At 45.4% G+C, this 143,197-nt stretch overlaps 3 protein-coding genes across 7 annotated transcripts; 2 read left to right on the forward strand and 1 right to left on the reverse strand.

Annotated features, from left to right (window-relative positions):
• Nucleotides 24,459-47,286, reverse strand: CALCOCO2 (calcium binding and coiled-coil domain 2). Of its 2 annotated transcripts, none has more exons than XM_005693703.3 (13): nucleotides 47,186-47,286; nucleotides 40,310-40,499; nucleotides 35,835-35,937; nucleotides 35,350-35,483; nucleotides 34,427-34,552; nucleotides 33,196-33,284; nucleotides 32,737-32,806; nucleotides 31,970-32,092; nucleotides 31,593-31,679; nucleotides 28,905-29,000; nucleotides 27,042-27,171; nucleotides 25,977-26,005; nucleotides 24,459-25,484 (listed from the first exon to the last, which is right to left on the reverse strand). In XM_005693703.3, the coding sequence occupies exons 2-13, from the start codon at nucleotides 40,487-40,489 to the stop codon at nucleotides 25,305-25,307; spliced, it is 1,347 nt and encodes a 448-aa protein (XP_005693760.2). In that variant the 5' UTR covers nucleotides 40,490-40,499; nucleotides 47,186-47,286; the 3' UTR covers nucleotides 24,459-25,304. The 2 variants fall into 2 exon arrangements, with proteins under 2 accessions (XP_005693760.2, XP_013827885.2); XM_013972431.2 differs by lacking the exon at nucleotides 47,186-47,286 and adding an exon at nucleotides 46,757-46,958.
• TTLL6 (tubulin tyrosine ligase like 6) lies at nucleotides 69,266-106,709 on the forward strand. Of its 4 annotated transcripts, XM_013972587.2 has the most exons (15): nucleotides 69,266-70,061; nucleotides 70,987-71,105; nucleotides 71,244-71,374; nucleotides 72,942-73,098; nucleotides 73,855-73,998; nucleotides 74,622-74,707; nucleotides 78,504-78,566; nucleotides 79,857-80,082; nucleotides 81,422-81,597; nucleotides 82,860-83,048; nucleotides 83,851-84,028; nucleotides 84,936-85,217; nucleotides 97,589-97,958; nucleotides 98,454-98,722; nucleotides 105,342-106,709. In XM_013972587.2, the coding sequence occupies exons 2-14, from the start codon at nucleotides 71,085-71,087 to the stop codon at nucleotides 98,720-98,722; spliced, it is 2,292 nt and encodes a 763-aa protein (XP_013828041.1). In that variant the 5' UTR covers nucleotides 69,266-70,061; nucleotides 70,987-71,084; the 3' UTR covers nucleotides 105,342-106,709. The 4 variants fall into 4 exon arrangements, with proteins under 4 accessions (XP_013828041.1, XP_017920417.1, XP_013828042.1 ...); XM_018064928.1 differs by lacking the exon at nucleotides 69,266-70,061 and having other exon boundaries at nucleotides 70,789-71,105; XM_013972588.2 differs by lacking the exons at nucleotides 69,266-70,061; nucleotides 78,504-78,566 and having other exon boundaries at nucleotides 70,789-71,105.
• On the forward strand, nucleotides 133,281-135,559 carry HOXB13 (homeobox B13). The gene is made up of 2 exons (XM_018064053.1): nucleotides 133,281-133,979; nucleotides 134,885-135,559. Exons 1-2 carry the CDS (start codon nucleotides 133,376-133,378, stop codon nucleotides 135,136-135,138), a joined length of 858 nt encoding a protein of 285 aa, XP_017919542.1. The 5' UTR covers nucleotides 133,281-133,375; the 3' UTR covers nucleotides 135,139-135,559.

The raw sequence follows: 143,197 nt of genomic DNA on the forward strand, positions 1-143,197 counted from the left end.
CAGGGATCAAGATCATCCCCAAGAAAAAGAAAGGCAAAATGGTTGTCTGAGGAGGCCTTACAAATAGCTGTGAATAGAAGAGATATGAAAGGCAAAGGAGGAAAAGAAAGACAAACCCATTTGAATGCAGAGTTCCAAAGAGCAGCAAGGAGAGATAAGAAAGCCTTCCTCAACGATCAAAATTTTTAAAATAGGAGGGCTTATTACAGAGATACAAAGGGGTTTCACAGGAAGTAAAATCTGGGGCTTACATTTCATAAAGCTCCAAACTTGCTCTTATAGTAATACAGTGTGTAGCCCAGGTGTACTGGGGTTACTTCCTCTCTTCCCTCAAGAGTTTTCCTTGCTAGAGTGCCTCTGTTGGATTAATTGCCTAACTAATAACCTTGTCTTCCTTTTCTTCCTTCTTCAGGGCAGTTTGGGCTGGTGTTTTCTCTCCACAGTGGTATATATGACCGCAGAAAGGGGACTCCACCCCAACTTGAGTGGCAGAACCTGAAGTGAATCAGGCCAGTTTCATTGCTTTGTCGTTGACTGGTTTGGCACTAGTCATGGGTCTTCGGTTGGGTTTGCTAGAGTACAGTCTAAGACAGGGATGCTCGCACACGTAATTAATGAATGGACTTCCTCAGGAGAAGGGAAATGAGGGAAGCAGGGAAAGGGAAGCAAGGACGTGGTCTCATTTGGAGATTAGCTTCAATGTGAGTCCATGCGGAGCTCTGGAGTGTAAATTGCACCACACATTTCCTTCCATCTTGGAACCAGGGGCTAACCTTTTGTACCAGCTTCTCTGTTAATCACTGGCTACAGGTTCCCCTGAGGAGAGGCTGTGGTGCTGATGGTGATAGCGAGATGATTCTGGTTCGAGCTGGAGACAAGCTGTGGGTCATCAGTAGTCAACCCTCAGGGGTTGGCTCAGTAGAGGGTATTTGTACCCGGGGCACCAAAACCATGTACTATAGCATGGAATTAGGGTGACTACTGTCCGTTTGCATGAGACTGACTTGGTTTTATCTATTTGTTTTTCCTTTAAAAAAAACATAGCTGACACAATATTATGCTAGTTTCAGGTGTATTACATAGTTATTTGATATTTGCATATGTTATGAAATGATCACCATGGTTAGTCTAGTAACCATTTGTTCCCATGCAAAGTTATTAGAATATTGTTGACTACATTCCTTATACTGAACATTACATTCTTGGGGCTTATTTATTTCATAACTGGGGTTTTATACCTCTTAATCCCCTGTACTAATTTCGGTCCACCTCACCTCTCCCCTCCAGCAACTACCCATTTGTTCTTTTCTATGTACATAAAAATTAATTTTAAACATTATTTATTTATTTTTGGCTGTGGGTTGGGTGTTTGTTGCTGCATATGGGCTTTCTCTAGTTCTGGAGAGCGGGGGCTACTACTCTCTGCTCGCAGTGCACGGGCATTGTGGTGGTTTCTCTTGTTGTGGAAGACAGGCTCTAGGCACTTGGGCTGCAGGAGTTTCAGCACAAGGGCTCATCAGTTGTGACTCTTGGGCCCTAGCGTGTGCAGGCTTCTATAGTCATGGTGCTTGGGTTTAGTTACTCTGCGGCATGTGGACTCCTCCCAGACCAGGGAACCAACCACGTCCCCCGCAATGGCAGGTGGATTCCTATCCACTGTGCTACCAGGGAAGTCCTACCCATTAGTTCTTTGTATCTATGAGTCAGTTCTCATTTTGTTTTATTTTTAGTTTCCACATATAAGACAGATCAAACATTATTTATCTTTGTCTGATTTATTTTACTTAGCATAATAGCCTCTAGATCCATCCGTGTTGTCACGAATGGCAATATTTCATTTTTGTGGCTGAGTAATATTCCATTATATATATGTATATATATCTTTTTTACCCATTCATTTATCAACAGACACTTAGGTTGAACATATATGCACTTAGGTTGTGCATGTATCTTTTTAAATTAGAGGTTTTGTTTTCTTCAGGTAAATGCCTGCAAGTGAAATTTCTAGGTCATATAGTGGTTCTATTTTTAATTTCTTGAGGAACCGTCATACTTTTTTCCATAATGTTTGCACCAATTTACATTCTCATTAATAGCACATGAGGGTTCCCTTTTCTCCGCATCCTCTCCAACACTTGTTATTTGATGGTTTTTAATGATAGCAGGGGTGAGGTGATCTCTCATTGTGGTTTTAATTTTCGTTTCCTTGACGGTTAGCGATGCTGTATCTTTTCATGTATCTGTCAGTAATCTATATTATCTTTTCCTTAAAAAGTCTCTGTCCATTAAAATTTTTTAATATATTTCAATAAATTAATGAATTAATTTTTGGCTGCACTAGGTCTTTGCTGTTGTGCTTGAGTTTTCTCTAGTTTCAGTGGGGTGTGCCCATTTTTAAATTGGACTATTTGTGTGTGTATGTTAAGGGCACTGTCTTGGTTTTAGCATAAATCTCCCATATCCCAGAAAAACCTCAGTCCCAGGCAAACCAGGAAGGTTGGCCCCTCTATATCAAACCCATTTGGCCATGATATATGAAGGGAAGTCTTCCGGTGGATTTCCAAGAAAGAGACACAAGAAGGACGTGCGTGTGCATGCTCAGTCACTCAGCTGTGTCCGACTTTTTGTGACCCCAAAGACCCCACAGACTGTAGCCCACCAGGCTCCTCTGTCCATGAGGTTCTCCAGGCCTGGAGCGGGTTGTCATTTCCTCCTCCAGGGGATCTTTCCCACCCTGGGATTGAAAGGATAAAGAATCCTTTTTCTTACTCTGGACGTCGTCATCTGGACTTATGCCTGGAACTGCTGTACTTGTCCGGCGGCCGTGACAGAAGAGAGTCTTCAGGCAAAGCTAACACCAGCAGAGGGCGACTAGCAGATATTCCACCTAGAAATGTGGTTAGCTCAACAGAAGTCCCCTTTTAAATGGTGGTCCTGTCTTCCCTTCACGAAACACACACCAGGCCACAATGAAGAAAGGAGCTCAAAAGAGCAGCAGAGTGGGAAAAAGCAGGCAGTAATCCTGTCTTGTGTGTTCCCTCAGACCATACAAGGGAAGGGTGTTCCCGACCTGGGCCTTAGACGGGAGGGTGTTTAACGTGGACGGTGCCTCTCACTCAGCTTCCTCTGCCCCCTCAGTTCTCTCCCCTTTTCCCTCTTGGAGGACACACAGTACAGGGCATCCCAGCCCCTTCTTGAGAAACCAGCCCTGGACAAAGGAAAGGCAGGCTCTGCTCCTTTCAGTCCTGAGGCAGAGAGCGTCAGCACTCCCCTGTGTCCCCTGCACATCCACTCTGCCCTCATGGACCTTCCCTTCCACACCGACAGGTCTTTACCTCACACACCTGCACCCTCCCACTGAGACCCGCTCTGCTGTGGAAGCGTGCTGGCCTCCTTGGGGTGGGCCAAAAACGGGCAGCGGTTGGGAATGAACAGCTCTGGGGGTGGCCCTCAGTTGATGGTGGGTGGGAGTTAGTGGATAAATACCTCAGCTGTCTCATTCGTGGTTAGGAGAACTCTGAGACGGGTTCTGTTCAGGCCTGAGCCCAACTGCCTGCAGCAGCCGCATCAGCTCATAATTCACCCTTGTTGGCTTCCTCCCTTCACCCCCCCACCCCCGTCTGCCCATGCTTCCTGGGATTGTTACCCAATAATACTGTTTGTCCTCAAAAACTGCTTGCGGTCTGCTTCCAGGCAAACCCAACTGAAGTCCTTTGTTCTGATTTATTTATTTTTATTTTATTTTTAATATATTTATTTATTTATTTGGCTGTGTGGGGTCTTGGTTGCCACAAGCAAGATATAGTCTTTCTTTTAGCTGTAGCATGTGGGATCTAGTTCCCTGACCAGAGATCAAACCCAGGGTTCCTTGCACTGGGAGTGGGGAGTCTTAGCCACTGAACCACCAGAGAAGTCCCTGTTCTGTTTTGAAAACCCAAATATCTCAGGATTTGATCCAATAATTGCAAATAACATTCCCCTCTGTGCAGTCTTTGCTGAAATTAGGGGGATAGAATGTGGTTTGACAAAGTGAGGATGGAAGTGGGTTCCCCTATTTCTTTTCACACTCTACTAGCTTTTACTGCTAGTATGGAGTCTCCTGTTTTTAACTTTTCATTTTTTTTTATCAAAGTAAAAAGCATTTTTTATAAGTCAACATAATTGGTATATACTATTTAAAGGCAAATGAGACTAAAAGACCTGACTCCCCTTCTTACTTCCCAGTCCTACTCCTCAGAGGCCACTCTTCTCATCTAATATCTCAAGCTGTTTCCTCTACTATTACCACCATATTTTTAAGTAATGTTTATACTGTTGACTCCTAATTTCTTAACATTAGACATGATCCGTTTTATTTCTTATTATGGTAGATGAACGTTGAGCCCCCTTTAGCTCCTGATTCCTCCTTTGGCACGCCTCCACACTCCACATATAATTTTTGGTTATGACTGAATAGCTATGACTCCTGCTAAACCGTACGGTATATTATAATTACATTTCCTTTCGTACACAATGTTTTGGTTTGCCTGGGATTAATTGTCTCGTTCTTTCATGTTTAGTTTTCTTTGTAGCTGCTACTACAAATTCTTCCCTCCTCATTTGTTAATCCCATTTGTGGTTGAGAATATTTCCTTTATACAAAAGGTAGCCTTCTATATGGGTTTTCCTAGTGGCTCAGAAATAAAGATTCTGCCTACAGTGCAGGAGACTCACTGATCCCTGGGTCAGGAAGATACCCTGCAGAAGGAAATGGCAGTCCACTCCAGTGTTCTTGCCTAGGAAATTCCATGGACAGGGGATCCTGGTGGGCTACAGTCCATGAGGTTGCGAAAGAGTCTGACATGACTGTGACTAAACAACAGCCTTCTATGTATATACAAGTTTCTCTTGCTGTCTGAAAGTAGAGAGTTCCTATGAGATTTTTCATAAAATGAAATGGTGTAAAAGGAAGAAAGAGTTACCTCTGGACACATCTGGCTGATGGAATGAACAAAATAAATTGAGATAAAGCACAGATGCTCACAGACACAGTTCAAAGCTACAGTAGCTTGATGAGATGCTGTGTGTAGTTTCCAGGCAAGGAGCCTGGTGGCGCCACTCTTACTGGGATGCATGCTGTCTCAGAAATAGCTAGCTGCAAACTCTGAGCGCTATCATTACTATTATTATGATGCTGTGCTTGGTGGCTTGCGGTATTTTCCCCAACCAGGGATTAAACCTGGACCCTTGGCAGTGAGCATGCTAACCGCTGGGCCTCCAGACAATTCCCTTTCACCTTTTTTTTAAATTTCGCTTTTGGTTGTGCTGGGTCTTCATTGCTGTGTGGGCTTATCTCTAGCTGGCAAATGGGGCTACTCTCTCGTTGGGGTGCGTGGGCTTCTCATTGCGGGGCATTCTCTTGTTGAAGAGCATGGGCTCGGGAATGAGGGCTTCGCTAGTTGTGGCACGCGGGCTTAGCAGTTGCAGTTCCCGGGCTCTAGAGCACAGGCTCAATCGTTGTAGCATACAGGCTTAGTTTCTTTGTGGATCAGGGATTAAACCCATGTCTCCTGCGATGGCAGGTAGATTCTTATTCACTGGGCCACCAGGAAGTCCCACCATTTTTCTTAAAGCAAAAATTCTCTTCAGATCTTCCAGTTAGCAAAAACAGGTGTTACTGTAGGTCTTCTGTAAAAGCAAAGGGGCATAAAGTGAACTTTTGAGAAGTAGGGGGTATCTGCGCACTATTTGGCATCTTGCTTTTTTCACTTAATGGTACATCCTGACTCTGTATCAGTTCAAAACAAACGTTCTTGCTCCTTTTTTGTAGCTGCATAGTACTCCAGTTCATGGATATACCAGGATTTCTTTAGCCAATCGCCTATGTTTGGGCATTTGCTTCTCATACTTTGCTATTACAAATAATGCTGAAAAACCTTGCGTGGATGTGTTTTAAATATGTTTATTTATATATTTAAAATACATTTAGGGTAAACATAATAGTATGTAAATATATACTAATTATGTAATAATATAATATATTTTGGAGAAGGCAATGGCACCCCACTCCAGTACTCTTGCCTGGAAAATCCCATGGATGGAGGAGCCTAGTGAGCTGCAGTCCACAGGGTCACTAAGAGTCAGACACAACTGAGCAACTTCACTTTTCACTTTTCACTTTCATGCACTGGAGAAGGAAATGGCAACCCACTCCAGTGTTCTTGCCTGGAGAATCCCAGGGACGGCGGAGCCTGGTATCCTGCCGTCTATGGGGTCACACAGAGTCAGACACAACTGAAGCGACTTAGCAGCAGCAGCATAATATATTTAGGATTATATCTAGGGTAAATTCTAGAAGTGGAATTGCCAGGTCAAAGGGTCAAAGCCCATTTTGTTAGATATTGCCACATCCTCCTCCATAGGGCTTACACCATTTTACACTTCCTAAAGGAAAGCTAAAGGAAATCTGTTTCTTCTACTCACACCAACAACATTTCTGATATCAGTTCTCCAATTCCCTGAAGACACCAACAGGGTGTCCTACAGTTCAGCTCAATTCAGACATTAATTACCCAGAGTCAGAGCACATTTCACAGGTTAGGGCTCAGGCACACCTCAGACACCAGTCGTAGGTCCAGGCATCACAGACTTCTGACCAACAAGCTGTAAAAGGGCTTCCCACAGCCCAGCCCACAGGTTCCATAATTTCCTAGAATGGCTTGCAGAACTAAGGGAAACACTTTACATATCCTTACTGGCTTATTGTAAAGGATGTAACTCAGGAACATCTGGAAGGAAGAGATCCACAAGGCAAAGTATGTGGGGAAGTATGTGCAGAGACCCCCCGCCGTCTCCAGGTATACTACATACGCAACACCTCCGTGGGACACTCTCTCAATCCATTCATCTGGGAGTTTAGTGAAGGTTCCATTACGTAGGCCATTCGTAATTAATTTGATCCCCAGACCTTCTCCCCTCCCCAGAGGTGGGGCTGGGGTGGAACTGAAAGTTCTGACCCTCTGATCTTGTGGTTAATTCCTCTGGCAACCAGCCCATGTCCTCCAAGAGACACCTCTTTAGCATAAATTCAGGGAAGGCTGAAAGGAGCTTACCACTCCTACATTCAGGTTATAGAGGCTCAGTGTCGGGAACTAGTGGCAGAGACCAAATATACATTTCTGTTTTTTTTAAATTAATTGATTGATTATTGGGCTGTCTCTAGTGGCGAGAGGGGGCTACTCTGCAGTTTTGGTGCTTGGGCTTCCCGTTACGGTAGCCTCTCTTGTGAAGCTCAGGCCGTGGGCTCAGTAGTTGTGGTGTGAAGGGTTAGTTATCCTGAAGCATGTGGAATCTTCCTGGACCAGGGATCGAACTTATGTCCCCTCCATTGGCAAGTGGATTCTTAACCACTGGACCCAGGGAAGTTCCAAATATACATTTCTTATGTCATTGCAGCAAAGTATGAAAGGCTATGTGTTTCCCACACAGCCTCGCCAGCAGAGTATGTGGCCAAGCTTTTGAATTTCTGCCAATCTGATAAATGAGAAGTAGGGTTATGGTGTACTTTTAATTTACACTTCTCTTCTTCATGAGTAAAGTTATGCATATTTTCATATACTTAACGGCCATTTTTAGATCTTCGTGTGTGTATGTAAGTAAACTATTTCCTCTTGTCCACTTTTCTAGCAGGGAAGTATTATTTTAGAGAAAGATACAGCATTCACTAAAGGTGCACACTAAACTGCTGTAACAAAGAGGGCCTGCAATGCAGTGGCTTGAGTAAGATAGATGGTCAATGCTTTCTCATGTAGCAGTAAGAGGTGAGCAGCCTGGGGCTTTTGGAGTGCCTCTGCTATCCTCAACATGTGCTTCCTTCTCTGTCTAGACCAACTGTCATCAGCAGGAAGGGGAGAAATGTGAAGGGCAAGCACCTTTTTTCCTTCTAAGCCTGGGATCCAGAAGTTGGGCACCTCCTTACTGCTTGCCTCCTATTGGCGAGAACTCGGTCATGTGGCCACACAGCTGCAAGGAGGGTGATGAACTGTAGTCTCTGGCTGGACTACCACTTATCCTTGAGGGTGGGGCTTCCATTACTAACCAGAAGAAAGGGAGGATAGGCAGTGCAGAGTACTTCAAGGGGTAGTTAGTACTCTCTGTCCCAAGGCCTGCATGAATCAGAGCGTTTATTGAGTGGTTTCTATGTGTACACTCTGTTTCAGACACGGGAGGTGTGTGAAACCTGTAACCTGTACAAGAATGGATGGAATGCACCCTAGTATAGGAAGGAAACTAGAGCAGTCATTAATCTGCCCAGAATCTCACAGGCAATCACTGATGCAGCCAGGACGGCCTGGTCCCAGGACCAATACTCTTCATCACTGTTTTATTCTGCTTCTGGGCCTTATTTAGGGTTTTTCTGAGCAATTTTTTTGCTCTCTGGGATCAGAACTTTCTTTCCTCTAACACACACCTCTATTGTTCGACTTTCAGGTATGTCACTCTTGGACACTTCTGTAGGAATGTCCTGTCCTGTTTGCCAGTAAAAGACTGCTGCCCCTGCAGCTCCCCCTGCACTGCTGCCTTCAGGTCACTCAGTCACCTTCCAGTCACTGCACGGCCTGGCTGTTTGGTGGCTGAGACTCCTGTCCTCCTGCTTTCCCTGTCTGGACTCATGATAAATCCCCACTATATAAAGATCTTTTGCGTGACCAGGGTCTTTGCTGCTTGAAATAGCCCACAGTTCACCCCCTTATATGTGAGGCCTGGAGCCTGGCCTTTGCTTTGTGCATGTTAATGTACCAGTGCAGAGGTTTAAGCAGGTGGAATTCAGGAGCAGCCCTGTGATTAGAAGCATCCAAAGCTCAACATTCAGAAAACTAAGATCATGGCATCTGGTCCCATCGCTTCATGGGAAATAGATGGGGAAATAGTGGAAACAGTGTCAGACTTTATTTTGGGGGGCTCCAAAATCACTGCAGATGTTGACTGCAGCCATGAAATTAAAAGACGCTTACTCCTTGGAAGGAAAGTTATGACCAACCTAGATAGCATGTTGAAAAGCAGAGATATTACTTTGCCAACAAAGGTCCATCCAGTCAAGGCTATGGGTTTTCCAGTGGTCATGTGTGGATGTGAGAGTTGGACTGTGAAGAAAGCTGAGCGCCGAAGAATTGATGCTTTTGAACTGTGGTGTTGGAGAAGACTGGACTACACTACTACTGTGGTGTTGAGAGTCCCTTGGACTACAAGGAGATCCAACCAGTCCATCCTGAAGGAGGTCAGCCCTGGGATTTCTTTGGAGGGAATGATGCTGAAGCTGAAACTCCAGTACTTTGGCCACCTCATGCGAAGAGTTGACTCATTGGAAAAGACTCTGATGCTGGGAAGGATTGGGGGAGGAGGAGAAGGGGACGACAGAGGATGAGGTGGCTGGATGGCATCATTGACTCAATGGATACGAGTCTGAGTGAACTCCAGGAGATGGTGATGGACAGGGAGGCCTGGCGTGCTGCGATTCATGGGGTCACAGAGTCGGACATGACTGAGAGAATGAACTGAACTATGGGGACTGGGGAAGAAACAAGGAGGCCAGTGCAAGACCTTAAGCAAACTGGGTGGAATGGAGACACGTTCTTCTTGCCTCTTGTTGGGCACAGGGTCCTGGCCAGGGCAACATGTAGCATGTTGCCCTGCAGGGCAGCTTCGAATGGGAGCTTCACCACCAGGCCGCACTGCCTTTCCAGGTGGATCCTGCAGTGTTCCAAGCTCTGCATGCTCCAGCTGCACGGCAGTCTTACTGCCCGCAACAAGCCCGCACTTCTACAGTGCATTGCTTTTGCTCATGCAGTTATGTCTTTCTTCTCTAGCATTGCCAGGAAAACCCTTACTCATCCTTCAGAGTCCAAGTTAAATGTCACCTCCCCTGTGGTGACACTTTCCCTACTTTCCAGACTTAGTCACATTTCCCCTGTGCTCCCATGGAACTTGGCACACACATGCATTACAGCAGTCATTGCACTGAACTCTAATTGTGTGTTTGTGTTTGTAGTTGCCACTACAAAAATGGTGACCTCTCATATGGCAGGGATAGACTGATTCCTCTCTATTACCCTTTGTTCTCAGAGCATCTACAGGAGGCCTGGTATAGGTGGGCGCTCAATAAATGTCAGTGAGTGAACGGTGGGGTTGATTGCAGCCTGATAGAAGAGGGGCTCCCCACCTGCACCTTCCTGGAGCAACCTCTAGAGGGCAGTCGCATACCACATGCAGCTTCTCTAGCCTCTGCCCAGTTGCTTTTATTACCTTAGGCAGCTTGCGCGGTGATGGGTAGATACATAGGTAGATACATAGGTATGCTCATCATCATAAAAGCTGCCTAAGGTAATAAAAGCAACTGGGCAGAGGCCAGAGAAGCTGCCTAAGACAGATGGGTGGATAGATATGGTGGCTCTGGATGAGCTCTGGAGTTGACAAGCCCTGGGATCTTAGACTCTAACCAGGCAGATTTAGGTACTGGAATCACTGTTGCCTTATCATTTAGACACCGTTTTAGGGCTGACGAACTATGGTTGAAAGATGGAAAAAAGTTATCGGTTTTAAAATGAGCAAAAAAAATTGCAAAAAGGAAAATTCACAAATATTAAATAAATGGTCACAAGATAAAAATATCACCAGTTAACTGTAGCTCCACTTGTACATAATCTATGTATAAATTATATTTCATGTGAGATGTGAGTGCATCTTCCTGTTTTTGTCAGGGTGTGGGCAGTCACAAAGCATCAAGGGCTCCTGATGCTCTTGAAAGGGCCCTGGGAAAGAGTAAGCAGAATGGAGTGTTATTGGAAGCCCAGACTCCCCACCAGAGGGCACAGGGCCCTGCTGTTTAGCTCAGCTTCCCACTGAGTCTGAGGCTGGAGGTCTGCCTACCCACCTGCCTTTCCCTTTTCTGCTGAGGGCTCTGGGGCCACGCCCACCAAGGTCTGGTCAGTAACAAAGGTTGACCTCCGCCACCTTCTTTCTTGATCTCAAGTTAAGATAACAAAGGGTTGGTTTGAGCTCTTCCACTGGAAAAATGTTGACTAGGAAGAGGCTGTTTCCCTTGGAACTTCTGGATCAGCAACAGAATGGGCAGGAGATGAGAATGTGACCGAGTTACTCTGAATTCAAGTCAAAGCCAGTCAAGGGCTCTAAAGCACTGGGTGGGGACCCAGGAAGGCTTCTGGGAAGAGGCAGCATTTTGAGTTGGTTTTGACAGGTGAGTGAGTGTCACACAGGCAGTAGGTGGAACATCCTAAAAGATTAGGAGAGATCCGAGGAGAAATTAAATGGCACATTCTTCAGGCTTCACAGATTTCCTGGGGCAGTGATGTCTCCAATTCACACATGAAGGGGGCCGAAGTTCAAGGAGTTAATTATAATAGTAAAAAAAGGGTTATTTATTGAGTGCTTACTTCCAGCCAGACCCTGTGCTAAGTCCCTTACATATATCATCTCATTTAATCCTCTCAACAACCCTAATGAGAAGTAGATGTTATTAGGTTCATTTTACAGATAGGGAAACTGAGGTTCAGAGATGTTATATGTTATTGAAAGTCAGGATTCAAGGGCAAGTCTGTCTGACTTCAAACCTCATGCTTTTAATCATTACATCATGCCCTTTTTCAAAGCGGCCTGCCCAGTTTCACAGGGTTATGAATTAAGTGGCAGAGTGGAACATTTATTGAGTGCTTACAATCGGTGTGTCAGACATGTTCTAAAGGGTTTGCACATTTTAACTCATTTAGCTGAAGTAAAGGAGGCAATGATCATTCACAAATGGGGAAAACCAAGGCCAAGAGAGGCTAATTCACTTGCTTAACTTCCCTACAGTTGCTTCCAAGCTGTCTGGTTCCAGAGTCTGGGCTCTTTACCACAAGCTTGCCTATTTTATAAGGCCACAAGTTATGGGGCCGGGGCAGCGATAGGCCCAGTGGGGTGGAGAACATGAGGGTGGGGTGCAGTGGTCTGCAAGGTGTGTGAGGGAGAACCCAGCCACAGGAGCTGGTCGCAGTGTTTTTCTCTGCTGTTTCATCAATAGGAATTCAATGCTGAGTTCCTATCAAAACCTCAGAGAACATAATGCCTCCCCAGGTATCTTTCCCTTAAGGCAATTTGTTGAAGTGGTTTTTAATTAGCAATACCGCTGCTTTGCAAATAGGGGTTCCTTTTTTCCCTGTGATCAGGGCCATTGGTCTGCTGAAGCTTTCCTGAATGGCTCACACAGTTAAGGTCAGCAGCCACTTTACTGAGGATATTAGCAAGACGGGTCTGTATGGGGGAAAGCCTGGTGTGGATGAGGTCAGAGATTGAATGAGGTGTTGGAAAGGGAAACGTCCATGGCTCTGGTCTCTAATATGACTCTATTCAGGGTCTCTGGGACCAGTTCTAGGTTATGTGACTCAAGGGAAATAATAAGCACAGGTTTATGTAGATGGAAGGATCACATTTGGATCAAGGGAAACTGTAGGGAGAAAGAGTATTAATATTTAAGCATATGGGCCCTGAAGCTGGACTATCTGAATTCAAAGCCCTACTCTGTTACTGTATGATGTTGGGTAATTTACTCAACCTAAGTCTTATTGTCTCATCTTTAAAATGGGTATTTTAATGGTCAGTTCGGTTCAGTTGCTCAGTTGTGTCCGACTCCTTGCCACCCTATGGACTGCAGCAAGCCAGGCCTCCCTGTCCATCACAAACTCTTGGAGTTTACTATTTTAATGATAACCTCACTCATTAACTGTTCATATAGTAATGATTAATGGCCTGTTGTGGGAATTAAACTGACCGTGTACAAAGTGCTTAACACAGTGCTTAACATATTAATACAAACAATCAATGCCTATCATCTCGTTCAAATTAAATGGGGAGACAACAAAAACAGTTCTATTGTTCAAGTTAGCTATAGAAAGAATTCCTCACAACCAAGAGTGTGAAGCTTGAGCAAATTGTGAAAGCTCCTCCACAGTTTCTTTCCAAGAGTGGATTTCAACTCAGGGGTGGTCATTTCTGGAGGCAGGGCCTGGGGATGCCCTGGTGGTGGGCAGGTATGCGTGGCTTCCTGAATCTCTGACAGTTGATAGACAGATATTCTCTATGGCATTGCCTGAAGTTTACAACCAGGAGATGGAGCACCTGCATTGCCAAGGTGTGCATTTTTAACTTTCCTGGACCTGAGTAAATTTCTGCTTTAAAAGTACTTTCTGGATCCCTACCTAAGTCTCCTTACTGCTTAGCATTAGTATTTGCTTCTCTTTGGCTGAGTGAGAACTGAGCTGCAAAACTCCTGGAACAAAGGAAGCATGGAAGGAAGGAAGGGGGAGATAAGTGGGTTGGGTGGGGTGGCAGGGATGGGCCCCCCATAATGGGGGATGGGCTTGGATCCAGGTCTGGATATCACTGTGCTGTGCTTAGTTGCTCAGTCGTGTCCGACTCTTTGTGACCCCTTGGACTGTAGCCCACCAGGCTCCTCAGTCCATGGAGATTCTCCAGGCAAGAATAGTGGAGTGGGTTGCCATGCCCTCCTCTAGGAGATCTACTCAACCCAGGAATCAAACCCAGGTCTCCTGTATTGCAGGCAGATTCTTCACTGTCTGAGCCACCAAGGAAGCCCCTGGATATCACTAGGACCTCTTTAAGATTTGTCCTGATTTGGAGACAGCCGGAAAGCCTCCTGGCTACTGGCAAAGAATGAGTTATTGAAGGTCAGTTAAGGGGTGGCAAGTGGTGGTGGTGGGGCCTGGTCCAATAGTTCTTATCTCTGGGGAAGTTTCAGAGTCATTGTCACTTGTAGGGAATTTCCTGAACTATGGACATTATTGCAGACAGGATAGAATGGCCGGTGAAAGGAAGTTGGCCTTAGTCTCCCCCTATTCACCACCCCCACAGCAGGATTCAGTACTACATATCTGAACCCTGGTCCGGCTTGACCTCCTGTGTCTGTGCCTGCCTTATCAAGTCCTCACCCTTGCTAAACCTGGGCTCCCTCCTCTGTAAAAGAGGATGGCAATAGCACTTACTGACAGTAAACCTTGTATGCTGGATATACATAATATAACAAGTGACGACTCCCGGGGTCAGAGATTTGCACTGAGGGGAAGGGACAGAGAAGAGAGTCTGTCCCATTTCTTGGCAGCTGATTAGAGGAACAAGCCAGAGATAAATCAAAAGAAATGCAATTGGAAAATACCTTTTCCAGCCTGTGGTGGGGAGCAAAACACAAATATCGGAGAGAATTTCTAGTTGCTCTTTGCAATAAATTGTGTCACATTGTTGCATTGGTTTTCTCTTCCCTGTCTATTCAAATAAAAGTGCGTCCCCAGGGCGCCCACAGACTGGCAGCAGGAAGCACAAGCGGCAAGTTGGACATTTGATCAGAATGTGTTCTGGGCCCCCTGGCAGATTCTGGGGAATTGACTTGGGGCATCGACCGTTCCACCACAAAAGCACAGAGGCCATTGGCCGGGGCTAGACTATGCTGCCTGCAGGCTAGGCAGGGAACCCTGAATTCAACCCAAGGTAACAAGCGTCTACCAGGCATCTGTGTGTTCAATAATTGGGGAAGGTTATCAGATTGAGGGGGCTTCTTCCTGTCATTTGTGGGAGATTATCGGCTCGGGGAAAGTCTAGTGGATTAAAAAAGGTGAAAAAGATAAACAGCAAGAAGCAGTGAGGTGGAGAAAGCACCTCTGCTGTTGGGGCTCATAGAGAGACCAGAAGAGGGTCAGAGGTGTGTGTGTATGTATTGCGGGCGGGCAGGGAACAACATCCCAGGGAGCGGATGTTGAGGAGGGACTAGCCTCTGACAACGGATGTGAAATATTGACCCAGGGGAAAGTGCCTGGTGTTTGTCCAGGCCAAACCAGTGCAGCAGTTTCCATGGGAGGAGGTACAGGAAGATGCCCCAGGTCGGGAGTCCCACATTCTGTAGCTCACCCTGGGGGAACCTCACCAAGGTCTAGAACTCAGGCTCCCTGCTTGGGGACAGATCCTCCAGAAGGATTTAGAGAAGGATACTTATGTTTGAAATCAAGGCAGGCAGCTGCGCACACGCATGTGCACACAGATAAACAATTAAATGGTCTTTTTTTTTTAAGCTTACCTATGCATAATCTGTGGAAAATTCTGAAAGAGATGGAAATACCAGACCACCTGACCTGCCTCTTGAGAAACCTATATGCAGGTCAGGAAGCAACAGTTAGAACTGGACATGGAACAACAGACTGGTTCCAAATAGGAAAAGGAGTACATCAAGGCTATATATTGTCACCCTGCTTATTTAACTTATATGCAGAGTACATCATGAGAAATGCTGGGCTGGATGAAGCACAAGCTGGAATCAAGATTGCCAGGAGAAATATCAATAACCTCAGATATGCAGATGACACCACTCTTATGGCAGAAAGTGAAGAGGAACTAAAGAGCCTCTTGATGAAAGTGAAAGAGGAGAGTGAAAAAGTTGGCTTAAAGCTTAACATTCAGAAAACTAAGATCATGGCATCTGGTCCCATCACTTCATGGGAAATAGATGGGGAAATAGTGGAAACAGTGTCAGACTTTATTTTGGGGGGCTCCAAAATCACTGCAGATGGTGACTGCAGCCATGAAATTAAAAGACGCTTACTCCCTGGAAGGAAAGTTATGACCAACCTAGATAGCATATTCAAAAGCAGAGATATTACTTTGCCAACAAAGGTCCGTCTAGTCAAGGCTATGGTTTTTCCAGTAGTCATGTATGGATGTGAGAGTTGGACTGTGAAGAAAGCTGAGCACCAAAGAATTGATGCTTTTGAACTGTGATGTGGGAGAAGACTCTTGAGAGTCCCTTGGACTACAAGGAGATCCAACCAGTCCATTCTGAAGGAGGTCAGCCCTGGGATTTCTTTGGAGGGAATGATGCTGAAGCTGAAACTCCAGTATTTTGGCCACCTCATGTGAAGAGTTGACTCACTGGAAAAGACTCTGATGCTGGGAGGGATTGGGGGCAGGAGGAGAAGGGGACAACAGAGGATGAGATGGCTGGATGGCATTACCAACTCGATGGACGTGAGTCTGAGTGAACTCCAGGAGTTGGTGATGGACAGGGAGGCCTGGTGTGCTGCGATTCATGGGGTCACAAAGAGACGGACACGACTGAGCGATTGAACTGAACTGAATTGATGCATAGAAAGAACTAGATGGAAATGTTAACAGTGATTGTTTGTTTGATGGAACTATAATTTTCTTTCTATTTCATATGTTTCAAATGCTCTTTAATGAGAAAATACTAGTTTTTAAAGAGACAAAAAAGCACATCTGCCTGTCAGTGTTTAGTTCCTGAAGTCAAAGGTTTGTTTCTAGCCCTGCTGATGTAGCTAAAACTGACTACGTTAGGCATCCTTCACCATATACTTCACTTGAACATCTTTCCGTATGTTTTTCTTTTCCTTTGTTAATGATTCTTTTGGACCTAATTTACCTGCTAGTATTTGACTCTCTTAAACTCATTTTCTGAAGCTGTTTTCCTGCTTGGCTTTCTAGCAGCAGCTTTCCTTTCCTTCTTGGATGGCTGCCTAACTCCTAAAATTGATATTATTCAGGGTCTGTCCTCGACTGACCCTCCAGGTTGGAGCACTCCCTCCCATGGCTGTAGCCACACCACCTTGTGTCAATAACAACTTGCAGCTCCAACCCATCTCCTTGCAGAAACATTTCTCCAAATGCCTACTGCCTGTCCCCACAGGTCTCTCAGATTCAACGTGCTTAAAACTTACATTCCCTCCCTGAGGGCAACTCTTCCTTTTGTGTCATCTATATTAATGGCCTGGGTCAGAACCCTAATCATTGTCCATTCTTCCCTACCTCTCTGTAGCCGGTTGAAAAAAGATGACCATGGCTTATAATCATTACCCTATATGGATAAAGAATATTGCCTTATAAAATGAAAGGTGTGATTAAGGATCTTGAGAGGAGCTTATCTTGGATTATCTAGGTGGGTCCTAAACCCAATGAGGAGTGTCCTTAAGAGGCACATGGGAGAGAAGACACCTGAGAAGAGGAGGCATTGTGACCGAGGAGGCAGAGGACGGCACGCTGCTACAAGCAAGGGATACTGACTCAAAGAACAGACCGTTCCCTACAGCCTTGGGAGGGAGTGTGATCCTGCCAACACCTTGGTTTTGAACTTCTAAGAGCTTCCAGAATCTACCACTGTGAAGCAATAACTTTCTGTTGTTTTAAGGCAGCCAGTTAGTGTTAAGTTGTTATGGAAATTAATGTAACCTCACTCTTTGGCATCTAATTGATCAAAAAAGTCCTGTTGATTCCCACTCCTGAGCAGTTCTTCTTTCTCTCCCTTGTGTAGCTCCACTTTCTGGTCCAGGTCCCTTTGTGCTCTCTTGAACCACTATGATGGTCTCCTAACTGTTTTCCCTCTCTCTAGGCTTCCCCTGATTACTATCCTTACACCCAATCCATTTTCCACAGTGGTTCCACTGCCTAGAACCACAGGGAGCATTCTAGAATATAAGTTTGACTAAATCACTCCCCTATTAAAAGATCTCAAAAGCTCTCTATTGCCTTTAATAGGACCAAGCTCAGATTATTCCTCAGGATGGTTTGCAAGGCCCTTCCCAGATGGGATGTAACCTTCTTTTCAGCCTCCTTTCTCACTCTGCCCTACTGGGAACACTGTGCTCTCATCACATGGATCATTGCAAGTCCTTTTTCATGACCTATTCTTTGAAGCTCCTGTTTTTTTAGATAATAAATCTTTAATTTTGTGGTAATTGTAGATTCATGTACAGTTTGTAAGAAATAATGGAGATCCCATGCAGTTTTCACTTCAATCCCAAAGAAGTGCAATGCCAAAGAATGTTCAATCTACCATACAGTTGTGCTCATTTCATGTGCTAGTAAAGTTATGCTCAAAATCCTTCAAGCTGGGCTTCAGCAGTATGTGAACTTCCAGATATATAAGCTGGGTTAAACCAGAGGAATCAGAGATCAAATTGCCAATATTTGTCTGATCATAGAGAAAGCAAGGGAATTCCAGAAAAACAATGCCTTCTTCTTCCTTGACTATGCTAAAGCCTTTGACTGTGTGGATCACAAGAAACTGTGGAATTCTTAAATAGATGGGAATACCAGACCACGTTACCTGTCTCCTGAGAAACCTGTATGCAGGTCAAGAAGCAACAGTTAGAATCCGACATGAAACACCTGACTGGTTCAAAATTGGGAAAGCGGTACATCAAGGCTGTATATTGTCACCCTGCTTATTTAACTCATATGCAGAGTACACTGTGTGAAATCCCAGGCTGGATGAAACACAATCTAGAATCAAGATTGCTGGGAGAAATATCAACAACCTCAGGTATACAGATGATACCACTCTAATGGCAGAAAGCAAAGAGGAGCTAAAGAGCATCTTGATGAGGGTAAAAGAGGAGAGTGAAAAAGTTGGTTTAAAACTAAACATTAAAAAGACCCTGATATTATGGCATTCAGTCACATCCCTTCAGGGCAAATAGAAAGAGATAAGGTGGAAGCAGTAACAGATTTTACTTTCTTGGGCTCCAAAATCACTGTGGATGGTGACTGCAGCTGTGAAATTAAAAGATGCTTGCTCCCTGGAAGGAAAGCTATGATAAATCTAGCGAGCATATTAAAAAGTAGATACATCAGTTTGCTGATAAAGGCCCATATAGTCAAAGCTATGGTTTTTCCAGTAGTCATATACGGCTGTGAAAGTTGGACCATAAAGAAGGCTGAACAACAAAGAAATGATGCTTTTCGAATTGCGGAGATGCAGAAGACTCTTGAGAGACCCTTGCACTGTGAAGTCAAACCAGTCTGCTGCTGCTGCTAAGTCGCTTCAGTCGTGTCCGACTCTGTGCAACCCCATAGACGGCAGCCCGCCAGGCACCCCCGTCCCTGGGATTCTCCAGGCAAGAACACTGGAGTGGGTTGCCATTTCCTTCTCCAACAAACCAGTCTATCCTAAAGGAAATCAACCCTGAATATTCATCAGAAGGACTGATGCTGAAGCTGAAGCTTCAACACTTTGGCCACCTGATCTTTTCATTGGAGAAGATCCTGATGCTGGGAAAGATTGAGGGCAAAAGAAGGGAGTGGCAGAGGATGAGACGGTTCGATAGCATCACTGACTCAATGGATATGAATTTGAGCAAACTTCAGGAGATAGTCAAGGACAGGGGGCCTGGTGTGCTACAGTCCATGGGGTCGCAAAGAGCTGGACATGACTTAGTGACTGGATGACAACTACAATGCATCTTTTAATGTCACTTCCCTCAGGGGTAACGTCCTGCAAAACTTTAGTAAAATAACACAACCAGGATATCAACACTCATGAAGTTTGCCAGCCTTGTTCAATTTTCTGGTTTTTTGGTTCTCATTATGTAGTTGGTTCAGTGCATTTTTATCACATGTAGGGTAGTGGATCCACCACCATAGTCAAGGACCCCTTCCTTGTACAGCCCTCATACATTTCCCTACCTTCCTCCTCTTACCTCTACCTAACCCTTAGCATCACTAGTTTAGTCTTCATGTCTATAATTTTTAAACCTTTTTTTTTTTTTGGCTGTGCAAGGTCTTTGTTGTGGCGCATGAACTTTCTCTAGTTGCAGCCTATGGGTTTAGTTGGGATCTTAGTCCCCCCACGAGGGATCAAACCTATGTCCTCTGCATTGGAAGGCAGACTCTTAACCACCAGACCACCAGGGAAGTCCCTCAAGAGGGTTAAATGAACAGAATATATAGTATGTAATTAAAATGCTTTCAAGTTTAGCATAATTCCCTGGTGATTTCTGTAAAATTATTGCGTGTGCCAGGTCTGTCCTGGCACAAACCTGGTGGGCAGCATTCCATTTTGTGCCTTTTCACAGCATCCTCCACAGTTTTCTCCACTTAAGGGTCACTCATCTTTTAATGTCAGATTCAAATCCCATCCTTCCACCTGTAGGACTTGTTAAATATTATCACAGGTACTTGTTGTACGCTCAGTTCACATCATCTCTGGTATCTTCCTCTCCCTATGTTCAGCCCTCCTCATCCTCCCAGTGACTTAGAGCAGACAGGTTGGTGCAGGGTGACTGCACCCTCTAAGCCACAGGGAGCACTGGGTCACCCTAGCAGAGTAACAAGTCTTCCCTTAGGGAATCTAGAAATGCAATGAGATTCCCATCCTTTCCTTTCAAATCTTTTTTTTTTTTTTTTTTTTTTAAGACCAGAGTAGCTTAAAAACTCCGACAGGCAGCAACCATTTTATATCATGTAATCTGGGAGGCTGAGAGTCAGACTGGAGTGAAAGAGAAGCTTTGACTTAGAGGCAGAGAAACAAGAGAGGAGACAGCAGGGATGATGTTCCTGTGTCAATGACAGCTCCAGTCCCAAGGGCTGGGAGTCTTGCAGTCTGAGTCTCTGAGACACTCTTATACCCTTACACCCCCGCCTCTCTTGTCCCTTCTGAGCTCAAATAAGCTTGTTAGACGGAATTCAACTAGATTGTAGTGTCTTTCAGGACAGAAACTTGTTTCTCTTTATATGCTAGTACTTCTGCTTTAAAGTTCTTTGCATCCTGGGGCTGCTTCTCTCTGCCCCTTTCTAGAGACCCTCAGGATACCCTCCCTGTTTTGGTCTGCCATTTTTGTCCCTCACTTCTTCCAAAGCACACTCCTATAAGACATCATTAACTTGGGCTTGGCTCACATCTTGACACTCAGGTCCCACAGCCCTTCTGTCTTCAGTTTGGAAGATGATGCCCCTTATATTCATGTCCTTACATTGCTTTTGGGGGTGTTTATCCTGTTTCCCCAACAGATTAGGAGACCCCTGCAACGAAAGGCTCTCTCCCTGCAGCAGGGCAGAAGAAGGAATGTCTTCATTAATCTTGAAGATCCCCGAGGGAAGAATTTATCTTCTGTTTTTCAAAAGGAAATCCCGGCCCTATATTAGCTCTGCACACTGTGGGTGCTCAATAAATGTCGACTGACTGGGTAAATGATAGACTTAGTCCCCTGGAGTGTCATATTCTTTCTTTCCACAGGGAGAAAGTAATAACATTCAGCAGAGCAGGCTGGATCCCTTAATATGATTACCTGGAATTTGTGGGCTGGTGACTCTTTCCCCCAACTTTATTGGGTACATTCATCTCCACAGAATAGGTATTCCCGGAGACCGCTAATGCTACTGGCCAAACAATGGGCTACCATTAACTGGCCTAACCCTGCTCATCACAGGCTTCCCCTGGGGCTTGGCAGTAAAGAACCTGGCTGCAACGCAGGAGCCACAGGAGACTCGGGTTCAATCCCTGCGTCGGGAAGATCCCCTGGAAGAGGGCATGGTAACCCACTCCAGTATTCTTGCCTGGAGAATCCCCATGGATAGAGAAGCCTGGTGAGCTACAGTCCATAGGGATTGCAAAGAGTCAGACACGACTGAAACAACTCAGCACGCATGCACATACGCACTGCTCATCACATATGAGGCACTGCCTCCAGCCCAAGAGAATCCAACACTGCTGAAGCAGGGGTTGTACTGACAAGTGTGCTTTAACCAAGGTCAACTGTGTTGAACTTGTTGTGTATCTGTATTTAAGACATCCTAGAGACTTCCCTGGCAGTCTAGTGATTAAGACTCTGTGCTCCCAATGCAGGAGGCATGGGTTCTAGCTCTGCTGAGGGAACTAAGATCCTTCATGCCACATGGTGTGGCAAAAAAAAAAAAAAAAAAAGACATCCTACTATGAGCCTTATATGCCATATGTGACCTTACCATTTTTTAACCTTTTAAAAACATACCAACTTGAGATATAACAATATGGAATATATATCACCTATTTTGAGTGTGTAATTCAGTGGTTTTAGTATAGTCACAGAATTGGGCAACCACCTCCATAATAAATTTTAGAACATTTTCTTTACTCTGAAGAGAAACTCCCTACCTATTAGCAGCCATTCTCCATTTCCCCCCAACACCCAACCCTATGAAAAGGGCTGTTGTTTTTGTTTTAGTTGCTGAGTTGTGTTTCGTGATCTCGTGGACTGTAGCCTGCCAGGCTCTCTCTGTCCTTGGAATTCTCCAGGCAAGAATACTAGAGTGGGTTGCCATTTCCTTCTCCAGGGGATCTTCCTGACCCAGGGATCGAACCTGTGTCTCCTGCATTGGCAGGGGGATTCTTTACCACGGAGCCACCAGGGAAGCTCCAGAAAAAGGGCTAATCTATTTTGTTTCCATAGAATATTTTCCTACTTTGGATATTTCATATAAATGGAATCTTGCAATATGTGGTCTTTTGTGACTAGCTTCTTTCAATTACCAAGTTTTCAAGGTTTCAAGATATTGTGACATATCAGTATTTCATTCTTATTTATGCCAAATAATATCCTGTTTTATGGCTGTGCCATATTTACCCATTCATAAATTGATGGACATTTGGGTTGTTTTCACTCTTAGCAGGTTATTTCTCCACGTTTCATCTTACTAATCTATAAAAATGGGAATTAGCAGCTGTCTGTTTCAAAGGATTACTGAAAGTACACATGGAAAATATGAAATACATTCTAAACTATAAAGCACTTCATACATGTAAAGACATCATTTTAATATTTATATGAGATCAATTAAGGAGTGTAGGGGCCAGTGTAATTTCCCTGAGCTTGTGGCCTATTGTTGGTTAACTCAGGGGATTTAGGTGCTATCTCTTCGGGTTTGATCTCTGCGTTACATTGAGTCCATTTTGCCTTTTTTCCTAGGTAATGGACTGTATCTTTTAGCCGCAGCCTATCATCTCATTAGCATTTGTTGCTAGGAGACCAGGTTAGAGAATGCTTAGCTCAGTGCAATCCACAAGCCAATGTAGAAAATCACCAGAATCATAGGACATTTAAACATCAAGGCAGTTCCATTTCATCCCAATTTTTAGCAAGTCAAGGGAAAAGGGCTGAAGCTACAGGTGTTCCTAGGGACCTTGCTTTACCAAATATCTTGCCAACTCCCCCTTCTCTCATTTTAGGTTCGCTTTCCTTTACTACTCACACTCATGTATGCCAGGGTGACTTTTGTTTTTCCCCACTGCTTAGCAAGTACATGTGCTAAGGTAATGTAAAAACATTTTAATATTAAAAAAGAGAAAATGAACTAAGAAGGATAACTTGTTGCCATAATAAATACAAAGATTCCAAAACCCAATTTAGATGTAGCCACCATTTTACTCCTACCACCTGCTATTTTTCAGAGGCATTTTACAGCTTTAAAGTCTGTGGGTGCAAGAACTACAGAGAGGAAAGGCTGGGGTGATCTTCTAGTTTTCATCTTCATTTTATTAAAGGGGTGATGACTGGATTATATAAGAATGACTGTTTCCTTTACCACTAGTAACTGCCTGGAGCATAATTTCCCCTTCAAAGCCTTGGTAAGAGCAGCTGGGGATAATGATCAGTGGTTAAAAGATGCTTTGTTTTACATCCAGAAAAAAGGATCATTAACACCTCAACTGTTTTTTTACCAAGCCTGTGGAAGGCTCCTGCTGCTGTTGATAATCACGGTAACCCTCAGGGTAGCAGGGGCAAAGGGGTGGGTAATTCACCAGAAAATGGTATTCACTGATTTGGATTATGTGCACCACTGCTCCTCTCCATTCATGTGCTTAATTAAGAGCTGACTAGTACAAAATAAATGAGACTGCAATTCTTCATTGGAACTATCTGGGGAGTAACAGGAATTTTGCAGGGAGGAGGGGTATATGCCAGAAAAACCGCATTACTCTCTATTATATTTCTCTTCTAGACTTTGTGTTAATGTCACATCTGATTCTGAAGGGGCAAAGACTTATGAGTCCAAGAGACATCCTATTGAAATGGTGATACAGGAGAAGGAGGGGGGAGTATAGTTTCATCTTCTTGTTATCAAAGGAGAAATGAAGGCCAGGAGCTGTGACCAACATAATATAGCTAGTCTAAGGCGCAACTCCAGTCATGCCAGGGAAAACCTCAGAAGGACTGCACAGCTATAGTTGGCTCAATCTGATTCACAACATTATTTCATATCATTCAAAAGTTCCTGTAAAAGCCTTTCTAGTGACCAGCTGGTTGATTGCCTGGGGGTTATTTCCATTTGTTCAGTCTCTCAGGTAGAGAAAATGGAATTGCTTTCTTTTGGTTCAAGTAGGCAGGTCTGGATGGAAGGAATTGAACTTAGTTCACAAAAGGTGCCAGAATCCACACTCTTTAAAAAATACACATAAAGTTAGAGTAATGAGTCAAGGTTCCAGTTTCTAAAGCTCATGCTTCCTCAACAACGTCTCCACCTCAAGGTAACGGCCAGGATACTCTTGTTAACTAGTTAAGACAGGTGAAGAGAAATCTTTGGTGGGGTCTATAATTCCCACAATCCTTTTGATTACACTTTCCCCATAAGCTTAAAAATAAAAAAACATGAACTCAAGGTTTATTTTAAATTACCAAAGTCCCTGAAGTAGAGGACTAGTTTATTTTTAGTATTAAAGTGATGAACAATAGTTCTCATTATTCTGACTTATCCTTTTTCAAACTCACTTGCTCAGAAAGTTGCAAACCCATACAGTTTCTAACAAGTCCCACTAACCATTAAGAAAGGACTTATAACAATAAAAGTTATGTGCACATGGAAAACCAGAGTAGAAAAATGCCAGTCAGAGGTATAATACAAAGAGAAATAAGACTTTCTGGGATTTAAATAATATTTCATGTCCATGATTCAGGAATGCTTCTGTTGGGAGCTGTGAAATCAAGGTGAGAAAACTTTGGTATTCAAATTGCATGTTTGGGTTCTCTGCCATGCCATTTTGGGCTAGGCCTGAGGAGGAGGAAGAAATTCTCAATTCCAGATCAGTCGCCAGTCCCAGGGTCAGGAGTGAGGACTAAGTACAAACATACTCAAGGTCTGACCTTGAACGGCAGCGGGACAACCTGGGAAACTACTCACTTGAGTCAGGCTGGCTGTGAAAAGCCAGGTCAGCCCTATCGCAGGCAGGGCCTTTATGCTAGAGACCCTCACAAGAATAGGCATTTTAAGTGAGAGGCTGACATAGCTGGAGTTATGTGACTTAAAAGGTTGTAACCCACAAGGATGGAAGTAACAGCCCTTAACACTATGCTTCAGATAATCGACATGACTCCACCTATAGGGCAGCAGGACTAAGTAACTTCCTAATAACTGAGGTTAGGCAGGATCTTAGGTCATAACTCATAGAAGAAGCGAAGGTTCTACTGTATAAAATCCAGGTACAGTATAGATTCAAGAGGCTTGGACACTTAGAGAGTGTGGCAGAACACATGGTCTTCAAAGATCTGCTTCTCTTTTGCTGGGAAGGTCTTGTCACATATTGGACAATTCAAACTAAGGGTCTGCAGGTGCTGCTCCAAGGCCAAGTCGTGATCAAAGCCATCATCAATAAAGTCTGATTTGCAGACGGGGCATTTCTTGATGGAGAGCTGGGAGGAAGAACAAAGAGGTCAGTCTGAATGCCACGTATACATGGCAGAGACTGTGTCTGACTTTCTACTGTATCCTCAGCACCTAGCATACTGCTCGGCAGATGGTAGGTGATCAAGAAACAGAAGATGAATGAGTAAATTCACATTTGGAGATACTCACTAGGGCTTTCCCTAACCCCAGGACTGAAAGGAAGCACTGGGTATACCTCGTTTGGCTACCTGCCTGGTTCATCTTTCCTCCCCAGTCCTGCTACCAGACTCTACTTGCAGGTAGAGATCTTGAACAGAACAATGATGGATAAACTGCGCTTTTCTCTCTCCACCTGAACAGGCTCTCTTAGCTCTTGGCACTGACCAAATTTATCTTGCTGACTTAGGAGTTATCACAATGAAATGGTCTCCCTATAGTTCTCCCCTAAACTGGATGGAGCAAGAAGGGAAATTTTCTCAAAGCTTTGATGTGGGCAATCTCATGAATCAAATACTTACCAGGCTTGGGGCAGAACTTTCTTGGATACCTGAGGGTAATAAAAAAGATTTCATTCAATGAAAAAGTACCTATGCACTAGAATGCATTCTCCAGCTGTGTTCTAGCAGCTATTTTCTTTAACCCTCATCATTCCTCTTCTGATTCTTTAGCTCTCACATATATCATCTACTTTGATGGAGGGGATCTAAGTCAATGAGGGAAAAGAGGAAAAAATAATGAAGCGGCATTTTCAGTGGCCATTATATAATCAGAAAAAAACAATAAACCTGTTTTTAGTACGGAGAAAATGAGATTTTAATGAAAACAGTAACAATTTAACAAGAAAATAGTCTGAGAATAGATTTAAGACCAAATGCACATGAAGTCATTTTTTTTAATGAAATGCTTAAAAATAGTTTTAAGGAAAAATAAACTCGTACCACTGTCTACTGCAAAGATGTGATTGTAACTGTTAAAAAATATGACTGCTTTAAACTGTCCCTAAAAAGCAAATGAGGTCTCATGTTGCTTTTGGAGACAAAAAAGCAGGAAAGTTCCCTGTGTGGCAAGGACATCTGACCCCAGGTCCATAAATGACAAGACTGGCTGTCACCACCCACCTCCCCACCCCCTGCATTTCCTGTCCTCCAAACCACCCAGAGGTCTCTGTGGAGCACACCCCTGCTACCCCTGGTCAGGCCATGGGGGGGGCTGCCTCACCGCCCATCCTGGGCAGCAGAGCCCGCCTCTCGTGCTTCCATTTCCAAATCTTAATTAGCTTCCTTGGCTCTGTGTATATCTTCTGCACAGAGACATTTCTCTGATTTATATATTTGGAATATAGCCACGGGACTCAATTTGTGTCTGCTGCCTCCAGGCGAATGATCTGATTTGCGACTTCTAGATTCAGATTTATTTCTCAATTAACACTTCTTGCCTAGCAATCTTTCTGTTGGGTACTCAGCTTCTGCCCAGCAAGTCTTAACAATGAGGCTGGTCTTAATTAGCATCTCAGATAAAAAAAAATTTAGTGGGGGAATGGGATGCAGGCAGGGGCTTCCCAGCTTGAATGGCAAAGTTCTTACCAGAATATGGGTTTCCAAAGACAAGTCCTGGGTCTTGTCTTGTACCTCCTTGACTCGAAGTGGGCATTTGATGTGACAAAGAGTCACAGTTCAGGTAACTCAGCAGACTGCTGTTCTCTCTCTTCAAAAACTAAGGATAGAGTATTCACAGAGATATGTTGAAAGACAACAACAAAGAATGGCCACAAGGAACTGGCCACGGATGCTCATTACAGGTAGCTGTCAATTAACAATGTGGCACCAGCGAAGTCCAAGAAGTGATAAACCGTTATTCTTCAAAAGGGGAAGCAGCATCCTCAATATGCCAAAGATATGAGGTCTTTTTTTTTTTTTTTTAAGATTTTTTGATGTGGACAATTTTTTCAAAGTCTTTCTTGAATTTGTTATCAACACTGCTTCTGTTTTGTTTTTTTGGCCACAAGCCATGTAGGATCTTAGCTTCCCAACCAGGGATTGAACCTTGCACTGGAAAGCAAGGTCTTAACCACTGGACCACCAGGGAAGTCCCCAAATCTAAGTATTCATATCTAAATTTAAATATATACAGGATTTTATTTAGATCAATACAAAAAGGAATTTACAATCTTTAAACACATACCAACTGAAGCAGGTATAGAAGCTGTGTGGATATGTGAGGGCGGCAGGAGCTATATTAAGACTAAAACTGTTGTACATTATTGAGAGCAAAATGCTTCTTTTAGTCCCCTTCCTAGAACAATTTTCTTACACACTGTGAATGTTCTTCTGATATAATTTTCCCCTCTTCATGTTTTATCCCATCAAATGCATATGCTAACAGAGTGAGAGGGAGGAAGGAAGAGAGGGAGGGAATGCAAGGAAGAATGTAAGAAATCAAGCTGCAAGGCAGACAGGTGACATTTAAAGTTCTCAGAAGAAAGAAAATTAGTAACCTTCTTAACATCTTCAGGGGGCTTTACTATAGTTCTTAACAAAGCTTCCAAGTTTCAGATGTTTTTCTTGTTGTAAGTGGTGTGAATTCTTCCTTTCCCATCTCCTGCACAGCCCTCCCCAAAGGCCCACCCATGTTATCGACTATTTCAAAGTCAAGGTTCTTAAGTAAATTAAGATGAGAATGACAGGACCAGAAACAGACCCCAAAGTCCTTCTGCAAAACTGAAGCCCATTGGCATAAATGATGCAATCCAAGGTAGGAGGATGACTGAAGGCACAGCCCAGAAGCGTTATGGAGAGGGAGGGGATGCGAGATGAAGAATGGCTGGAGGTGTAGATCAGAGGAGGAGCCAGAATGCACGGACACCTGCTCTTTGATGCTAGCCAGTATGTGAGAATGGCTTCAAGTTCAATCTTTTTATTTGTTGCCATCATCGTCAATCAATTAATGTGTTTAGCACAGAGCAGAAAATACCGGCTGGATGAACGAATGAACAGATGAATGAGTGAATGCACAGAATTTCGGGGGGCCTACCATGGGTCCAGCACTGGTACAGATCACCACTTCTGTTCCTAGTTTGGCAGCAGAGAAAAAGAAAAATGTTGTGCGGAAAGAAAGGGGTCCCTTGGCTAAACAGCATAAAAACGACGTAGGATTATTATTCCCTAAATACAATACTTTTGATAGCTGTGGAGTTAAAAGCAAAAATAGTAACTCAGATCTTCATCAAGGCTGTTCCTTTCAAGTTGACTACTGCCATGCCAAGCACGTTTCAGTTACAGAACCAAGAGTAGGTTTTGCGGTAATTAGGGAACCAGATGAAATGTACTCTTTGTTTAGGGAAACTGTTTCATCCAATGTCACAGAAAGAGCTCTTTTAACTTTTTATGTTATCACCACATCTCTGGGTCATCCTTCTCCTTCCCTTTAAAACTCTTTTACACACTTACATCATTTTCTTTTTCTATTTTCTCTTTCTCTCTCTGTAGAACATTACATATTATCTTGTTCTCACTCAGTCTTTTTGACAGGTCCATGTTCTGGTCCTATCAAATAAAAAAAAAGTTAGGATTAGGATCACATATCGTAGTCTGGATCTGAGGTGGGGTACAACAAGGAGATAGAAGAGGATCTGGTTTCCGAAGTGGTGGGACTGAGGTGGGGGGAAGGGACCAGGGAGGGGGACGAGCAGTGTCATGGAGGGGATGCAGACTTACAGAAAAGTGACTTAACAAAATGCCTGAAGGCCTGGGCTGGCATCAAGATGCCCGCTTCTTTTGGTTTAGCTGGGAGTAAGTGACCAAAGAGAGTTAGCCTGGGGGAAACCTCAAGATTGACTTATCAGAATGAGGGAAGGAAACCCCACCCAACCATGGACACAATCGTCTCTGTCTTGAATGAACACCCCACTGAATGCACAGTGTAGCACTGAGTTAGGCTGGTGTGACTCCCAGTGTGAGGACAGGCGTGTGGATTCCAGTTACGAGGAAGAAGGAACCCTGGACGGCATTTATCGAAGGCTACAAGGAGCCCAGACTGGGGTCTTGGGCTTTCCCGCACGATGGGTTCACCTGACTAGTTTCATGGACCCGAAAGTCACAAGCATGCTTCAGTGCCTCCCGTCTCCTACCTACATACGTACACGTGCGCATACCTCACAGAAACACTTAAGCTAATCTTACTAGTTGTGGGTGGTTTTTTTTTTTCAAGATTTTTTATTTGAATGCTGGTGCCCAAAATGCTGTGCGCTTCTAGCCGACCCTGAGGAAGTAATGCCAGAGGGGGCTACCCGATGACAGTGCTGACTGGAGGCTCCTGGCTCCCCATCCCCATTGGCTCCTGCTGGCTCTTCTGGTCCTGCTTCACTTCCTCAAAAGGCAGAAATAAGAAAGGACTATCTGAGTCCGCACAGCAACCCACTCAATGGTTACAAAAACCTTCCCTGAGACCCATGACTAAGCTGAGGCTTCTACTTCCAGGGATCCCCAGACTGGTTTCTGGCCGCATATTCCATCCCTCCTGTTTTTAGCAGAAGGATAAATCTCTCTCTGTAACAAGGGTGTAAAATCCTAGTCCCAGAACCACAAACCTTCATACCCCTTGCTTCCTGGGCCCCACATCTCTGTCACCTACCCGTGTGGCAGCCCTGAGTTGCCTGATCTGTTTGTGGAGACGTTGACACTCTTTGTACTTCTCTAAGAAACAGGCTTTCCCGGCCTCTACTTTTGCCTTTAGGCGTTCCACCTCTTGTACTAACTGCTCCTCCACTGCTGTTTTCTTGTTCCTAGGCTCCTGAAGCATAAGATATATAGTCCTCAGAGTTAGGGGCCTTTTGAATGCATGAGGAATAAAGAATGCTATCAGACAGCTAGGGTGCCCCCTGGGTCTTGAAAAGCATTCCATGAAAACCAAGGAAACCCATATCTGCCACAAGGAGGTCCAAACCTTTGAATGGCTATAGATTATTTACAAACAACAGTAATTTCTTTGCCATATCAGAGGTCACAAACTCAAAAGTGCCAACAGGAGCCTGGCAAGTAATATAATTGAATGAAGGAGTGGGATGATGTCATGAAACAGCGAGACTGCAGCCACATGGGGCATACAGGACCCATCAAGAGGGTCAGCAGTTACTCAGCTCCTGCAGCCACGTGGGGCATACAGGACCCATCAAAAGGGGGGCATACAGGACCCATCAAGAGGGTCAGCAGTTACTCAGCTCCAGACACCACTGCTGGACAGGTATGTCGGCCCAAATGTTGCCAGAGCCTCGGATCTTTCAAGAAGCTGGAAATACCATTTTTAAAAAAATGGGAAATATTCCCATTTTTAAGTGTTGATACGCAAATCAATTTTTAAAAAGACACTATTTAGAACAAATAAAACATTTATGTGGAATATACTTAATCTGTGAGTTGCTGATTTTCAAATTTTGTTAAATCTGTTCTTGAGTACATCAAGCCAAAATACACCGTAACATACATAGTAGGTACTCAGTCATTGATTGGATAATGACTGACTGAATGAATGATGCATGAATGATATGAGTTACATTCCCAATAAGCGGATATTTTCCACACATTGGGATTTCTCAGGTCTTCACAACAGCTCAGAAAATGGGATTTCTAGCACTTGTTATCATCACAAGGCCTCTTCTATAACAATATATTACAGGAAATTATTAGTCAATTAGGCTTTCATCACTGTGTTGCATAGCTTAGAATAATGTATGACAATTGCTAACATTATATTAATATTAATTATAACAAAATTTGACTACTGTAATATTTTCTAATTTAGAGCTCATTTTATAATCATTAATATGTCTGCCCCCACAGTAACTCTTTGAAAAGGGGGCAGGGGTAATTCTGTGTGATTCCTTACCCAAGGCTCTATTTACTACAACCTGCCATGAAGTTTAACTTAGAATATTCCTCTGTCACTCATCACACATTAGAAATGCCCAGCTCTCCTAAATAGTTTGTAAAAGTCAGATTCTCTGTCCTTTTGGGTACAGAGAAAGAAGTCCAGAGGTAAATGCTATTCTAATCTGTCATTTACCCTATCACCTGAAAATAGGTCCTATCCTTTCCTTTCCTTAGGCGCCCTCCCACATAGCCATTCAAAGACAGACATGCCGTTAACTCCTGTTGTTTCCTCGCTGCAGTAGTTTCTTTCTGCTTCATCTCCTCCACTGTCTGCTCGAGCTTCTTCCGGTGCTCCCTCTGCAGAAAAACAGATTCTGAGTACCACTGCTGGGAAAACACACACACACACATGCATAAGCACAAGTATGCATGCACTGGGGAAGGGCCTGCTAAGCTAATGAGCAAGAGAGGGAAAAGCAAATCTTCTCTTATTAGCTTCTGAGAAAAGCCGTGAGATGCCTCATTTTAGATGGCTTCCCCTGAAACCTTTCCCAGAGTCTGTGATACCCACATATACAAGAAAGAAAGAACAATGCATATATTTTTTCACAAAGGTCAAAAAATATTATTTTCTTTCATGACTCTACCTGTTCAGTTAAACTGAGAAAGAGCTGGCCATTTTCCTCTTTCAGGTGCTCCAGCTGCTCTGTCTTGTCTTGAACTCCCTGAACAAGCTTCTCCATTTCTTTCCCTTGATTTGACAGCTGAGCCTAAAGCAAAAGAAGTGAATACAATCAAGATATAAAAGAAGGAAACCTAAACAGGAACAATGCTTTGAAACGTACAGTAACATAAAAAGATGTGCTTTCCCCAGCAATTCCAACTTCCTATCAACTTCCGTGTTCTTCAGCTCTACCTTACACCTGCTAGAGAAGGGAAAGGCTACCCACTCCAGTATTCTTGCCTGGAGAATCCCCATGGACAGAGGAGCTTGGTAGACTTCAGTCCATCGGGCTGCAGAATCAGATACAACTGAGCAACTAAGCACAGCACCTTACACCTAAGAATCTAAGACTCAAATTGAGTAAAACTTGACAAACTACCCTTTAAAGCCCCTCTCTAAGGCACAGCCTCCTAAAAATGAGAGCAGTTCTGCTTCTACCCGCTTATCCAATCTTTTTAGTAAGATTTTGCTGGAAAAGATTTTGTAGCTAAAAGAAAAAAATTAGAAAGGATATTGGGGGCGGGGTGGTGGTCAAGAATGGAAAACACACACTCTGAAATTTCAATCTGATGCTCGGAGAAGTCCACCATTAGGCACCCACTATAACGCGCTGCATCTTCCTGGATCACCAGAGTGGAGTGGTGGTGAGGCTAAGAAAATCTACTTTGGCAAAGGTTTGGCATAACCTACCTGAAGCTGATCCACTGTGACTCCCATCTTCTCATTTTCTGAGGACATCTTCTGGTTTTGTTCTTTCAGTCTGTGGAGGTAAGAGACGACTAAATGAAAAATACGCTGATTCTAGTTGAGCTACCCCAGACCATAAATGATTTAAGGCTGCCTTGGCCCTAACCCTGCAGTTATTTTAAAATCCACTAGTCTCTTCTTCAGTCCCGTTCTGGCTTCCTGACCTCAAACTCCAAGTGTTCACTACTTAAAACTAATACCTGAATTCAGGTCATTTGTCTTTACCATTTTGATTCTAATTCTCTAACCCAGACTCAAAGAGCTCATGAGTCAAAGAAGGAGAATCATACCTATCATTGTCCTAATAGGAAGACTGCACTGACAAATTCTAGAAATCTAATCTGACCTTGCCTAAGGGTGTTTACAATACAGCAGCTCCTCCCATTCAAGAATGAGACTCACTGAAGCAGCTCTAACTCCCAACAGTCCTTCTGTTCTTTCATTGTCTGTTCCAGCTTCTTATTGATGCTCTTCAGGGTTTCCAGCTCCTCCTGTAGATTGAAATGCCAAAGGGACTGACCATTTCTAAGGCAGTGTTTAGTGTCTCAGGCAGCCAACAAGTATTTGAGCAGCACTTATAATATGTCAAGCATATACGCACAGCAGTGAATGAAATATCCAAGTAAAAGGATTTTCATATTAAAATGTTCTTAATATGTTCTTTCCATATTAAAAATACATTTATCTTAAGAGTTTTGGATTAACATATATAGACTACTATATATAAAATAGATAACCAATAAGGGCCTATGTATATAGTACTGCTGCTGCTGCTAAGTCGCTTCAGTCGTGTCCGACTCTGCTACCCCATAGATGGCAGCCCACTAGGCTCCTCTGTCCCTGGGATTCTCCAGGCAAGAATACTGGAGCGGGTTGCCATTTCCTTCTCCAATGCATGAAAGTGAAAAGTGAAAGTGAAGTCGCTCAGTCGTTCTTGACTCTTAACAACCCCATGGACTGCAGCCTACCAGGCTCCTCCGTCCATGGGATTTTCCAGGCAAGAGTACTGGAGTGGGGTGCCATTGCCTTCTCCGATATATAGCACAGGGAACTATATTCAACATTTATAATAAACTATAAGGGAAAAGAATCTTAAAAACAGATATATATATGCATAATTAAATTACTTTGCTATACATTTGAAACTTATACAACATTGTAAATCAACTATATTTCAAATTAAAAAAAAGAAAGGAAAAAATACATCTACCTTAATTTCTCTTCTTGTGGAGCTTATAATTTGTCCATTAACTCATTACATAAATATTTAACGAGTGCCTATACATACCAGACCCTGTTCTGGCACTGTAGACACAGCAGTGGACAAAATAAAATTTCTTTTTTCCTAGAAAAGTGCTGTCCAAGAAATTCAGGAAAGTCATTATATATATAATTTTAAAAATTTAGCAGTCACATTAAAAAAGCAAAAAGAGACATGAAATTATTTTACTAATAGTATATGTATTTAATCCAGTGTATCTAAAATATCATTTAAATACATAAACAATAAAAAAGAAACATCTAATATACTAAAATCTGTGCCAGATACTAGTATAACAGAGTCAGATCACACGAAAAAGTGGGTGCTGGACAGGAGCCATCACCCCCATTCACATTTAACAAGCACACATACCTGCTTCTTTTGGAGCGTGGCCTCCATGTCTGAGTTTTGCTTCTGGAGGCTGACACAGCTGTCCTTCAGCTCCCGGTTTTCCTTGCAAAGCTCTTTGTTGTGCTGCTCAATTTCCTCCACCTCACCCTACAAAAGAACGTTCCATAAACACGTATTTGGCTTCTTATAGCTCAATGGATATTCAAGTCCTGCTGACATGAAAGTCTCATACGCTGGGATGGTGAGGGTCTAGCTGATCCCCACTCACTGTAGTGACATCTGTGTACCCCAAGTGGAAGCAACCTCTCAGTAGGTAGGGAAGGGGGAAGAGAAATGTGTCTACCATAAGCACTGAGCCTGCCATTACTAAGAAAGAAAAGACAAAAGAAAATTAAGCCACAAAAAGTTAAAAGGGGAAATGACAGAAGACTGTAATTTTTTTTCGTGCAAATACTTTATTTCTCCTATCAGACTTAGTTATGTGAGACCAGAATAGGGTTTTAACAGATTCTTCATTACATCCCTAGTGTCCACCAGAGTGCTGAAGGGAACTAGATGTCCTGTTAAATAACTGAGTAAGTAAATGAATCTAACTGAAAGATACAAACAAGAATATCTGCTGTGTCTCTCCTCAAAGGAGCTTATACAATTTACTGTAGTGGTAAGATGTATACATGACAAAAATTGAGTAACTGGGCAAGTTAAGGGAATAACTGAAGGCCAAGTGAGTTACAGACGTTTTAGAGAAAGGAGAAATCACTTATTATGATTCTTATCAACATTCTGAAGTCATTCCCTTCTGATGGGTTTGAATGGGACTGTGTAAAAATTTCACAACAGTATCTGTTAGACATTCAATAAATGCTTACTGACTAAAACTCTACCCTACCCTGGAATTGCTACTCTTAATGGCAGGAAGGGACTGAGATGAGATGCTTACAGACCTGAGTGGTAACAACCAGGATGTCCTCTTCATTTTCTGGACGGAACTGGAAAGGGATACTTGCTCCCCGGACCACCCCATCCTGATCCACATAGCAGAACTGGTAATACTCATCATCCTTGGGCAGGTAATAAGCTGGAAATACAACATGATTTTAAAGGCAAAATATTGCTTCCCTGGTGGCTCTAAGGTTAAAGTGTCTGCCTGCAATGCGGGAGACCTGGGTTCGATCCCTGGGTTGGGAAGATCCTCTGGAGAAGGGAAAGGCTACCCACTCCAGTATTCTGGCCTGGAGAATTCCATGGACTATATAGTCTATGGGGTTGCAAAGAGTCGGACACGACTGAGCGACTTTCACTCACTCAAGGTCTATTCAGAAAACTAAAAATCTAGAAGTCTTTTATCTACCCCAGAAGGCTCTAGCTCAAGAGAATTAATGAGTCTTGGTTGCTGTTTTTAATACCTTTGATCTAGTATTTTTCTCACCTTTGAACTGGACTTCCTGCTGTTTGGATGATTCACTGTTTAGGTCAACGGGCAAAGTAACCCACATGAAGGTGTAGTACTCGCGGGTTGTCTTCCATCCAACCTGCAATGATAAGAGGCTCTTGTTCAGCATCTGAAAGTGCTCAGATTTAGGCTCTGTCTTCTGAATATGCACCTTTCGCTATTTTAAAATTATAGTAGAATAAGTTCTTTATCAAAAGATCTCCCACAATGGATCAAATCTTTGTGACTTATGATAACTACATATACAATTAAAAATTGGTATGTATGCACATATACCAGTTACTCATAAATTACTCATCTTAGAAGGAAACAAAAACTGGCCACTCAATACCCAGGATAAGAGTGCCAAATATTGTATCTCCAAGTCAGATACAGTACTGAGAATGACTGGGGAAAAAAGTTGTGGGATTGTGAGCTTTGATTCTGCTATCTTCTTACAATGGTATACTTGGAACTTCTTAATCAAGAAGCACTTCTGATCTGCCCTCTCTATTGGTTTGTCCTCTCCTGTGTCCAATTCAGTCTTGTCACCTATACCAACCTGGTTACATCACTGCCTTTAAAAATGGCTTTTTAAAATAATGTGTGTGTTGGGGCTGGATGGGTAAGAGAGTTCTTAGATTAGGAGGCACCAGATAACTAAGTCCAGTTTGTATGATTTTCTTGCTCTGGTGTTTTTTCTTAATATATGTTTATTGAAGACTTTTTGGTGATAAAGATAAAAAATATAATCTGGTAGTCATAAAGGCCTCTTCTAGGTATGAAATGTAGTAAGTCATAAGATTTAAGGATACTGTAAAATTTGCCTCAGAGCAGAAAGCTGGCCAAGTAGGAAATATTCTCACTAAGTGTGAAAAGGGGTAAAAGATGCTCAAATCATATCTGGAAGGTAAGTGCATACCAGAGAACAGAGAGGGAGTCACTGTGTCTTCAAGGGGTGAACACTCAGCAAATAAGAAGCAAAATGACATTTATTGCCATATTTTGACTCTGCCTGAGCCCAGGAGGAAGAAAAGAAACTAAAAATAAATCCTATTTTTATATAGTAAGGAATCAGAGCATGGTTGAAAAGGCTATAAGCTCATCAGAACATACTGAGGCATGTTTTAGTGTCTCATTAATACACACCCCATTGCTGTGAGCACCTCTGAGCCACTGCAGCCTGCGGAGGAACAGGAAGCAGGAATTTTATGGAGTCTTCATTCACATCCTGGAGCTTAATGCACTGTGACTAAAATATCATCTGGGAGGGCCAGAGAATTACTACTGCCTTGGAACAAGGAAGCAACTTCCAGTCACCTGAGCTTTCTGTCCTTGGCTCCTCCATCTCAGGAGTCCTCGTCCCAGCCTGCCTCTTGTGGTATGACCATGGAACACGGCATAAGAGCCCGTAAAGGAGAGCATGGAGCACAGGGCTCTATGTTGAAGGAAGAAAACCTGACTCCCAACCACTTTAGCTTTCATCATTGGTGGTAGCCTTCACTCTATGGAGAAGATGGAGCACGCTGCACATGCAGAAACATTCTATGAAGGCCCCGCGGGTGCCAGGGACCAGTGGTGTTAGGGCAGATGAGGAGTGGAGGAGCAGGATTAAGACTATACTGAAAGAACACCAGGAACATTCTAGAAGTGAGCTAGGAAGGACAGGCACTGAAAAGCAGAGATATTACTCTGCTGACAAAGGTTCTTATAGTCAAGGCTATGGTCTTCCCAGTGGTCACATACAGTTGTGAGAGCTGGATCATAAAGAAGGCAGAATGCCAAAGAATTGATGCCTTCGAACTGTGGTGCCTGAGAAGATTCCTGAAAGTCCCTTGGACAGCAAGGAGATCAAATCAGTCAATGTTAAGGGAGATCAACCCTGATTATTCACTGGCAGGACTGATGCTGAAGCTGAAGCTCCAGTACTTTGGTCATCTGATGGGAACATAGGACTCATTGGAAAAGTCCCTGATGCTGGGAAAGAATAAGGGCAGAAGGAGAAGAGGGCATCAGAGGATGAGATGGTTGGATGGCATCACTGATGCAATGAACATGAACTTGGGCAAACTCTGGGAGATGATGAGGGATAGGGAGCCCTGGTGTGCTGCAGTCCATGGGGTTGCAGAGTCACACACAACTGGATGAGTGAACAACAACAAAGGAAGGACAAAACTTCACATTCAGCCCTTAATTCTCTAATTTACTATCTGTTGTTCAAAGGAATTCAGCGGAATAGAGGAAGCAAAGCAGAGTCAAACAAAGGTCTCCAAACGGGGAGACCTTGGGAAAATCACCATCTTGAGTATATTCATTTTATTCATCGGTGCACAAGTAATAAAACTGCTTACCTCAGGGGGCTGCTGTGCTGTGAGGATTAAATTAGAAAACACACACCCACATACACATACTAAAAAAAAAAAAAAAGAAGGAAGGAAAGAAAACCCCATCAAAGACCTAGCACATCATATGTTCTCAAAAAGTTTGTGTTCTCTCTTTATTACTCTTAAAATTTTCTTTCAGGCTTTAGTAGTGGTGATTGGTTATTTAGACGCTAAGTCGTGTCTGACTCTTGTGATCCTGTAGACTGTAGCCTGTCAGGCTCCTCTGTCCATGGGATTCTCCAGGCAAGAATACTGGAGTGGGTTGCCATTTCCTTCCCCCAGGGGATCTTCCCGACCCAGGAATTGAACCCAGGTCTCCTGCATTGCAGGTAGATGATTTACCAACTGAGCTATGAAGGAAGCCCTTCAGGCTTTAGGGTAGGTGGCAAATCAATAGCTTTTAGGGAATTCCTGGGTGGTCTGGTGGTTAGGACTCAGCACTTTCATTGTCAGGGCCTGGGTTCAGTCCCTGGTCAGGGAACTAAGATCCCTGCAAACTGAGGGGCACAGCCAAAAAAATGTGATCTAAAAAAAATACAAACAATGCTTTTAAACATTTGTTTTTAAAAAGTATAATCCTTTCATTTGGTTTAGAGTGACATCCTCGCTGGAAGTTGTTAAGGCTTGGGAATTATAAACAATCAGCCTGAGCAAAATGGAAATAAAAAGTTAGATTACCTCTGAGAAGCTGTAAGTAACTTTTAACCATTCTTTTTTTCAATTATATATACCTGTACTGTTCAATATGCTAGCCACTAGCTAGCATATTGAAGCTACTTAAATTAAAATTAAATAAAACTTAAAATTTAGTTACTCAGTCACACTAGCTACACTTTAAGTGCCATTAGCCACATGTGGCTAGAGCTTACTATGCTGGACACCAAAGCAGCCAGTATAGCTTCTTTCTAGAAATTCTACTTGTCAGTGTTAATCATAGAAAGTTCTACTGGACAGCTTAGATACATATGGGGAAGAAAAAAAACAGTTGCCATCTTCTTTCCAAGACAGAAAACATCCTGCTGTGTCAGGTTTCTGTTAGGACACCTTTAGTCTAATGAGTCAGTGTCCTGCAGTCTCAGGAGCTGTCATGATATTCGCCAGAGTCCCTCTGCTTGTCCACTATCCCCACCTCTAAATACCAGCCTTGTTACCTCCAGCTTCCATCACTCTTTCACGTAGCTTGAAATTCCAAACAATTAAGAGAAGGAATTTGATGAGGGATGTGAATTAGCACCAGCTCCTACATACTGCAGTCAAGAATGATGTCTGATTTCAGGACGAACAGTGTTGGCAAAGAAGCACATGACATACTGAGGTGTCAAAACAAAGGTCACTGATGCTGGAACTCTGCAGTGTAAATAATGTATGTTTGACCTTTATCTCCCGTCTCTGGAAATAGGACAATTTGTCATTATGGTATGTGAGTAAATGAGTGAGTGTATGTGTCTGTGGCAGGGGGAATGTCGGAGATAGAGAGAGACATGGTGGGAAAGAAGGGGAAGTTTAGAGAATAAATTGACTATAATAAAAAAGTACCATTTCTGTACTGGAACTGACATGGTGATTAGACACTGGAAGAGGAAACCAAAGGAGCTCATAAACTTTCTGTTCTTGGAAATCTTCACAAAGAAGCAAGACACACTTATTCAGGAACAAACTTCTTGGAGGCAGGGTATTAACTTTTCAACATCCTTTCCAGATTGGTAATACTCATATTAAAAAAAATTAAACACTGTACTAAGTAAGCAAGTGACATTAATTCACAGAAATTATGGAAGAGGCCATCTACCCCAGTCAGGTCATAGATGAATATTAATTTAAAACATATTTACATTTGGCCTTTGAAAGTGTAATAAAACTTGGGGACTGTATGATTTGCTATCTTATTTTAGCTTAAGACTGAAATTAAAATTTGAGTCCTATAGCATTGTTGATGTGTGAAGGGGGAAGTGCTAGGGAGCTGAGGTCAGGATGTTAACACTGGTCACACATATATGCAAAATGCTTATAATATAGAGACAGACACACACTCAGGTAACTAAGATTCACCTCTGGTTCCTAACCATTTGGTACTAAATTAACACTTACTCTAAAGATGCCAATCCAGTCCTTTCGACGGGGAATGAAATGCTGGGTGAGGGTGTAATAGCACGTGATGTCCCCTCCGGGGATGTAGAACTTCTCCACACTGTTAAAGATGACCTGAGAGAAATGACAGTGGTCCAGCAAGACGGCTGATGTAGGGGGATCCTCTACTGTCTCTTCCATGGTAGGGGTCCTGTTAAGAGACATGGGACACAATAGGGCTCAAAAGGGTTGTCTGAAATGCTGGAAACTTCTGGGCTCTCAGCCAGGGAACATTCCGTTCAGGGCAAGTCAGGAAAAGCAAAAGCCTGACAAGCACTGAGATCACACAACTTGCTTTCTGTTTCACTATGAGCCACTTTGTATTCACCACTTCCTATGCTCTAAGAATTATCTGAGACTATCTTTGACCTCTTCACCACAGGCACCACCATCCTCATTATACCCTTATCCTCTGCTCATAGCTAATTTTCTCCCTTTCTTCTAAATGCCTTAAGTAAGGCAGCCTAGAGGTAAATGCCCTGAGCTGGGAACTGTAAGACTTAGATTCTAGATTTTTTATCCCAATAAGCCCTGTGACTTTTGGAATGTCAATTTCTCTAGATTTCAGCTTCTCTATTCAATTCCATTCATCCTATAATTATCAGATCCTTCTTAATATTAAAGCCCTCTGCTAGGGGCTGGGAATGAGTGCAGAAAGATAGGCATAAGAGGAGATTATCTGACATGCAGTGGTGACCAGGACAGTTTCAGAAATCAAAATGCTGGAGTTCAAATTCCAGCTTCACCACCTATAAAATGCATGCCCTTGGGTAATTTATTTAACTGGACTCTGCGCATGGTTCCTCATCTGTAAAATGGGGCTGATAACATCTACCTCATTCTTTGTGTGTATGTGTGAGCATTAACTGACATATAGGTATACCTTGAAGATACTGCAGGTTCAGTTCCAGACCATCTCAATAAAGCACATACTGAATAAAAGTGAGTCACACAATTTTCTTTGGTTTCCCGGTACATATAGAAATTCTGTTTACATTATAATCTATTAAGTGCTCAGTAACATTATGTCTAAAAAAATAATGTACATACCTTAATTAAAAATATTTTATTGTTAAAAAGTGTCAAAAGCAACATCAAAGATGACTGATCACAGATCACCATGATAAATATAAAAATAATGAAAAAGTCTGAAATATTGGAAGAATTATCAAAATGAGACATGAGTAAGCAAATGCAGATAGAAAAATGGCACCAACAGACTTCCTTAAGATATGGTTGCCACAAACTTTCAATTTGGTAAAAAAAAATGTCAAAAGTATCTGTGAAACACAATAAAACTAGGTATGCCTATAATAGACAGTGACTAGTCCTTAAATTAGTGCCTGTCATAGAGTAGGCAATTCACACAAAGTAAAGGCATGTTTAATTGCTAAGTTATGTCTAACTCTTTGCGATGCCATGAACTGTAGCCTGTCAAGCTCCTCTGTCCGTGGGATTTCCCAGGCAAGCATACTGGAGTAGGTTGCCACTTCCCTCTCCAGGGAATTGAACCTGTGTCTCCTGCTTGGCAGGCAGATTCTTTATCACTGAGGCAACTGGGAAGCTGCTAAAGTCATGTTGAGTGACAGAATAAAGTACTTGGACAAAGTCTGTATAAAGAGAGGGCTTAACAGATGTGATTATTACTTTTGTGTGTGTGTGTGTGTTTTTTTTTTCTCTTTTCTGGCATACAATCTTTGCCCTCAAAAGGGTCGCAATCCGATATGGAGGGTAGATGACAATTTAAGTGACTGCCAAATGGATAAACACATGCAAAATGCTCCTGGGTTCAAAAGAGGGAGAGAGATGAAACTGGTTAGGAAAATAAAGAAAAGCTTTGAGCAGTGAGTGGAATCCTGAGTAAATCCTCAAAGAAGATTAGGGTTTTGACAAGTGTGTTGGGGGTAAGGAAACTTCAGATGAATGTAACAGCATGCATAAAAGCAAAGAAACAGAAAAATGCAGTCCATGTTTGGAGGACAGCAAGCAAGTTTGGAGCTCTACAAAATGGAGTCAGTAAGCTATTTCACCTTTGGAGGTCATAGTACACATAAAATGTGATCAAGGGTGGGGAACTATTGAAGACAAAGAAACAATACATAAAAGAAACAAAGTCTTTAGAACTGTCAGGACCTGATACTTCCTGCCCTTCAAAAGTCACATGTCCTGTGTTCTAAATGCCTCCTTGGTCTAACATTTAGTGAATCCATGTTACTCAACCCTCAGCTGTACTGGGAAATGAGAACAATACTGCAGCTCTACACAGCAGATGAAGAAAGAGCTGTACATATGCAAAAACGACATAATACCTTACAGATTCAGCTGCTAGAACATGTTGGAAGATTGTATACACACACATGCAAACACAACTTAAAAGAACAGCAAGTACAATAACCAAAAAACACAGTTGCTCTTCTGGCTCTGCCCCACCCACTTATTTCCTGGTTTTATTTTGAACTCTAAGCAAACAGGCCTTCTCTTCCAGCTCCCCCAGAAATAAGTTTTTTCACAGAGAAGGCAAGAGGACTTTGAGGTACTCAACTGTCTGTTCTTGGGACTGAACTGAGGAGCTAAGAAATGTATTGGCTTTCTGGTTTGTGACACAGTTTGGCCACATCCTCAATGTCAAAACTCAGATCAGTTTTTTCAAGGAAAGGACAGCTCACATTCCAATCTAGGCCAGCACTTGTTCCTCCTGATAAGCTGTGGCCTGCTGATCTGATCAACGCTGCAGGAGAATGGGCAGGGAGATTTTTCAGCTTGCTGACCCCTGTCATTCCTAGTGGACTTCAGTCCACTGAGGCCAACATAGCCACTGGGTCCTAAGCTTGGAGCACCGCTTATCCGAGCATGTAACTTGATCTGTGCTTTACCGTGGATAATGATCAATACCTCCAGTAAGAGTGACTTCAGTCCCCGTCTCTCAATTAACCTAAGTACCATCATACTCTCTGTTCTTTTCCTTCATAACACTATCTTAACTGTATATACAACACTAATGCTAGCCCATAGTAACCACTAAGAACTCACAGAATAAATGAATGTAATATGCATGTAATTCATCAAAAAGTGAAAGGAAGGAACTTTGTAGGTAAACAATGGTGTGTATGATGGTGGCGCTTATTCTTGTCTTTAGCCTTGCTCCTAATTTGTTTGGCATCTTTGGAGAAGCTGCTGTTTCTCAGTTTTCTCTTTTCTAAAATAGAGTGAGGAGCAAGTTGCTGGTGGCTAAGTGGTTAGGATTCTGGGCTTTCACTGCTATGGCCGGGATTCAGTCTCTGGTTGGGGAACTGAGATCCTACAAGCCACATGCTGTGGCCAAAAAAATAAAAAATAAAGTAGGGTAAAGAGATGAAAATCTCCAAGTGTTATGTCAGTTCTCGGTATAGCTGGTTCAGCGGGCAGAGCTGGTTCGAGTGGCATGGTGCCAAAAAAATAAAAGGCGCAGGTCTGATTTCCTTAAGGACCCATAAAATTCACACTCCATTACCTGCCTTCCACACACTCAAACTCTGGCATGCTGTTTTGCAAATGTATGCTGCTCTGAAAGGCAGGACCAGCCCAGGGTATGGGAGTTTGGTACCGCCTCTCTTTCTTTACTAGAAAACAATCAATCTATAAGTTAGCTCAGAACAGAACACTGAAGAAATGACAGCATACGTACACAAAATGACATGACAGAGCTCAAGCTCTGAGGCTTGAGCCAATGGAATCTTTGTTGTTCAATCACTAAGTCGTGTCTGATTCTTTGTGACCCCATGGGCTGCAGCACACCAGGCTTCCCTGTCCTTCACTATCTCCCAGAGTTTGCTCAAACTCATGTCCACTGAGTCAGTGATGCCATCCAACCATCTCAGCCTCTGTCGTCCCCTTCTCTTCCTGCCCTCAATCCTTCCCAGAGTCATCTTTTCCAGTGAGTCGGCTCTTTGCATCAGGTGGCCAAAATACCGGAGCTTCAGCTTCAGTCTCAGTCTTTCCAATGAATAGTCAGCATTTGATTTCCTTTAGGATTGACTGGTTTGATCTCCTTGAAGTCCAAGGGACTCAACTCTCAAGGGTCTTCTCCAGCACCACAATTTAAAAGTATCAATTATCTGGCGCTAAGCCTTCTTTATGGTCTAACTCTCACATCCATACATGACTACTGGAAAAATCATAGCTTTGATTATACGAACCTCTGTCAACAAAGTGATGTCTCTGCTTTTTAATATGTTGTCTAGGTTTGCTATAGCTTTTATTCCAAGGAGCAAGCCTTTTGTTTTTTTTTTTTAGGAGCAAGCCTTTTGATTTCAAGGCCAATAGATGGAACTCTGACATAGTTACTTGTTTTTTTTCATCTCAGTTTCCAAAATGATTAAGGTTCTCAGAGGAAGAAGGCAATGTATTCTAAAATGAATCTCCTGAACTGGCTCCTGGCTTCTAAGAAAACCTGACACATTTTCATCTAATGAGCATCTCAAGATTAATACATGTCTCCTAGGACTGTTCCATGAGGGCACAGATTCTCTTATATTTCCCTGAAGAAAAGGAACAAAAAAGCCAGTTCTACTCCTGCTCTTTCTGAATGAATCTGTAAACTACACTGCTAACACTTTTTAGCAAAAAATTAAAAAATGTTTTAAACTTTCTGATTAGGTTCTAACAATGCAAATATTCAACCAAATCATCTTACCAATGTTCCCAAAGAATTTTCCTCATTATGCTAAATCAGGAAGAATAACCTTATTTAAAAAACAAAACCAAACTAAAATTCTACCACACAAATGTCCAACATTTTTATGTTAGCTTTTTATACCAGTGGGCACGTTTCATGAGAAATGAAGACTATAGATAAGTTTCCCTGGATTAGTTCACAGAAAGCAAATGCATCCGAAGCCCAGAGAGAAATGCTAATCAATTCTTCATTTGGGAATAGTTAAAAACAAAACACACATTCAATCCAATTCCTTCATCCTTCTGCTTACTTAACTTTCTAAACTATTAGCAATTAGCAAAATGGATGAACTGATTTGAATCTCATTCCCCCTGGCCCTGGAAGAGATGATTCCACAAAACTACCCTTTAGAGAACACTGACAATAGCTATTACGGATGTGTAGATGGCCCTTAGATGGGGAGCAAAAGCAAAGATACATAGTCACCGGTCCTCAGATTATTACAGCCACTTGCTCTAATCCAAATTTTCCAAGTTTATTCTAGTTCCTTACCTAAAATTTTTGAGTGACTTAAGTAAATTTCATACCCCCAGGAGACTTTTAATACCTAATTCACTAATAATTCTTTGGATTTGTTACCCAGCTTATTCTAAGCAGCCTTCATCCCTTATACCACATCACTGTGCCAAAAGTACTAAGGAAAAACAGAGAAACAGTTCTGAGCAACCAGAAGAAACTGCAAAAAGCTCAATGTGTACTCAATCTCCATTTTCTTTCATTTTACTTTACTGAGATTTTATACTTTTTCTGTGAAGAGAGTGATTATGCTAACCCTTGAAGTGACAAGGGTAGTGACAGTGTTTGATGTGTAGCAGAAAGGGAACAAAGCTAGGAGCCAAGGGACCTGGGTCCATTAGTTCTGCCACTAACTAGCTCTGAGATCTTGGCCAAGTCACTACTTTTTAAACCTGTTTCCTCATCTGTAAAAATGCATGGATCGGGCAAGAACATCTCTTAAGAAACTTTCCGGCTATAAAGATGATCCCAGGTGAAGGAAGAAGGAAGTGAAGATACAGTTTACCAGTCTTCATATAAGAAAATGAGGAAGCATGGTATTATGTTAATAAGCACAGTCAAAAATTTTGAAGAGCCCTATTTGTCCTCTGACTCCAAAGTCTGCAGGATGTGTTAATGCTGTGTAACTCTTACTACCCTTCTCAGAGTCCTTTCCACTCCATAGATGTCATTTCTGCAAAAGGGTAGACTTTCAGATAGAGGCCTTCTGAAAGCATCTGTGAAAGTGAGTCACCTGGATATTCATTAATCATTAAAGATATTCCTTAATCATCTACATAATCTACAAAGGCCTACTGTATTAAAGTCTTTTGCTTTTAAAGGTTTTTGCAGTAGTGTAGTTGTTATATAGCTTTTATAGTATTCTACTCCGCTCCAACCATAGCTACTTGTTGGCTTACATCAGAAGCAAAGAATCCAAGGGATAGAAAAAAGGTTAAATGTCCAGGAGGGTTGAACTCAATAAATAAAAGTGGAAACATTAGCCCCCGAACTCAACTGGGGGGAGTATTGGGGGTGAAGGACTACAGGAGATCGATGGTAAAGAAGCAGGTCACCGCATTCCAGCTGCTCTCTCTTCTCAACTGTCCAGAACATCTCCAATTACAAACGGCAACTGAACGAAGGGGGCTTCAGTGATCAGGAAGGGGAAACTGAGACCCAAAGAGAAAGTAACTTGCCTAGGGTCACTGGGCAGGGTCCTGCTTCTGCCACCAAGCCGACCGCGATGACGATGACGTCAAGCACGGGAATTAAGGAGCCAGCACGACCTCGGCCGGCGAGCGGGGCATGACGCCGTGACTTCAAGACCCTCACTGGGTCACAGGATTCCTTCTGTCCCAGGGACCGCCCACGCGGCCCCGGGCACTGAAGCCCTGCCCTCCTCGGCAGAAAACTGCCCGCAACCCTCCAAAGGCCGCGGAGAGGCTCCAGGGGGCCCATGACGTCACACCCACTTACGGTCACCCTAGAAGGATGAAAGGAGGTGAAAACCGAAACCAACCGCACATCCGCCAGCCCATGGCCCTTTCTCAGGACTGAAAGTGTGAAGTCGGAGAATCTGAGGGCCCAACTGTCCCTAATTGCCCACCTTCGCGCCAGAGACTCACCAGGGGCTGCAGCCAGCGGCAGCACTACAGCAACAGGGCACAGAGGGGAACAGAGGCGGGGCTAAAAACCCAGGGACGAGCTGTCCTGTCTGACCCCGCCCATCGCGTCATAACGGTCAGCAAGTCCCGCCCTCACCGCGGTGCTTTACGGGACTTGTAGTGCTCAGGTGCATGGGTTCCAGAGTTTTCCGTCACCTTGTCTGTTCCGGAGCAGCAATCACATCCGAAGGAGCTTATTTCTTCCCCTAGGACGAGACATTTACTTAAAAAAAAAAAAAAATTCCGTTTTGAATGAGAAAGCTCCATAGATTTGAAGGGCCATTGAAAGATCATCTTTATTTTTCTCCTGCCTCCACAAAATACTTCATTGAGAGTCTTACAGATGAGAATGCCTTTGGCATTTAATCATGCCTCCCACCTGCCCGGGGAGACCCAGCAATCTCCCTGGGTGCCCTAGTTTGTGGTTCATCATTTCCCCTCTAGGAAGAAATTATTCTTTAATGTTAACTCTGTCAAAGTAGTGCTCTTCCTAATTGGGTTAAGAATAAACTCAGCAAGAGTTCCTGCTAAGTCAGTTTAGAGAAAATTCCCCCACTTTTTGATATCTGATGAAACCCTGGCCTGTCTTCAGCAAGAATCCTGTAAGTAGGTTTGGCAACAATCCCCCCACCTTGATGTCTTTTCTTAGTAATTTTCCATCCACTTGTCCTTATTGTATTTGGAGTCTAGTGCAATCTCTCTCACGAAGAGTCGGACAGGACTGAGCGACTTCACTTTCACTTTTCACTTTCATGCACTGGAGAAGGAAATGGCAACCCCCTCCAGTGTTCTTGCCTGGAGAATCCCAGGGACTGCGGATCCTGGTGGGCTGCCGTCTACGGGGCTGCACAGAGTCGGACACGACTGAAGTGACTTAGCAGCAGCAATCTCTATCCTTTAGTGTAATGTACACATTGCAATAGTCCTGGATAAAGTCCCTCTTCTATCATGTCGGGATAATTATTTAACATGGAACATGCTGACTATAGAAGATTAAATTCAGAAGTGCCCCTTCTCCAAGGTGCAGCATCTGTCTAAATCTGAAAGGTAACTTTTCTGTGTCATTTAACGAGGGAACTTATGCCCCCGAAGCCACTTGAGGTTTCAGGCAGGAGAATGAGTGTTTCTAATTCTGCCTTCTCACAAGATTCCTGGCACTCAACTGAGATGAAAGGATGGTGGGAAATGATGAGTAAACCCAAGAGTGGGGTTTCTGTTGCAAGTTCTAATTACCTCTGAGTTACCAAAAGAATACTCTTCTATCTAAAACTCTGTCTGCTGTGGTGAGTGATCTCAGAATCCTGGATATATTTCCATTAATGTTACTTACTAGTCTTTTGAAATGCACTAAGAGTTGACACCTCCTACACACACACAGCTTACTGTTGAGGTGGTAGTCTTCCTTACTGCGGTAAGAATAAACTCAGTTATATCTTATAAGTTATAAGATAAGTTATATCTTATTCCTTTATAACTGAATATTAAAGAAATGAGAATTTATATTTAGACCTACAAAGAAAATCTTCCACTTCTGTTTTCAACTGCTAGATATGGGGGCTAACTAAGACTGGAGATTAGGTTACTCTGTGCCTGACACAGTGGGTTATCTCATTTAATCCTTATAAGAGAAGCACTTTTACTATCCCCATTTTATAGTTGATAAAATTGAACCTTAGAGAAATAGTTACTTGCCCCAAGGTCACACAGCTAGTTAGTGCCATTAGAAGGCTTTGAACCCAGCATTCTGACTCCAGTGTACTCAATCACTATACTCACTGTATTTTTCATGAAAGTTCAGTAATCTGTAAGGGAAGACAGACAAACACATAAATGAGTTTAATACCATGATACTGGCTTTAGGAGAATTGTTATGGTGCTGAAACAAAATTGGTTTTTCCTAGGGCCAAGAAGGAAGCTTTCAAAGAAGTGTTAAAGAGAAAGTTATTCTGAAGTCTGTTAAAATGATAACAAGACTTTATTCAGAGCTATTACAATAGAAACATTACAACAGGGGAAAGAGATTGCGCTCAACTCCAAATACAATAAGGACACATAGGAATTCATAGCCATTAAGCAGAGTAAAGGGGTGAGTAGATGCAAAACTGCTAAAAGGATTTGACACCAAGAGTAATGAGGCTTCTTGCTCAACTGACTTAACAGGATTTTTGCCGAGGTCGGGCTAGGAACTGATTAGATATCAGGGTGGAGGATTCTTTCTGAATCAACTTAGGGTTTTTGCTGAAACTGGACTTGGCAAGGATAGACACAGAAGCCCAAGTATGAGGCCGAGTTGAGAAAAGGGCTCAGAGGAGCCTAAGCAGAGTTTGGTCAAAGAGAGAGTGTTTGTCAGATGCTTGATTTATGTGAATAACAAATGTGGCAGGCAGAAAAAGGGATGGAAGGGGAATTTGAGATGGAGGGAGGGAGTGGCCATTGGCCAACGGCAGTGGTGCCGTTGTTACCAGAATTCTCTGTAATGATGGAAATGTCCTCTATCTGCACTACTGGGTCCAGAAGCCACTCACCACGTGTACACCACATAGAACACTTGAAATATGGCTATTACAACTGGGAACCGGATTTTTATTTAATGTAAATTTAACTAGGTTTATGTGACCACTGTCCCAGCTAGTGCAGATCTGCTGGAGCTGGGTGACAGGGCTGTGGACTTTGGAAAGTAGAAGCAGGGGCAACCTCAAGGTGCCCCACTAGCTCCTGCTGCTCTCACCTTCACCCTCAGCTCTAGTCCTGCCCAGTCCTATCCAGAAACCAGTGACTCCTCTGGCCTTTGGACTGTCAGCTCCACGGAAAAGGAAGGTGAGAGGAATTTTATCCCTGAAGCTTGCTATCTCTGTAACCATCTAGAGACTCTACAGTTTGATGACTTGACTTACAATGTAGAGATAGCTTGTGTGCCCAGGTTTGAGAAAGAGAAGGAGTAATCAATGGCAAGAAGGCAACTAAAAATTATGTCAAGTAAGGTGTTTCATAAACTTCAAGAGAAACCAGAACCAGGCATGCCCCACATTAATCAGGTGTTTCTAAAATGTGCTGGCAAACCAATCACCTACTTAGAACATCAGGGGATGCTAATATTTAAGGGTGCTTTGGAATGTCCTGTTAAAATTTTGGGAGGCATATATTTGTGTTTATAAAGTACATTACGTAAACAAAAAAAAAATTTCTGTAATTCCACTCATGTTTTCAAGACTGCCATCTGTAGAGAAAAATGTGCCTGTTGCACACTCTTCCTTTAATTAGCTGATTCAAATCGACTCAATAGGAATTATTTCACAATTCTGTAAATTGTAAGTAATTTGTGGACAGGTAATTTTGACTTGTCTGATAGAGGTTTGATTGTTTTCCCTCCTTTTCTTGTGGGGAAAAAAAAAATCAGTTTTGCCTCTGCTTGCAACTCCTTTCAATATTCTAATGGAAGTTATTTTCACATATTGAGGTATGGGGCGATCATTCTGGCTTCAAGATGATTTAACTTGAACTTTATGCTGTTTGTGGCCTATTAAACGTATATTCTATATCTGTTTTGCCATAAAAGAAAATGGTATAGTGACCAAAAGTTTAAAATGTCCATAAAAATTAAGTGCCTCCCTTCCTAGGACACCAATGCTTGAACTCCTTTGATGATAAGACTCCCTTCCCAGGTGTCAAGACCATACCAACTTGCTGTGTAAGTGCTGATCTGCTTTTTTTTTTAAGTTGAAGGAATGTATCCCTGATGATTTGTTTGATATTCTTTGTTCTGACAAGATATAAAACTGTATGGAAAACCATGCTTCTCCAGAGCAGTTCTTCAGAGTTATCTGAGTGGCTGTGTCCTGGGTTACAGTCCTCAATTTGGCTAAACTATAACTCTTTTCTATACCTATAGCAGTTTGGTTACTAATTATTTACATTGACAATGCTTGAGGTAGTTGGCAGGATATCAGAAAAGCTGGCCTGAGGTCACCTATATCCTACTTAGGGCTGGTGCTTGGTACCAAGCCCCTTAAGGACCCCCATCCCCACCCCACCTCTGCCTCACAGCACTCTTCAGATGCTTTGGCGAGTTTTCCCTGATATCTGGATATCCTTTTATTAAATGATAGTCCATGACTTTTATTTGAGCTGTTATCTTAAGATCTGTAGTCTTAAGGGGTAACAGCTCATTTCCTACGTGAAAGGAAACTAGGGAGAATTCCTAGACAGAAGTCATAGCGGAAATTCCTAGGCAGGGACCAAGGGGTAATTTTTAGGCAGGAAAGACCTAGAAGAAACTTTGGAATGAACTGGGTTGGCTGACCTTTTTTTAAAAAAAAGTGTGGCTTAAAGTTGGAAAGATGTATATGTTATAGTAAAATTAAACTTTTTTAAAAAACGAAAAACTGTGCTTCTAAAGCTTATCAACTCATGGACAGACAGCCACCCACTGAACTGTTGGCTTCATGTACTATTGATGTGGAGCCAGCACTTGCAAGTACTTAAGTATGTGTGTGAGTCGTTCAGTCGTGTCCGACTCTGCGACCCCATGGGCTGTTATAGACTGTAACCTGTCAAGCTCCTCTGTCCACAGAATTCTCCAGGCAAGAATACTGGAGTGGGCAGACATTCCCTTCTCCAGGACATCTTCCCAACCCAGAGATCAAACCTGGGTCTCCTGTATTGAAGGCAGATTCTTTAACATCTGAGCCACCAGGAGAGCCCCCTTGGCTCAATTAGTAGAACCTAAAATTGAAAAAAGAAGGTGGGAGAAGGAAGAAGCCTTTTAAACTCAAGCAAGAACTCTACGAGATCTTTCCGTGTGTCTATCTGGATGTATGTGTATATCTGTGTGTCTTATAAATATGATATGTTTCTATCTCCAGATGACATTATCTAATTTATAAAAGAGCTGTATTTACTTGACTTCAGCATAAGCACCTACAAATCAAATATTTCTAAATGTAACAGAAAACTAACCTCCAAGGTGACAGGGTAGAAGGATATGTGCCTTCTACTTTGGTGCCAGAGCACCAAAACCACAATTAGCTGTTGAACAACCATTGTCAGGAGGATGCTGGGACCTACTAAAAAATATACCCCCAATCCAAAGACAAAGCAGAAGCCTCAACAGGATGGTAGGAGGGGCACAATCATGATAAAATCAAATCCCATATACCTGCCAGGTGGGTGACCCACAAACTGGAGAACAATAATACCAAAGAAGTTCTCCCCCTATTGTGAAGATTCTGACCCCCACATCAGGCTTTCCAGCCTGGGGATCCAGCAAAGGGACTGGGAATCCCCAGGGAATCTGACTTTGAAGGACAGCAGAATTTAATTACAGGACTTCCACGGGACTAAGGGAAACAGACTTCACTTTTGGAAGGCACAGACAAAATCTTGAGCTCACCAAGACCCAGGGGAAATGCGCAGTGACCCCACAGGAGACTGAACCAGACATACTTGCTGGTGTTGGAGGATCTTCTGTGGAGGTGTGGGTTGGCAGTGACTCTCCATGGGGATGGGGGCACTTGGAACAGTAGTCCTGGAAGGTGCCCCTTGGTCTAAGTCCTCTTGGAGGTCTCCATTAACTCTGCTACAGAGCCTGTTAGAGCCCAGGGCTGGGTCACCTAAGGCAAAACAATTAACAGTGAGGGAGCACAACCCCACCCATCAGCAGATAAGAACAAGACCCAGTTTTTCCCTCTGCCAGTCCCTCCCCAGGAAGCTTACACAAGCCTCTTAGCCTCCTCCATCAGAGGGCAGACAAAAGAAGCAAGAAGAACCACAATCCCGCAGCAACTAGAACAAAAACCACAACACAGAAAGTTAATCAGAATGAAAAAGCAGAAGGTTAGGTCCCAGATGAAGGGACAAGATAAAATCTGAAAAACATCTAAATGAAGTGGAAACGGGCAACCTTCCAGAAAAAGAATTCAGAATAATGATGGTAAAGATGATCTAGGATCTCAGAAAAAGAATGGAGAAGATGTAAGAAATGTTTGCCAAAGACCTAGAAGAACTAAAAAACAGGCATATGAGGATGAACGATACACTAGAAGGAATCAATGGCAGAATAAGGCAAAAGATTGGAAAGGTAACCTGGAAGAGAGAATGGTGGAAATCACTGCTGCCAGACAGACTATAGAAAAAAGAATTAAAAAAAAAAAATGAAGACAACCTAAGAGACCTCTGGGACACGCCAACATTTGCATGAGAGGGATCCTAGAAGAAGAGAGAGAGATAAGACCTGAGAAAATATTTGAAGAGATAATAGCTGAAGAAGACTTCTAGGAAAGGAAGTAGTCAAGCAAGTTCAGGAAGTACAGAGAGTCCCATGCAGGATAAACTCAAGGAAGACCACACTGAGACACATAGTAATCAAGCTGACAAAAATCAAAGACAAAGATAAAATATTGAAAGCAACAAGGGAAAAATGACAACATATAAGGGACTCCCATGAGTTTATCAGCTGATTCCTCAGCAGAAACTCTACAAACCAGGAGGGAATGGCATTTAAAGTGATGAAAGGGAAGAAACTACAACCAAGAATATTCTATTTAGCAAGGAGCTCATTCAGATTTAACAGTTAAAAGTTTTTTCAAATGCCATTTGTCATCAAAACTAAGGCTTGCACTAAAGGGACTGAACCCAAGTATTAGGGAAATGACTTTCACACAAAGGCAAAGACAACAGAATCTGTAAAGGTTATGGCACTATAGATAAAGTCCATTCTACCTTCATAAAAATGAACCCTTCATTGTTGAACTTTTGCCATCCTGATGTCCTTGGAACATGGCAACAGTCTGCTCCCAAATCAGAGACATTAAGATGGGTAAACAATAGCTATAAATTAAGCAATTGAGGCTATGGGAAACCCAGTACAGCGGCTCGGCTCTTCCTGGTTCCCTGGCAAGCCCCATTTTTGCTTGATGGGTTAAACTCTTCCCTTGCTGCCAGGCTGACATCCTCATAGTGACAAAGAAACTGTTAGAAAATGTATTTTCCATGTGGAGTATGCTTTTGCCAGTGATCAAGGCACCTGCTTCACTGGGAAAATCATAGTTGTCTTCTCTTTTATTCTGTTTATTTTTGACTGTGTTGCACAGCTTGCGAGATCTCAGTTCCCTGACCAGGGATCTAATCCATGCCCCTTGTAGTGGAAGCAGAGAGCCCTAACCACTGGACTGCCAGAGAATTTCCAACATAAGAGTCTTAAAAAAAAAAAACCTCACGAACTTCTTAAAATTATTACTGTCACTAACATCCTCAATCACCAGACAATTTCAACAAAACTAAAGGAAAAACTTAACTCAAGAAGGACAAAAATCAGCTACATAGGATTTGACTAATTGGTAAATGTGATTATGATTTTTGTGACTTTTGTCTGAAATACTGCTGACTTCTAATCTTTGTCTTCCAGATATAAGGGAACTTTTCTCCTTAAACTAATTATGGCTTATTGCAATTTGGTAAATTATACCTTTATAAGCAGAATTCATGTGAGAGTTGAACCATAAAGAAGGCTTAGCACTGAAGAATCAGTGCTTTTTAACTGGATGTTGGAGAAGACTCTTGAGAGTCCCTTGGATTGCAAGATCAAACCAGTCAATCCTAAAGGAAATCAGTCCTGAATATTCATTTAAAGGACTGATGCTGAAGCTGAAGCTCCAATACTTTGACCACCTGATGCAAAGAACTGACTCATTGGTAAAGACCCTGATTCTGGGAAAGGTTGAAGGCAGGAGGAGAAGGGGACAACAGAGGATGAGATGGTTGGATGGCATCACCGACTTGACGGACATGAGTTTGAGCAAGCTCGGGGAGTTGGTGATGGACAAGGGAAGCCTGGTGTGCTGCAGTCCACAGGGTCACAGAGAGTTGGACACGACTGAGCGACTGAACTGAACTGAACTGAACTGAAGCAGAATTAAAGCCCTTTTCTGTTTACCTGATCCCTGCAGAATTTAGAAACTCCTAGGTTCTCAGCAGTCTTTCCCACAAAGGCAAAATGGTTATAAGATGCAAGAAAGACTGACTTTTTAAATGATCTGTCTAGTTGGCTCCCCCCAGGAATAGTCAGTTTTTCCACTTTGCTTCATAGACAACTATCTGATTTATTGTCATAGTATGTATTATTATTCTTTTCCTAGAGGAGCCTGGTGGGCTACAGTCCACTAGGTCGCAAAGAGTCGGATATGACTGAGCAACTAAGCACAGCACATGTTAAAAGTAAAGTCCCTGGAACAATGCTGGTACTCCTTTGATGAGAAAATTCCCTTCCCAGGTGCCAAGGTCATGCTGATTTGCTGCGTGCATCCTGATATTTGTTTGTTTTTTTTAAACCTTGAAGGAATGTATCCCTGATTTGTTTGATGTTTTTTTGATCTGAAAAGATATAACACTGTTTCCCCGGACAAGTTCATCAGAGTTATCTGAGAATTTTCTCAGAGTTATCTGTCTCTTGGTTGGCTCAAATATAACTCTTTTTTATTCCTGTCATAGTTTGGTTATTAATTATTTACACTGGCAATTCTTTTTAATCAGACAAATTGTGCTGCTTTTTTTGAACTAGCTGAGCCATCTGTCTTCACTGAATGAGCTAAAATCTTTAACATGAGTTCAAATTCACTTTTATACCTGTGTGAATCATGGTTTTACCTTTTCTGGTGAACATTTTCTTACTATTTTAAACTTTTAATGCATGCAAATACATATTTGACATAATTGTAGTCATAGTCTTTATAAATTTTTTTTCAGTTACTATTATCAGTTAAAAAACTTTTGTATACTGCTGTAAAGCTTCATAATGATTGGGAGGTTTTTGGCTGTTGTTGCATAAGTGATTCTACTACAGCTTTCTTCCCTATTCTCTAACCATTGAATATTTAAGTTATTCAACCTTTACTTATTATTGTTATTATTTGACCATGCTGTGCAGCATACAGGATCTTAGTTCCTCAACCAAGGACTGAACCCAGCACCCCTGCAGCGGAAGCATGGCGTCCTAACCACTGGACTACCGGGGAACTCCCCAAACAACTTTTAAAAAGCAAAGAGTCTGCATTTGCTTAACTCCTTCTGAAATTCTTGAATTTGACTATCATTACTATTTTTTAAAATAAATAAATAAGTATTTATTTGTTTATTTGGCTTTGTCAGATCTTAGTTGCTGCATGCCGGATCTTCGTAGCCTCGTGTGGACTCTTTCGTTGCGGTGTGTGGACTCCAGTTGTGGTGAGCAGACTCAGTAACTGTGTTACTAGGGCTCCAGAGCATGTAAGCTTCAGTAGTTGCAGCATGTGGGTTCTCCAGTTGAGGCACAGAGGCTTAGTTGCTCTGTGGTATGTAGGCTCTTACTTCCTTGACCAGGGATGGAACTTGTGTCCCCTGCATTGCAAGGTGGATTCTTAACCACTGGACCACCAGGGAAGTCATATAAAATGATACCAATGTGTAGGTGAGAGGGCTCCATACTATATACTCATTTCACCCGCATACATGGGTACATAGTCTGGAGTCTATAAAAGAGGTATTAGTGGGAAATGAGTATTCCAAACAATTTGAAGGAAAATAAAAAGGTAACTCTGACTATACAGGATCCTTTTGCTACATGTAGTAGTGCCTTCAATGTGGGAGACCCGGGTTTGATCCCTGGGTCAGGAACATCCCCTGAAGGAAATGGCAACCGATTCCAGTATCCTTGCCTGGAAAATTCCATGGACAGAGGAGCCTGGCCAGCTACAGTCCATAGAGTTGGACACGACTGAGCGACTTCAGTTTACTTTAGTGTACTTACAAATACGTGCGTCTGGTGTCTCCAAGGCATCTAGGAAGCTGCCCTGCACACATAAAGTGTTCAAGTAATGTACCTGTTATTTCCTCTGCAGTCAGGGCCACTTTCTATGGAATTTGTTTCTAAACGCATCTGCACCAAAAAAAGGGGGTGCCGTGCAAACAATCATGAATAATAGCTCCTTTCAGGGAAAGCTGTTTCCCCCAGAAGGCAGAGGGAAGATGAAAAAGGACAAAATAAAAACAGAAGCTGGAAGCTCCATTGCTCCTGGGCAAGCAGCCCTATTCCCTGGGCCTCTCTGAGCCCTATCAGATACATACCAAAATGGGAGACATCAGAAGAGGTGCTGGACAGCAATTTATGTTTCTCTTTCACCAATAACAGTACTAAGAAGTATGTGAAGGAAAGAGCAGTTCTCTATGAAACCCTGCAAGGCCTTGGCCAAGGCATCATATTCTTCCAGGCCTCTCTTTTCCTCTTCTGCAAACAAGAGATATACCAGGGGAGTCTTTAAGATCTCTTCCGATTTCACAAGACTTCTGTGATTGGACATACCTCTATAATATTTCCTAATACATTACATCATTTCTATTTCCTACGTCATCCCTGGTACATATACCAGTACTTTCTTTTGATTGGCACAAGAAGAAGGGGCTTTTAGGCTGGATCTTGGATCAGGGGACCAAAAGCAGGATACTCTATCTTTTTACATTAATTACTTAAAGGAAGTGTCTCAAACTGGGAAACAGAGTGTGTGTCAACTGTAAATAAACTTCTGAGGGTTCTGTTATTGTCTTTGATTTATTTAGTCAGGTGGGTGCCTTAGGAACAAAACGACAGTGCAAACAACAGCTTCAGACCTGTATTTTTTCACATACTCTTGCTTCTTAGTTGGAGCTCAGAGGAGGGGACATAGCTTACATTTTTTGAGGACTGCAAGGACCCTCTAACACACTGCTTTATCCTTCACACCTAGGCTCAGAAAACTCCAGTGTTTGTCATGTGGGTTTTCCTGTTTCTGGTTTGTCTGCTACAAATCGCTGATGCTCTCAGATTTCCTGGCTGTCACTCTCTGGCCCTGGAGGGGATGCCTGAGGGGGTTGAACCCTGCTTTGCTCTCCAGTGGGGGCAGCTCTACTGTTCACCCTGTGTTTGTTCCTGTCATTACCCCTGAAAGGACAGCAGTGCCAGGCTCTGGCCTATTAGCTCCCACTGCGGCCAACCCTCTCATAAATAACCCGTTGTCAGGGATTTTAATGGAAGCCCTCTGGAAGCTGTAAATCTTTGTGGCTCCCTCCTGCATCCTCTCTCTCATTTCCATCACAATATTACTCCAGAGGGACCGGAGACCAAAGCAAGCCTGAGCTTGCCAGAGCAGATTGGTAGGACACTGGGGAAAGAAAGAGGCGGGATGGGGGAGGGGAACAGAGCTGGGACAGTTGGCCTTAGGGAAGCATCTGTTGGGTGGCCAGTTGATGATGGTCACCTGATCCCCAAGACCCTGGAGAGGGGGAAGGGCAAGATGGCCCTTCTTCCCACCTGGTGGGAAGAAGGAAGAGAACAGGATGGCAGAGAGGCTTCTGGAAGGGTGCACCTCGGGCCCTCCAGTGTGAATTTAAGCACCAAGTAGCAGGATTTTAGTGTCTGCTTCAGTTAAGCTATGCCTTTGCCTCTAGCCTCCTGCTTGAGCAGATCAGCAGGTAAAGGGGTGGTGTCCTGTGTTGGCAGGAAAACTTTTCCTCTACCAATTTAGGTCTGAAAGGTAACAAAGTTTTTATGTACACCAGAGCATTCAGGAGTAACTACCCCAAATAGCTAGGGATTAAGGTTTGGACATCAGTTTAATAAGAGTGGGGGTGGTTAGGGATTCAAAAGATGGAAGTCTCTAATGAGACTTGTTTACACAATTTTTTGGAATGTCCAAGAAAATGGACATTCCAAATGGCTGGGTGGTGCCTGCCTGACTGGAGATCTTCCTGGATGGGTGGAGGGGGTTGCCAGGTTGTGACCACTGGTGTTTGGAAAACTCTGGTTTATTTATATCAGGGAAGTTCAAATTGGATTTCTTTCTGCATCGGCTGTAGCCCAAATACTTCCAACTTAAAGTAAAAACTCTCCTGAAGGTTTTTTTTTTTTTTTTAAGTCCATTCACCTGCTGTTTCTCCAGTATTCTGTCAGCATGGCACGAAGTCCTGGGCACAAAGTTCCCAGTGAACCTGCTAAAACTTAGCTCCTGGACTAACTTCAGCATGCTTCACATCACAGATGTGGATTTTGTCTTTTCCCTTAGTTGTTTTGACTACAGGTTTTCTTAGAAGGCCTTCTCCTTCTTACATGTCTCCCCTCAATTGCTGGAAAAGAAAGTAATGATCCAAGTCTTACATAAATCTTATTCCTTAGGACTGAACGATCTTTTTTCACAAGAGCAGTTACATTTCAGTGGCATCAAGTCAAGCATCTGGAAAAATTTCAAGAACGAAGAGGGATGTATATCCCCCCTCGGTTCAATCCGTAAGGGAGTTTCTCAGAATCGCTATGGTTCAAGACTTAAAAGCAATCCTCTGCTCAATCTTTCACCAATCTGAATTAACCCAGGCAAAAACAGCTCTGTGCTGTGCTTAGTCTCTCATCGTGCGATTCTTTACTGGCTGCCGATCCTTTCCAGGCAGGACTCTAAGCTCAGACAGCTGGAAACTTTAGGAAACCACAATTATTTGAATCCAGTCACTACTCTGATTCTCCACCTGAGAACAGTCAAGGTCTTATTTTGAGAAGTCAAATCCCCCGAGCCCTGGGCGGCTCCTTCTTATTGGCCAGTTCAGTAGCGGGGTCAGGACCCCCCCCGCCCCCACCCTCTGACGTATCATGATTCAATAAGCCTGAGCGGTTCGTCACAGGCTTGTGATACCCATTTTACCGCTAAAGAAGCTAAGTCTCAGGTCACGTCGGCTGTCCGAGGTTACACAGGCAACCTGAGATCTCGACTTGGGTTTCAATCTAGCCCTCTCCGCTCGGTGTTTCCTGCTCCGGGTAGTGGATGTTTACCCTCTACCCAGTGCCTAAGGCCCAAGGCGCCCCTCGCTGGGACCGGCTAACGGCCCTGGAGCTCCAGAGTCAGACGTTCTGATTCGCTCGGGCCCCCGACGTTCAAGCCGCGCCTGCGCACGACGGCCGGACGGCGCGGGCCGGGTCCGCCTAGGAGCCGGGGGCGGGGCGGACCGGGGAGGGCTGGGCGGATCTGGTAAGGCGGGGACCCGCGGAGGGCAAGCGGTAGTTGCGCCTCGCGCGCGGGGAGCGCGGCCCCGCGTCCCAGCGTCCTCGGCGTCTCTCGGGACGACCTCGGGCGCTTCTCTCTCCGAGCGGTTAACTGGATTCGGGAGGCGGGGGGCATGCCAACTACCGAAGGGGCCAATCGAAGGCCTGGAAAGCCCTATATGCAAATAGGGGGGCCGGGCGGACCCCAAATTAGGAGCGGCTCGGGTTGGGGTTAGGGGTTGTCTGGCAGCCAGAGGGAGCGTGTCTCCTTCGAGGAGGGGACCCACGAGTGTGCTTGAGAGCTATACGGGCGGCAGAGCGGGGGCGAGACGGGGGAATAGGAATTGCGGGTAAGAGCGCCCCAAAGCCCGCTGCTGCCCCCAGGCCGCGGCCTCCTAGTGCCTCCCCAGTGAAAACCGGCTTCTACATGCCCCCCCTGGTCCCCCACGGTGCCCAGTTTCCCATGGCTACCCCTCTCCCCTTCCCTGGGGGGCATTCTGTGGCAAAAGCCTCCCGCACGCCCCTGCTTTCTCTCGGTTCTGCTGTAGCCCGCCTCTTCTCTGCAGGTCTAGGTATCGCTCGCCCTCTTCCACGCCCCATACTCAGTTCACTGCTAAGATATTCTCACTCCCTTTTCTCGTCCTCAGGACCCCGTGCCAGACCTTTCTCACACACCAACCATTCTTTTCCCAGCTCCTCAGTCTTTCCTAACCTACCTTTCCTCCCAAACCTGGGTCGCCCTCTGTGCGCACCCTCACTTCCTGCCCTCCCTGGATTTCCCCAAACCTTTGCCCCCAGGGAGCTGTCCCTGAGATACCAGAGATCCCTGGGAATCGCACAACTCTGTCCCTTTCCTCCTTCCTCATCCTCGGATCCTTCTCCTGATCACCTTTCTTCCTTTGTCTGGAGAATCCTTACAGAAAGACATTTCTGTTTCTCGTGGCAGCGCAGCCCCCTGCAAATAACCTACCTCCTTTCCAGCCCTCTCCAAATAACCTATCTCCTTTTTCTTTCACTTCTAGGCGTTATTTCTCACCTTCCTGAAGGAAAACCCTTCTAGGCTTGAGGAAAGTTCTTTGGGATTTGAACCCTAGGGGAAAATGTAACATATTTATTAATAGGAATGAACTTGGGAAGGGAGCTACAGTTTACTAAACCCTAGTATGTGCTAGGCACTTAAGTTATTTATTGTGTACACCAGTGCCACAATTATATTTTCATTTTACAGTAGCCCTTATTTTGAACCAAACATTACTTTAAGAGCTTTAGAAATATTAACTCACTTAATCTTTAAAGCAACCCCATGAGGTGAATATCATTTTACTTACGAGGGAAGTGAGGTACAGAGAGACTCACTCACCCACAGTCACCCTTCTGTTACAGTAAGCGGTAGAGGTGGGGTTTGGATCCAGAACCAATCTGTCTTTGCTAGTTACGCTCTGCGTATTGTGGAGAAAATGATTGGGTATGAGCCTGCCTGAAAATTGCATCTTCCAGTCTTACAGAATGCCTTGATTTCTAGCAGAATAAAAGATGGCATCTGAGTCAGCAAGTTTCTTGTTCGCAGGGAATGTGGCCAGTTATTCTCAGCACTTACTGGCAAAACCCTTGAATAGTTGAGTGCCTCCCTTGTTAGTCTGTGTTTCTTCAGGCCCTGTGCTGAAATTCAAAGGGTGGATAGAATGAAAAGCCAAAAGACCATAGTGAAAGTGAAAGTGAAAGTCTCTCAGTTGCGTCCAGCTCTTTGTGACTCCATGGACTGTATAGTCCTGGAATTCTCCAGGCCAGAATACTGGAGTGGATAGCCGTTCCTTTCTCTAGGGGATCTTCCCAACCTAGGGATTGAACCCAGGTCTCCTACATTGCAGGCAGAGTCTTTACCAGTTGAGCCACCAGGGAAGCCCTTCCTTTCTGAAGTCATAGTTTTATGCTAAAATATAGACCAAATAGTGCTCAAATTGACTCTGGTAACAAGGGGCAGGAAAAAAAAAAAAAAAAAAAAACCTTGCTAGAGTAGGGGAAGGAGTGGAGGACCATAGTAGGCATTTTGTTTCATCTTGCCCGCTTCAAAGTTCAAAGCACTTTCCTGGATATTAAGCTTTTATCTTCTTGGTGAGTCTGTAATGATGGAAAAGATAGGAAATGAGGGCGAATATAAGCACTGGCTTCTAAATATGATATCCTATGTCAAAGAGGCAAAGCTAAAAGCAAGATCCAGAGATCTTACTCCGTATCTTTTTTTGCCCTATCTCCTGTCTTTTCTAAGAGCTAGCAGAGGCGTTCTATGCTTCTGGTAGGGGAATGAGGACCAAAAGATGAAAAGGTGAGTGGAGTGCAGGAAAACCTGTTATTTGGAGGAAGAGAAGGAAGTCACAGGCAGACACAGTAGGAAAACTCTTAGTGCTGAATGAATTCCTACAGACCAAAAGAAAAGCCTGGGTTGTGAAGGTCAGGGTTAGAAAACCTAGGCTAACATTTGAAACACTTAACAACCAAATGATTCTTTCCTCCCTTTTACAGACCCCCATATTAATCCCTGGTAGCTCAGCTGGTAAAGAATCTGCCTGAAATGCAGGAGACCCCAGTTCGATTCCTAGGTTGGGAAGATTCCCTGCAGAAGGCATAGGCTCTCCATTCCTGTATTCTCGGGCTTCCCTGGTGACTCAGATGGTAAAGAATCTGCCTGCAATGGGGGAAACCTGAGTTCAGTCCCTGGGTTGGGAAGATCCCCTGGAGGAGGGCATGGCAACCCAGTGTAGTATTCTTGCCTGGAGAATCCCCATGGACAGAGGAGCCTTGCAGGTTGCAGTCCATCGGTCACAGAGTCAGACATAACTGAGCAACTAAACATATTAATTCTGCCTAGCAAAGGAAAGCACTAAACATTTCCCACCCTTCTGTAGCACCTCTCGGGCCCAGAAGAGTAGTCAACGTGTCGTCTTTGAGAAGTGGAAATGAGTCCCTCCAAGTACCCTGCATTGTGTTTGCTTGCGTAGAGCTCTCCCAGTGCTCATCCCCTCCCCCTGGTGGCCAATGGAAGTCATTTTCATGCTGTCACTAGGCTTTGGTTGGCAACCTCTACTTTGAAGATCCTAAGATCAAATCCGATACCAAAATTCAAACAGGTTTTTTTTCATGGTCTTAACTATTTTACTTGGGAAGGGGAATTGACTGTGTCTTGTGTCATCAAGAAAAACAAGATGATATTTGCTATGTTTGCTACATATATTTGTGCAGCATAGTATGTATGTTGTTTTTGCTTTAACTCCCCAAGTCCCTTGGTCTATATTGCCTGCCCACTGACTGGCATAATGGAAAGCTATGTCGAAGGGCAGGAAGCTGGGGCTTTGATCCTGGCTCTGCTGACTTCTCTCTGGCTTTCTACAAGCTGTCCCTCTCCGCTAGCTGGGAAGGGGATTTCAAAACCTCTAAGAAGCAAACAGACTGAACTGGACAATTTCCAAGGTTCCTCCCAGCTGTAATATTCAGGAGTTCCACTGGAACATGCTCTAATTACACTCAAATAAGAGCCCTGGTACAGTGTGGACACTGGCCAAAAGAAGGGAAAGAAACAGAGTAATACATATACAGTAGGAACAATAGGGCTGGTCTCAGATTATGTCAGGTCTGGGGAGATCCAGGCCCCTTGTTGGAAGTGGGAATTTGGAAATATTTGGTTTAAAGGAAAATGGTGTGGGACCAGCTGATTCTTAAGAGGCTAACATCACCAAGACTGCTTCTGGGAGCTAGGAGATCAGTCGCTTCACTTTATGATGGTTACGGTCGTTTACGGGTGGTTGGAAGAGAGGAAAAAGGCAGTGGATGGAGTGTAGAGGAGAGATAGGCTGTGGGGTCAGATGAATATGAATATAGCTTCTAATCCCAGGTCTGCCTCTTACCCTCTCTGTGTTTCAGCCTTCTCATCTGTAATAGAAGTAAGAGAGTATCTATGGTATGATATTATGAGGATGAGATGAGACAGTATGTATGTAAAGTGCTTTAGTATAATTAATACCTGTTATACTTGGTAAGTATAATTAATACCTGTTATACTTGGTAAGTGGGCTTCCCAGGTGGCGCTAGTGGAAAAGAATCTGCCTGCCAATGCAGGAGACGTAAGAGACATGGGTTTGATCTCTGGGTTGGGAAGACCCCCTGGAGGAGGGCATGGCAACCCACTCCAGTATTCTTGCCTGGAGAATCCCATGAACAGAGGAGCCTGGTGGGCTATACAGTCCATAGGGTCACACAGAGTCACACAGGACTGAAGCGACTTAGCACACACGCTTGCATTCTTGGTAAGTAGGTTGTAAATAGTATTTACTATTATAGTGAATGAAACTGTTTTAAATGCCTGATATATGAAAGGATGCAAAGTCAGTGCTTTACAAAAGTTACTTTTTATGCTCACACAACATTTCTATTCTATAGATGAGGAAAAGGAACCTTAGAAAGGTGAAACTAGTTTCTGCATTTATTCATCCTTCCAGTCCATTCATTCAAGAAGCATAGGGATCTCTGTTATGTGCCAGACACTGTGGCAAGCGTTGAGAATTCACAATAGCCTCTTCCATCAGAGAAGTCACAGTCCAGGGCCACACAGCTGAGAATGATAGCAAATAGTGAGCACCTGCTATGTGCCAGGCACTCTCCTAACCATACTGTATTAACTCAAACGAATTACTGCATTTAATTCTCATGGCTGGGGTACATCATGTTACAGCTGAGGAAGCTAAGCTATTATGATAAGTAAATTGCCTGAGGTCATTCACCTAGGAAGTGGCAAAGATGGACTTAAGTCTAGGCAGATAGACTCCAGAATCTTGAGTTCTTCCACTTCCTTACAGCTGCCTCTTAGTAAGTGGTTTAAAGCCACATCCCTGACTGCACAGGCCCTTTGTTGTTGTTTTCAGTTACTCAGTGTGACCCCATGGACTGCAGCATGCCAGGCTTCCCTGTCTTTCTCCATCTCCCGGACCTTGCTCAAACTCATGTCCACTGAGTTGGTGATGCCATCCAACCATCTCATCCTCTGTCATCCCCTTTTCCTCCTGCCTTCAATCTTTCCCAGCATCAGGGTCTTTTCTAAAGAGTCAGTTCTTCTCATGTGGCCGAAGCATTGGAGCTTCAGCATCAGGCACAGGCCCTTCCACTGGGATATAAGTACTGTATTTCAGGATGCTAGTAGCAGCCCCCCTCCTTTGTTTGTATTCTCCTTAACCTTGTTCTTTAAATCTGTGGCCTCACCTCTTTTGATTTCTCGAGGCTGCAAGATTGCTTTTGACCACATTTTAAGAGAGTAGGTAGGAACCCCCAGGTTAACAGGGAGTAGTTACTGAGACTGGGAAAGAAAAGTTGAGATCTGCTAACAGAGTCTGAGTAAATTCAGATGTCTGTGGGGTCAGATGTGGAGCCTAAATGAAAGAGAAGTGATCTGGTGTTTCCTCTCTCTCTTAATGCTGCTAAATGGAGAACAATAACATGAGGGTAACTGTCACTTGGCTCCTGAATCAGGGAGACAATAGGGAATGATAGGGACGGAGGCAGACTGGAAAGTGTCTAGAGAGGGAGCCATTGCTCAGTTCTGGTTGATTGCTGGCCTGAAGCAATTGGACATCTAGATTTTCAGGACAGGTCTACATTTCCCAGTTATTGGCAGCTACTCCTCTCTTACGTCTCTAACAGTGATGACCACCACCGTGGGGCAAGTAAACATTTCTGTAGGCAAGATTCAGTAGGCGAACCCTGGTGACAAATGTTGAGCGAGCTGTTCTCTTTTAGGGGCTGGAGAGAAGCCAACAGGATTTAGCCTTGGGTATGAAACAGGAAGAGGAGGGCTGGGGGAAGAGAAAGCTCCCAAAGACAAAGCGAAAACAGTCAGACGTGGCAATGACTGTTGTCTGCTGTCTTGCATATCTCGGGTGCCTTCCAAGTGTGTCTCATGTAGCCTAGTTTACAGAGGAGGGTGGGCAGGTCTGCCATGACGAACCCACAGAACTACACAAGCTCCGTCCCTTCCTTGCTTTCTGTGCCCGAGGCTCTCTTGTGCAAGAGTAAACAGAATTTGACTGGCTTTTTAGTTTTTGGTCGGGGAGGGTTGTTGTTCTCTTTGAGGCAGACAAATACAAGCAACCATGACTTGTTTTTACCACTTGGGCAAGGATTTGAAAAAGGGCAAAGACAACCTGCGACTCCAGAGGCCAGATTCAGGGTCAGTTTTCCCTCCTCAAGTTAACATTAACCTTTAGGTAAACGGAGCCACACCTCCCAGAGGGCTTGGTAAACAGCAGCCATTGTGGAGGCCAGGGGAGGGGAGCCGGCCGTTTACCTGGCAGGAAGCGAGCAGTCCAAGGTCAAGACTTCATGTACTGGAGTCCTCTTGAACTTTTCCAAGAATATGCCTGTTCACAGAGAAAAACTGACGCACAACGCCCAGGTTTCATCCGTTAATTGCACTGAGTGCAACCTTTCTCCCCCTGCTCAGGGCAGGCGTCACCACAGATGGCTTGGCTGTGAGGAACAGCCCTCTTCAGCGAGAGAGAGAAACAGGGGGCAGTTCTTGGCCACTTAATAGCTCTGCTGTTCCTCTCAGTGGTGGCTACGAGCGTTCAGTGAGATGGTGTATGTGAAAATTCTTTGGAAAACCTAAGGATTTATGTCCATGTAGGGTTTTATTATTAAATTATTCATAGGTAGCCCCTGAATTAGAGCACCCTCCCCCATTTTGGTTTGAAAAAGAAATGGAGAGTGGTGGCAGGGTATCATAATGTTAAATAAAACATGGCTGTAAGGTATCGAAGTTGTCGGGAATTAGCAAGGTTGAGTATAGAGGGGAGGTGATTCCCAAGAGGTTGTGTGACTCTGGTGAGCCTGCTGTAATTGCATGTTGCTGGTGGTAGTTGAAATTGTTGGAATCCCTCTGGGAAATAACATGGTGATATAAATAAATAAATAAAATATCAGAGGCTACATAATTTCCATATTCATTAACTTAGTAATCCTGGTTCTGGATAAATATCTGAAGACTATAATCCTAAAGAAATAAAGGCTCTTCTGTACATGAAAGTGTGCATTTTAGAGCTATTTATATAATAGCAGAATTGAAAGCAACTTTCATTGCCAATAACTGCATTTAATTGCCATGGCTGGTTAAATTCAGACACATTCTTTCAGTGGGATATTATTACACAATGATGAAAAGCTACAACTATGTAAACTTTACCACAACCAAAAGAATGGTTATGATATGATAGTAAGGGACAAAAAGCAGATCAAATGTTTTTTGTTATATAATTATAATTATATAAGACTTATATAATTATATAAGACTAAGGATAGTTAGAATTTTAGAATAAAAAGGAATATACAAGGGACTTCCGTCTGGTCCAGTTGCTAAGACTTTGCCTTCCAATGCAGGAGACACAGGTTCGATCCCTGGGCCAGGAACTAAGATTTCACATGCCTTGTGGCCAAAAACCAAAACATAAAACAGAAGCAGTTTTGTAACAAACTCGATAAAGACTTTTTAAATTGTCCACATTAAAAAAAAGTCTTAAAGAGAATGCACAAAAAGGCCAAAGTTGCTCTGTTAGTTACAGGTGGCTTCCCGCCTTGCCCTTTTCTGAGCTTCCTTTAATGGTATAACATTAACAGTATTTCAATGATAATAATAAATTAGAATAAATTGTAGTAAAGATATTAACCATTTGTTAAAAGCCAAGGAGTTTTGAGGAACGAATAGGGTAATTAGCAAGAGAACTATTGGCATCAAATCAGAGGGATTAAAATAATGAAGAGGTCAGTGGGGTTTGGGGAGGTGAGGAGAGGAGGAGAAAGTACCAGAAATCTGGTTTTATGGTCATAGAAGCCTCAGATGTGAAGGGAATATGAATCAGTTCATTGGGCAGTTCTGGGTACCCAAAGGCAGACTAAGCACATTCCTAAGGATTAGTGTAGCAAGGGCATGAAAAATCATGTTGAAAAACTTGATATTTGAAATTTCAAGCAAGCATCAAGGAAGTCATCATGGAGGTGGGGTTAGGGGATGAGAACTTTGCTGGATTCCTTGTAGGTATTTTATTATTTTGTCTTGCTTTTATTTTGAATTGGATGGTGAGGGAGACATTGTAGCCTCTTCTGTGGTTGAAGTCTCTGAAGGGTTGCCTCTGACCCTGGGCTGGAGTCTTGCTAAGTCAACTACAAGTCAGTCCTGCGCTTGTGAATGCCAGTTGCATGCGGGATGTTTGGTGCAGCGCCTGAATAGTTAACAGACCTCCTCAAAGCACCCCATCTACAACCACGGGGACCAACTCCTTCAGCTAGGGAGGCTTAGGGCTCAGTTCTGAGGCTGTCTCCAGATACTCACTCAGTTTAATAATAAGACTGTTTACCTGGTGCCAGGCATAGCATCTCAGCTTGCTATGATGCTGCAAACCCCAGGAGGGAAACACCAAGGCCAGAGTTGGCTGAGTGAGTCCCCAAGGTCATAGTCATGGCAAAAGGTGGAATCAGCTCCTTGCTGGAGCTTGCACGAACCGTGGAGGTGAGGTAGCATTTCATACACTGCAACCTGTTGTCTGGTTCTGAGTGTTGGCCCACCGCCCACATGAGCAAGGGAGGGGGTCCCCCTGCAGGTGGATCTGAGTAACTGCCATTCTGTTTGCCCTCTCTCCAGGGTGGGGGGGGGCAGTATTTCCCCCGAGCCTCCTCACAGGCAGGGGAGATGCTCCAGTGCCTGCCTATGGAAGAAGAGGAAGGGACAGACTCAGAAGAGAAAGAGGACGGTTCTATAGAAGATTCGAAAGAAAGCATCACCATGGCTTTTGTGAGAGAGAACCCTGGGGCTCAAAGGGGGCTTCAGAGTGCCCATCAGCAAGGCAAGAAGAAGAGGAAGAAAAAGAGGTTAGGATTGCAAGATGGGGAATGGGGATCCATGGTGGGAAAAGCAGGAGGGACCTGGAGGGGAGGGGGCCTCAGCTGCTAAGGAGTAGGTAAAGGAGAAGCTGTGTGGAGTCAGTCACACCATTTTTGGTTCATATGAAAAAGAACCTACTTTTGATTCTGTTTTATAGAATCAAATAATGGTGTGTGTAATCTAAGACCACACGTGTCCTCATCTTCCTTCTGTTGTTAGAATGCCTTTTGAAAAATTGTGTGGGGAGAGACTATTTCCTCATTTTAAGAAAGTGCTTATTGTCTTGGGGGTTTAGGATACTTTAAATGTAACAACCACGTTGATTTCTTAGGATCTGACTGTGGCTTCTGTATTCCAGTTCTTATTTAATATTTTGCCATACCCTACTCCATTCTTGGTCGGGGCAGGGGGATGAATCACTCCTCAGACTGATTGATATCTGACATCTTATCTGCTTTCTAACTCATAGCTTCCCTTAATGGGGAGCAGTAGGAGGGAGACCATTAAATATTTTGGCCAAAAAGATGTTCACTTCCTGTTCCTGATGGGCCACTGGAATTAGAGGATTGAGGAGTGATGATGTTAATGTGAAGCTTCAAGGAAAATCAACCATAATCACAATACAGTATTTCTAGCTCATAGGCAGAGCAACAGTACTCTGCACCCATGTTTTCTGTCTCTCTGCAGCTACAAGGGTGTGTGTCCCCAGTAACAGGGATGGTCAAAGCAGGCTCAGTGTAGCCACCGAGATTTCACTCAGCTCCCGTGGGACTGGATGTTTCTGCATGCAGTCACTTGTTCTGGCAAGTGTGTCTGTCTCTGTCTTGGTGCTTTCCCCTTTCTCTTTTCCAGATGATTGGTGATCAATCTATCCAGCTGCCGATATGAGAGTGGTGAGCATCTGCCCTCAACGCATCCACCATGGGGACCCCACCAGATTCCCCCGAAGAGTTGGGAAGGGTCACTCATATATTCCTGAGGATGGGAAAGGGGTGTCTTCTAATTGTGTTCTTTGTATCTCCCAGTCCAATTAACTATTTGAGAAAGTTGGGAATCTCATTCCAAGAAAATATGCGTTTTGATCTCAGTGGTGTGTGCTTCCACTGTCTATAGTTTCTGTGTATGATTATTGGGGGATCTGTTGAACAGCTGGCAGCGATGGCTGCAATCAATAGCTCTTTTTTGGAGCACAAGTCACAAACTGACAGTCCATGGGCTGAAGATGACCTGCAGACCTACTTTGACTGCAGAGCAGAGTGTTATTATTTTCACTTTGAATTTGGGTACTTTAGGCTGATCCTGACTTCTGGTGACTACAGGCATTTCTTCCTTTCCAGGTCCTTGAAAGTATTTGAATTTGTGTTGGAGTCAGCTCCCAGTTATTAATAGGGACCAGGAAAGAAGGATGTGTGTGGTTTTGAAATACACTGTGTAGTTTTCTTCTGTCAATTTACCTTACTAATTAAGCTTGGTTTTGGCTGACGTTAAGGATTAGTTTATATTCCCTGAACACTCAGTGCTAGTGTTTGGAGGAAAGCCAAAGGCCTGCTTCCTGGCAAGGGTGGGTGAAACACTGACCTCAGAAAACCTTCTGTGGTGATCACTGGGCACAGGCCGTGCTCTCCAATAGCTTTCGACTCTCTGTGTTCCTTTCTCGGCAACGGCGTGTCCAGATGGGGCAAGATGGCTTCCGGTCCCAGGGAGCCCACTAGTCTGGCTTCCGTGTACAGTCTGGGAGCACCTAGGAACATAACCTCCCCGTCTCGTGCTCCTTCCCCACTTCCCCCCGTGGGTCTTTCTTCCTCTCCCTCCTGGCAGTGCGTAGGGCCGCCCAACAGTATGGCCTTCGAGAGGGAGGAGAAAATGACGACTGGACTCTCTACTGGACTGACTTCTCAGTGTCACTGGAACGGGTGATGGAAATGAAAAGTTACCAGGTATCTGGGTCAGAGCTGGTCCTCGGCGTAAGCGTGGCATCGACCCTGTGGGGCCCCACTCTTATGACTGACCCCAAAGGGGAGCTCCTGGGTGCTCCTGTGGGCCCCATTGTTCACCACTTCCGGCTTCCTTTGCAGAAAATCAATCACTTCCCAGGGATGAGTGAAATCTGCCGCAAGGACTTGCTGGCCAGGAATATGAGCCGCATGTTGAAGATGTTCCCGAAAGATTTCCACTTTTTCCCGAGGACCTGGTGTCTTCCTGCTGAGTGAGTGCCCCTTTCTCCACTCCCCACCCCCAGTTTACATTTTCCTCTTGCCCCTAACCCTGGTTACTACTTTCCCTTCCCGTAGGATCTTCCATTTCTCTCTCTTCAGGAAGAGAAGGGATAAAGGGTGTGTCCAAGGTTGAGAAAACACAAGGCTCTGCCTGTAAAATTAGATGACTTATAGGGGCTGGGTGCCTTGGAGCCTGTGCCTGCAGTTGGGGTGAGAGTTTGTTCTCACCTTGAAAGCTGTTGATTTTGAACTTGTTCCAGTCCTTTCACTGTGCAGTTTCTGAATTTTTGAGGCCTTCGAGCACTTCTGGAGGGAGTAAGGTGATGGTTAGAGCCCTCTAACCATTAGGAGCAGGGAGGGATGCCTGACCTCTGACCCATGGCAGGACATGGCAGTCAGCCTTTTCCCATCTCTGTCTCACTATATCCATCTGGACATCCATCCCTGGTACATAAAGTATTCTGGACCACACCGCTGAGAAGCAGGAGAAATGTGAGGTGACATGAGCATGACCTGGATACAGTCCAGTGTCTGGATGAGGTGGGGGTACAGAAGCATTGCCATCAGAATGATGTTCACAGGGCAGGGGCCCCACAGGAGCCCCACTGTCCCTGCTCCACTGAGTGCTTTCCCGAACCAAGAGGGCCAGGGTGCCCAGCTTTTTCAGACTTGTCTAGAACAGTTGGCAGAGCTTAGCTGCAACTTAGAAGGAAATATGTTTGTCATCATGTCAGCAGGCTCCTCCAGATTTCATGGCCACTGAGAGACATTGTAGTTACATGACCTCCAGTGGCCACAAAGCTCCTTGAGTTAAATGAAAAACAAGAAGTATCGCAAGGCTAAGATTTAGAATCCTTTAAGTTGGTTGCTTGCTTCTGAGTATACTTTCTTCAAAGTACATCCAAAGATAGCATCTGCCAGACTACCCCGGTGGTCCAGTATAAGACTCCGCCTTCCAATGCAGGGGGTGCAGGTTCAATCCTGGTTGGGGAACTAAGATCCCAAATGCCACAGGGTGAGGCCAAAAATTAAAACAAAAAGGTAGCATTTTCCCTGTCACTGTAGCTAGAGTGGAGGTGTTACAGAAGAAAAGCTGGAGTCCAGAAGGAGATCCAAAGTCACATCATTTGTCAGGGCTTGAGTCAGATTCAGAACTCCACATCTCTTATCTGTAAACTCAAAGCCAAACTGTGTGGATCACAGTTACTTTTATGGGATGTGAGGCATGTACCAACACCTTGCCTGCACTGTGTCATGTATGAGACAACTGTCACTGTCCTCATTGTGTAGATGATGGAATTGAGGGTTAGTGAGGCCAAGTCCTTGCAAAGGGCCACACTGCTGGTGAGTGATGTTGCCTGGGCTGAAATCCAGCTCTGATCTCCCTCCAGAGCCCATCCACTCGCCACTGTATGTGCTCTGCTGTCTCTCCAGATCTCTGGGCATCTGTCTGTCAATCCCAGGGTTTCTGTCACTTTTTAAAAAAGAATAGAGAGCTAGCTTTCATTTTTGCTGATCCCCAGCTAAAGGTGTCTCATTCCCTCCCTGCTCTGGTAGCTGGGGAGATTTGCAGAACTACAGCAGGTCAAGAAAAAATAAGACTTACATCTGTAAGCCGGACTCGGGCTGCCAAGGGAAAGGTATATTCATCACGCGAACAGTGAAAGAAATCAAACCAGGGGAGGATATGATCTGTCAGCTCTATATCTCAAAGGTACTTCCTCATCATAACTATTTATCTATCATCCACACACCCTCACGCTGTAGCTTCACTGTGAAGCTAGGGAAGGGAGGACGGGGAGGAGTGATGCTAAATCCCGTCTTCTGCCTTGTACTTGATCAGACCAAGCCTTCTGACTGGAGAGGTGACATGTGCCTAGGCCAGAGTGCCCTTGCACCCTTGGAGGTTGGTCTGGCCCTGCCAGGCTGGCCCCTGGCAGGATCTCTCTGGAGATCCCACCTCCTTTGGGAGAGAGAAATAGCTCTGGAGAGACCAGGGCAACCAGCTGTACTCCATGACTGGAGATAAAGCCCAGTACAGAGAGGGAGCCTTCTAGAAGGTACATGGAAGGGAAGCCTGGCTGGCATTGCCATCAGCATTGCAACTGCATGAGAATTCTGGCAGGACAACTGTAGTATATACAGTCTTGGAGGGTGACAACATGTCCTTCATCACAGGACTTCTTCATGTTATTTTGTTTCATTGCCAGGAGAGCTCTTCAAGGTAGTTACCTGTGCCATTCGACAGATCAGGAAACAAAGGCCAGGTGTGGTTTAGTGACTTCCACAAGGTCACATGATGGGTCACAGGGCCCAGGCCCCACATCTCCCTCTCTAGTCCCGGCCCAGGCCACCCTTTTTTAAACACAGGCAACATTGGAGCTGACGCCAAACACAAGACAGGGCCCTACTGAGCTTCAAGTCTGGGTTTCTCCTCTGATGCTGTTTGGCTTCTGTTCTCTCCTCCCAGCCCTTCATCATTGATGGGTTCAAGTTCGACTTACGGATTTATGTGCTCATGACATCCTGTGACCCCCTCAGGATTTTTGTGTACAATGAAGGACTGGCACGCTTCGCCACCACCTCTTACTCCCATCCCTGCACAGACAACCTGGTGAGCTCGGCGACACACTGCCTCCACTTCCTCTTTAAGCTGGTAAAAAGACCCCTCATTACATCTGCATTCTCAAGGCATGGTGAATGTGGCTGTCACTTGCTGGACTCTCATTTACTGGGTAACAGGGTGTATCTGTTCTTGGATTTAGCCTTCCCAAGAGCCCTCAGAATAGGGATTATCATCTCCAATTTACAGATGAGGAAACTAAAATCCAGTTATAAGGACAGCAGAACTAGGAAAGTCCAGGACCTTGGGCCAAGGCCCAAGTTCACAGAACTAGGAAGAGGCGAGGATGGGACTCGTGGCCTGACTGCAAATCCACAGTTCCATGGTGCTCAAAAAAAGGACACGGGCAAGCCCTTAGTCCTCCCCCCACATCCCTGGCCCCAGGGTTCCTTAGGTCTTCCTCAGCCGAGTGCCACTCAGCCTCTGGAGGAGTGGGAGTGTTATGCTTCAGGCTATAGGGTACCCCTTCTTTCTTCCTCCTTTTTGCCAGTATATGTAAGCCCTAAGATATCCTCTTCCTTCTCTTTAAACCCCAGGGCCCACGGGAGGGTGCATAGAGGAAGTGGGAGGCTGTGCTTCCTTCTGACCCCACAGACTTGTGTCTCTTTCCCCAGAATGATATCTGCATGCACCTGACTAATTATTCCATTAATAAGCACAGTGCCAATTTCCTTCAAGATGCTCACTCTGGCAGCAAGAGGTAAGGAAGCAGTTCCCCTTCTCTTCTTTCCCTGCTGGGCTCAGAGCTGCCCTCTGTGATTCTACTCAGACCCCGTCAGTCCCCATCAGTGTTTCCATTTCAGATCATGTGGTCTCACAAAATATTTCTTTTCCTCTAAACCCAGAACAGACACCTTAGCCTCTGCCTTCTGGCTGTTAATCATTAAAAGAAAGTCACATCATAAACCCTAGGGGGTTGGGAGGAGGAGAGATAAACATGAACTGTTTCCCCAGCAGGATACACACACACACCAAAACATACTCATATTACAGTTGGCCCTTCTGACATTTCCAGACCAACAGCTATTTATTGATTGTTGGTCTGCCACTGGAGAAGGACCCGCCAGGCCTGGGGTTCCCTGGGGTGTTGCTTCAACAGAGATTCTCAAATGATGTGGCATGATGTCCTGGTGTGACATGACCTGTGGCTAGCTGGCTGGAAGTTTCCCCAGAAGAATGGGGGAAAATGGGAGGAATGCATGAGTCTTTTCCCCAGTGGCCTTTACACTTCTATTATCATCTAATCCTGTCTCATTGAGTTTTAAGATGACTAGGCTAAAGGGAGAGGGCAAGGAAGGCCTGTGTGTCGGGGCCCATGATGGGGCTTTGAGTGCATGTTTTCTCAATTGAATTTTCACAACACCATGACAGAGGTGCCATCACCTCCCCTTTGTAGGTGGACAGCTATGAGTTAGGCATCACCTCCATTTTATAGTTGAGGAGACTGGGCCTCTGAGAGGTTAAATAAGCTGCCGAAAATTACAGGCTATAAATGCTAGAGCTGGACACAAATGTCAGTCTGTCAGATTCCAAGGTGCATGATCTTTCTCTTGTATCAGGCTTAAAGGACTGATAAATAGAGTCTGTTTGGCTTCAGAGCATCAGAGACGCACAGGAAATCTCACAACTCCCTCGGTAGCAGAGTTCCATAAAGCAAAAGGAAAATCAGTAGGTTAACCCTGCTGGAAGGGGACATGTCGGATGGATAGGAGGCAATCTCCCTCTTGTCCGAGAGTGCCAGCCACCCATCTTGCCCACAGCTCCCTGAATTCCTCTTTGCCCACCTGGTCCTTGGGGACCCACTGGCATTCTGCACTGCTCCATGTTGAACATTGGGGCTTGGTGAGGCCCAGCTTCCAGTCCCTGCTCTGACTCTCGCTGGCTGAGTCGTCTGGAGCAAGTCCCTTCACCTCTGTGAGCCTCCGTTTCTTGGTCTGTAGGATGAGAGCAGTGAGATGCCCTGCTCTGCCCACCTCGTAGGGTCACTCCAAGCCTCATGTGACCTGTAAGAGCGCCCAGACGGTGCTCTTCATTACTGTGATTTCTCCTTAGTCTAAAGGCATGTAGTTAAAGGACCATCTTCTTCCTCCTCTTATGAGAACAAACACCCCACTGATAGACTTTGGGCCCTCAGACTGTGATGGGCGGTGTATGTGGTGCCCGGACCAAGGTGGGGGTGTAGAGTATTCTGCTGCCTTTATTTTTCTTCCTTCCTTCCTCTTTCTCTTCGCCTCTCTCACCCAGGCCTGGCATCAGCACTCTGCTCTTCTCCATCCCCCTCCCTGCTGGAGCCCCCTCTCCTACCCCCTCTGCAGTCCCTCACCCACCCTTTCTCTAGGCCCATCTCTCCTCAGCTGCACCTGGATGTCTGTGTGGCTTTCTGCTCAGCATTTCCCAATATCTTGCATCCTGTCTCCTCATGTCCACCCCCGCAGTCCAAGCTTCCCCCTCTGCCTTCTGACTCACAGGATTGGAGAGTTTGGTATCATCTCAGATGTTTCCTTTTTCAGCAAATCATTGAATTCTGAAGTTCCTTCCTTCAAACGTCCCTCAGTTCTTTCCTGTCCACCAGGCCCCGACCTTGGTTCAGCCTCTTCCTTGACTATCGCATGACCTCATCACTCTTCTCCTTAGCTCCAGGCACCTCCGCTTAACCTTTCTGTACCTCCAATTTCTCATCTCTGAAACGATGAGATTGGGACATCTCTGGTGGTCCAGTGTCTAAAACTCCGCACTCCCATGCAGGGGGCCTGGGTTCAATCCCTGGTCAGGGAAATAGATCCTAGATGCTTAAACTAAAAGATCCAGAATGCCACATCAAAGGCTCGGCATAGCCAAACAAATAAATAAAATGACGTGATAGGGAATTCCATGGTGGTCCCGTGGTTGGGATTCCGCATTTCCACCTCAGGGGGCACATGGGCTCGATCCCTAATCAGTTCACTGATCAGATCCCACAAGCCATGCAGTGCAGCTCACAAAATAAATACAAATAGATAAATAAAATGATGTAATAAAAATGAATCCGGGCCAGCCAGCCTCAAACAGATTTACCATAAGAACTTATTGAGATGATGTGTATGAATAGGCCTCAAAAACCATAACCCCCATGCAGGTGGCTCCTGTTATTATTATACACTCCATATACTCATTACTTCTGCACTCAGATAACCAGTATGGTTCCCAGGTGCCTAGAGTACCAGTTCAAACTCCTCTGGTCACTCTATGCTTTGACCAGACCCCATTTCCCACTATTATTATTACTATAATAATAGTTACCATTTTATTTGTTGGGCACTTGTTGTCTGCCAGGCACTGCTCTGAGAAATTTACACACCTCAATACATTTAATCCTCACAATGACACTATTAAGTTGGCATGATCTCCCAAGTTTGCATATTAGGGAACAGGTGTAATAAGGTTAAGAAACTTGGCCAAGGTTACACAGCTAGAAAGTGGCAGAGCTGTAATTAACTCCTGAGTCTGGTCCTTGCCCTTAACTACTAGTAACACTGCCTGCACCATCCACTCTGTGGTGTTCTCCCAGGATGTTCTTTGGCTTACTTTTTGATACACAAGCCTTGCTCATTCCCACTTCTCTGCCTTTGCTCAGCTCCAACTGGAAACATAGGGAAACATCCTTGAAGGCCCTGTCTGTCTAACTAAGCTCTGTGTTGCCTTCTCTGACCTGGTCCTCGATGCTGGTCCAGCCACATAACCACTGCAGTGTGGGGGAAACCCATCTTCTCCATGGGCCTCTGTTTCCTCACTTGTCAGATGGGAGGGTTGTCTTCCATCTCTAAGGACAAGCCTGTGGAATCTGAGTCTAATCACCCCAGAAGCCTCTCCATCTCTGGACTCCCACCATCCTCCTGGTCAGCATCAGCTGTAGCCTGTAACTACTCTTTGCTTGGAGTACATGTTTGTCTTGTGTCCCCAGCTGTATTTAAGTTCCTTGAGGGTTAGTATGGCGCCCTGGCTTTAGAATCTAGTGTTTCCCATGTTTTAGGGCAGAGTGTTTTCCTTCTCTCCCTCTAATTTGCTTTCGCCTCTCTTCATTCTCCTCTCCCTCACCTTTTAAAACCATCTGCTTCTCCTACTGACTGCCTCACCTGCCCTACACTCCCCACTTCCTAGCTTGACACCAGCCATACCTGCAGTAAATCCCCACCAGACTGCAAACTCAGTAGGAGCAGTGAAGAAGAAAAACTGGAAACTTGGCAGGCCTCCAGGGCAGAGACCAGGCCTTCTTCATCTTCAGGGAGCCTGGCACATAGTTGGTGTGTTAAATCGAATGGACTAACCACTGGGCGTTATGAAATTGCACAGTAATATGTATTCATTGTGATGTGCCTGAGTCATCAAGAAGAGGTTATGTTATGATTCATAATGTCTATTATAAGATGGTAGAGGAGTGTCTGATCTATTTTGGGAATATTTATTTCCCAGTTAGGCAAATTAAACACTTTTTTTTTTTTTTTTTTTGCACTTGAGAGGATTGGCTTCAAGTGGTCTGGAAAATTCATTTATGAGCAGCACTTCATCCTGGACAATGGCAGGTAGAAAAGGCGTGCCTCTGCACTGAGTGTCTCTGTTTATCTGTCGTCCTATAAACGCATCTTTGGCTGTTTCATGTGTGTTCTGGCTCCTCAATGGTCCTTAGGCTTCCCACAGGAGAGGTGCTGGTTTCTCAGGATCCCCTCATCGCATGAATTTTGCACACACAACAGTGTGTTTGTCACTCAGTTGTGTCCAGCTCTTGGTGACCCCATGGACTATTGCCCACCAGGCTCCTCTGCCCATGGGATTCTCCAGGCAAGAATACTGGAGTGGGTTGCCAGGCCCTCCTCCAGGGGATCTTCCCGACCCAGGGATCAAACCCATGTCTCATGTCTCCTGCAGTGGCAGGCGGGTTCTTTACCACTGGTGCCACCCGCAGGCCCTTAGTAAGTGTGTGCTGCCTCTGCTGACGGGGTCCAGATCTGTGGACTGCTGGTTGAGCTGTATTCCCCATCTTCCCATTCTTCTCTTTGCTCTTCATTCTCCTGCATCACCCATATTTCCTCCTCCAATGTTTTCACTTCCTACTTCGGCTCTCTGTGCACACCTGTGTGTATGTGAGGGGGCGGGTATCTGTCCCCATCATTGTCTTTTGAACCTGTCAGATTTGTCCTGTCTCTGTACTGCCCAGCTCAGAGCTGACTGGAGTATTTCTTCACAAACCTCTCTGCAAGGGATAGACATTCTCTGATATCTGTGACAGGGGGACCAGCCATCTTGGTTTGCCTGTGACTGAGGGATTTCCTGGGATATGGGACTTTCAGCTGTAAAGTCTAGACTGTCTGGTTTGCCTGGGACAGTGGGTAACCCTATCTGTGGAAATGCCTTGGGGTTGCCTTTTCCCTCTGGGCTTCCCTTTACAGGGTTAACATTGAATAAAATGAACAATATTTCTATGTCTTTAGTGTCCCCAGAATCCCCTCAGATAGTGGAAGTGGAACCCAGATATCAGTGGTCTTAAGAGACTCCTTAAGTGCCTCTAATGAACACCAAAAGCTAAGAAACCATTGCTACCAAAGCAACATTGTGATGTGGGGTGTTGGTTTTTACAATTTTAAAAATTCATCCATTAAGCTTTCCACTGGGATACCTAATCCCTGCCCCAGCCCACAGATGTTTTCTCCTGTGGGTCCTCCTGAGCTGACACAGCTATTACCCTGGCTCCTGGGTGTCCCTCCCACTGGCTTTGGGACTTTATCCTCTCTAGAAGTTTCTAGTTGCTAGCATTCTACGGCCTTAGATGACCAGAGGTGGGCTGCCCTGCCTCACGGCCCATGATTCCCTTCCAGGAAGCTCTCCACCTTCAACACGTACATGGAGAGCCATGGTTACAACGTGGCGCAGATCTGGAGAGACATTGAGGACGTTATTATCAAGACGATCATCTCGGCCTACCCCATCATCAAGCATAACTACCACACCTGCTTTCCCCACCACACACTCAACAGCGCCTGTTTTGAAATCCTGGGCTTTGACGTTTTGTTAGATCACAAACTCAAGCCCTGGCTGCTGGAGGTAGGGAGATTGGGGTGAGGGGTGAAGCTGGCACCTGTTACTGGGGTCAGTCCCATCCCTCTGCCCTCCTGGCTCAGCTAGGATGTCGTAATCCACTTGTCGAGCAACGGCCTCCCTTGTGCTTGCTGCCTGGGGCGTCTCCCTTTGCTGAAAAGCGGCCACCAGAGGGAGGTAGACGGCCGGGAATTAGAGAATTCCTTGTGCTTTCTTGAGGTCCACCCAGACTTAGAAGCTCTGATCTCAGGTGCAGAGTGACTCCAAAGACAGCTCTACCTTTTCTAACAGTTGTCTCCGTCACAGAAAGGAGACTTTGTTCTTCATCAAAGGTGGGTGGAGGATATTTGAGATCAGATGGAGCTACTGGGCCTGGCTATCTGGGGCCTAGATCCAGTTCCAAGCACCAGCAGAGAACAACCTAGTGTCTGTGGGCACAGAAAAGGGCGGGGAGCCACTCAGTGAGTTTCTTGTCTCCTCCAGACCCATGGGGTGGTGGGAAGAGGAGGAAGAGAAGCTTCTGGGTGTCTGCGTCTCTTCCTGACTGGACCTGTGCAAGCAGGCCTCTCCCGCGGCCGTTCAGTGTACACACCGAAAGCAGGGGCAAGGGCAGGGTTGTGGTACAAGTCAGAGGTGATGGTGACGGCCGCCAGTGATACAGAGGCAGCCCTCAGAGGGGAAGACCCAGAATTACGTATCAAATTCCTGGGGTCTTGCCTTTCCTCCATTCCTAGCCCTTGTTCCCAAGTGTGGGTAGGAAGGAGAATATGGCCGTTCAGAGCTCTTACCAGCTCTTACCAAAGAGCAGAGTAAGCTACCAGGAGCAAGCCTTCAGAAACTGCTAGAAGTCTTCAACTGTCACATAGTGCCTCTGAACAATATGGACTCTTCTGTGAGCAGGAATGAGTCCTCTCAGTCTTCCCACCATCCTGACCCTTAACCCCTGTCAGGATCCTGAATGCATCACTCCCTTCCCCTCCTCAGCTCCCAGCCTGGCCCTCTGGACTGCCCTCTTCCCTCTGTTCTCTGGGGTACACAGTGCACGGGAGGGGCACATGCACTCCAGATGGAGGGGAAACCAAAGGCAGCTCCTTCACCCCCACCCCTTGCCATGCTCCTCAGGAATTCAGGACTGAAATAAAAGCTAGTTACACTGCAGGGAATGGTTCTGCTCCCTCCTTTTTTCACCGAGGCTCCAGTCCAGACTCTCTTTCCCTCTCTCTCCCACTCATTGCGGTAGCCAGGGCCCCTAGGTGGGCTTGGGTGGCTCCGTTGAGGGGGCACTTAGCTTTACCTCCTGCTTGCATGCTGCCCAGCCTCCCCAGCTGCCGTCTTATCCTCACAGGTAAACCACTCTCCGAGCTTCTCCACTGACTCCTGGTTGGATAAAGAGGTAAAGGATAGTCTGCTGTACGACACTCTGGTCCTGATCAACCTGAGAAGCTGTGACAAAAAGAAGGTCTTGGAGGAGGAGAGACAGCGGGGGCAGTTCCTACAGCAGTGTCGTTCTCGAGAGACCAGGTACAGTCATGGGTCAGTTCTAACAAATGATAATCCTGTTTGGAACATTAGTTTCTATTTGCAGGGTGTGGCAGGTTAAACAGTTTTTCCTTTGTTCCTAAAAATAGATTTATTTATAGACATAAGTACATATGATGAATATAAGTTTGTTAATATCAAATGAAGAGATCCAGGGATTACCGATACAAAAAGTAAAACCATTTGTCTTTACGAAAGGGAACATTCTTCTGTTCTCCCCTTGTCACCGTGTTGTGAGGAACACCTCATTCCTGCTGCATAGCATTTGCCTTCATCCTACAAGAGCGAGAAGGAAGTCTCAGAGCCTGTCAAGGACTTGGCTTTGCTGCTTTTCAGATCTCATAGTGGCCCCTGTCTTCCTCACAAGCCTGGTCCTTCGGAACTGAACTTCTGGAACCAGGCCATGGCATCAGGCCATCTCTGTTTGGATGGCACTGTGTTTCTCAGAGCACGTTCATGTCCACTGTCTTCCCTGTAAGGAGGGGGCGGGTGGGTGGTAGCATGGGGGATTGTATGTCCTGCTTTTGGAGCTAAGAAGACCAAGACTCTGGAAGGGGAGCTGCCTGTATAGGTCACCTCGCTGGCAAGTGTCAGGTCTGGACACAGAGCCCGATAGGTGTGAGCTGCCTGGCGTTCCAGGATGCCTTCCACTGAACTCTTGGAGAAGGAGGCAGCATCGTCTAAGGAGCATTCCCTGAATCAGTCTCCTCGTCATGACTTGGCCCTGCATGGCTCAGGGGCTCCTGGTTTCCCTACTATAAAAGGGGCTTATTGATCCTCCGCCCTGACCTCCACCTCCTGGGGGGCTGTGAAGGGGAATGAGATCATCAGCTCTCATAAAATCTCATCAGGCTTATCCATGAAGCCCTCAAGTTTAGCCAGTTCTCCAAAGGAGAATAGCAGGGACTGTGATTGGAAAGGTGACAGTCTGCCCCTGTCAGAAGCTAAGCCAAGAGGGAAATGGGCTTTACTTGTAATGGGAGAGAATTTGGTGAGCTGTTAGGAAGACTGTTCTAACCAGCTGTTTTTAGTGCATTATGACACCGGCTGTCCCAGGAGGGCTAGAATCTCCTTTCAGGAAACGTTCATGTATTCATTTACTTAGGAAACGCTGGTTGAACGCTCTTGCGTGCAAAGCCTTGGTCTCACCCTAGAGGACATCCATGTCCTTGGAAAGGTCATGTCCTTTCCAAGATTGGTCCCAAGAAAACCTAACTGCAGCCCTGTGTTCCGCTTCCCAACAGGAAAGAGGAAGTCAAGGGCTTTCAGGCCGTGCGAGTAGAGAAAACTGAGAAGTATGAGAAGGAAAACTGTGGAGGGTTCCGCCTGATTTATCCCACTGTGAATTCGGAGAAGTATGAGAAGTTTTTCCAGGACAACAACTCCCTCTTCCAGAATACAGTTACCTCCAGGGCTCGGGAGGTCTATGCCCGGTAGGAAGGCTCCTGGGGTGAGGGCGGTTGGGTGTTGGGGGAAGAGGAGATAGTGCTTGACCTATGGTGTGACCTTGGGGCAGCCATGAGGTTGCTTTAGTCTCACAAGGACCAGGAATCATAAGGTTCTTTGGTGTGGGATGTTGGTAAGTAGATATGAAGCTGTTTCTACAAACTCACCCCTAAGACAGCCACCCCAACCCCACTCCCAGAAAGCCCAACCCCTCAGAACTACCATCTAGATTCATTCAGGTATCAGATCTAAGGACTGGAAGGGACTCATCCCATCCAGTCCAGTGCCTACCCACCACCCATTTCATGGAGCAGAAAGAGGATCATCCAGCAGATAAGGACAGAAGAAGCTCTAGAAGCCCTGTCCCCTGAGTCCTGTGACTGAGTTATTTCTATCACGTGATTGGCCAGAGAGGCCCAGCATATAAAGGGGTTTGATGTGGGAGCTCCTGATTTTATCCTTCTACCCAGACCCTCTCCTTAGCACTTGTTGGTTGTGTGATCCTGGCATACTGGGAAGGGAGGAGAGAGATGGGGTGGTAGAGTAGGGTGCTGCCCCCCGCCACATCTCTCCCTGGGCTAATCCCAGATGGGAAATGGTGTGGGTGGAGGAAGGATTCTCTCCTCCATCTCTTGCTTTGGAACTCTCAATCATTTGGACACACTGGGGCAGGGAAGATGGAGCACTGCCCCTCCTTGCCCCAGTCTTGTCTGCCCCTCAAGAAGTATGTCCATAATATTCATAGCCTATCCCTAACCTGTGTGATACTCATTGTTCCTCACTGGGCAGGCAGCTGATCCAGGAGCTGAGACTGAAACAAGAGAAAAAATCCTTCCAAATGAAACAGAAGAGGGTAGACATGCAGGAGGAATCGGCAGGCGAGCAAGCGAGAGGCAAGAGCTGGCAGAGCAGGCGAGAGAAACAACAGCAGAAATACAAGACTACCACCAGCCAGACCTCCAAACAAGTAAACGTGGATGGGAGGGGAACGCGCATGCCCAGCACACTTCCCCAGCTGGGGCCAGTCCAGGGGGGATGCTGAGAAGACCCCTACTGAGAGCTCAGAAACACTGATGGAATGGGGGCCGCATGGAGGGCTGGGCCCCAGGAGCGGGGCCTGAAGTCACAAGGAGCCATGCAGCCTTCAGAGGATCCCTCTATCCAGGCAGAGAGGACTTGCGCTGTTCTGTCCTCCTCCCTCCAGTAGGAGTAAAAGCAGCTGGGAGGCCGAGGACCAGCCCCATGTGGGAGCGGGCTCTAGGACTACCTTACTCATGGTCCCCAACTCCAGTTTGGGTTGGAATGCCCCCTTCCTACAGGCCAGGGGCACAACTGAGAGAGGAGGCTACAGGGAAGACCTTCTGGGGGCAGGGCCTCAGAACACTACATGTGGGGCAGAACACAGCTGGTCCTTCCAGGCTGCTCTCTGCTCCAAGTATGGACTAGCCTCCAGGCTGGAGCCAGCTGTCCAGTTGTCCCATGATCTCAGTCTCTGGAACCCCCTTCTTGGCCTGGCTCTCTCTTCTTGCTCAGTGAAAAGATTCAGTTGACTTTTCTGAAGTGACAGGATTAGAGGGGTTTTTTTTGAATAATTTTGTTAGGGTAATAGACCCTCTGAGAATCTGATAAAAGCTATGGAATCTCTTGCCATAAGTAACTGCAGTTTTAAGTGTTTCAAAGGCCCCGTGAAGCCATCCATGAGCCCTCTAGGGGTGTCCTTGAACCCTAGGTTAAGAGCCCTGGATTAGAGAGACTGATTCAGATTGCTTTCCTCTCCTCCTGATCTCCTTTGCACCTACCGTTGGGTGCAGATGATCTGGAAGTGGACAGAGCTCAGTTCCCATGGGCTCTGTGTTTGGTTTCCTTCTTCCCAGTATCTCCAGCCATTGATGTTGGTGTCCGGTGCACCTGACTTGCTCTCGAGTGTCAGACACACAGAGAAAAATGAAGCAGATAGCAGCCTTGAGCAGGAGGCCCCCGAAGAGGAGGCTGATCCAGCACTCTGTAAGCCTTCATCTTCAAGGCCTTACAGCTCTGTACCTGACTTGAGGAATTCAAGCCTTCTCAGCTGCTCCAGGCCAGAGCTCAGTAAACCCATCTCCAAAATGAAGGAAGCCAAGTCTACCTCTGCAGTGAACGCGATCACCGGCATTGTGGTAAGCAGCGCAGTCTGCCTCTCCTGAGGACTGAGCTGGGGTGGGGTGGAGTAGTGGCAGGAGTCTTGCCTTCTGGTCCATTCTCTGCCCCTGACTTATATGGCCCTTTGAATAAGCTGCCTACCCTTCTCAGGCCTCAATTTCCCCACTTGTGAAGTCCAAGTTGTGGAATTACACTCCTGCTAAGAGTCTAGACCTATGGTATAGGGCTTTTAGAAAGGATGCATGCCCTCTTTGGGGCAGGTTACCATCTGTTGTATTAGCTTCTGTAGGGCTTCTCTAACAAATTACCGTAAACTTAGTGGCTTGAAACGCACATCTCTGGTCTCACAAATCTATTCTTTAGATCAGAAGCTAAAGATCTGACAACAAGGTGTTGACAGGGTCATGCTCCCCTCTCTAGGGAGGACCCTTCCTTGCTTCTTGCTAGATTCCAGTGGTCACTGTCCAGTCTCTGCCTGTGTTATCACATGGACTTCTTCCTTGCGCTTCTCCTCTGTGTTGACTGGTACAAGGATACCAGTCATTGCATTTAGGGCTTACCCTTATCCACAATGAGCTTATTTTTAACTTGAGATCTGCAAAGATCCTGTTTCCAAATAAGGTCACATTCTGAGGTTGTGGGTGTACATAAATTTTAGGGAGCTATTGAACCCAGTATACCACCTCAACAACATTTCCATTTGAAACAATGGAGTTTCAAACTCCATTGATGTGTGGACTCCTTTTGATGGAAAGAAACCTCTTTCAGATTCCAACTGTAAACAACTTTTTTAAAATATATACAAGCATAAGATCAGATATAAAGCCTTTATACCTATAACTCTTGAAGTGAAGTGAAAGTTGCTCAGTCGTGTCCTACTCTTTGCCACCCCATGGACATTTCAGTCCATGGAATTCTCTAGGCCAGAATACTGGAGTGGGTAGCCATTTCTTCTTCAGGGGATCTTCCCAACCCAGGGACTGAACCCACATCTCTCGAATTGCAGGTAGATTCTTTACCATCTGAGCCATCAGAGAAGCGCACCTATAGCTCTTGCTCCATGCTCAGTTGTTGCAGTCGTGTCCAAATCTTTGTGACCCCATGGATTGTAGCCCACCAGGCTCCTCTGTCCATGGGATTTCCCAGGCAAGAGTACCGGAGTGGGTTGCCATTTCCTCCTCCAGGGCATCTTCCCGACCCAGGGAAGACCCAGCGTCTCCTGTGTCTCCTGCATTGACAGGCAGGTTCTTTACCACTGAGCCACCAGGGAAACCTATAACTCTTACACAGCTACAAAACAAAAACAAAACACTTCCTGGTGGTCCAGTGGTTGAGGCTCTGCCTGCCAAAGCAGGGGACATGGGTTCAATCCGTGCTCCAAGAAGATCCCACAGGCTTCAGGGCAGCTAAGCCCGTGCAGCACAGCTGTTGAGCTCATGCTCTAGAGCCTGTGAGCTGCAGCTGCTGAAGCCGCGCACTCTAGGACCCATGCTTTGCAGCAAGAGAAGCCTACACACCACAAAGAAGAGGAGCATCCGTTCCCTGGAACTGGAGAAAGCTTGTGCTCAGCACCAAAGACCCAGTCTGGCCAAAAATCAATTAATTAAAAAACAAAACAAAAAGCACCAATAAAATCGGCACAAAATATTAACTTCACATGACAGTTGATTTTCTATTTTTGTAGATACCAAGTTGCCACATAAATGTGGTACTGACAGTCCTAACGCAGGTCCTTTTGGATTCATTATACTTAGGCCAACCAAGATGGCTCTACTGGAAAATCGTCAGCATTGTTGGGCCTTCACTTGGTCTAAGCGCAGTATAGAGTAGTGCAGTGTTTTTCAAATTTCTAACCAGAGCCCATAATAAAATTTCATTTTACTTCATAGTCCATTAAATATACATGCATACAACTGGAGAAAAGTTTTTAAAACAGTGCTTAGCCATGCTGCATATAGTGAGTGGCTCAGTTTTTTCTTTTTTAAAAATACCAGTTACAACTCCCTAAATTAATTTCATGACCTAGTGGTAGGTTTGCAACCCATCGTTTGATAAACACCATTAAGAGCGTTATCCCCTTGGATTTCACGATGGTTTCTTGGATATAACACCAAAAGCACAAGAAGCAAACGCACCAATAGATAAGTGGGCCTTCATCAGACTTAAGATAATCGACAAAATTAAAAGACAGCCTGTGGAATGGGAGAAAATCTTTTCAGATCATACATCTGATAGAGATTAATATCCAGAATATATAAAGAACTCTTACACAACAACAACAAAACCAAACAACCTGATTGAAAAATGGGCAAAGGCTGGACTTCCCTGGTGGTCCAGTCCAGTGGTTAGGACTCTCTGCTTTCACTGTAGAGGGCACAGGTTCAGACCCTGGTCAGGAATTAAGATCCTGCCAGCCATGTGATTCAGCCAAAGGAAAGAAAAAAAGTGGGGTGGGGAGGGAAAGGTTTAAATAGACATTTCTCCAAAGTGAAATTAGCCAGCCACCAAAAAAAAAAAAAAAAACAAATCACCAAATGCTGCATTCTTCCACCTATATGAGGTATCTAAAGTAGTCAAACTCTTAGAAACAAAGAGTAGAGTGGTGGTTGCCAGTGGCTGGTGGGTGGGGCGAAAAAGGGATGTTTAATGGGTACAGAATTTCAGTTTTTGCAAATTAAAAAGATTCTAGAGATCTGTTGCCCAACAATGTGCGTATAGTTAACACTACTGTACTATACACTTAAAAATGGTTATGATGGTAAATTTTATGTTATATGAGGTTTTTTTTTACTATAAAAATTAAGAGTAAGGAGTATACTTTGGGAATCTGGCTGCCTCTGTTGGATTCTTGGGGTCTCATTTTATTATATACATGACTTCCATCTAGTCAGTCTAGTCTCCCTAAGCCTTAGTTTCCTCACCTAAAAAATGGAATTTTCATCATAGTACCTACCAGTGGATTACTATGAGGATTAAATGAAAGGATCCGCAAAAATGCTTCGAGTGGTATTCAACACCCAGGAGTCAGTAAGCATTAGCTATTATTTTAATGTTATTGCTACTTCTTAAGATCCACCCCCTTGTGTGTGTGTGTGTGTTTTGCATAAACCCAAGAATTAAAGCAGTGCTTTAACCTAAGACTTAAAGCAGTACTACTTAACTCTGATGAAATTACAAAATAAGGCAGCTAGCAAAAATGCATTTTTTTTCCTTTTTTTGGATTTCATGTTTATTTGAGCAAAATCATTGGCTCAGGATGTTGTACTATACTTGGTTCATTCAAAGCCTTTGCCTGCTTTGTTTATTTACTTGTCACTTTATCCCTATGCTCATCTCCATTCACCTAGCCACCATCTTTTGTTCATGTTTCCTTGTAAAGAAGAGATTTTTAAAAATGCAAGCATTTAAATTTGTTTAAATGTGATTGGGTTATTTTTCTCATTCTATGTCCTATTTTTATTCTTATTGAGCTCTACTTTTTCTTTTCTTTTTTAAGATTAATTTTACATGCATTAAAATGCTAAGTTTTAGCTGAACAAGTCTGACAAATAAATACACACTTGCGATCCATATCCCTATCATGATATAGAACTTTCTGATATTTCCCAAAAGTTCCCTCTGGCCTTTCCCAGGCAATTGACCTTTGCTCCCTGCATCCCTCCCCAAGGCAGCCACTATCCTGACTCTTTTTCATCTTAGAGTAGTTTTGCCTATTTTAGAATTTTGTGCAAGTGGAATAATATAGTATATAGTATTTTGAGTGTGACTCCTTTAATTCAGTATTTAGATCTGTGAGATTCATTCACGTTGTTGGAGATATCAGTATTTTGTCCTTCTTTATTGCTGAATTGTGTTCCATTGTACAAATACACTGCAGTGTGTACATCATTCTCCTGTTGATGGACATGTGGGTTGTTCCTAGTTTTTATTCTTTTATTGCTATTGTAATTAAAGCTCTTATGAACATTCCTGTATAAGTCTTTTTGCGGACATAGTTTTCTTTTCTCTTGGATAACTACTTGCGAGAAGGATTGTTAGGTCAAAGGGTAGATCTCTGTATAACTTTATAAGAACACCAAAGCCTTTATTTAAAGTGATTATAATAGCTTTTGTACATTTCAGCCAGCAATGGATGAAGGTACCGATTGCTCCATGTTTGTTACCATTTGGTGCTGTCTTTTAAACTTTTCCCACTCTAATGGCTACGTTGTGATTTCTTATTTCAGTTTTAATTTGAGGATTAAGCATGTCAAGCATTTCATCAAGTGTTTATTGGTTATTCATGTATGTTTCTTTATGAGCAGTTTGTTCAAGATTTTGCCTTTCTCCTTTTTAAGAAATGGGATTTAAAGAATATATATTTGTTTATTTGTTGCATTCGATCTTAGTTGTGGCACGAGGGATCTTCATTTGCAGCATGTGGGATCTTAGTTCCCTGACCAGGGATCGAACTCAGGTCCTCTGCATTACAAAGTGGATTCTTAACCACTGGACCACCAGGGAAGTCCCAGATTTAAAAAAAAAAATTTTTTTTTAACACCAAAAACATCTTATATTGGGGTGTAACCAGTTAACAATGTTGTAATAGTTTCAGGTGAACAAGTGAAGGGACTCAGCCATACATATACATGGTAGCCATTCTCCCCCCAAACCCCCTCCCATCCAGGCTGGCACATAATATTGAGCACAATTCCATGTGCTATACAACAGGTTTTTGTTGGTTATCCATTTTAAACATAGAAGTTTGTACATGACCTTCCCAAAGTCCTTAACTATCCCTTCCCTCTAGCAACCATGAGTTCCTTTTCTAAGTCTGTGAGTCTCTTTCTGTTTTGTAAGTTCATTTGTATCATTTCTTTTTTGATTCCACATATAAGGGATATCATATGATATTTCTCCTCTCCTTCTTGTCTGACTTGCTTCACTCAGTATGACACTCTCTAGGTCCATCCATGTTGCTGCAAATGGCCTTACTTCATCCTTTTTAATGGCTGGATAATATTCCACTGTATGAATATATATATATACCACATCTTCTTTATCCATTCCTCTGTTGATGGACATTTAGGCTGTTTCCATGTCTTGGCCATTGTAAACACTGCAGTGCTACAGTGAACGCTGGGGTGCATGTATCTTTTCGGGCCGTTTTTCTCTGAGCATATATCCAAAGAAATGGGATTTTTTTTTTTATGTTTTGCTATTGTGTTGTAGGAACTCTTTATATATTCTGGAAACCTACCTATTCTCTTTCTTGCCAGTGTTTTTTAATTAGTGAAAAAGCAATTTCAATGACGCTTATGAATTTTTCTTTAATGGTTATTGCTTTCTGTGTCCTGTTTAAGAAGTTTTCATGCACTTCCATGTCAGAGATATTTCCCTAGTTTTTTTCTAAAAGCTTTATGGTTTTAGCTTTGTGTATAGGTCCATGAGCCAACTCAAATTAACTTTTGAGTGTGCTAGGTGATGGGTAGTAGGGTTTTATCCCCATAGGCACATCTAGTTACAAGACTATTTACTGAAAGACTTGCCCTTCTCATTGAATTGCTTAGGTGCCTTATAAGTTTTATTAAGGTTTTATTTTGTTGTTGTTGTTGTTGATGCCATAGGAGTTTCATCAAACAATTATGTCATCTTCAAATAAAGACAGTTTTACTTCTTAATTTTCAATCTTCACACCTTTTATTTCTTTTTCTCGCCTTATTGCCTGTCTGGGATTTCTAGCACAATGTTGAATAGGAGAGGAGAGAGTAGACATCCTTCCCTTGTTTCCAGTCTTAAAAGGGAAATCTTTTATCATTAAGTATGGCATTATTTGTAGGTTTTGACAATGTTCTTTACTAGCTTGAAGAAGTTCACTTCTATTCCTAGTTTGCTGAGAGTTGTTTTAAATCATGAATGGATACTGAATTTTGTCAAGTGCTTTTTTGGTACCAATTGATAGAAGTTTTTCTACTTACATTGTTAATATGGTATATTACATTGATTAATTTATCTTGAGCCAATCTTATATTCCTGGAATATAATACCAAGAGCCTTTTGCCATGTTGTGTTGTTTTTTTTACAGATTGCTGCATTCAATTTGCTAATGTTTTGTTGAGGATTTTTATTGTCTGTGTTCATCAGAGATGTTGGTCTATAGTTTTGTTACTTTTTGTCTGTTAGCTCCATAAAATAAATTGGGAAGTGTTTTCTCCTCTTCTGTTTTCTGGAAGAGATTGTGTAGAATTGTCATTATTTCTTATTTAAATATTTAGTTAGAGTTCTCCAGTGAAATGATCTCAACCAGGTGATTTCTTTTTTGGAATATTTTAAACTATAATTAAATTTCTTTAATAGTTATGTATTTTATTTTGAGTGAGTTTTGGTAGTTTGTGGCTTTTAAGATATTGGTCCATTTTATCTAAGTTGTTGGATTTATATATGAAGAGTTGTTTATAGTAGTTCCCTATTATCCATTTAATGTCTGCAGAGTTTGTAGTGATATATTCTTTCATTCCTGATAGTGATAATTTGTTTATTCTTTCACTTTTTCTTGGTAAGTCTGACTAAGAGTTTATCAATTTATTCTTTTCAAAGAGCTGAGTTTTGTTTCCATGGATTTTTTATTTTCTATTATTTTCTGATTATTTTCTATTATTATTTCTGATTTCCTATTATTGTTTGATTTTTTAATTTCATTGATTTTTGTCACTAATACTTAGGTTCTGTTTGCTTTGGATTATTTTTGTTTTTCTAATTTCTTAAGGGGGAAGTTTAGAATGTTGAATAAGACCTTCTTTCCTAATCTATACATTTCATGCTATAAATTTCTTTCTAAAAACAACTTTAACTTAGATACCATGAATTTTGATCTATTTTCATTTTCGTTTAGTCCAAAATGTTTTCTAATTTCACTTGAGGTTGTCTTTATGACCCTTGGGTTATTTAGAAATGTGTATTTTTTTAAATTAAAAAATTTTTAATTATTTTTGTTTTTTTAATTGAGCTATATTAGCTGTATGCTGCTGCTGCTGCTAAGTCACTTCAGTCGTGTCCGATTCTGTGCAACCCCAGAGACGGCAGCCCACCAGGCTCCCCCGTCCCTGGGATTCTCCAGGCAAGAACACTGGAGTGGGTTGCCATTTCCTTCTCCAATGCATGAAAGTGAAAAGTGAAAGTGAAGTCGCTCAGTCGTGTCCGACTGTTAGCGACCCCATGGACTGCAGCCTACCAGGCTCCTCCGCCCATGGGATTTTCCAGGCAAGAGTACTAGAGTGGGGTGCCATTTCCTTCTCTGATATTTGCTGTATAATATTATATAAATTATAGATATACAATATAGTGATTCATAATTTTTAAAGGTTACACTCCATTTATTGTTATTATAAAATATTGTCTCAATTCCCCATGTTGTACAATAAATCCTTGTAGTTTATTTTGTACCTAATAGTTTGTACCTCTGACTCCCCTATCCCTATATTACCCCTCCCCACTAGTAACCGCTGGTTTATTCTCTATATGTGAATCTGCTTCTTTATTCTTATATTTGCTAGTTTGTTGTATTTTTTAGATTCTACATATAAGTGATATCATACAGTATTTGTCTTTCTCTATCTGACTTATTTCATTTAGCATAATGTCCTCCAAGTCCATCCATGTTGCTGCAAATGGCAAAATTTGGTCCTTTTTATGGCTAAGTAACATTCTTTTGTGTGTGTGTGTGTGTGTGTGTGTGGTTATACCACATCTTTATCTATTTTTCTGTTGCTAAACACTTAAGTTGCTTTCATATCTTGGCAATTTAGAAATGTGTTAACTTTCAGTTGTTTGGGGGTTTTCCTGTTATTGATTTCTAATTTAATTCCATATCATCAGAGAACACACTTTATATGATTTCAGTGCTTTAAAATTTGTTAAAGTTTGTGTTATGACCCAGAACATGGTTTCTTTTGGGGAATGTTTCATGTGCACTTTAAAAGAATATCTCTTTTGCTGCTGTTGGGCAGTGGGTCAATTAGATTTATTTGGTTGCTGATGGTGTTCAGTTCTTCTATATTCTTACTAAATTTCTGTATACTAGTTCTATTAATCACTGAATTCTGTTCATTACTGAAATCCACCTCAGGATTTTCATCATGGACATGGGGGCAAAGAGAGTAGAGAAAAGAAGAGCCTCAACTAAAAGTTTCTCTTAGAGCTTTCTCTGTCTAAGGAATTACTTAGCTGGCTAAGGAATGTTACTTAGCCATAAACAGGACAAAATTTTGCCATTTGCAACAACATGGTTGGACTTGGAGGACATTATGCTAAATGAAATTAGTCAGACAGAGAAAGACAAATACTGTATGATATCACTTATATGTAGAATCTAAAAAGATACAACAAACTAGTGAATATTCCCCAGTACCCATTTTTGAATTTTGAATTGCCTTGAGTTCAGGTCAGGGCATACTGAAGGGAAAAACAGTCAACTTCTCTGGTGGCTCAGATGGTAAAGAATCCACCTGCAATGTGGGAGACCTGGGTTTGATCTCTGGATTGGGAAGATCCCATGAAAGAGGGCATGGGCATGGCCACGCACTCTAGTATTCTTGCCTGGAGAATCCACATGGACAGAGGAGCCTGGTGGGCTACAGTCCATGAGGTCTCAAAGAGTCGAACACGACTGAGCGACTAAGCACAGCACTGCTGACTTGCTGTTGCTTCGGATTCTCACCTTCCTCAAATCTTCCTCGATCTGCTAGCTACTGTTTACTTTTCAGAATTGTCAGACAACTATTCTGTGCATGCATTCTATGCAGGTTTTATAGGAATAGCCTATGGGAGAGATAGATGCAATATGCTTAATTCATCTCAGCTAGAATCAGAACCAAACTACTGTCCCTTCTGGTTGTTTTAAATTTTCTTATTCCTTTGATGTCTGCATGATACATCAAGATATCTCCTTTTTCATGGATGATAAAAGCATTTATATTTCTTCTTTATTTATTTTGATCTTAGTATGAGCTTATCCATTTTATTAATTAAAGAACCAATTTTAGGCTTTGTTAATTTTCTCTACAGTTTGTTTTCTATTCATTTTCTATTACTATTGTTTTTCCAGTGTTGTTGTTTGTTGTTTCATTGCTAAGTCGTGTCTGACTCTTTTGTGACTCCGTAGACTAACTCACCAGGCTCCTCTGTCCATGGGATTTCCCACGCAAAAAATTGGAGTGAGTTGCCATTTCCTTCTCCTGGGGATCTTTCTGACCCAGGGATTAAACCTGCATCTCCTGCTTGACAGGAGGATCCTTTACCACTGAGCCACCTGGGAAGACCAGTGTTTTCTTTATTATTTCCTTTTTTTCCCAATGCTATCTTTATTATTTCCCTTTTTTCTATTAGCTTTTAGTTTAATTCAATCACCATCTTCTAGTTTCTTAAAGTGGAAAGTTAGATTATTTACTGTAAGCCTTTCTTCCTATCTAATATAAGTGTTTAGCACTATAAATTTCCCTGTAAATACCAGATTATCTTCATATCATAAATTTTGATTTGTTACATTTTTATCATTCTTTGAAATATTTTTCTGATTTCCTTGTGATTTCATTTTTGTTCCGTGGGTGATCTAGAAGTATATTGTTTAATTTTCTAATATTTAAGAGTGTTCTAGATATCTTATTGCTATTCAGTCAGTTTAGTCACTTAGTCATGTCCGACTCTTTGTGACCCCATGGACTGCAGCATGCCAGGCTTCCCTGTCCATCACCTACTCCCTGAGTTTGCTCAAACTCATGTCCATTGAGTCAGTGATACCATCCTTACCATCTTATCCTCTGTCGTGCCCTTCTCCCACTCCTGCCTTCAGTCTTTCCCAGCATCAGGGTCTTTGCATCAGTTCTTTGCATCAGGTGGCCAAAGTATTGGAGTTTCAGCTTCAGCATCAGTCCTTCCAATGAATATTCAGACTGATCTCCTTTAGGATTGACTGATTTGACCTCCTTGCAGTCCAAGGAACTCTCAAGAGTCTTCTCCAACACTACAGTTCAAAAGCATCAATTCTTCAGTGCTCAGCTTTCTTTACAGTCCAAATCTCACATCCATGCATGACTACTGGAAAAACCATAGCTTTAACTAGATGGACCTTTGTCGGCAAAGTAAGGTCTCAGCTTTTTAATACACTGTCTAGGTTGGTCATAGCTTTTCTTCCAAGGAGCAGGCATCTTTTAATTTCATGGGTGCAGTCACCATCTGCAGTGATTTTGGAGCCCAAGAAAATAAAGTCTGTCACTTTCCATTGTTTCCCCGTCTATTTGCCATGAAGTGATGGGACCAGATGCCATGATCTTAGTTTTTTGAATGTTGAGTTTTTTTAATTTATTTTTTATTGAAGGATAATTGCTTTATGAATGTTGTTTTAAGCCAACTTTTTCACTCTCCTCTTTCACTTTCATCAGGAGGCTCTTTAGTTCTTCTCTTTCTGCCATAAGTGTGGTATCATCTGCATTTCTGAGGTTATTGATATTTCTCCAGGCAATCTTGATTCCAGCTTATGCTTTATCCAGTCTGGCATTTCTCATGATATACTCTGCATGTAAGTTAAATAAGCACGGTGACAATATACAGCCTTCATGTACTCCTTTCCCAATTTGGAACCAGTCCATTGTTCCATGTCCGATTCTAACTGTTGCTTCTTGACTTGCATACAGATTTCTCAGGAGGCAGGTCAGGTGGTCTGGTATTCCCATCTTTCCACACAGTCAAAGGCTTTGGCATAGTCAATAAAGCAGAAGTAGATGTTTTTCTGGAATTCTCTTGCTTTTTCTATGATCCAACGGATGTTGGCAATTTGATTTCTGGTTCTTCTACCTTTTCTAAATGCAGCTTAAACATCTGGAAGTTCACGGTTCACATACTATTAAAGCCTGGCTTGGAGAATTTTGAACATTACGTTTCTAGCATGTGAGATGTGTGCAATTATGTGGTAGTTTGAACATTCTTTGGCATTGCCTTTCTTTGGGATTGGAATGAAAACCAACCTTTCCCAGTCCTGTGGCTTATTGCTGTTAATTTCTAATTTGATTCCTTTGTGTTTGTACAATGCTTTGATAAAATTTCAGTGTCTTAAAATTTATCGTCTTATTTTACAGCCCAGCAATACTTTGATGAATATTCCATGGGCACTTGAATGTGTATTTTGCAGTTGCTGACTATAGTGTTATATATCTCAATTCAATCACCCTGGTTGATAGGGTCACTCAGATTTTCCATATCCAGACTAATTTGATTTCTGGTTTTTATATCAATTGCTTAGAGATGGATTTTAAAATCTCAACCCCAATTATGGACTTATTTCTAAATATTTATTTATACCTCATATAAAGAGAATCATACAATAATTGTACTTTGTGTCTGGTTTATTTCACTTTGGAGTTTCTTTGGTGGCTCAGACAGTAAAGAATCTGCCAGCAATGCAGAATATCCAGGTTCAAAGCCTGGGTCAGGAAGATCCCCTGGAGAAGGGAATGGCAACCCACTCCAGTATTCTTGCCTGGAGAATCCCATGGACAGAGGAGCCTGGTGGGGTTTTGTCCACGGGGTCGCAAAGAGTCAGATATGACTGAGCAACTAACACTTTAACTTTATTTCACTTAGCATAATCTGTTCAGAGTTCGTTTATGTTGTAGTATATATCAGAATTTCCTTCCTTTTGAGGATGGTAATAATATTCCACTGTGCCTATACCTCATTTTATTTATCCATTCATTTGTTGGTGGACATTTGGGCTGTATCCACCTTTTGCCTATCGTGAATAATGTTGCTGGGAACATTGGTGTACACACTTTTTTAAAAGGAGCGATCTTATAAAGTATTTAGCATCTATAGCTAGGAGCTGAATTGCTGGTCACAAGGTATTTGTAATCTTATTTACTTATTTTTTATTGCACCGGGTCTTTGTTGCTGCACGCAGGTTTTCTGTAGTGGTGAGCAAGGGCTACTCAGTGTACGAGCTGTAATCTTATCTCACTTATCTTTCTAGATGGTTCACCAGAGTGTCTGGACCAACCTACATTCTCATCAGCAGTGCATGAGCGTCCCTATAGCTCCCTTGCATTCCCCCAACACTGATAGCCAGCTTTCTATTTTTTTTTGCCAGTTTAATAGTTGTGAAATAATACCTATTTCTCTGATTACCAGTCTCCAGTGTTTAAAGTCTCTCCATTTAAAGACCTCCAGAGGAAGCTCTGTGGACATTCCGCACCATCTTCTGCCTTAGTGTTTAACCAATTCATGGTTAGAAACTTTTCTAACCAAAATCTTTCTTATTGCTCATGAATGCAGCTCTTCATCTGTTTGTTTTCATTAAAAAGGGCATAGGAAGTAGCCCTTTGCTTTTCATAATCTCATTTTGGACCATTTTCTCTTCCAGCCTCTAACTTCAGTAGAAGCCTTCCCAGAATCCACCACCCAGGTCTCAGATACCCCTGAATGTCTGCTGAATGTGACTATGACAGCCAGCTCTGAGTGTAGCGGCCCAAAGATGGACAGGGTGGCCTCCTTTAAATGCAAGCCACAGCAGGTGCCTTGGTACCTCATCCCAGAAAAAGTATCAAACAGTTTTCTGCCTACAAAATGCCAGAGCTTCTCGTGGAGTCCAAACCCAAGCTGGACTTTGCTAAAGAATGGCCTGAAGAAGCAGCATCCCATGTCAGAGCTGTTCACCAAGGTTCAACTGAGACAGAAGCTGTCTTTGTTCCCAGCTCACTACAACCCAAAGCTGGTGCTGAGTGACCAGTCACGTGAGTGTCAGTGTGTTTGAAGACGAGCCAAGAGCATAGGGAATGAAGAAACCAAAAGAACCAGCCTAATCTTGGGGAGTGCCCCATCTGAGGGGGGCTGAAACCCCTGCCTTCAGGGAGATCCCAGTCTGATAGTGGAGACGTAGTCTTTGTACTTAGGGAGTCTCTCGCCTTAATGGGAAAGCAAAAAAAAAAAAAAAAGTGATAAAAATAGAATGCTATGTCTAAGCACACTTTTCAATCTTTTCTGGTTCTTATTCAGATGAAACCCATTCAGCTGAGCCTGTACAAGTTTGGGGTGTTAAGTCTGAAAAAAAAAAACAAAAAAAAAAACGGGAAGAGAAACTGTTTGGAAGAAAGGCACAGTGGCTGATTCTAATTAAGGAGCCTCAGCCAGTTTTAAGCAGGAGACCCTAGTGGGAGGTGGCCTTCACCAGGAATTTGTGCCGAGTCCAGCAGCACAGACTGATGATGCCAATGACTTTGCCTTTCCAGAAAACCCCTCCCTGCTCCGCGAGTCCTACTTTCGTAGCCGAAGCTCTGGTGAGAAGAGGCAGCTGGATGTGCCCTCCTTCCTCTTCTTAGAGAATTCTCACGGCCATGATGTTTCCCTGAAAGACCTGCTGGTGGTTGCCACTCCAGCCCGACTGGACCCAAGGCCTGGCAGAAGCCATACAGGTGCTTTGAAAGACCTGTGTATGCAGGATCAGGAAGCATACAGTCACTACCTGATCTCTGGCCAAAGAGGATGTGAGAGGAACTAGGTAGGCCCACTTATATTCCCCTCGTGTGTCTAGAGCATTGGCAGGCACTCTTATATATATTTCTGGAATGTTGGGTAGGTAGGTGGGCAGATAGATTCATAAAGACATGCAGGTAAGTAGACCGTTAAGACTCACCTCAGGGCTTCCCTGCTGGCTCAGTGGTAAAGAATCCACCTACCAGTGCAGGAGACATGGGTTCAGTCCCTGGTTCGGCAAGATCCAGATGCTGGGGGGCAACTAAGCCCGTCCACCGCAGCTGCTGAGCCTGTGCTCTGGAGCCTGGGAGCCACGACTACTGAAGCCCCACGCCTACAGCCTGCGTTCTGCAAGAAGAGAACCCACCACGATGAGAAGCCTGCACACTGAAATGAAGCGTAGCTACTGCTCCCCACAACTAAAGAAAGCCTGCACACAGCAACGAAAACCTAGCCCAGTCCAAAATAAATAAAAATGTTTTATAAAAAGACTCACCACAGTCAAAATGTGACCCCCTTGCAATGTATTGATATGTTTCTACTCTGACTGATCTGGCCCCGCTGCTTTAACTACACTTTGCCTTGTTTTCCACTTCTGGCTGAAATTGAGACAGTCACGAATGCCGGCCCTGGAAGTAGAACCATGTTAACCATGAAAAGGTTGATCTCCATACCTTTTGTCCTCTGCCAGCCTAGCCTACTTAGGTCCAGGGCACTTGACCTGAGAGCTGACCCTGTAAGGCGTGTCCTAAGGGGACAGAACAACAGGACAGTGGTGCCTGAGAAGATCTGGAAACAAAGATCCTTAAGCTTTTATTTATTTGTTTATGGCTATACAGGGCTTTCATTACTGTGCACAGGCTTTCTCTAGTTGCAGTGAGCTGGGGCTACTTTTCTTCGCAGTGCCAAGGCTTCTCATTGTGGTGGCTTCTCTTGTGCAGCACCAGCTCTAGGCGCAGAGACTCCAGTAGTTGCCCCACATGGACTCTAGAGTGCAGGCTAAGTAGTTGTGGTACGGCGCACGTGCACGTGGGACCTTGTCCTGGACCAGGGATTGAACCTGTGTCCCCTCTATTGGCAGACAGATGCTTAACTACTGGACAACCAGGAAAGTTCAAAGACCCTTAAGCTTTAATTCCACTGTGTAAAAGCACCAAAGAGATGGCAAGGGAGCCCTCTGTCAGAGCATTAGTGCTTCTGAAGGAAAGTGATATGTAAAAATTTAGAGCTCTACAAGATAGCATTGCCTATGGTGGAGGGTTAGAACTGGACATGAAACAACAGACCAGTTCCAAATAGGGAAAGGAGTATGTCAAGGCTGTATATTGTCATCACTGCTTATTTAACTTATATACAGAGTACATTTTAAGAAATGCTGGGCTGGATGAAGCACAAGCTGGAATCAAGATTGCCAGGAGAAATATCAATAACCTCAGATATGCGGATGACACCACCCTCATGGCAGAAAGAGAAGAACAACTAAAGAGTCTCCTGATGAAAGTGAAAGAGGAGAGTGAAAAGGTTGCCTTAAAACTCAACATTCAGAAAACTAAGATCATGGCATCTGGTTTCATCACTTCATGGCAAATAGATGGGGAAACAGTGGAAATAATGTCAGACTTTATTTTCTTGGGCTCCAAAATCACTGCAGATGGTGACTGCAGCCATGAAATTAAAAGACATTTGCTCCTTGGAAGAAAAGTTATGACCACCCTAGACAGCATTTTAAAAAGCAGAAACATTATTTGCCAACAAAGGTCCAGATATCTAGTCAAAGCTTTTTTTCCAGTAGTCACGTGTGGATGTGAGAGTTGGACTATAAAGAAAGCTGAGCGCTGAAGAATTGATGCTTTTGAACTCTGGTGTTGGAGAAGACTCTTGAGAGTTCCTTGGACTGCAAGGAGATCCAACCAGTCCATCCTAAAGGAAATCAGTCCTGAATATTCACTGGAAGGACTGATGCTGAAGCTGAAACTCCAATACTTTGGCCACCTGATGTAAAGAACTGACTCATTGGAAAAGACCCTGATGCTGGGAAGGATTGAAGGCAGGAGGAGAAGGGGACAACAGAGGATGAGATGGTTGGATGGCATCACCAACTCAATGGACATGGGTTTGGGTGGACTCTGGGAGTTGGCAATGGACAGGGAGGCCTGGCGTGCTGCAGTCCATGGGGTCACAAAGAGTCAGACACAACTGAGTGACTGAACTGAACTGATGGTGGAGGGATTTATACTGCTTGATTGCCTATAGGAGATAAATTTTAATCATCTCATTCACTTCTGCCACCTAAAACAGACTGACTGGACAGTCTGGCCCCCTTGTGACCTGTAGTTCACACTGCAGAAGGGCTGACGAGTAAATATCAGCCCATATGCATCACTTTGGGTGCTCATAAAAATGCATATTCCAAGGTCTGCTCCTGGAAATTCTGAATCAGTAGGTCCTACTGAGGGGTTCAGGAATCTGCATTTTAAGAAGCTCCACTATGTGTTCTAATGGTCCTGTCACCACCCTCAAAGGAAAAAATTGGCCTAGTGTTTCCCAAACTTCCCTGATGATATGAATTGTGTGGGGGCCCTTGTTAAGACTGTAGTTTCCAAGGCCACACCTCTGAAAATTCTGACATGAGATTTGGGACAGGCCACTGGGAATTTGCCTTTTGAAGACATCTCTATAGTGTGGAAATGAAGACTTTCCTACATGTAGACCCAGGCCTGGGCAGAGGAACCTGTGATGGCCACCCTGACCTGTGGACCTGTTATAGGAACAAAACTCCTCAGTCCTGATGGGGCTCAAACTCGCCCCCACTGTCTCTGGTTCATAATTTTCTAGAATTTTAAGTTATGTATGCTCCTACTTTTAAAGGGAAGGATAGGGGACTTCCCTGGTAATCCCTGGTGGTCCAGTGGTTAAGGATCCATCCTGTGATGCAGGGTACATGGGTTCAACCCCTGATAGGGGGACTAAGATCCCATATGCCTTGGAGCAACTGCACCTGTGTGCCACAGCTAAGACCTGATGCAGCCAAGTAAATAAATAAATACTTTTTAAAGTGAAGTGGTGGTGGGGGTTTAGTCGCTAAGTTGTGTCTGACTCACTGTGACCCCATGGACTGTAGCCTGCAAGGCCCCTCTGTCCATGGGATTTCCCAGGCAAGAATACTAGAGTGGGTTGCCATTTACTTCTCCAGGGGATCTTCCTGACCCAGGGATCAAACCTGGGTCTCCTTGCATTGCAGTCAGATTCTTTACCAACTGAACCACCAAGAAGCCTGGGGCATGAAACCTTATATGCAATATGAGTGTTAAAATAAAGTTATAATGATCAGAAGCCACACCAAGAAAAGGAAAAATAATTATATTGAAAGGGTATGATTAAGTGCTTCCTAAAATGACAATTGAATTTGGCTCTGGACCTCTTAGCAGAAAAAATAACATTGCATCCTGTTTTGGACTTTTTTGTCTCCCTAATCAGAGACTCCCGAAGGACATAGACTATGACTGCCCCATCACACTGGGGTTTCCCTGAAGGCAGGGTTTTCATCCTCCTACCCCAACCCCAGACAGGGCACTCCCTAAGATTAGGGCTGTTTCTGTTGGTTTCTTCATCCCCTAAGCCTACATCTACTTCTGCTTCATTGACTATGCTAGTCTTTGTGTGGATCACAACAAACTGTGGAAAATTCTTGAAGAGATGGGAATGCCAGGCCACCTTACCTGCCTCCTGAGAAACCTGTATGCAGGTCAAGAAGCAACAGTTAGAATCGGACATGGAACGGTGGACTGGTTCAAAATTGGGAAAGGAGTATGTCAAGGCTGCATATTGTCGCTCTGCTTATTAACTTATATGCAGAGTACATTATGCGAAATTCTGGGCTGGTTGAAGCACAAGCTGAAATCAAGATTGCCAGGAGAAATATCAATAGCCTCAGATATGCAGATGACACCACCCTCATGGCAGGAAGTGAAATGGAACTCAAGAGCCTCTTGATGAAGGTAAAAGAGGAGAGTGAAAAAGCTGGCTTAAACTCACCATTCAGAAAACTAAGATCATGGCATCTGGTCCCATCACTTCATGGCAAATAGACGGGAAACAATGGAAACAGTGACAGATGTTATTTTCTTGGGCTCCAAAATGACTGCACATGGTGATTGCAGCCATGAAATTAAAAGATGCTTACTCCTTAGGAGAAAGGCTATGACCAGTGCATTAAAAAGCAGAGACATTACTTTGCCAACAAAGGTCGGTCTAGTCAAAGCTATGGTTTTCCCAGTAGTCATGTATGGATGTGAGAGTTGGACCATAAAGAAGGCTAAGCGCTGAAGAACTGATGCTTTTGAACTGTGGTGTTGGAGAAGACTCTTGAAAGTCCCCTGGACTGCAAGGCAATCAAACCAGTTAATCCTAAAGGAAATCAGTCCCAAATATTCATTGGAAGAATTGATGCTGAAGCTCTAATACTTTGGCCACCTGATGCGAAAAACTGACTCATTGGAAAAGACCCTGATGCTGGGAAAGACTGAAGGCAGGAGGAGAAGGGGACGACAGAGGATGAGATGGTTGGATGGCATCATCGACTCAGTGGACATGGGTTTGAGCAGGCTCTGGGAGATGGTGAGGACAGGGAAGCCAGGCGTGCTGCAGTTCACTGGGTCACAGAGAGTGGGACATGACTGAGCGACTGAACAACAGCAACCTCTTGGCACATACACCCTGGCATCCATGTAACTAGTCTGGGAACAGACAGCTTCTCTCTCAGTTGAGCCCTGGTGAACAGCTCTGACATGGGATGCTGCTTCTTCAGGCCATTCTTTAGCAAAGTCCAGCTTGGATTTGGACTCCATGAGAAGCTCTGGGATTTCGTAGGCAGAGAAGGTGTTGATATTTTCTCCTAAATGAGTCAAGATAAATTTACTCATCTAGAGAGTAAGAGAGAGAGATTCTTTAGGGGTGATTCTTTTCACTGCCTCTGATTTCTAAGAGCAGTTTGTCATGTGGTCACTTGCTATTATGGGCTTTTTCTACCATAGTGATGATGGCTGAAGGTACTGGCATGTTTTCTGATGAACATTAATGATGGTAAAATTTACTCTTTCTTTTTGGTAATGTAGTCTATAGTCACTAGCACTCTCTCTCTCTCTGTATAAATATACTTTAATTTCAATCATAATTGTGAAGTTTAGAAAAGAAAAAACAGAGGCTCAAAGAGCATAATGTTTAACATTCAGGAGGTTCCACAGCTTTCAGTGGTGAAGGGTTTGAGTCAGATGTTTCTGATTCCCAATCCTCCAGCTTTTACAACCACTCTTTCTTTCAAGTGGTATTTTTAACATTAGTCTTCAGCTAGAGCTGAGGGAATGATAAATGGCTCTCTAGTGAAGGTATTTCTGCAGGAATCAGTGGTAGCCACGGCCAAGCAGGGCTTTCCAGGGTATTGTGTGGAGTCACCAGATCTCAGAGCTTATCCTCTGCTTTTAGGTCAAGTAATGGCTTCTCAAAATTCCCAGCTGATCAGACTGCAAGGAACTGACACATACAAGGCAAACTGGCAAAAGTCTAATTGTATGCAGCAGAATGCCTATCAACATGTTGGTTTACAAATGGAGCAGCATGTGGTATGAGAATAGGGCTTCTGCACAATAATGCTTGAATTAGAGAAGGAGAGCACAGAGCAGATGTTCAGATTACAGATCATGAACTTTCTCTGTAGGTATAATAACAATACCTTCCACACATCACATTTACCTACTGTCTCTCATGTAATCCTCAGGTCAATGCTGTGAGGTTGGCAAGACAGAATTATTCCCTTATCCTCAATTTGCAGAGGAAGAGAATCAAGGTTTGGGAACATTAACTGATTTGCCCAATGTCACACAGTGGCGGGTTCCGATGTCTCTTCCTCTTTACCAATCTGCCATGAACTTAGATCCCATCCTGACTCATGTGAGGAAGGGAGCCCTGACAAAGTCCTCCATTTTTTCTGCTTAAATCTCCATAACCTCATCATCCTTCCTTGGGATCCATTTTCACAGTGAGGCCACTGAGGTCAGGACTTCAGATCTGCTAACAGTTGAGCTTTAGGGGATAAATAGTCCCTTTTGTAGGACTTAAGGATGATTTAAAGCTTGCTAATGCAGGGTGCTTGGCAGCCTCCTCGATAAATGTAGCTACAGTGATGATGGTGGTAATGATACTGTGCTAATGGTGTTGAGCCCAACACAGACTGGACACTTGTTTTTGGTGTATTAAAAGTTCTGCCTACAGTATCTCAATCCTCAAAGCAACTCTTTGTGGTAAGTACCACTGTTATTCTTTTTTCAAATGAGGAAACCAAGGTTTAGAGAACTTAAGTAACTTGCCCAAGGGCACACAGATACAGGCGCTAAGTTTGTGCTCTTAACGAGTACCACTTGTTGTCTCTGGACCAGCTAGGTTGGCAGCTCTTAAGTGGTCCTTGTCAAATGTTTGGGGCTATGATAAGGATTCAGGAATATGAATGTTGTGTAGAAGTTTCTGGTTACTGTGGATGTGAATCACCATGGGATAGGAATGGTGATGATGGGTTAATTGACTTAAATATTCCAGAAGCCATTTTAAAGAAAAAATCTAAGAAAAAAATCTTTTTTTTTTTTTCTTTCCAGAGTCAGACTGGATTTCTGCCATTTCTTCCTCTTACTCCCAGGAAATGATTTGTCTCTTCCTACAATGTCTACGATGCCTGCAGAAGCAACTGAAAGTTTTATTTCCTCATCTAGAGAGCCTGGTCTTATGACTACCTCCCATTAGCACCACTGAAGCTAACAGCCTTGCCTTTTGTCCCGCCCCCCAGTTAGCTTACAGTACTGGAGAACCACGACTTCTGGGAGTTATGGGTGCTGCCCCAGGACACGTCCTAGTTGCCCCACCAGTGGTGTTCTTATGGGTCCCTCACACAGCACTGCCATCCAGGACACTCCCAAGGATAAAGCAACATGAAGGGAGGAGTGTTGCAAGGAAGGACCTGCAACATTTCCAGAAGTCCAGAGCCCTCAGGGCACCAACAGGTTAGTGTGAGCTGGTCTTCAACTCCAGAGAGAAAAGACAAAGAGCTAGGCTTGATGGAGAACTCTGAGCCCTGAGTAAAGGAATCAGGACAGTTGTAGCTTCATCAGGTAAAAACCAGACCTCCTCCTACACCAGCAGCTCTGTGCCCATGTATCTTCGGCTGCCTTCCCTACCATCCTAACTCACATTGCCTTTTCTGATGCCACTGTCACTATTAGGCTGCCATAGGTCATAGTCTGGCCCAGACAAAAGCTGTAAGACTTGCTGAAATGGGACTTCCTAGAAGCTCTGTATCTTTCCTTTTTTCTCCCTAGTCACCAACCCCAGCCAGTCAAGGTTCCTGAGCTGATAAAACGGAAGTCTCTCAAGGTGAAGTCAGAATTATTTGTCTTCCTAAGGGACAATTTGGTGCCAGCACTTTTGAACCTAACGACAGGGTCACCTTCATGCTCATGCAGTCTATGCAGTCACACAGGGCTCCACACTAGGAAGGCCTTGCATCTGGTTTAATGCTATTACCATCTTGAAATTCTGAATAATTTGTGAACAAGGAGTCTTGTATTTTTATTTTTGCACTGGGCCCACCAAATTAGGTAGCTGATCCTGCCTAGAGGCGGTAATGGCTCTGGGTTGTCCAAAGGCAAAATATTATTAATAGTAGGATGCTTTCCTGGCCCCACCTGCCTCCTGCTTGTTCAGCCATGGAGCTATGCAGAGCAATTGTCTGCTGAATGCTTATGGGGGACAGAAAATGCTCCTGGCAGTCCTTGCCCCCATGGAGTGTGTGGTGGGGTAAGAAGGGTCCCTGGGTAACTAGTCCACTAAAGAACTAAAGAAGAGCATCGGTGGATGAAAAGGAAATGCCCTCACACCCAGCTGCGAAGATTAAGTCTTCTTCATTAGAAGAGGTGATATTTGAGGTGACGGAAAAAGATAAATGGATTTTTTAATTAAAAATTTTAATGTAAAAAGTTTCACATTGCAGTGATGACTTATTTGCCTTTGTATGAAATTTTGTATAAAAATTTAGGTTCAAAATGCCTTTCCTTCAAAAAAAATTTTTTAATTGTAATACAATTGACATACAATTGACATACCTGTATAATCAGTTTCAGGTATACAACATAGTGGTTCAACGTTTACACACATTATGAATTGATCACCACCATAAATGTAGTAACCATCTGTTACCAAACAAAGTATTACGATATTACTGACTACATACCCTATGCTGTACATTACATCCCTGTGATTTATTTATTTTATAACTGGAAGTTTGTTTCTCTTAAATCCCCTTCACCTATTTAGCCAACCTTCCTTCCCTCTGGTGGTTACCAGTTTGTTCTTTGTATCTATGAGTCTGTTTCTGTTTTGCCTGGGACTTCCCTGGTGGCTCAGACGGTAAAGCATTTGCCTCTAGTGTGGGAGACCTGGGTTCAATCCCTGGGTGGGGAAGATTTCCTCGAGAAGGAAATGGCAACCCACTCCAGTATTCTTGCCTGGAAAATCCCATGGATGGAGAAGCCTGGTAGGCTACAGTCCGTGGGGTCGCAAAAAGTCGGACACGACTGAGCGACTTCACTATAAGTGAAATAATATGGTATTTGTATTTCTGTGTCTAACTTATTTCACTTAGCGTGACACTCTCTAGAACTATCCATGTTGTCGCAAATGGCAAGATTTCATTCTTTTTATGGCTAAGGAATATTCCATTGTGTATGTGTACTACATCTATTCATCTATTCATCTTCATCTATTTATCTATCAAAGGACACTTAGGTTACTTCCATAACTGGGTTATTGTAAATGATGTTGCAATGAACATAGGGGTGCATATATATTTTCTAGTTAGTGTTTTGATTTTTCTTTGGATAAATACCCGAAAGTAGAATTTCTGGATCATATGGTTGGTTCTATTTTTAATTTTTTGAGGAACCTCTATACTGTTTTCCATAGTAGCTGCACCAATTTGCATTCCCACCAACAGTACATGAGGATTCCCTTTTCGCCACATCCTCACCAACACTTGTTGCCTGTTACTCCCTGATAATTAGTTATGTTGAGCATCTTTTCACGTGATGACCAGCTATATGTCTTTTTTTGGGAAAATGTCTGTTCAGGCCTTCTGCTCATTTTTAATTGGATTGTTTGGCTTTTTAAAAAAATTGGTATTGAGTTTTGTGAGTTCTTTATATATTTTAGATGTTAACCCTTTACTGGGTATGTCATTCACAAATATCTTCTCCATATAAACAGGGTTTTAAAAAGTGAGTTTGAGGTGTGGGACTGAGGAATAAAGTTCTGGAAGAAAATATAAACAACCCGGGACATGATCAAGAAGTAAAGTCTAGTCCAATTTGGCTGGATCAGAAAGGATAACTGGGAGATGACAATAGAAACATAGTTTAAAAGAGGGCCCTGGAGACCCAGGTGTTCTTTGTTTCATTATCATAAACTTCATGATGGTGAACTTGTCTGTGGCTGTCTCTCCACTGGACTGTACCATGTCTCTACTCCTTTGTATCCCCTGCTTTCAGCCTGGTGCTTAGGACCAAACTGCGATTCAGTAAATACTTGCCAAATGAATTGATGTAGTGGAGAGTCTAAAATGTTTTCCTGGGAAATGTTAACCTAATTTAATGGGCAGTAGGAAACCACTAAAGGTTTTTGAATGGGATAGGTTTTATTTAGTGTTAGAAAGGTGAATTTCATAGTAGATGGTAGAATGGATGACTAGCAAGGGGGAGAGAACAAAGCTGGGAGAGAGGATAGGAGGCTCATACATTGATCCAGGTTTCAAGCCCTTGCAGCCCCTATCAGGATGGCTGACTGTGGGAAAAAAAGGGAGACAGGGGAGACAAACATTGTAGAGCTGGGACACAGCAGCTGAATGAATGGAGGGGGAAAAGAAAAGGGAACAAGAAAGATGGCCTCAAAAGGACTGAGTCCCGTGAAAGGAAATAGGAACTTTGGAGCTTTGGGGGATGGAGATCAGGGTATTTGTTTCATAAAGCAGATGGATGACTTCCTGTCTCCAGATGGATTTGAAAGAGCAGCACTGAAGGACACGTTTCCAAGTCCAAAAATGATTTTCTGAAGACAAAGCTGTTAAATGCAGCCATGTTGGATCAGGAAGGTTCTCTAGGCTCAAAACTATCTGGGCAGCTTAAAAAAAACTATTCGGTGCCTCCACTCCCTCAGACGAAATTAGTCAATCTGGCTGGGGTAGGGCGGTATTGACCTTGGATTTAGAAATCTCCCGCAGAGGGTCCTGGTACATAGTGAAGTTCGGGAGCCACTCATCTGACTCATCCCACTGGACAGCCGTAGCCACCTCAAACAGGCAAGCTAGCTCTCCCTAGCCTTAAAAGCGCCATTTCTGAATCAGTCCAGTTTTCCCTCCACCCTGGCAGGGGGTGTGAGGCAGGCAGACTGGCAGCTGTTCCAAGCATCCTCCCCCACCCATACTGGATGATTACATGAGCCAAATGTAATCATTCACAAGCCTTGTCTTTACAGCTGGCATGTCACTTAGCTTAATTACAGCACACAGTGGCATTTCAACTCAAGGAATCTAAAAAAGCAATAAAATGGGTTTTGCAAATTGTTAGAAAGGCAATGAAGACCTTGAAACTGCAATTTACTAAGCATTGCTTTCAATTATTTCCCATTCTCCAGGCATGACTAAGTTATTAACCGGCAGCCTAGGAAAGCCAATCGGCAGTGTGTCCTGGGGAGGATATTTCACGTCTCCTGAGAGCACACTATGTGCTGGGGAGGTGGTGAGAGGCTCCTGGAGCTGCCCTCAGGTGGGAAAGGATCGTTCTGAGCATGTGTTTTTCCCGCCATGCACCTGCTAATCATGCTTCTACCATGACTTTCCTGAACCACGGGCCATGACTGGTCTGGGGTGGCCTCAGTAAGCCCCCCTTCCTTTTCACTCCTGAACATCTACTGTCCCAAAAAAGCATGAGGAAAAAAAGCAAAACCTAGGACTTATTTTTTTTTAATTTAGATTTTGTGCTTGGTGTCTTCATCTCTCTGTCTGATTTCTTTTGCTATTTTCTGGTTCCTTTTAATTCTTGAGTATGTACTCTTTGGGCAGCCATTTTAAAGGGAAAGACTGTGGTATCTCTCTACCACCCTGCTTTCCTGAGCCTAGGAGTCTTAGGAATGATAATAAAAAGAGACTCCACCCATCTGAGAACGGGGCGGAAGCAGTAGGGAGTCACAGCATCCCCCTGCTGTGAGCAGCATTGGTCAGCATGACAATCAGGAGCAGAGTGCCAGCTGCCTCTGCAGTTATGCCAGGCGGGAGAGCAAACACCCAAATCCTGTTGGCAAACCCAGCAGGGCCATCACAACGTGGCCAAAGTAAACAGGGGCTGGGGCAGCCTGCTGAGATGGACTCTCACTTTCCCTTGGATCTGGTAGAGGGTGAGACCTGAGCCAGCTGAGCCCAGGGGTCAGGGCATCGAATAGCCACAGGGACACTCATATCCATCCATGGGTTGGGGCAAAACCTGGACCCTTGCTATCCTTGTCATGATCCCCTTTGAATTAGGCACAGGCCAAGGAACACATGGACGGAGGCGCCTGGTAGGCTGCAGTCCACGGGGTCACTAGGAATCAGACACGACTTCACTTTCACTTTTCACTTTCATGCATTGGAGAAGGAAATGGCAACCCACTCCAGTGTTCTTGCCTGGAGAATCCCAGGGATGGGGAGCCTGGTGGGCTGCCATCTATGGGGTCGCTCAGAGTCGGACACGACTGAAGCGACTTAGCAGCAGCAGCAGCAAGCAACATATGATGATGATCAAGCATGTTCCCATGTATTGCTTTGTTTATTCTTCACAGCAGGCTTATAGATCAGTATTATCCCCATCTTGCAGATGAGAAAACTGAGGCAAGGAGACATTAAAGACACAGAGCCAGGACTTTGTCTCAAGGCCTCTGGCTCAGCATCTGCTGCACTTCTCATCACCGCTGCCCTTCCACTCTCCACGCCAAGCTCTCCCCTGTCAGTTCCCACAGTCCTTCCACTGGCAGAGCTCTCACACTCTAAAGTGGACTTGAGTTTTCTGTTTCTGAGAAAATGAGGGGCTACTCAAAGGAGTGTGCGTGTATGCTAAGTCACTTCAGTTGTGTCCGACTCTTTGAGACTCTATGGACTATAGCCTGCGGGGCTTGTCTGTCCATGGGATTCTCTAGGCAAGAATATTAGAGTGCCTTCCTCCAGGGAATCTTCCCAACCCAGGTGTTGAACCCACGTCTCTTATGTCTTCAGCTTTAGTAGGTGGGTTTTTTATCACTAGTGCCACCTGGGAAGCTCAAAGGAGGGGGAGGGGTTATTAGGAAACAGCTAGTGGACCCCTGATTCTGTGTGCCACACCCACCAACACAAACAGAGGTCCAGTGAGAAGAATTTGTTTACAAATATTTTCAGTTATTTGGATATTTCATTGCTTCTTACCCTCACCCCTTATTTAAACAGGAAAGATCTGAATCAAGAGCTCTGCTTTTCATGTTATAATTTCGTTGTGTTTGGACACCATCTGAATAGACCCTCTTCTGACCTGAGGTCTCTTGATGTCCCTAGGGCCCAACGAAAATTCATATCCCTTGCCGCCTGGTTGGGAAATATATGTTTCACGGCCAGCCACACAGAAGCTATATTCATATCTAATGGAGGGACTGGGCTCCTACTGAGAAAAGAAAAGCCAGTTCTTGGATGGGCTGTTCCCTTCTGAGTCCCCATTTCTCAGCAGATTTCCTGGTTATTTGAAATTTTCTGATTATTTTTCCGACATGACTGTTTGAGGAGAAGGAGGGACAGAACCAGTACTTTCCCTCTAACATTTTCATTTGCTCTGCTTCTGGGGACCTTGCAGGAAAAGCCATTGTCAGAAGGAGCCTGGGAAAGAGGAGGTGAAGGGCGCGCTTGGAGCAAGGCCTCCAGTCCCTGTCTCTGGAGAGAGGACTTAGAAGGCAGGGTGGGCTGCAGGTCATCGGGAGAGAGCGAGGCCTGTGCAGAGCTGGTTTGGAACTTCTGTTGGAGAAGATGCCGCCGGCAAAAGCGCATGGGGGGAATTTGCCTGTTGTTGGAGATTAGGAAAAGAGTGGTAAAAACCTCGCTCCCCACCACCCGGGCCCGAAGTGCGGTTCCAAGCGACCCAAGGAGTAGGCTGACTCGGGGCGCTGAGTCCAGGGGAGAAAAGCCCCTGGTGGACCGTTTCTCGCTGCCTGCTTCCCGGACGCCGCGCCTCCCACGCGGTGTCCCGCCCAGCGCATCCGGCCCCGGCGCCAGAACACGACCGGCGCCGCGGCCGCGGGCGAAAGGGCTCCCCGTAGAGAGGCCAGGCTTTCGCCCCAGCGGGGTCGGGGGACGATGGGTCCGGGGTGGAAGTAGGACAAAGGATGGCCGGGCTGCGCCTGAGATTCCGCTAAGAATGCTCAGGCCAGGGCCAGACCGCCGGTTACCCGGCGCTTCCCCCTCGCTCCACTCTCGGCTTCGCTCCACAAAGCCTCTGAGGTAACGTCAGGGTGTGAAATTGGCTTCCTTGGGTATGGACTAGAGAATCCGTAGGCATCGCTGCTGTTTATTCAGCAATCATCATGTTCCAGGTACTGAGGCAAAGCGCATAAGGAGCTTTATTATCCCCCAAACCACCTGATGAGGGGGCTACTATATCCATTTACAGACGAAGTCGGAGCCTGAGAAGTGGAATAAACCGATAGGTGTCAGTTCAAGACCGAACAGTCCACGTCTCCAAACCCCGGGGAGACCTGGGACGCCTGGACCCCGGTTGCTTGAACTCACACTTCATGCTTGGAGTCAGTTGCTAGTGTTTAGATGAGCCTAAGGCTAGTCAGGGAGCGGGGCTGTGCGTTTCAGCGTGGTCACCTCCGTTCCTTGGCTGCTTCTGGAAGGACTTCCCTGGAGACAGGGTGGGAATGGCAGCAACTCCAGTCTTACAGAACTGAACTCAGCGACGACTGTCCAAGTCGTAGACAGTTTAGAGCAGTTTCCAGGAAGGTCTTCTAATGTCCAGGAAGAGTTTTCAGCCTGGCTGTTCTCTTGAATTATTTTCATCGTAATCGGCTGTTAGGGGTGTCTCTGCATTTGGGAGCTTTGTCATCTGCCTCTTCCCAGCGCTATTGATTCACTTGGTGTGGTGGTGGGCTACAGCCTGGACACCTGAAGAAAGGGAACTGAGCTCTCTCCCTTCCTCTCCCTCCCTCCTGTCCTTCCTTCCTCTCTTCCGCCTATGTTTTCCCTTCCTTCCTGCTTCTCTGGGGTCTGTGGAGAAGAGCGGAATTTGGTGTGACTTTGTCTTTAATTCACTTCTCAGTCGCTCTAATCACTTGGCTGTAACTGGGTGGAGGCAAGTGCCTGAGGGTTTTCCTGGGACAGGTGTCACTGGGGCCTTAAGAAGGTCTGAGAGGAAGCTGAGGCTGGTGGGACATTTTTGCTGACACGAAGTCCTGGGCTATATAGTGTGTTGATATGATTCCAGCATCAATGCCGTAACTGTTAGTATTATCCCCCTTTTACAGGCAAGGAGGCTATGCTCAGGGAGATGAAGCTGGTGAAACTGGTGAGGAGAGGGGTCCAGGTCTATGCTGGGCCTGTTTGACCTCACAGCTTCTTCGTACTCCACCCAGGGCCCCAAAACGACTTTGAATTGAGAGTCAAAGCAGGCTCCCTTTACATCATCTTCAACATTAAAAATGATAGCCATAGTAACTGTTCTTAAGAGTTAGTAACCAAGTCCGTCCCCAAGAAATGAGAATTTCCTCTTGTCCTGCCTGTACCCCTAACCCTTCACAGATGCCCGGTGTCCCTCCAGAGGGATGTCCTTTAGCTGATTCTGAGGGAATGGGAATCCAACTGAGACCTGACAATCCTTTCCCCATCCCCCAACGCTGGGGTCATTTTCAAAGTCTCATTTCTGAGGCTCCAGAAAACTGATTTTTTTATCTAGCTGGAGAGAAACATCGACAGTGGGATGCTCCTTCTTCATCCTGCAGGCTGCCCTCAAAGATTCCTGGCAGGAAAAAGAGAGAGAGGATTTCAGAACCTCCTCTCCTCTCAGCCTCCTTTCCTCCCTCCCTCTCCCAGCCACCCCCTCGCTTTCTTGTCCCACCAGTTTTTAAAGTGCAGAGGATGTTTACCCTCCGGAGCAAGGCCGGGATGGCGCAGAGGTCAGAAGCCTGATTCACCACTGGGAGGCACCCGAACCCGGCCCCTGCCCAACGGCCTCGAATGCAGAGGCGATCCAGCCTCGGAAACCCCTCGCTGCTGTGCCAGTAATCGCCTTTGGGACTCCCCAGCCTCCCAGGCATCCCTTCTGAGCCCACCTGCCAGGCCCAGAAGCGCACTCAACCATGGGAAAATTGTGAGGGGCCCCTGGGCCCTCTCCATCCCCAGGTGCCGTCAGAATTAAGGGACGTGGGAAAGGGTTTTCATATCCCGCCTGCCTGACCTCCAATTCACTTTAAGACCGTCCTGGCTTGTCTTTGTCTAATGCCTAGAGATTTCTGCTCACCCTCTCCCCGCTCCCACCCCCTGCACCAGGCCAAGAGACTCTTTGCCTTTGGGGAAGAGGAGCAAGGAGGTAGAGGAAAGTTGAGAACTTGCACCTTCCCAGAGGCCACAGGTTGAGAACTGAAAGGGTTTGGATCTTAGGCGCAGAGAGGAAGAGGTAGCAGCCTCCCAGCTCTTCTAGTCCATGACCTCTGAGGAGTGGTTCCCCCTTCAGAACCCGGGGTGGGGTGGGGTGTTAATATTTCACCAGCTAGCCCCTTCCTTCCTCCCAGAAGCTCCTAAGTGGACCGTCCCTAGTCCAGGTGCCACGTGGTCCCATGTTGAGTCAGCCTGCTCACCTGTGCAGCCCCGACCCGGGCCCTGTCTGCCGGAGCTTGTTGCCTCGGCCCCCGCCTGACCCCGACACACCAATAAGCCCCCAGACAGCCAAACATCGTTAACTTCTTTGCGTTTCTAGACTTCTCTGCCTGTCCTTTCCATGACCCCATCTGAGGGGTCTCCCGGTGTGAGTCTGCACTTCCCCCTGGGGCTGGACTCCAGTGGGAGGAACAAGCTTGCCCGTCCCCATCCCCTCCCCCATTCTCATGCTTCAGGATGGGGAGTCAACTTTCTGTGAAAGCTGGTTGGTCTAAAAGTGTTCTCTCACTCTCTGTCCTGCCACAACTCACCTAGCCTGCGTAGAGTTTGTCTCAGAAGAGCTCCAGGAAACAGTAAAAATTAAGAGAGTGAAAGGAGAAATTGACACAGAGAATGTCAACCACAATTTCAGAAACTGAAGCTTAAAATCCCTCTCAGCCCAACCCTAAATATGTGGGGTGGGGCGTGGAAAGGACTGGATTGTCCACTGGGTCTAGTAACCACCATATAATGTTCTTGCTTTCTTAGTTCCCTTTGCTTTTTGAAGTGCTGCTCACACACACACTAAAAGGGGATCACACTAAATAGGAGACTGTCTACATCAAAAACAACCAGTTGCTGGGAAACAGGATGCTGGTGGTTTTTCCCAAAGCCCATGGGGATCATAGCCCCAGGTTCACAGACCATCTGTCCAGGGTAGAGGGAACCACTGTTAGAAAGCTGGTTCTTCTCACCCCAGTCACTTGCTTCAAGCACCCCTGCTGCTACCAGAGATACTGGCTCTGCCCTCAGAGCCTTGTCCCTCCATTCCTCCAGAGAAAGAGAAGGCTTCTGGAAAAAAACACCCCAGGAAGACAGGCTCTGGCCAAAGAGGGAGCTGGGGGTGTGGAGAAGGCATCCACAGGGGAGGACAGAGGGTCTCTGGAGTGGGGATGGAGAGCTCCTCTTCCTGGAGGAGCCCCCTCCCTTTCTGGACAGGAGCTGAGCTCTTCAACCCAAATATATGGTCTACACTCATTCAAGCAATTGTTTGGATAAATTGGAAAATTTTTCTCACCTGAAATAATGCAATAATGGGATCAAGAAGTTAAAAGTCCTTTGATCAGAAATCAAATAAGAAAGCCTCCCCCAAAAGAAAGAAAGCCCCTCAGACCTCTCCTGGGAAAGAGGTCTTTTGACTAAGAAATAGTTTTAATCTAATTTTTAAAAGCCTTTAAAATTCGATTTACCAAATCCATACCTCAATTTCAAAAATTCTGAGGGGATGAAACTTTATAACCAAATCGTGGGGAAAGTATGTCTTGTTTTCAAATCTGAAACGCTACCCCGAGGGATTTGACTGGCTTGAAATTCCCCCCAATTCCTAGTCAGTTTCGGGCACACAGCAAGTGTAAGCGTTGACAAGCACATCCTCTCCTCCTTGTGGATATCCGGCTCCTGACGCTGGCACTCTGCAGGGCCCGAATTCTCTCTCGATCTTTTCTCTAACGATCGGCCTAATGTTTTGGGAGCCCAATTTCTTTTTATAGCTCTCGGGTAGGATCAAGGCGCAAACCATTTTGCCTTCCAAAGAATTTCTGAAAGTGGTGGGAATGAGTGGAATGAGGATTACTTCCCAGAAAAGCGCTGCAAAGGCTGCTTTTGAGCCCGCGGAATATCCAGTGCTTTAGAAAGAGGCTGTGTTTGCGACCTGAGACAGGGGAACCCGCCTGGAGTTCCGCGAGGCAGGATGCGGGGCGGTTGGCTCATTGCGAGGATCCCGCCGCTGATGGGGGCCTCTGGAGAGAGCGGTACGCGCGGCCTGTGCGGCTCCTCCGTTCCCTAATACCTCCTACTCCTCGCTGGCCTCCCTTGTCCCCCAGCTTCAGCCCCGCCGCCTCTCCCCAGCCTGCCGTTCCAGGTGTCCTCTGGGAATAAATAAATGCGTGGAGATCACTAGGTCCCGAGAGGGAGCGGCTTTCTTTCAGTATCCGGAGAACCGAGGCCAAGTCCACAGACTGTCCTCCCCGGTCCAGAACCCTGAAGGGCCGAATCTCCAAAGGCCCATCTGCCAGGTGTTTGTTTGGAGCAGCCGTATCTTAGACTCGACCTCAATTTTCTAGTGTTCTGTAAGTTCTTAAGTGAGAGTCTGCTGACCTGCGGAGGAGTTTGCCTGGGGCCGGGGCTTTGGGGGAGGGAAGCAGAGTGATGCGGCCTGAGGTTCCAGCTCTGCCGCGGCGGCAGCTCTGTAGCGGTTTCCATCAGAGTCCGACATGGAACTTTTCTGTCTTCTAATCTTAAGGAGAGTCGAAGAAGAGGAAATGATTAAGAAAAGCCAAATCTATCCAATAAAGACGCAGCTCTGCAAGAGAAAATCGAAGTGCTTAATAGTCTGAAATCTACACTCCATTTCTTGCAGAAAAGAAAAAATTGTCGGGAAAACTCTAATACACATAAACTTCAAATCCTCAGTCACAAGTATAATTCTATTGACAAAAAAAACCCAACATGACCCCACATTTTAATAAAATCTAAAAAATTAGTTAGAAATTAGATTAACAAAAAATAGAAAAATAAGAGAACAAGAAAAGACAGTTTTCTGAGAAAGGACATACAAATTGCTTTAACATTGTGAGACTAGGTTCAGCTTCCATGAATATCGAAAATGCACAAAACCTTTGATACAACCCATTTCTAAGAACATATCATACACATATACTTGCATAAATATACAGAGTAGTGTATCTTGGTATAATAGGGAAAAAAGGAAGAGAAAATTGGAAACATTTTATCAATAGTCACCTGGTTAAATAAATTGTGGCACATTCATACAATAAAATGGAACCATTAAAAAGACATTAGTAAAGACACAAAACCATCATTAACAGTTTTTAAAAAAAATAAAAGACAAAATGCAAAGATATATATATATATATATATGATGTGCTGCCACTTTTGTTAAAGGTACTTGTAAAGATACCAAGTACTCTGGAAACAGTGCTTCTGGTCAGAAGTGATCAAAGAACTACTTTTCTGGTATTTATTATTATTATAAATCTGGTATTTGTTATTTTAATAGTGTACATTATAAATTTTATAGAGGATAAATTTATTATAAAAAATTGAAAACAGAAAAATTAAAAATGAATTACATTTCTGCTTACAAGATCTGATTAATGCAATCTTTGTAACAACCAAAATGCAGACTTTTCTCAGACGCTGAGAACTCGTAAAAACCAGACCGTTAACTTACTCGTTTTAAAAAATATAAGCAGAGGTTTTTTGGTTTTGTTTACAAGTTTGCAGAGAACAGATACTAAAGCAGGGACTTAGCTTGTAGTCTGAGTAAAAAGATTTATTTGGGGATGAGGGGAGTAGGAACTAACTTTTTGACCAGGTCTATACCTCCGAGATCTCCGACAGAAGAGTGAAAAGGAGACATTATTTGCACCATTCAGAGCAAAACTCAAACCAAACTCTAGCTGTTCAATTTGAAGTTGAAACATACACTGTTGAGGGACTTTCCGCCTTCTCCGGGTCGGCTTGGGTCTATTTTAGATCTTCGGACCTTATCGCCTGGGACCCGCCGGCCGCTCTAGGAGATGTTGTTTAGGCGGCCATTCGACTGGGAGTCTGCGGGCGAGGCGAGCTGGGGCTGCCCGGGTGAATCTGGGGATGCAGACCGGGCAGAGGCAGGGGCACCCTCCTCTGATGCGAGTAAATGCTTCGGGAGGGAAATGCCCTGCTCTGCGCCGCTCGCGGCCTCCCCCACCGGCCCAGGCAGACGTGAGGGGCCGGACCCAGGAGCGCCTGGTTTCCCAACCAACGTTGACCGCCCGCTTCGGGCAATCTCCCTATATTGGACTGGCTCCCGCGCCTCGTTCAAAAGAAGCCTGGCCCTTCGGGCAGGTTGTCCGAGGATAAGCCAGCGGGCCTGAAGTTCTCCCGTTCCTTGCACTGATCTGAGGGCCGGGAGTGGGGTGGGGGACTTGGGGCGAGAGCCGGGCGGCTTCTGGGGCGCCTATGGGTCCGTGTCCCTGAAGCGACCAGCGACGGACTCCAATCCGTGCAGGAGAAACGTGCGTCTGGGGCCCAAATCCCCCCTTGCCTAGACCAGCACCTCAGCTCTCTTCCTGACCTTCCTTGCTAAAATATATGGACACTGAGGCCAAGAAAGATTAAAAGACATTTGCTGGAGCTGGGTCAAGGAGGAGATACCGGGGATGGCTTCTTAGCAGGATCCTTGGCAAACCCAGAGAGTGAATTGTGTTGGGGGGAATGGAGGGTGGATGAGATCCCACCCTCCTGGAGACCCCATAGGGATTTTGACTTAAGTGACAGCAAGCCAGTTCCACCCCACCACCACCCCCAGCCATGTCTCCTCAAAAAGCAGCTGTGCAGAGGCTGAAATGGTCCGAATATGGGAATTATAAATTGATTGGCTTTAGCCCCAAAACATTACTTTCCTCTATTTCCTCCTTTTTCTCTCTTCCTGGGGATTCTGCTACCCATTTTCAGTCCTCTCCGAAGGCACTTCTAAGTGAAGAACGATCAGAGTCTGCCAGGCAGGGCCCTTAGAATCTTGTTCATCTGTCACATACTCCCCCATTTGACTGGCCTGGCTAAATGGGGGCTTGGAATCTGAATATTTGCCTAAATGCTCCAGCTTTCTTTGTGTAAATGTGGCTGTGACTCTGTCACACCAGGCAAGAGATGACCACGAATAAGACTAAAACTAAAAATAAAAACTTACTGGCTTTGGGGGTCTTGAAAATCATTGGTGGGTCTTGGGTCTTGTTTGGTCCTGTTTCTGACTTGTAACCTGATCAAGAAATAAATACAATTGGAACTGATACAACTTCAGGATCACTGGAGATTGCTTTGTTTATATACAACCAAAGCATGTCTTTTCCAATACTGAACCACGAGAGGTGACAGATTTCCCCCTTGGGGTTGGGGGAAGTCTGCTCTTAGATTAGAGCAGAAGGGGCCTGATCACCTCCCTTCAGGAGTTAACAGCTCAGGGAAAGTGAAAAATCCAGCCAATCAACGATTGTTTGGTTGGAGACAAGCCAAACAATGGCTCTGCCTGATTTCTTCCGGAATTGTCTGAGCTGGCTGGTCTTTAGAAGGCCAGCCTAGCGGGTGCTGAACTGGGAGATCAGTATCTGTGTCAGTACAGGTCCTGAAAGGTCCCAGCCCCCGCTGCTCTCCTATCCAACTCTCTAGGACCTCTCCTCTGCTCTGATGCACTGAAATGTCCTAATTTCGCTCCAATTTCTATGCTTATTCTTTGCTTTATGTGTGCTCCCATCTGGCCCTCTGTCCGTCTCTCTGTCACAGACTACATTCATTTCTCTAGGGGGCTTTTGCTTAATTCAGTCATTCATGCCTGGTGAAAAAATTAACAGGTCACTGGTTAACTGGCTCAAATGTTGGGTCAGAGCATTGAGTGATGGCACAACTGCTGTCTGTGGTTCTGTCGCTCTGGCTTTTCGCAGGCAGAGCTTGTGGGTACTGTCTAGGATACCCTTCATGCACTGGACACGTTGTCTTTATGGGGAGAGTGACTCACCTACCTATGTTTATTATGATCCCATGTATTTCAACATGATATCAATTTTTTTTTCCTCCTGAAACCGGCAATTTGACTAAGGCAGAGAGGGAAGACAATTTTGATTCAGTTTGGAGTCTCCTTCTCTTGATCATGTGTGGAAAAAAATTCCAGACCAAGATTCCAGCTGAAACAGATTTTCCTCACTGTTTGAAAGGACCCCACTGAAGGGGTCAGCCAGGACAGCTTTCTGGGGTCCAGAGGGAACTGAGCAGTGTTTGAAGCCCAGCCTTTCTTTTCCTAAAAATATAAATTCTGGCATCCAAATCAAGGAGGAAAATTAAAGGAGGCAAAAAGGAAAAGAAAACCAGAAAGAAAAAAACTAGAGGAGGCCTCTCTTGACTCAGATCTGGCTCAGTCCAGGTCCCCTGGCAGAGCCTCCACACCCAACTCAGGGGCCAGACCAAGACTAAGAGAAAACACTTCATCCTGCTCTTCTTTTAAAAGTCTCCCACCCTTCTCTAGGGCAGGAATCCAGACACAATGCCAGAATTTCCCACCTCTTCTCTGTGGGTGGGGATGCTTAAAGTCACCCTGGACTCCTGCCCTCTACCCTTCTCCCCGCCTCCCACTAGTACTGCCTTGATCTGGGGAAAGTATTAAAGTGTTAGTCTCTCAGGCCTGCCCACTCTTTGTGACCCTATGGACTGTAGCCCTCCAGGCTCCTCTGTCCATGGCATTTTCCAGGCAAGTATACTGGAGTGGGGGCGCTGTTCCCTCCTCTGAGGGCTCTTCCTGACCTAGGGATCTAACCCGGGTCTCCTGCTTTGCAGGCAGATTCTTTACTGTCTGGGCCACCAGGGGGAGGAGCCTAGCCATCGGGTATCACTGCTCAGAGTAGCCAGACTGCTTACAGACCCACTGTATCTCCAGACTCTCTTCAAATGAACACATTCAACCCAGTCCCTCAAAAAGGTCTAAACAATGTAGACTCCCTAATGGTATGGACCCGCCCTGCAGTGCTAATGGCTCTGCAGAGATCCCGCACTCCTCCTTGGAAGAAGCCTGCTTTGTAGGTGTGTGACTTGGCATTAAGGACTTTTAAGTTAAACAGAAAAGAGAGTAAATCCTAGACAGGAGCGATTCTGTGCTTGCACAGCAGAGATCTTGTGATGTGCAACAAACATGAATCTTGGAAGATAAACATCAAATTTCAGAGGCCCCAGCAGTGGGAAGACCTGCAGCTGCCAGGTTGGCTGAAGTAAAATTTAGCAGCATTTCTAGTCTGCAATGAGATGGCTTCCCATATCCTTTGCAGACATTGCACAAGTGATTAATATACATAAATGTGCATGTGTGCACGAAACATCAGATTTTCTAAGGGAAAAAACCCTGTCAAATAAGCAGTTGGGAAAACAAGACTAAATCTCTTAGTACTGCTGGCTGGCTGAGGAAGCTCTCTTTAAGCCAAAGTCACACCTTTATTTCACCCCAAGACCTTCAAAGGATAAATATGAGTTTTGTGTAAATCTCTGGAGAGGATCACAAGCTGCTTGTTACTCAGAATGGATTATGTGAGATTCATTTTACGAGGACAAACTGTATTTCACACATGAGTCACCTTGAATAACCCAATAATTAATTAAAACCATGTTCTGCAGTGGAGAATTTATTACATTTGCCGGCTTTTTATGAGCTAGGTGTAGTTTGGAAATGAAAAATGTGAGGACTTCAGTATGTCTGTGCTACATTCTGCATTGGCTCACGGTGACTCCGTCTCTCTGGGTCCAGGGAACAGAGTCGGGGCTGTGGGACCTCAGTTGGGAAGGGTAGAGCCCAGTTATTGCAGCTGAGTCGGACTCACCTCAGTTTTTGTAACCGGGGCCTGGGCCAGTGTTTCCTGGACTTCCTCTTGGAGATGAGTTAGGTCTTTGGGGGTGCTTGAGGGATCCCTGGAAAGAGGAAAGTGGTGTGGCCAATACAAAAAGGGCAATGGGGAGAGGGACAAGACAAAATCCTGACTTGTGCCAGGCTGCTTGGCAATTCCTGGGAAAGATGAGTGGGCATTGTGGTACTCTTCTCCATGACAAGGAGGTCATAGCTTCTTTGGCTGGGTACCACCAAGTCCAGATCTCTTCTTAGTTTGGGGGGAGGTGTTTTTTGTGTACCCAGCCAAAGAAGCGATGTGTGGAGGTGCTTTTCCATAGATATAGGACAAGAATAAGCTTGTAGGTTGGTTTCTCTTCCCCTAGTAGAAATCCCACATTGATCTTAGGCACTGCCAACTCAGAGCTACAACTGGTTGGTTATACGTATGTTGCAATCTTTACACACAACTCCACTTCCCTCATCTTTATTGTCTCCAAGCAGCCCTGTGCAGAAGGCTGGGCAGAGACAATCACTCCCACTTTACAGATGGCGGCGAGACAGAGGGCTGGAGAGAGACGGCCAGCTCAAGGACATGCAGCTAGCAACATGTGTCAGAGCAGGGAGAGAAATTCCAGCTCCCCATGTCAATAATGCCCAAAGGGCAGGAAGGAATAAGAGATGGCAAAGCTAGTCTGGCCACTGTACCTTGGAAATAGACGGTACACTTTAGTTCTCTTGGGAGGCGTGGTGGCCTCTGGGGGCACCTCCAGGGAAGGGACTGGACAGTCATGCCCCAGTGGCAGTAATCTTGCCTCTAGATCTGAAGCTGAGTAATCAGTCTTTGACACTCTTCGAAACCCGGATAATTCAAAGAGTCATCAGAGGGTCCCAGCTCCACTCTCTTTGGGAGAAGATATAGGAAATTGTGCAGTTTTCCTGTCCATGGCCAGCTGCCCTGGACAGTGGAGCAGAAACCTGTAAAAATAAGTCTTTTGGCCTAACATAGAACAGTAATCTTTCTTGAAGATGACCAATATGGGGCTTCCCTGGTGGCTCAAAAGTAAAGAATCCTCCTGCCAGTGCACAAGATCCCCTGGAGAAGGAAATGGCACCTTACTCCAGTATTTTTGCCTGGGAAATTCCATGCGCAGAGGTGACTGGTGGGCTATAATCCGTGGGGTCGCAGAGTCTGACAGGACTTAGTGACTAAACAACAAAATATCTCTGGGAATTGGGTTGACCCAGGGTTTTAAATAAACAGTATGAAAAAAAGGAGACAAGGAAACTGCTATAAGAAACTTGAGACATATCAACTAAATGTAATGTGTGACTTTATTTCTATTATGATTTGAGCAAACTAATTGTAAAAAGAAAATTTTGAGACAACTGAGGAAACTGAAACACGGATAGTATTAACAGATTATTGTTAATTTTGTTACATGTGACAATCACATGAAGGAACTGTTAAAAAAAAAAAAGAAAAGAAAAAAAGTCCTTATCTGTTAAGGATTCAAACAAAGCATATTTGGATGAAATGCTGCCTGTGACTTGCTTTAAAATACTCCAGAGAAATAAACCTGAAATATGATTGGGTTTGAGTTGGTAAGGGTTGACACTGAGTGATGAGTTTAAGGAGTTATTATACTCTTCTCTGTAGAAGGCAATGGCAACCCACTCCAGTACTCTCGCCTGGAAAATCCCATAGGAGGAGCCTGGTAGGCTGCAGTCCATGGGGTCGCACAGAGTCGGAAAGCGACTTAGCAGCAGCAGCAGTAGCATACTCTTCTATATGTGTGAAATTTCATTTTTACTGTTTTCTGCGTATGTGAAATTTGCTACTAGAAAACAAATCAATAAGGCTGTGGACCACATCCCCCAAATCCACACACACACTATCAAGGAGTGTGGCTTTGAGACCCTCATGGAATCTAGTTCAGAATGTTTAGGCTCATCAAACTCCCATTTTTCCCCAGGGGGAGAGCAGGATTGGAAAGTATTTTAGCACCAGACTGACCCCATTGTTTTCTTTCTCTGCAGTGAGATGGGGCCATGAGACAGTGAGGAGTCTGAGTCTCAGAGAATTCAGCTACAGGTGAACATTTCCGGGCATAGCTCCCTCCTTGCTCTAATGGACAAAGCTCCGAGATGAAACAGGGTGGCAGGGGTACAGATAAGTGAGCTGAGTTCAGTCCATACCTTTTTGGTTTTACATCAAATATGCCTCGATTTTTTTAATGCTATGTGTTAAAGGATTCCTTTTATTTTGGAGTCAATATTTTATTTTTCCCAAATCCCTTTGTTTCCTCCTTTTCCCTTTAGTAACTTCCCAAATATCTCAAGTCTATTTGTATCAGGTAGTACTGTTTAATGGGATTAATTTCCATTTTAAAAGTTGGAAACGACTTGGTGTTTGAATAGGAAGAGAAAGTGAAATGGTCAGAGCCTGGATTTGGTGCCAGAAAGACCAGTGTTGGAGTTCAGACCTCATCATTCATCAGTCTCTAGCAGTTGAGCAAATTAATCTCCTAAACCTCAGTTTTCTTATCTACAGAACGGAAGTAACAACTGCCCTTTACTTGCTGTGAGGATTAAATGAAAGGCACATGTGGGGCTCTTACAGTCCCTGGCACACCCACACACGGGTTACGACGACGCCGACATTTCTCAAGGGCCGCCCCAGGAAGCTGGAGGAGCAGCGCGCAGGGACGTAGGGGCGTGAGAAGCTGGCCAAAGCGGTGTCCGGGAGGCTGCGAAGCAAATCCGAGAGGGCAGACGCCAGCGCTCCTCCTCCGATGCTCTAAGCGGGTTTTGGTCCAGCGGGAATTTCCGCCCTGAGGTCAACCTCCGCCTGAGGATGCGGGATCCCTGGAGGGCAAGGTGCACCTAGCGATGTAGAGGAGGTCTCCGGTGGGTGGGAGAAAGATAGGGCTCCCATGCTCTCCAGCTGTGCCTTTGAGGTTAGAGACCTCACCCGCCGGCGGGCCGCTTTGCCACTCACCAGCGGGCGCACAAACCTCGCTGGGTGCGATGTCTTCCGTTGCATTACTGAAAAATCGGCCCTACCAGGTGTTTACACGAGGGCAAGGAAGGGAATTAAGGCTCTTGGACAAAAGTGGGGAAGTCCTTAGGCCCCCCTCGTCTTTATTGGGTTCCTTGGGAGCCTCCTAGCCCGCTTAACATGCACTGATCTCAGGCCAGGAAGGGCCCCTCAGGACAAGGTCCACGGTTCATTTGCACCTCCCCTGGTTCAAGGCTTGGCCTGCATCTCTGGGTCAGACGATTCCTGAGGCTAGAAAAACCATGTCGATGGGGCAAGCAGGGGGTAAATGAACTCAAAGGTAGGCTAATGTGAGGGATTCCAATCCAAAGAAAGCGCCCCCAATCTGTCTGCATCACCCCTAAATACACACCACACACACACCCAACTACAGAGCTGGGTTGGGCCTGCAGTAGATCCTGGAGGATATTGAGGGACTGGAGGAGATGGAAATATTCGGTCTGCTTCCCATGACTCTTCCTCAGGCCCCCATCTGGGCCTCTGGGGCTAAGTTCCATTCATATGAAAGTTTCCAGGCTGATCTCAGGAATAAGTAGCTGGAATCCTGGTCTTGTCTAGAGTAGCTGGAACAGCCAGACAAGCAGTGCTTCAGCCTGGGAGGGGGTGCCCTTGTGATCAAGCTTTGACCCCATAGGACCTGGTAGATAAGGAGCTGAGGCTTGAAAACCACTCTGAACTTGTGAAGCTTCTACATAGTCACTCAAAAGTCCCTGTCTGACTTTGGGACTCCCTGGGAGAGGCATGGAGATGGAAGTTCCAGTGTTACATCCAGACACCATAGCTGACTACTGAAGGCAGGCATCCCTCTCCTGCTCCCACTATGGCAGCACAGAACTGCCTGGAGTCCCAGAATTGGCTGTGGATTTCCTGAGGTCAAGTCATTTTGACTTGGGCAAGATAGCTTCTTTTCCTCAGCATCTGCCATTCAGCCACTCAAACACATAGCTGACTGGAACTGAATGATTTCTAAGGATCCTCCCAATTCCAAATGCCAGCTCACTAGTTTGGGTAAGTAGGGAATTTGAGGCTTCCTATTCTAACCTTCTAGATCCTTAGCTCCGATCTTAGAGCTTCTAAGATTGGAATCTCCTCCCAAGCCCTACCCTGGCCACATAAGCAGTGTGAAGGGAAAGTAAAGATCTTCATGTCTCTAAGGAAAAGATTTTTGGCATCTGGGGACAATAACAGCCACAGTTCTTTCAAATCATGGATAAATCTGTGGACTCAATGGAGACCAAATAATAAAAATCACTTTTTCCTAGTGGGTGATTTTCTCATTTAAAGTGAAAGGCATTTCATATAGCCTCTCAGAACTCTTAGAAAATCTCTGGCTGAGGCTAGAGGGGAAGAAGTCCTAATTTAAGCCCAAGTAGATCAAGAGATGAGCAGATTATGAACCCAGAGCTCTGCTCCAATCCCTAACCTCACTTTGATGGAGTTCCTCATGTGTGGCCAAATACCAGCTCTGAACATCTAGGGTCACACTGTAGACAATTGGACAGATTCCTCCAGCCTCATAAGGTATCAGGGTCTGAGGTAAATGGCCAGATCAGAACCTTGGGGGCCTGGCTGAGATGAGAGTCCTTAGGTGGTAACCAGGAACTACCCCATATTCATCTCAGACTGGGATTCAGAAAAGCAGATGTGGGGTGTGTGTGTGTGTGTGTGTGTGTGTGTGTGTGTGTGTGTGTGTGTAGCCAGACACTCTGGGATGCAGGAGGGTTATTTTCAAGCTTAAATGAATTATAAGAAGGTAATCTTTTGTGGCATTTTCCCCTCCCATCTTGGTTGTGCTTCTTCAAAGACAGGAACCCATGAACAACATGGACAGGAGGGCTGTTAGAGAAACGGCCATTTTCTTTGGTCCGTGTGTGTGAGTGTGTGTGTGAAGTGCTTGCCTTTCTCCTCTCCCAAGTTTGTTTCTTGGAACAGATAATTCAGAGGAAAAGGGAAAAGCTCTTGCTGTGGTGGTAGATGGAGGAGGATGACAAGATGTCTGGTTCTGGGCCGCTGGAAGGGTCTCAGATCTCTCAGCCAGGGGGATGGGGGAATCAGAGCAAGAAATCGAATCTATCAAACGGTACTTTCCCCTAAACCTCAAACCTACAGCTCCACTGCAGGCCGAATAGGTGGGTTTGGGACTGGAGGGGCCAGGGTCTCCATGTTGACATTCCTCTTGATTTCACGAGTGAAAACTTGGTGTTTGTCTCTAGCAGAGTCTATACATGAGTAGTCAGAATTTATCCTAATAATTATCACTTACATCCAGCATTCCTTGAGGGGGAAAAAACAAGGTGGAGATGGGGATAGGGGAGTTGTAAGAGACTCAGATTGCTTTCTTGAATTTGCAGGTAGGTTTCTTGATATATTTCCCATTCCTGAGCCCATCCAGGATCCCAAGGGCTGAAACAGAGGAAGCTGAGTCTCTGAGGGCCCTAGAAGCATCTACAAACCCCAAAGGCATTGGCTGTGGGCTCCCATTTGAGGAACCCACCCTTGAGAGTGTGTGTAGAGGGTGGGGAGGCTGGAGGGCTCCGGGGAACTACAGGGTGAGGAGTGGAGGAGGTGATCTCCAGCACCAGTTTTGTCCCATTTAATGGGCTACTGAGGAGCTTACACCCTGGGGCTGAGTGTCCCAACTGAGTCAGTACATGTCGGTTGCCTCACAGAGGCCAGGTCACAGGGCTGGGGCTCCCTCAAGGACCTAATAACTGTGCCCTGACCTAGACCCATGCAGAATAATCAGTGGTGAGCCTAGAAGCCTCTTGTTGACTCCCTCCATGACTTTCCTCCTCACTAATGCCCTCAACCTCCAGTAATCATCCCTTCCCTGCTCCTGCCTGCGCACCACCCTTGTGTCCAAAGTGAACAATGACTCAGACTTACAGGGAAGCTGATCCAGCCCTTCCCTCCTTACACAGGGCAGATAGGAAAATGGAGGCGCAGAGAGGGGAGATGACATTGCCCACCACGCAGAGCTAGATTAGACCCTTGCTCCCCATTCCCAATGGTTGGGGCCAGATGCCACTGGGCTTCTCTGGGTTGGGGTTGCGGGCAGGTGACCTTTAGTCTTTAGTCTTTCAGGATCTTTCTTTCCTTTTTACATTTGTGCTCTTCTTTCTGCCTTTCTCTCAAATTTTGGTTATATTGCTTTGGGAACATTCTTTTTTCTTTCCGAACGCAAAGCGTACTTCCTCTGCAGCTTTACTCCCATCCCTTCTCACTCTCCGCCTCCCTCCCTTGGCTCTTGACCCCACTCACGGTTCCTGGCTCAACGCTTTTCTGGTTTCTGGGCTTCTGGGCGCCATCAGGACAGCGGCAGCGACGTGGCTGGCACTAGCTTCTCCCCTTAGCAGACAGTCTTTGATCGCTCCTCAGTTCCACTTGCTGGGTGGTGAAGGCCTAACAGGCTCTAATTTCTGGATCCTCGGCCTCGGCCTCTGAAGCACTTGCGTTTGTCCTGAGAGGGTCCTAACCCAAGGATGTTGCAGGGCTGACAGGGTGAGAGGGACATGGAGGTGAGAGTGGCCTCTCCTGACCAGCCAGGCCTCCACTCTCTGTTCTTGTAGCTCCCAGACTCTGCCGTCATTTTGTCCAAAGCATTTTCCTGTGAGGCCTGGCCGGAGCCTGCATGATTTCACAGAGAAGGTAGCCTGTTATCCCCAAACAGGTCCTGTTGTTCAGGCTGGCTGGCGATTGGGCTCCAGGACCGCTCTGCAAGGTGCCCGCCAAGGTCAGACTCTGGCAGTGGGGAGCCCCCGGCAGGCTCTACGCCGACCTCGGAGAACAATGGAAAATTGAGAGGGCCGGGAAAGGGGTAGAGAAAAGGGAAAAGGGAAATGAGAGGGAAAGAAATATAAAAAACAAAATAGATGAGAGGGAAAGACAGAAAAGGAGGAGGGGAGGAAAGAGGAGACTATGAAAGTAAGAAAAGTGAGAGGATGAAGAAGCAAACAAAAGGAAAGCGGTGTGTGCACGTCGGAGAGCAAGAAAGGAACCAAGGGAAAATCAAAGGTAATCGGCGGTGGGGTGGGGAAAACGTAAGCAGTAAAGACGGAAAGAAAGGAAAAAGAATGTCCCCAAAGCAATATAACCAAAATTGAAGGAAAGGCAGAAAGAAGAGCACAAATATAAAAAGGAAAGAAAGATACTGAAAGGCTAAAGACAGATGAAAGAACGTAGAGACAGAAAGGAAGGATGGAAGAAAAGCCCGAGGAAAGGCATGCACCCTGTTAGCCCATTTCCGTGAAATCAACCTCCTCAAGCAGTTCCGCCAGGCCCGCGTAGTCTAGCCGGCCAGCGGAGCCCCGACCTTTCTAGAGACGCTGCAAATTCTCATTTTTCATCACGACCGACCTGAAAGCCTCGGGACCGGGTACATTCCTCCAGGTGGGAGAACGAAGACACCGAGAGCTCACGTAGTTTTACAAAAAATAAACCATAATTTAACAAATGCCCCCAAGCGGGGCGGGTGGGCTTCTCTCGCCCCCTCCCCCTAGTCGGCTGCCCGAAGCCCCTGCTCCGCGGGCGCTGTCAAGGAGGTGCCAAGTCCCAGTGGCCGGAACCCCCGCGGCCGAGCTCAAAGGCCTGGCTGTAAAGGTCATAGGCGGTCTGTGGGGCCGCTCTGAATGGGCTCCCGGAGGTAAACAAACTCTTAACTTTCAACTTGGCCTTGACCTTCCAGGAGGTGTCTGGCCGGTATGTAAAGGAGCAATTGAGGCATTTCTGCGAGTTTGGCTGGGTCAGTAAACGGGGTTGGGGGTCGGGGAGGCTCAGGGGTCCTAAGGGTCTGTCCGGAGGCTCGCAGCAGGACAAAAAGGAATCTGTGGGGCTGGGGGAAGGGCTAGCTCAGCCCAGGCGGGTGGGGAGGTCAGGGTGCCTTGGCTGTACTAAATTCCGCCCTCAACTCTAGCGCTCAGGGAGGATACTGAGGTGCTGAGCCTCAGGTTCTGTACGTGGGAACTGCAGGTTTACTCAAGGCTGAAAGAGGGAAGTAAGAAGGGGCCAATGCTCGTTAGGGAAACTGTTTTTCTTTTCAAATAAAAACAGGTGGCTTGTAATTCATTGGAAACAGAGACACATACAGAAACACAAATAGAACCCATTTATTCAGTTTATGAAATGCTTTCATGTGCAAAAAATCTTCACAGCATTCCTGAGGGGTAGAAATTACTGTGCCTTTGAGAATACATAATTTTACAGATAAGGAGACTTACTCTGCCTTACTTGACTCCAGCTGAGGTCTATGACAGGTCATACATGTTTGCAAATACATAAACATATACAGAAAATGGGAGCACATGCACATATGTTAATATGATATTTGGAACTGTTCCCTAGAATCTACTAGATGCTAAATAAATTGTAGAGCAAAACAGAACCCCCCCTCCCCCGCCACAGTATTTATTTGTATTGAATTGTATCTGCTTACATAGAGGTCTCCAGCACAGTTGGTGAGCTTCTCCAGGGCAAGGTTTGAGTTGGTCTTCTCTGCATTCTACAGTGATGCAGAATTACATGCATTCAGCTGTTTGTTTCCGTAAGACATAGATAAGAACATTAATATCCAAAAAGCACAATGGCAGGCAACATTGCTATGAATCTTGAAATTTTTGTACTTAATTATGTTCCTTCTAAAAAATAGAGATAAGCTGATGTAATGTCAAGAAATACGCCATGTACATCTTGAATTTTTACAGGGAACATACCCATGTAACTAGCACGTAGATAGAGATCTGAGATCCAGAACATTTCCAGCCTTATGTCACCTCCTAATCAGAAGCTCCCCTTCCCAGGGCAATCTATTCTGACCTCTATCACCATAGATTTGATTTTGGCTATTCTTGATTGAACTGCATAGAAATAAAATCATAAAAAATTTGCTTTTTTGTGTAGCTTCTTTTACCCACCTATCTGTGCAATTTATCTATGTTGTGTGTAGCAGTGTTTTTTAAAATCGCTGTGTAGCACTATTGATGAACATCTGAGTTGTTTCTATTTTTGAGCTATAATAAATAAAGCTGCTTTAGATATTTTAGTACTTGTCTATTGATGGATATAAACATTCATTTCTGTTGGGTATATTCCTAGGAATGGAATTGATTTACCTATTTATACAATTTAGGGATCTGTTCATGCCTGTGTTGTCATCTACCAAGCAAAAAGCAGTAAAAAATTCTTAGTCGTTAGGTAAAAATCCTGGTATTTCTGCCTTTCATAATCAGATAACCAAGAGGCTATAGCAAGAAACTGGAAAGCATCAAAGAGACATCGCCTCCCTTTTCTCTCCTGTTGTTTTCAAATGCAACAAAATCCAGTGAGGATTTCATGTTCGGTGTCTTCAATTATCAGCAATGGTCACTGAAAGTGAGCTATACTCTTCCCTACAGCCCTGCAACTTGGAGCAAATCCGGTTGCATGGGCCCTTTCCTGAAAGATAGCTCAAGTTCAGACTCAGGTTGTTGAGGGGGTATGGCCAAGCCCACCTAGAGTGCAGGGTAGTCTGTTCTATAAAACTGCCATGAGCTTAGTGTAGAATGCAAAAGTTCCTGTCTTCTCAAAAAAAAAAAAAAAAAAACCTGTGAGTTTTAGCAAAAGTGAACCCAGAAGATTTGATTTGGGAGGGATAGTGATGGAAACAGAAAATCTCTGAAGACAGATCTGTGAAAAAAAAAAAATATGGTTTGGGGCTTCTGCCTTGCACTGCACAATAGTTCCCAACAGATGGGCCTCAGATAAATCCTCCAATGGTTGAGATTCCCTCTCCCATGCCCTTTTCCTTCCTAGGAAAGGAAAGCCTGGAGGAAGCAGATAGAGGTCCCGGGTTTTCTGGTCCTAGGTTTGGGTGGTAGTGTGCCAAGATCAAGGTGAATTTCCTGGGCCCCATGGAATGTAGGAAAGGACAGAGAGACTGGGTACTTCATAAATGCCAGGCTTCTGTATTCTTGGGGTCCAGATTCCCTCGAAACTAGTTCTTTGCCAGTTAGCCAGGCCTGGTTTTCTGGAAATAATCTTAGATCCCAGAAAAGGGGGGAAAGTGTTTATCTTTTCTGACTGGTACTTCAGGATTTTATAACATTCTCACTCAAACCCGTCCTTCAACTTCTCTCCCTTTCTGTGTGTCTCTGGATCTCATTTTCCTGGCTCTTTCTCTGCCTCTCTCTGAATATACAGGTCGTATGTGACATCTTTCCATATTTCTTTCCCCATCCTAAAACGGATATCCAGACCCCCCTTTACAGGCCAGGACCAGAAGCTCCATTTCCGCCTCAGGTCTGAACCTTTAACGTCTCCAGTTCTCACGTCTCCTTCTTCGGAATCCGTGTCTCGCTCCCTCTCCTTTCCACCCCTCTTCGAATCCGGAGCTTTATAGGCTATGGGCGGTAGCCAGGGTCTCTGGGGAAGAGGCGTCCTAGGCACTTCCCGAGGTCCAGGAGTAGCTTATTACTGCGCATCCAGAATGGGAGGGGCACCTGGAATGAATTGGGATGCTAGTACTGGGACACCAAAGCAAGGAGCTTCCAGAAATATCCCTTAACTCCCATTTTCTAGCCCCTTCTGGCTCAGGCGCATTCCCGGGTTTTTCCTTTCAGGCTCAGAGCGGCCTCCAGGCCCCACCCTCAACTCCCCTTCCCTCCACGAGATGGACACTTTATAGGGAGAGCTTTTTATTCTCTCGTTAAACCTGCCAAAGCACAGGAGACAGAGAGCCAGGGAGGGAGAGGAGGCGACCGAGGTGGGGCTGGCTCCGTCTCTCCTCTCCCGTTTCCCCTCTCCCGTCTTCCCACCCCCGACGTAGCTGGGTTGTTCCCAACTGGAAAGCGGCGGGAAGACACCCTGTCTCTTTTCTCTCGTTTTCAAATGCAATTAAGAAAAAGAAAAAGCCGAGAGAGAAAGAGAGGAGGGAGGAGAGGGAAAAGGAGGAAGGCGGGGAGAGAAGGAAGGAAGGAGGAGGGAGTGAGCAAGGCAGCGAGGGAGGGTGCGGAGGGGGGGTGCGGAGAGAGAAAGCGGGGGTAAAGTATTTTCGCAATTTCTGCAGTGAAGATTTTATGAGCTTCTCTCCGCCAGGCCGCAGCCAATCGGCCCGCGAGCCCGGGCACCTGCGGCTCCTGCGTCACGACGGCCGGGCTGAGCGAATGCAGGCGCCCAGCGAGCTGCCAGCGATTTAAAACGCTTTGGATTCCCCGGGCCTGGGTGGGGAGAGAGAGCTGGGTGCCCCCTGTATCCCCCACCCCCAGCGCCTCATGAGCCGATCCTCGGCCCCATGGAGCCCGGCAATTATACCACTTTGGACGGCGCCAAGGAGATTGAAGGCTTACTGGGAGCTGGAGGGAGTCGGAACCTGGTCACCCACTCCCCACTGACCAGCCATCCAGCGTCGGCGCCTACGCTGTTGCCTGCTGTCAACTACGGCCCCCTGGATCTGCCAGGCTCTGCGGAACCGCCAAAGCAGTGCCACCCATGTCCAGGGATGCCCCAGGGGGCGTCCCCAGCTCCAGTGCCTTACGGCTACTTTGGAGGCGGGTACTACTCCTGCCGAGTGTCTCGAAGCTCGCTGAAGCCCTGTGCCCAGGCGGCCACCCTGGCCGCCTACCCTGCGGAGACTCCCGCGTCCGGGGAGGAGTACCCCAGCCGCCCCACCGAGTTTGCCTTCTACCCGGGATACCCGGGACCCTACCAGCCTATGGCCAGTTACCTGGATGTGTCGGTGGTACAGACCTTGGGCGCCCCTGGGGAGCCTCGTCATGACTCCCTGCTGCCTGTGGACAGTTACCAGCCCTGGGCCCTCACCGGTGGCTGGAACAGCCAGATGTGTTGCCAGGGAGAACAGAACCCCCCAGGTTCTTTCTGGAAGGCAGCATTTGCAGGTAAGCTGCTCTGGATGCCCTTGGTGCTGAGTGTATCGTTGTAGACCCTGCCTGGATGAGTCTTGGGGCTGGTGAGGGGGAGCTTGGTTCTCCTTGGTTGGCTATTAGGGCTCTGAAGGAGGGTCCAGGCAGTTAGAGAGCCTGGGTGAAGGCCCCAGAGGGTCAGTATGAGGGGCCTGAGCTGGGTGCTATTTGAAGCCTGAGGCCCACCAGGTCTCTGATTTCCCTGGGAGGCCTTGGGACCAGCCTTTCAATATGTCGGAGTGCTTGACTCTCTTTGCTGTTGTTTGGGACTTAGGGTGTTCCTGCCCAGCAGGACCCCAGTTTAATTCTTCTCAATTCATTGAGTGTGGGGGTGCAGCTGGGTGGGGACAGAGAAATTGGTTGTTCTGTAAAGAATACAACCCCTTACTTTCTCTCAGATGAATTTTTCAGTTTCCAAAGGGAAGTGTAGATTTCCTGCAGCCATAATTTAAGTTTGTGCATTGGAGTGTGTGTGTGTGTGTGTGTGTGTATGTGTGTGTGTGTTGGGAGTAGGGGCAGAAATGTGTTCCCTCCTGTACAGAATTTGCTTGTAGTATCTGTAAGAGTGGCCAAGAGCTGGAAAATGCATATGAGGGTGGACATTAGACAGTGGGCTGGGTGTGTTTGCAGACTGCAGGCATGAAGGCAGTGATGAGTGAGGGTGGCCTGCAGAAATCTCCTCTTTCCAAGGCTGGGTAGATCAGTAAACCAACCAGCCAGAAGTGGAGGTGTCCTCTTGTGCTTTGGGGAAATGGCAGTGCCTGTATGGTAACCTGAGTACTCCTGTAGGATGACCTAGGTTGTGGGGCCTGGGTCAGATGCTGGGCTTGCGCCAGGCCGTGGTTTGAGCATGTCTCTCTTTCCCTCCCTCTCCTGCATAGACTCAAGCGCACAGCATCCGCCTGACGGCTGTGCCTTCCGTCGAGGCCGCAAGAAGCGCATTCCCTACAGCAAGGGACAGTTGCGGGAACTGGAGCGTGAGTATTCGGCTAACAAGTTCATCACCAAGGACAAGAGGCGCAAGATCTCGGCTGCCACCAGCCTCTCAGAGCGCCAGATCACCATCTGGTTTCAGAATCGCCGGGTCAAGGAGAAGAAGGTCCTCGCCAAGGTCAAAACCAGCGCTACTCCGTGAGGGAGCTCCCTGGCTCTGGCTGGGAGGGGGAAAGGGGAAGTTGGGGTATCCTGGTGAGACCAGGAGCCTGCCTCAGCCAAGCTGGGGCCCCGGACTCTGCTTGAGAGGCTCCCAGAAGTGACACTTTTCCCAGGCCAATGTTCCTGGGTTGTTCTTCAGGGACAGTCTGGATACCCCGTGGATCCCAGAGAGCCAGCAAGGCCCAGAGTTACAGCCCAGTCCACCAGGTAACACTACCCAAATGACCTTGTCCCAGTCATAATCATTCATTCTGGCAGTTGCAATAATCAGCATAACCAGTACTAGTTGCCATGATAATTAGTATCATATTTTCTATCTAGAGCTCTGTAGAGCACTTTTAGAAACTGTTTTCATGGATTGAGCTGATCATGAATAAACTTGGAAGGAGACCCGTGACAGGACAGCTTCCTCTGGATCCTCTTCCATTTCCAAAGCCTGTCCCCATCGCAGTGAAGGCAGAGGAGACAAGAAATGGCAGATTTACCTCTCTAACGTTTCCTGTTGCCCCTTTAGCATTTTTTCTAAGATGACAACTAGGCAGGATGACCAAAGCTGGAGGGTGCCTCTCCCTCCCTCCCTGCCATCCCCTAGATGGTACCCACTGGTCTCAGAAGTCCACAGGCCTAACTCCTCAGTTTCAGCCCTGGGTGAAAATGAAGCCAGTGGACTACCTTCCAGGGTCTGTTCTTTCTTCCAGAGAAATGGGGTTTGAGAAAATGCCTGGCTAATTCACCACTTCCTCTCCAAAACTTTCCAAGCCTTCCCTCAATGATTCTGGTGGTTCTGACCAAAGGAAGTAGGTTGTGATTCATTGGGCATTTGGGAGCTGCATGAAATAGACATTTGTGGCCTTGTAGCCCCTCTTAGGCACAAAGATTGCAGAATGAGGGGAATAGTAGCCTATCCGTGGCAGGCACATCCCAAACACACTTGTATAGCCTAAAAGGAGAAAAAATGAATATGGGTCGTTCACTACCCGTTTCTCCTCTGCTTGCCTGCCGGTGACACCAAGGCGCTTCGGAGTCTCAGGCCTTGGAGTCTCGGGCAGGTTCTTTACCGAGTGAAAGAACCAGCGGTGGCAGAAGCCCCCAAACGCCAGTGTCAGAATGGGGAACCGCAGGCCGCCGGGACAGTAGTGGGCAGACTTGTTTCCTTTCACTTTGTGCCGGTTCAGTCCACATACACTGGGCGAGTGGAGGACAGTTTGGCGCCAACCCGGTTTTCCACTGCCGCATAGACAATATGCCAATAGCGCGGAGTTCCAGAAACCTGGGGCAGACCGGCTGTTCGCAGAGCCGGGGAACCTGAAGTCGTGTACCTCGACCAGGATCAGACGCGACCTTGTCCGCGGAACATCAGCGAGGCTGAGCTGGATCTTCCCGCAGCCCGGGCTGGCGGGTTCTGGCAGCCTTCTGGCGATCGAGTGCACAGAAATGAAGTGGAGAGGACGGGCCGCCAGACCCACGTTCCGAGCCTCCCCGCAGCGGGCAGTCGGGAGGCGAGCATCTGGAAAGGTCACGCATGCCGGCCACGTCTCGACGGCAGCTCCATCTCAGAGCGGACTCCTCCTTTTCCAGGAAACCCTGAGTTGGCCGCCGCCGCCGAGCAATTCGAGTCGGGCGGCATCCCAGTCCTCGCTCTTATCCGAAGGAAGACTCTTCTAAGTCTTCCAAATCCTTTTTTTTTTTTTAACCAAAGAGGATTCTAAAGCTGGGGCGAGGGCGGGGGAGGGTTAAAAAAGGCCCCGACTGGCATGACCCTCCCTCCCTGGGTCTTCTTAGATAGTGGGTGTGCTTGGGGAAGGGGAAGGTGTCAATTTCGTGATTTACAGTCTTTCCAAGCCCCGTGGTCCAGTTTAAGCTCCCTGGTATCGCGCCTCGCCCAGAGAAAGTAACTTTCTGCTTTCCACGTTCTCCTTCAAGCGAAGTCCCAATCTTTAGTAATTTTTAATACCGCAGACTCCGAAGGTTAGTGGGTGCAGCCCCCCTCCCTTGCCGCTTCAGAAATTGAGAGACTTCAGGACAGATAGGCCTATGGGTAGGTGGCGTGTGGGACAAATGGGGGAGACCGCGTGGTGCTTGCTCCCTACAGAGGGAAGGGAAAGGCTTTAGGTTACCACTCGGACTTCCCGAGGCGACTTCGGGAGGCCTGCAGTCAGGGGCCTCGAGACTCTGAACTCCCGGGGCTCTAATGCCTCCATTCCGTTATCAAGGACTTAAAGTTTCGGGGCTTCTCTTTTATGCTCTCGCAACAGTTTTAGAACAAACAAAAGACGTGGGATTTTAGATTTATTTCTCTACCAACGTGAGTTTGGCCTATTAAAAAGACAAGGGCGCCCCCTTCCGGCAGAATCTCGCCATTTCAGAAAAACTTGTCGGTAGGCTCGGCTTTTAAACAACCGCTCAACTGAGTGAGCCTCTGGCTTCCGAAAGCCTGGGGACTCGGGCCTGCGGGGTTGGGGCATTCGTAGCCGCGTGTGAGAGCGCCCGGACCCGGAGTCGCCTGAAATTGGGCCAGGGTACTGGCAAATGTATCAACCCAGAGGCGGAGAGACCCAGGAGGAAGGCTAGGAGGGCAGCAAAAGAGATCTCTAATAGAGAAAAAACAGGGTGGCCAAGGCACCCGGAGCAAGGCTGCGGCGCCATCAGCCCTCGGTCCAGGTCTTCATTCCACTGGAGTATTCTATTTATCTTCCTCGCCAGAACAATTCGCCGCGAACCCCTCTCCCCCGCTTCCCCCCGCCCCGAGTCATTTACTTGTATGGAATCTGTGCAAAAAAATATATATATATATATTCAATTTCGCTTTGTGTTAAACCCTTTTATGGAAGCTCTTTCCAAACACCCGTGTTACTACCGAGGCGAATTATATCCCCTTCCACCGAGACCATTTAAAAATCTTTCACTAGTTTGTGTCTAAACTAAAACAAAATCCATGTAGCTACATTTACTTGCTTGCAGCTATTTGCTTTTTAAATAGGGCTACTTTAACCTATTAAGACAAGAAAGAGTGTTTCGCTAAAATTTAGATTGAAATGTGTGAATACAACGTTCTCAAATAGGTAAATTCAGACATTTTCATGACAAATAAACGCAGAGGCGCACAGACACACACCGGGAAACACACCGAGTGTCTTTGCACCGACGAGGAGCACTTTTACTCCGGGCCGCCCTCTGCGCCCTCTCCCTTTCTCTGAGCGGAACTTCGCCAGCTCAGTCCCAGCAAATGTCGAAACAGGGTTGGAGGGTGGCGTCTACGCTGCTCCAGGACCGAAATCACTTCCAATTCCAAATCAGGCGGACTTTATTAGGCCTCGAGAGGACGGATTAGGCGGTAATGGAAAAGAGCGTTGACAGGACCTCGGGAAGCTCTTTTCCAATCTCAGCGAACCCGGTGCCCCAGCTCCAGGGTCCCTTACTAGCCAGCGGGCAAACGCTCGCCGCCACCCTAGAACTCGCGAGGCCGCAGCCGACGACTGTTGGCACCGTCGTGACCCCTGTCCCAGCCCCCCGCCCCGTTCCCCCTCCGTCCCCAGCTAGCCACCCCTGCTCTGAGTGGTTCGAGGACCAGTAGCTGCCCTGCGGCAGAAGAGAGGCCGAAATCAAGACCCCCCCCAGTTCTCCGAACGGCGCGGCCCCCTCCTCCAACGCAGAGCTGACGGCCCTCCGTTCCTCCAGCCCACCATTGCTCCCCTTTATGAAAGTTTTACTCAAGGTCCTAAGTGCTGCACTTGAATTAGGTTTCCTTCCGGGGGAACCCTCTGTGCCCGTGCCCCCTTCCGGTCTACACCAGAGCTTCAAACGTGGTTTACACGAACCTGTTACCGTAAACTGGCAATAAACTGGCAACTGTTGCGGAGGGGGCTAGGGAGTGGTTCCGTTGTTTTTGAAAGAAATTTATAGTACATTCTCACACACCTGAATACTCCCTCTCGGGGAAAGGGGGAAGAAAGCAGAGGGGGCGCCCTCGGCCCCTCACCCGGCGGGGCCGGCCCGGCCCTCCCCCCAGGCGCTGGCCTGGGCCCGGGGAGAGATTTGAAAACATCCAATGCCGACCTGATGCCAGCCTTTCTTCCTTTCTCGACTACCAGTTACTTTTGTGTAGAAAGCGGGTGGGGGTGGTCGGAGCAAACGGAGAAGAAGGAGTTCCACCACGGGTCTCCCTCCCCTAAATGCCTCCAAAATGACGGAGAGGCCAGCGTTCAATCACCCTCGGGACGAAGGGGAGGGAAAGGCCGCGTCTGCCGGCGGACAGGGCCGTTGAACTTGAAGTTTCTGGCCAGTGGTTCCCGCCGCCCCTACCCCCACTCTCCTCAACTCTTCATGGGAAGATGGAGGAAGGTGAGGGAAGGGGTCCCATTTCTGGCCTTGGGAAGGAGGGGGGAGGCCAAGCGGCGCTGGCAGAGCCAGAGCGACCGGAAGACTGTCGCGAGACGCCGGGTTGGGGAGGCGAGGAGGCTGTAGCGGAGAGCGGGCGCTCGAGCCACGAGGTGGGGAGCCGGGGGCTGTGCGCCCTCTCCTTGAGCCCCGCCCCAGGCTCTGCTGGGAGGGGGCCCCTTGTGCTGCGCTGCGATCCTTCCTCCTCTAGCCCAAGGTGCTCGAGAGCAGAGCCCTGCGCCACTCGGAGGTCGGCGCCGGCCCAGCCCCGAGCCTTCGAGCCCACCGAATTCCAGCCCTGGCCTTGGCAGAGAGAGCAAGAGTGTTATGCTCCCGTTTCTCAGAGCAAGACCCACTCATTTTGGTACTTTCAAGAATGCTCTTCTCTCTAAAAAGGTAAGCCCGCTGATTCGTGCGTGGGCCAAGGACTTTAAGCTCTTTTGGCCTGGGGACCCGCCGAGGGAGCCGTCGGAGAAGGGGAGGTTTGTCCCCGGACTCTGGGGGACTCCACGGTCACTGCGGGCAGGGAAGGGTGGGTGTCAGGCTCTCGAAGAGGCCATTCAGCCGGACTCCTCCTCGTTGTTTCCTAAAAAGGCTGGCAGCCGCCTGGGCAACAAGGGACCAAGAAAGCTGCTTCGCAGCACGCGGGACGGGAGCGCGGCCTCAGCGGGGGAGGGTCTGGCTTGGGAGAGCAAGGCCCGCCCATAGGACCTTGTGTTTGTCTCCGACTGGATGGAATCTTGGTACAGGCGACATTAATATTATTGTTAATGTTCTTATTTAAACTGTGATACTTTACAAAACATTTACTTTGAAAACTGGGTGAAAACCCTGATGATAATGATTTATTAATGTACCCTTAAGGGAGAGGCTCTGGCCCTCTAAAACTAAATCAGTGCAGTTTAGTCTCGCACGGCTGCCTTCCTTCTGCCATACCTGTGCCCTGTTGAGCTCTTTGAGTTCTGGGATCTGAGGAGCAACTAGAGGGGTTGCCCATGGCTGGCATATGTGCCCAGGGACTCAAAACTTGCACACAAGCAGCAGGGGGCCACATGCCCGTGTCTTCAGCCACTGACACTGCTAGCTAGTTGGTCTTGAAGGAGGGGGGGAGCAGGGAAGAAGGTAATATACAGACACACTCCGAACTCACCCAACCCACCCTGCCCCGACTGGTTCCCGCCCATGCCCTCTCAGAGCGACTGTGTCCCCACACAGACAAAACCCACTTTATAAAATGAGGACGTTGAGGCTAAGCCTTAGTTACTTGATCAGCGACACAGTCTAAGCAGAGCCCCCAAAGCAGGAGTTCTAAGGGCTAAGCTCTGTGGTCATCAGTGCAAGAGAACAGGAAGCCAAGCCTCTCCCCCACTCCCAACATACCTCTTCTCACAAGGTCTCTCTAGACACAAACTTTCTATCTGGAGCCATCATCTGAAGTCACCGAGCTGCACTCGAGCCCCCCAATTTGGATAAGTGCAACCACAGGGGATTAAACACAAGCGGAAATTTACTTCAATCCATCACTCATTTATCGAGTGCCTGCTGCACGCAGAACCATCCCTTGAAGTGGAAGGCTGGAGGAAATACAGTGGAAATACACTGTCTCCCTTTCTACCGACGCTCTCTGGCGCTCTGCCTCTCCGTCGCTGGCAGATCTTGGGTCTGTAGTTTCTTCATATGTGACCTGAAGCCAGGGGACTGTATCCTGTGATCTCTGACATTTTAAGGTGGGTCAAATGCCTACTCAGGGAGAACGGAGATTGAGAACGATTCACCCTCACCGGGTATGGAGAGGCTTTCCAGAACAACCTATGCTGGAGAAAGACCTGGAAGATGCTTAGAATACCAAATCTGGGTGGGAAGACGTGAACAAAACTCGGGAGAGGGGGCAGAAGAGACAGGTCTCTGAGGGAGAGGGGTCTAGACCTCGGCTCTGGTTAGGGTAGGGCCGGGAGGGAAGAAAGAAAGGGCGTCCTTACTGGGTCCTGGACGTTAGGCGAAGCCTGTGCGGCGCCCATTCAGAGTGTGAGCCCCGGGTTCTTACCTAGGCGCGCACCACTTGGCGTGCCAAGAGCTGCGGGCCGCACAGCGCAGGCACCAGGCCGAGCCAGCTCTTGAAGAGAGAAATGGGTACCCGGCGTGGACTCTCAGCGCCCCATCTTAAATGGGTTCAGCCTGTCTCCCCCGCCGGAGACCTGACCTCGGTCTTTGTCTGGTTAAGTTCGTCGCCCTTCCCCCTCCAGGCAGAATTCTGTCGTTGAACTTGAACCAGACCATAAACATTCCTTCACCCCTCCGGAAGCTGGACCGAGACGGGGAGGGGGTGGAGGAAAAGGTGGCTGAAGAGGATTGTGGCAGGATCCGAAACGCCAGAGACCCGGCCTTCTCCCACCCAAGCCTGCATTGCTTTAGCCACGGGTTTCGGCGTTTTGTGTTCCGCGGAAACTTCGCCAGATCTGCATTTTTAAAATCCGATTATTGAGGCCTTATGGCAAGTTAGACCAATACTTTAGTCAGCATCAACGTAATGTTAATTTTCATTTTCATTCATGCATAATTCATACGCTCTATTTTTGACAGTAAAATTTCCCACACTTAAAAAAAATGACCTGGAAAGGCAAATGCGTAAAGAGCAAACGAATAGCTACAGCAGAGGAATTATTAGAGAAGATTGAAGTAGGTCATCCCTAAGCTGTCCCCTCTATATTTTAAAAGAGCCCCTCCTTGGGCAGCACAACTCCAGCCGGCGGCCGACTAGCCCCGCTGGGCTCTGTATCCCATGATCCGGAAGCGGGCTTGGTAAATGGGGCGCCCCCCATCCTTGGCCTGGGGAGCGCTCCGAGGGACCCAGGACTCCTGGCGCGTCCTTCCCTGGCGCCGCCGGAGGCTGCGCAGAGCGGCCTGCTGAGACCGTATTAGTGTTTTTGTTTCCTCTTTTGCAAAAGAATCCAGGATCCCTAAGCGAGGGAGGATAAAAGACACGATCCCGGGGTCTTTTCCTGGCTCAGAAAAACCCACTGTAAGGGGTACTGGGCGCGCTGGGCGGGCAGGAGAGGCGGGGCAGCTCTGAGGTTCCCTCCGCGCGAGGATCCCGGGCAGCTCGGCGAGCCTCAGAGAAGGCACCAAACCCGGGCGAGCCTGCGACAAGCTCCCGGCCTCCGAACCTGAGGCTAGATAAAGTGCTCGGAGGCAGGTCCTCACCGGCAAACCGGAAAAGGGGCCTGAGAGAGCTATCAGAACACTGCTCTCCGCGTTCAACCGCAGCTCCCCCTACCCCGCCCCTACTTTGTCGGAGGACTAGGACCGAGGAGGGTTTTTGTCTCATTCTCCTCCCCAGCCTTCGATCCCCAGGTCTACGGGGCCTTGAAGGGAACTCAGCCAACCCCTCTCCCTTTGTCTGATCTTTGGGGGAAAGAGGCCTGGGCGCCTTGGTCAAGTTCACGGATCTGGCCGGCGTCTCTCAGGGCAAGTGGGGCCACCGCTGTCATCCGCTTCAGGAGGGTCCTAACAGTCGGGATTGGGGGTGGGGTTGCGGGGGTGCGAAGCCTCCAGAAAGCCTTTTGTTCTTTAGTCTGCTGTTCGGTTCTCACAGGCCCGCCCGCCCATCCCCTCAGCTCTGTAGAGGAAAAATAACTCCATCTGAAAGGAAGCAGTTTATTTGG

The sequence above is a fragment of the Capra hircus genome, chromosome 19, assembly GCF_001704415.2.
Source record: "Capra hircus breed San Clemente chromosome 19, ASM170441v1, whole genome shotgun sequence".
NCBI lineage: Eukaryota > Metazoa > Chordata > Mammalia > Artiodactyla > Bovidae > Capra > Capra hircus.

Coding starts and splice junctions, on each gene's coding strand:
- TTLL6 (XM_013972587.2), top strand. CDS start 71,085: ATGGAAATGAAAAGTTACCAG. Junction 71,375..72,941: donor ACCTGGTGTCTTCCTGCTGA/GTGAGTGCCCCT, acceptor CTGCTCTGGTAG/CTGGGGAGATTTGCAGAACT. Junction 84,029..84,935: donor CCAGCCAGACCTCCAAACAA/GTAAACGTGGAT, acceptor CCTTCTTCCCAG/TATCTCCAGCCATTGATGTT.
- CALCOCO2 (XM_005693703.3), bottom strand. CDS start 40,489: ATGGAAGAGACAGTAGAGGATCCCCCTACATCAGCCGTCTTGCTGGAC. Junction 35,938..40,309: donor ACTGGATTGGCATCTTTAGA/GTAAGTGTTAAT, acceptor TTATCATTGCAG/GTTGGATGGAAGACAACCCG. Junction 33,285..34,426: donor CCACGCTCCAAAAGAAGCAG/GTATGTGTGCTT, acceptor TTCAATCTACAG/GAGGAGCTGGAAACCCTGAA.
- HOXB13 (XM_018064053.1), top strand. CDS start 133,376: ATGGAGCCCGGCAATTATACCACTTTGGACGGCGCCAAGGAGATTGAA. Junction 133,980..134,884: donor CTGGAAGGCAGCATTTGCAG/GTAAGCTGCTCT, acceptor TCTCCTGCATAG/ACTCAAGCGCACAGCATCCG.